Here is a 138851-nt window from a genome sequence, read left to right on the forward strand (position 1 = left end):
TATATAAAGAACTCAAAAACTAAATATCAAAAAGCCAAATAATCCAATTTTTAAAATGTGATACAAATATAAACAGGTAATTCTCAATTACAGTAAACTCGGATGGCTGAGAAGCACCTAAAGAAATGTTCAACATCTTTAGTCATCAGGGAAAAGCAAATCAAAAGTACCCTGAGATTTCACCTCACCCCAGTCAGAATGACTAAGATCAAACACAAGTGACAGTTTCATGCTGGAAAGGATGCGGAGCAAAGGAAACACTCATCCATTGCTGGTGGGAGTGCAAACTTGTACCTGGTGGGAGTGCAAACTTGTACAAACACTTTGTAAATCAGTGTGGCAGTTCCTCAAGAAGATGAGAATCAGTCTTCCTCAATATCCAGCTATGCAACTCTCGGTCATATATGTAAAGGATGCTTCGTCCTACCACAAGGACTCTTGTTCAACCATGTTCATTGCTGCTATATCCATAATAGCCAGAAATTGGAAACAACTTAGATGTCCCCCCAACAGCATAATTGATAAAACGTTGTACATTTACACAAAGGAATAATTACTTGGCTGTTAAAAATTGATCATGAAATTTTCAGGCAAATGGATGGAACTAGGAAAATATCAGACTGAATGAGATAAACAAGACCCAGAAAGATACATATGATATATATTCGCTTCTCTCTGGGCATTATCTGTTAATTAAATGATAACCAAACTACAACTCTTAGACCGAGAGAGGTTAGACATAAAGGAATGGACTAAGGGTATCTACATGTATATTATAGCTTTCAGTTTAGTATTTTTATGGAACTCCTGAGTGAATAAACAGTGGGTCTCTGATTCTTGTGCCTTCTCATGAAGCTCTTTTCTTTCTGTTGGTTTGCCTTGTTCACATTTGATGTAATGGTTTTGGTTTTATCCTATTCTAGGTTATTTTGGTACATTTTGTTGTTATCTCTTAGAAGCCTGTTCTTTTCTAATGAAAGACAGAAAGGGAGTGGATCCAGAGGGGAGAGAAGGTGGGGAGGAGCAGGAAGGAGTAGAAGGAGGGGAAACTGTAATCAAATATTGTTTTAGAAAATATATAGTTCAAAAATTTTTAAAAAGAATATATATATAATTCAACCACATGCCCTAAATTTTCTTCAATCAGAGATAATGTCAAATAACTTGTGCCTGAAGGAATCCTTTTACATCTCCTCTGGGATGAAGCTGCAATATTTTGTGGCCCCAGAGATTCCTCCATAAGTACTTTTGAAATACTCTCCATTTCCTTCCATTTGGTGGAAGCTTCACGTTCCATCAGCACGAATGATATCTGGTCATATAAAATCAGAGATCCCAGCCCTCTTCATTCCAATATTTTTTCACTCAAATTTGGAAATCTACCTTTCTTTTTTCATTGATACTGAAAACAATCATCCTCCCATTCAACCTGTGACAATCAGTTCGTCCCTTTAATTCCGAACATGACTGCACAGAGAGGGGGAGGGAGAGAGGGAGGGAGAAGAAAGAGAATTTTCATAGGGAGCAGAACTCTGTAGAACAGCACCAATATTTACCTAACACCTTGACACAAGAGAATCCTTTTGCGTACCGAGTTTGTCTGTCAGCTTGATAGGGTAGCTACAACCTGTCTCAACAGAAAAACTAAAAGTCCACATCTGTCTGGGTTGCTTTTCTTTTGTCCACTTGACACAAGCTAGAGTTATCTAAGAGTCAGGAGAATGTGAAGATGATTCCAGAGGATTGGCCTGTAGGCAAATCTATGAAGAATTTTCTTAGTGAGTGATATGGGACAGCTCAGCCCACTGAGGACTGGTGGTCGCAGATGCTGGAGGAAAACAGTCTAAGCAAACCATGAGGAATAACCCAGTAAGAAAGTTCTGTTACAAGAGTCTGTCAGACATACAATGGTTGTAGTTTCTGGGCTTCATGTAGAACTGCCCACTCAGGGATTACCTCAGCTATCAAACCTAAGGATTGAGGGGGGTAGCTGAAGCCACAATGAAGGCACAAGTACTTGGGTGCTCTACATATGAACCTAGTTTTTCAACTTGCCCTAACTTCTGGTTGTTGAGGAGTCCCTCAAAAAAGAAGCTACAGCAGATACAAAGGGAAGCGGGAGTGTTTCTTCAAGAAAAGACAAAGTGCCTTGATCCAACTTTCCCAGAAGGACCAAGAAATTAGAGCAGACAGTATCACTGAACTACTCGGAGAAAGTGGGTGGGGAAAATGAGGTAGGAATGGATGTGCTAGCCTAGGCTCCTGGAGCAGGAAGTACTTCAGAGCGGTGGTGTGGTCCTTGAATGTTCCCATCTAAATTGGCATCTTTGCTCTAAATTGGCATAGTACTGGCTACTCCAGAATCCCCCTAAGCTTACCTGGGTTTTTCCTCATGTCCAAGTTCCGTCATTCCACCCACTACTGGACAGCCATTAGTCTAAATAGACTATATGCTATAGCTCGCCGTTCAAATCCTTATTCCTTAGTCTCATTTTTACACAGGGACTCTATCTTGGGATTTATCTGCAAGATCCTTATGACATTTAAATAGCTTCTGAAGGAATTATTAAAGCTCTTTGTATGTGCTTTTTCTGTAAAGACCCAAGAGGTCTAAAATCCTTTTAACAATATTAATAAAGAACACGCATATGATTAGAATTTATATGCATCCCAAGTAACTAAGCAACTGCAAGAAGAAAGGCCCAGCTACCCTAGTCACGTGTTACAGCAATGATTCTCTTTTTTGTCTAGGTTTTCTGTCCAGAGCACAGCTCTCACAACGTTGCCCTTATCAAAGTGACAGTTCTTCTGGCAGGAAGAGCATCCAGAACATTGGGCCCCACAACAATCCTTTCCCCGAATCTTCTATTGGAGTTTTCTTTGTTCCTTTTTAAAGGTCAATTTGCTGTTTTTTTAAAATAATGGTTATATTAAAATATAAAGCAATAATTTTGCTCATACCTTCATACAAGTATGTATGCAAGTGTGTATGTGAGTTTGCTCTGTGTGTGTATGTATTTGTGTTTGCTGTGTGTGTGTTTGTGTGTGTGTTTGTGTGTGTATGTTTGTGTGTAGTGAGCTTTCTCTTTGGAATGCATGTGAAGGACAAAAGCTGATACTATCATGTCCTATCATATATCATATCATGTACTATCATATATTGTTTCTTGGCAATATTTTTTGTCACAGTTCAGGTTAGAAGGACTAAATACCAAGTCGCCACGATCTGCTTGCCCCCTGCTCTCACTTCTGGATTACAGGCTTGTGCTGTCATGCCTGGCTTTTACCTACATGCATAATGATCATCTAAACTCGGTGGTCATGATAGCCAGGCAAGCACATTAGCTACTAACCCATCTCTCTCCCAGGCCCTAAATGTGTTCGTGCCATTTCCTCTATCACTCTCATAAACCCATTTTCTTGGTTAGAGTTTTATTGCTGTGAACAGACACCATGGCCAGGGCAGCTCTGATAAGGGCAACATTTAACTGGGGCTGACTTACAGGTTCAGAGAGTCAGTCCAGTATCATCCATCATATTGCAGGAATAATGGCAGCATCCAGGCAGGCATGGTGCAGGAGGAGCTGAGAGTTCTACATCTTCATCTGAAGGCTGCTAGCAGAATACGGACCTCCAGGCAGCTAGGGTGAGGGTCTTAAGCCCATGCCAACACCTACTCCAACAAGGCCAAACCTCATAATAGTGAAGCAAACCATCACATTCCACTCCCCGGCCTCCACAGACTTGAACAAACACATGAGTCTATGGAGCCCATACCTACCCATAGCATAAGAAAAATATATTTAGTTCAACTTCCAAGTGCCAATAGTCTATAGCAGTGTCAACAATGTCAAAAGTCCAAAGTTCAGGGTCTTCTCTGAGATTCTTCCAATCACTTAACTGTAATCCCCAAAGCATGACAGGAAACCAGCTGGGTAAACTGCAAACTCTGCATCTCCGTGTCTGATGTCAAAGCGGTCTTCAGATTTCCAACCCCTTTTTCATCTCTGTTGAGTGCAGCAGACTTCTTTCTCCTGTCCTGGTTGTACTCCCTGTTAGCAGCTTTCCACAGCAGCTAGCCCATGCTTGTGGCACCCCGAATATCCTAGGTCTCCAAGGCAACTTCAATGTTACAGCCTGGGATATCTAGGATCCATACATGATCTTCTGGACCCCACATAAGGGCTGTTGTCACTTCTCCAGCTCTGCCCTCTGCAGCACGCTAAGCTCAGGTTGATCCACTCCACTGCCGCTGTTGTTCTTGGTGATCATCCCATGGGTACTGGCATCTTCAATATACTGGGGTCTTCTGCTGTAACTAGGCTTCACCAGTAGCCTCTCATAGGCTCTCTTCATGGTGCCAAGTCTCAACTACTTTGCATGACCCCTTCAGTCCTGGCCCATAAACCACAGCTGAGGCTGCACCTTCACCAATAGCCTTCCATGGCCTTGCACAGGGCCAAGCCTCAGCTGCTCTTCATGTCCCATTCATGCCTTCAAAACCAATACCACTTGGGTGACTCTTACACATTACCAAGTACAACTGCAGCACAAAGTACAACCTTGGCTATCTCTGGAACACAGCTTCTTTGTGGTCTCAGAAAACACTTCCCAGAGATTACACCTCAGTGATGCTGGATTCTTCTTAATCACCACTAATTTCCTAGCTCCAGCTGACCAGCATCAATTGTCCCAGGAGTCCTTCCTATTTTTTCACTCTAAAGCCAGAGCCACATGGCCAAAGCTGTCCAGGTCTGCTGCTTTCAGTAACTAGAACAGGACCCCCTTGGTCTATTACATTCTCACCAGCTTTCTGTTTTCCAACTCCTTCACTGCCTAAGCTTGGCTGTCCTGGATCTTGCTCTGTAGATTAACCTTGAACTCAGAGATCTGCATGCCTGTCTCCCGGGATTAAATATGTGTACCATCACACCTGGCCTTAAACTTTCCTTCACCTTGAACTTGCTCTGTCTCAGGCTGGCCTTGAACTCAGAGATCTGCTTGGCTTTATCTCCTGGGATTAAAGATGTGTACCACCATGCCTAGATCTAAACTTAGCTGGGTAGGATCTTGCCACAAATTTCCCACTCCCTTAATCTGCTATCTTCTAAAACATAGGGTTCAGCCCCACTTCACTTTCTGGTGCCCCTTTAACTGAACTCTTGAACCATATATCTTGTATATTTCCCTCTCAACTTGCTGCTTTTCATTAAAAGGCTCCTCATAAGGCAGAATTTTAGTAACTACACAAAAGAATTTATACCAGGATGTTCTGACACTTTCTGTTCCAAAGCAATTAATCTAATAAATTTCTTCACCTTAGTTTCAGGCAGACTCTTCAGACAATGTCCAAAAGAAGCCACATTCTTCACAAAAATGCCACAAAAACAGTCTCTATGCCACATACAGAAATTCTTCTCCTTTGAAACCTCTTGGGCCAGCTCTGCACAGTTCAAGCTACTCACAGAAACAAAATCTTCCATATCTCTTTTAGGACAACCCATTAAGCCACACTGAAAGCATTCCAATGCTTTCCAAATCCAAAGTCCCCAAATCCACACTCTTCCAAACAAAGACATGGTCAGGCCTATCACAGCAATACCCCACTCCTGGTACCAACTTCTGTCTTACTTAGGGTTTTACTACTGTGAACAGGACATAACCAAGGCAACTCTTACAAGGACTGGCTTATAGGTTCAGAAGTTCAGTCCATTATCATCGATGTAGGAACATAGCAGCACCCAGACAGGCATGGTGCAGGAGGAGCTGAGGGTTCTACATCCTCATCTGGAAGTTCCTAGGCAGCTAGGATGAGGGTCTTAAGCCCACACCCGTAGTGACACACCTACTCCTATAAGACCATACCACGTAATAGTCCCACTCCCTGGGCCAAGCATATAGAAAACATCACACCCATTATTTTAAAATTAATTCTTATTAAAACTTTTACAGTAAACTGAACACTCATAAACTATTCAATAGAATTTACTCAAATCTCTTCTTTCTCATTTCGTGTTAAGAGTCCTTGTTCCCCCTCGGAATGCTCTGAAGTGTCACCTGTACAACTTATGTTTAGTTTTGTGATCTGGTCTTTGAAGTTCTCACCAGGCTGTCCTATTGATGTTTGCTTATAGGATTTTAAGGTTTCCCTGGCCTGAACCAAACCCATAAGCATTCTTTACATAAATCAGTTCCAAATGCTGAAGAACATAACAGACAGGTTTACCGTAGCAACCCCCATCCTGGGTAAGAACTTCCTGTATTATCTTACTATATTGCTTACCAAAATTAATCCCTTTTCACTTCAGTTGCTTATGTCATTCATCTCAGGTTAATGGACCAAAAAGAAAGCAGACAGCTTGGACAAAAAAAGAACCTGGTATGTACTCCTTAAGGCCTACTCAAGCCCCACACATATGCCCTAATATCCAACAGCTAGGCCCTATGTCCAAAAGTTTTCAAAACCTCCCAGAAGAGCATCCCTAATTAGGGACCTAGATTCCAACAGCTGAGCATCATGGGCATTTCCTATTCAAAGCATAACAGTAGCCACACTTGTTGAGCTTCTGCTGTTGACTCTTGGTATCCCCTGCACTAGTTAACTAGATTAACTGTGCTTGTTAATCTAGATTGTCGAAGTGACATAATCTAGACACACCTAGAAGGCACGGTTCTGGATGTGCCAGTGAGGGATTATCTAGATTGAGTTAGTTGAAAGAGTAAGACAGAGCAAGTGTGGGTAGTACCAGTCCTTCCACAATAGTCCTAAACAGAATACACAATGGGAAAGCAAGCGACATTCATCCTTCCCGATTCCAGAGTGCAGAGAATGTTCCTAGCTGCCTCAAACTCGTTACCATAATTTCCCTGGCATGATGGAATGAATGTACACTGAAATTGTAAACCAAAATTAACCTTTCTTTTCTTCAGATACTTTTGTAACTCAGTATTCTCTCACAGCAAAAACAGAGGGAACCAACTGAGCCTGTCTCTTTAATATTTTCCATTTTAAGAGACATGTAGTGGTTGATTCTTTATTTACTTGCTGACAGCAATACATTTCATGTGCATGTTTGTTACCTGAGTATCTTTGGCTTGACTCTTAAAGTTTCCTCTTCTTTATTGTTCTGCTTTGGTTCTGGATATCCAAGAATCAAACTGGGCATTTTGCCAGCTGGAAAATTGATCTACTGATGACCTCTGCCCCAGACTTAACAAATTGCTGCCTTGTGATTTTGGTGTCATATTTAAGTAACATTTGATTATCCATAGATTACAAAATTCACTTAGTGTGCTTATTTCTGGGAGGTCTGCACTCTCACATTTTGCAATGTTGGTCTCTGATTAAGTCTGGTTTATTTTTTTTATATGGCAAGAAAGAGGCAGGTATTCGAGTCTGCAGTTGCCTGATGATATCAAATTGGCACAGCACTATTTACTTCAGGACATTGCCTCTCAAAATTGTTGATTTTGATTGCTCCCAGATCTTCGTGGTAAAACATTTTCACTAGAAATAGAGAACACTTTGGTCTCAGGTCATGGAAAACTCAAACTGGTACTTACCAGAAAGCTTCCTCTTTACTGGCTAGCTTTTATAGGACAAAATGTACTATGCACTGTTCTGGAGGAGAGGAGAGTCATCAACAGTCTTTGTCAGCAGTAAACCCTGTAAATACAAAAGTGACCATCAGGGCAAGGTATGCCCAGAGGCACATAGGCGCATGCATGTTATAGGGGTAGCAAATAGATTTCTGATTGGAATTAAAGCTTGCTCCACTGGAAGGACCTCTTGTCTAGTATGCTAAGAATGCAAGGTTAGGCAGCTCCCAGGCTTCAGGCTAAAGATAATAGTGCTATTTGCTAAATGAAAGCCTCAAATTGCCCTGGAAATTTCCATCCGTGGATTAGTGGAACTCTCAGACTCCATCAGAGATGCTTCTTTGTGGAGTGAAAAGCAATCAGCGCAGTAAGTCACAACTGGTCAGAACCATGTCTGTAAGTGTGGAGAGAGGAGCCGCTAATGGGAACATCATGTACAACTGGCTAACCCCAAAGCTAAGGGAACATTAAGAATGACAAAAACGTTGTTAAGGCCAAATATCAGCAAGGACTGGAGCAAAGGGTCATTTCCTAACATGGCAGGAACACTGTTCTCATGAGTTCATAACAACTCTATTTACCTGTAGAAGACCCGAACAAGCCCAAGCTAGTCAATATTCTGGAGTGGTGGGGAGATGGTCAGTGAGTCTGTATTCCTAACTGACAAACAATGGCACTTGATGACTTCTGGAGGAGAGAGAGAGAGAGAGAGAGAGAGAGAGAGAGAGAGAGAGAGAGAGAGAGAGAGAGAACCAGTTTTCTTTAAAGGTGTAAACCCATTCTCCAGATGATGGCAACGTACCCATGACTTTATGTATGGCCAGGACAATTTGGATTCAGCGAGTTGTTAAAAACAAAACAAAAACGAGGAAGCAGTGTTCACAGGAAGTGTAAAAGTCAGGGACCAATCTGGGAAGAGATCGGGAGAAGAGTTGGGGGGTATTAAAATACATTATGCACACGTATGGAATTTTTTTTAAATGATAAATTATTATATTTAAGGTTTTTTCTGCTGACCACTATGAAAGTTTATGTCTGGGCTACATTGTTTTGTTTTGTTTTATCTCGATTTGCTTTTTATTTTCTTTAAAAGGGCAGAATCACAATATGCTACTCACAGTATCTTAAAACTTTGATACCCAGCAGTCCTCCTGCCTTTACATTCTGAGTAGCTGGTATTCCATTTAGGAGCACAGGTCTCTCTTTGTATTGGTTTATTTAAAGTGAGCGTTCTTTTATGTAGCCTTGGGGAGTGTGCAATTCCCTGTGTAGATCAGGCTGGTCTCAAACTAGGACTCATTGTCTTGCATCTGTCTCTTCTCTGCTGTGCATTACAATCAAGCACTACCCTATGTGGCCCCTGTTGGATCTTTACCACAACCACCGGGTGTCAGTGCCTTAAATATGAGTATAACAGGAGTCAGGCTGTGTCTCATCCTAGTTGTGGTCTCATGTGTTGCTTTGGCCATGCTACGTGCTTTCGCATTTCAGTGTGAACTTTACAATCGGCGTCTCGGTTCCACCAAAAGTCTTGCCAGTTTTCTCATTGATACATGATATGCCACATCCCTGAGAGCTGGTCCTTACAAACGTTGCATTGTAACAGTCTTTAGTGTACTAGCCTCAGAGCAATGGATCGCTCTATTTCTTTAAATCTCACTGGTTTCTCTCAACCTTCCTGTTACTTTAATTGTATGTGTCCTTTTCTTCCTCACCTAAATGTGTCTTTGTGTATACCATCAGATACTAATATTTAACTGTTAATTTCCAGAATGTCAGAATACATTGGCTTTTCTGTACGAATCATGTGTCTTGCATCAATGCTAGGATCATTGTGCTGAGTTCTTAAATTTTTATTATTTCTTAATGATTTGTATAATCTTTTTTATGATATTCAATCCTTCCCCCAACTAATCACAGACACAAACCCTTGTCAAATCATCCAACTTTGTGTCCTGCCTTTGTTTGTTTGTTCGTTTGTTTGTTTCTTTAAGACAGAATGTCTCCGAGTAGCCCTGGCTGTCTCCGAACTCTATCTGAAGACCACACTGGCATCGAACTCACAGAGATCTTTGTGCCTCTGCCTCGAAAGTGCTGGGATTAGAGACATGCACCACCATCACCTACATTTGTGTCTTTAAAAAAAAAGCTCATCAAAACCAGTTTGTTCTGCTCAAATATTCTTTTTGGATGTGTGACCACCCGCTTGAGTGAGTTTGACTTACCAGGGGATACATTCTCAAAGAAAATGGACTCCCCTTCTCCCAGCCGCCTATTGCTCCTGAACTGCCAGCAGGACTTCATGCTCAACCATCCTCTCTCCATGTTGGGATTTGGTTTGACTTGGGCATATAGAAGTCTTGTGTATGTCTTAACAACCTCTGTGAAACTGAATGCTTTCTCTTAGTATATTTTATTTCGTCGTGTTTGGTGGTTATCTCTTAGAAACCTGTTCTTTTCTAGTGAGAGATGGAAAGAATAGATCTGGGAGGTAGGGAAGGGGGAGAAGGCAAAACCACTTGGGGAGTGGCTTTAAGAATGATTTTATTAAGGCTTCTCACAGTGGTTAGAGCCACTTTGTCTTCAGAACAATCACGGCACAGGATATGCATCACCCAGACTGCCCCGGGGAGTCTGAGCAGCTGAGTCTTAGTGCTTAAAATACACGTGTTCACAGTAACTGCTGGGCAGGAATATGCCTCACACAGGGATATGTTAGAAGCTGCAAATCTTCTAACCATAGCGCCAACCCCTCTGCCAACCCCTCCTCCCATTTACCTGGAAACCCAACTCAGCCAAGTCTCCCTGGCCCCAATTCACTAGTTCCTGTGCTCTCTCTGAGCATCGGAGTGCCTTGGTCATCACGGTGAGTGCTTCAGTAAACCTGGTCAGCACTCAGGACAGCTCCCCACTCTGCCAGGGGAAAGAAAGGTGAGATTGGTCTCAGTTCATCATCAGATAACGGAAGAGGGGTTCCTTTTGGGAAAAACTTGCTCTCCTCTGAGACACTTCATGGAGGTGTCTGAGGCTTTAACAGGAAGGTAGTGGGGAAGGTCCATGACAGTGAAGCTCAGGTCCCTCTGGCCGCACACCAACCCTCTAGACCTTGGCAGAGGGACTATGAATTTGTGGCTCTGAGGTATCTGCCAGAGACTCAAGGCGAACCTAGAAAGGTGCATGTCTGGGTCACAACCAGTCCAAGCTTGTCACTCAAGACTCAATCAAGCTTCTGTTTGAAAGCAGCAGAGGGAGGGAGGCTGCTTCCAGATGTTTCCACGTAGAGGGAACAGAATGCAGGCTCTGAGTCTCTATGGAGCAATGTGCAAATCGAAATGGTTAGCTGAGTAAGAAGCCTCTCCCTGGAGAGCAGTGTGGCTGGCAAACACAGGTGCTGCCATCCACAAGGCTGCTGAATACACCCAAGTACAGTTAGACAATTGATGACAGTAAATGCATAAAACAAATTGCCTTGAGAAAGCCGCATATGCTCCAGACCTGTGGCTAATGTGAGCAGAATGGCCATTCAAGTATCTTCACAAGAACACAGGGCTCAAGGCCAGATACAAAACACAACACACACACACACACACACACACACACACACACACACACTATCCAACGTCACTATGTAGAATCCACTTGTTTGACAAGTATTTTGGTTTGTAATATCCAAATGCAGATAGGCATTTACCTCACAGCCTTGAATCTGTTCATGTGTGTTTATGTGTGGACTTTTTTTTTCTTCCTTTTTCTTTTCTCACCATAATGGCATTACTGAGGAACCATTCAAGAGCAGAGGAAGAACCAAACTCTTTGTAACTGGACTTAGCAAGGGATGTTCATCTCAGCTACTTCTGTGCTCCTTTTTTCTGTCAGTGCACAACTGGGTCTCTAGAGGCAGACAACAGTAACCAGACCCCAGGGTCCTGCTGGGGATCACTGTCACCTCCTGCAAGAGACTCTTTACACAGGCTGTAGTGGAAAGTGAGCCTCTGTGGTACTTTGCATATGCTTGACCCAGGGAGTGGCACTATTAAGAGGTGTGGTTTTGTTGGCATAGGTGTGGCCTTGTTGGATGAAGTGTATTCCTGGGAGGGTGAGCTTTGAGACCTTCCTCCTAGCTGCCTGGAAGTCAATCTTTTCCTGGTTGCCTTCAGATAAAGATGTAGAACTCTCAGCATCTCCTGAACCATACCTGCTTGGATGCTGCCATGCTCCCACCTTGATAGTAGTGGACTGACCCTCTAAACCTGTAAGCCAGCCCCAATTAAATGTTGTCCCTTATAAGAGTTGCCTTGGTCATGGTGTCTCTTCACAGCAAATGGAAACCCTAACTAAACCTCCAAGAAGCAAGGGGACCACCATCAGAACCACAGATAACCTAGGTATTCATTCTAAATGGTAAGTTTACAACAAATACACAAACAACAGATCTCAAGAGAAAATACTGTGTGAGAGCCAGGCTATGAGGCTGCCTTGCCCAGGACATACAACTTCCTCAGTCCATCTGCTTACAGAGGACGGGGAGACAGAGACTGCAGACTCTGTTCAAGATGGGCAAGGACCATGACCACCTGTGGGCATAGACAAAGGGCAAAGGTTGGGGAGGCTATGTCTCTGCTAGTCACCAGACTTAGGCCTCCACTCATAGAAGGCCTGGGGCTACCACCACCAAGCCTGTTCACCCTCTCTCCTCCTGGCCCAACAGTAGCCAGACTCTTAGAAACCTTGGAGGAGAGATGCAGAATTCCCTTGTCCAGAAGAGAATTCCCGCTGCCTACTAATACAGTCCTTGTTCCCAGCAAACCTTACTTGTTGTTTTTAAAGGAAAACACAGCGGCGAGCACAGTATAATCTTCTATTTCTAAACTACAAGGCAGAAGGCTGCTGAAGCCTGCTGAGAAGGGCCCCCTCTACAATGCACAGATGTGTACTTTCCACCTGAGCCTTGTCAGATCAACCTGTCCATCTGTTCTCACCCTCCCACAGGATTAGACCAGTGCCAGCTCTACAGATACTGGCAGCCACAGTTGACAATCCCCGGGCCCCTGAGGGGTTCCTTCTTCACTCAGGGCCAAGATAAACTGTCACTGCCAGACTGAGACACAGTGGAGTTCTTTGACAAATTAACTCCAACACTGAGAAGCAGCTCAGAGCACAGTCCCAGTCCCCAGCATGGGGGTGTGGGGGGGAGCTTTCTAAACACTTGTTTCTCGGCCAAGCAGGTAGGTGAGATACAGCTCTGAAAATGACAGGGGTGCAAAATGAGTCACAAAACCAGCTTTTCAGTCATCTACGCTGTGCTTTTGTTGAGAACAGGAGGTATCCATGCCCCAAATCTGTCGTGGAGATGTGGAGAAAGGGACACAGGAGGGGGAAATTTAAAAGGACAAAGTGGCTGTGCCATTTCCAAAAGTCAATTAATTCTTCTCTTGTGGGTGTCCCTGACCCTGGGTGTTGTCAAGCTCTTGGATTCAGCGAGGGGAGCAGCTGCACTGTGAGTTTAGTGAATCCTGTTCATTAATGATGTTTTGCAGCAGGCACACAGGCAGCTGTGACAAGTGGGGTTGCCCTTGATCTCAAGCCTGCTCTTTGGAGAAGCAGACAGAGCCCTTTGTCTTCATTAAAGGAGGCCTATGTGACAACTGTCACGGAAGTCCAGGGGCCCATCCAAAGCATCAAGTCACCTGTGAAGAAGCAATGTCTGCTGGGTGTCTTGTCTTTGCTGTCAGGGGCATACACAACCATGCTCAGAGCTTGAATCTCTCAGTAACCCCTCCTTATGCTCCAAATCCCTACCCAGGAAGACGCCCCTGGGTCCAGCTCCCTACTGCTGGCCACTGAGTCAGTAGACTCTCTTCCGGGGACTTTAACAGCTGCCCAGTCAGTAGACTCTTCAGAGGGCTGAAGGTCAGGAACACTGAGGTGTGGGGGGACTTTTCCTGCTTCTGCTTGGTCCAGACAAAGGACTTGTGCTCCTTGAGGGCCATGGGACAGATCAGCACCCGTGGGGTGGGGGTCTGCCACCTGCAGGGCCACCCTGAGGAGGCAGCAGCTGCTGTTGTGACTGGAAGACGCTGTACAGTGGAGGAGTTGTAGGTTCATCACATCCTCGTAAGGGGGTAATAAATAGTTTGGCAAAAACCTGAACTAAAATGGCAGGGATGAGTAATTACAGGCTTCCTGGTAGGCCATCAGTTTGATTTCATGCTGTTCCTGCTGGGCCTGAAGGCAGTGCCTGGGCTAAGCGGTGGTAACAGACACAGCAGTAGCTCGGGAAAATGATGATGGTCAACATCAGCCAGAATCCAATACTGTCCCCGAGGGAGTGAGAAAACGCTGGATGCTCCGTGCTCTCCTCTGCTTGTGGAACAGAGGCAGTAACTAGGTCCCCAGGATGCTAAGAGCCCCCTGGGCAAGGACTTACACCAGAATTCATGGCTGCAGCACTGAGACTGTCCACTGTAGTGTTCTGTGTAGAGGTTGTAGCTTTGGTCACTGGTACCCACACAGGCTTCCTTATCCTGGGGGTGCTCAGCTCTGACTGACAGAGGGCTAGTTAGTGCCTGGAGGAGCAGGAGTACCGTGACACCCAAGAGCCTCCTGCTCTCCATCCCCCTCCTGCTCCTGCTCCTGCTCCTGCTCCTGCTCCTGCTCCGGCTCCTCCACCATGGCACCACCACCCCTCCTCCTTCTCTTCTTCCCTCTGCTTCCTGTTTCCCTCAAGAATCTATTTTCAACAAAAGGAGGGGAAACAGTGAGTTCGTATATGCCACGCTGTGTCCAGAAGACACTGGTGTCTTGTACTTATGCACGGCCTTTGCTTCCTCCATTCTTTCTGACTTGTCTTCCATGAGCCTTGGGAAGAATCCGAGCAGTATGTCTGTTCTATTCAAAGGCTCAGAATTCTATAGTATCGTACTGTCTAATCTTGACCAGTTGTGAGTCTTTGTGTTAACAATCAGACATTCCAAATGAGGGTTTATCAATGCAGCAGTAACTCATTAGGAATTGATGTCATACTATGTCCACTGAGCCGAACAACAGTAAGAGGTTGTCCATTAGAGGTTAGAAGCTACCTAGCCATAGGGTTTTGGCCTAAAAATGGTGACAAATTAGGGTTTTATCTTGTAGTTTTGAACTTAAATGCAATCAGAAAGTGGTTGTGTTTCCTCGCTCAGAATGAGTCTTTCTAGCCTCATTCATTTCCCTGTGAATTTCTTAATTTTGTTTTGCTTAATTAGTATTCTGTTTGTGTAAATATAGCATGTTTTCATTATCTCTTCCTTAGTTGGTAACATCTAGGTTGTTTTTATTTCCAGGTTATTGTGAATAGAGCAGCAGTGAATATAAATGAGCAGGTGCTAATTAGGTATGGAGTTCTTCAGGTGTATGTCCAATAATGGCATACCTGGACCTTGTTATACACGTATCCTGGGTCATCTGTACTTCAGCCCTACACAAAGAACTACAGGAACTTAAGAATGCTGAAAGTTAAAAAAAATAGTCTTTCCCAGGGAAGAACCCACCAACTAGTTATCTAATACCAAATGGTCAGTCTTTAGAACATATACATCCAAGTAGCATTATATGTATTTAATGTGCGTGTGTGTGTGTGTGTGTGTGTGTAACATTTACTAAAGAAAAGGAGGCCACTAAAATCAGGAATAAGACAAGGATGTTCACTCTCTGCCCTCCCATTCAACGTAATATTTGAAGTATTTATTAGAGCAACAAGATAAATGAAATTTGATGCTATCTTGACAATTTCTGTGAACAACCATATTAGAAGTTCATTGAAGACGATGTCTAATCTGTAGAATGCTTTTGTTAGAATAACCATTTACTAATCCTACAGCTCCATGAGCATGGGAGGTCTTTCTATCCTCTGATATCTTCTACAGCGTCTCAAAGACTTGAAGGTTTTTCCATACAAATCTTTCACTTGCTTGATTAGAGTTATCCCAAGATACTTTCTCTGAGACTATCGTGAATAGTATTATTCCGTGACAGCTTTCTTGGGTGTTTGTCATGTGTACATAGGAAAGCTACTCAGCTTTATGTGTTAGTTTTGTATCCTGTTACTTTGCTGAGTGTGTTTTTCAGCTATAGGAGTTTTCTGCTGGGCTTTTTATGTATAGAATCATCTTCTGGAAATACAGACATTTTGACTTCTTCTCTTATTCGTATCCCCTTTATTACCATCACTTGTCTTATTGCTGTAGTCAATACTTAAAGTATTATGTTGAACAGAGAAATGAGAGTGAACATCCTCATCTTGTTCCTGACTTTAGTGGCCTCTTTTCTTTTCTTTCTTTAATGGATTTACACATATGTGTGTATGTATCCATATATGTACACACTCATATACACACATGTTCCTAAACACACAAATATGACCTGCTCAGTCTGTATAATATTACTTGCATATAGATTTTCAGAGCTGACCACTAGGTGTGTTCTTCCCTGAGGAAGAGTACTTCTCTCACTCGCAGCATTCCTCAGCTGCCTGTAATTCTTTATGCAGGACTGACATTTCCTGAGCTTTCCTCCTTCCTCATTAGCACATCTATTGGTGTCATCTTTGTCTAGTTCATGTTTAGACAACCATGCTGGTGGAGCTTCTAACATTCCTAAGAGACACAGTGTCACAGCGAACCCTGTTCCTTAGCCTCTTACAATACACACACACACACACACAAACACACACACACACACACACACACACACACACACTTCTATAATGATCTCAGAGCCTATCAGTTGGGACTGAGCTCCAATATCCACGACCTCACAAGCCCTGGATTGTTGGCCAGGTTTTCAATACCAGGCATGATTTCCTCTTGTTGAGCAGGTCTACATCCAATTAGAGCACTTTTGGCTACCATCAAGGTATGTATGCCACTATTGAACCCTTATAATTATTGTTGTAGTTCATAGGCACCATAGCTGGGTAGGACGGTTGGTTGCTTCCCCCTGGAAGTTTGCATGGTACATTCTTGTACCATGAAAGCTAGTCCTCAGGTAGGAGGCATTCAGCTCAGTTCTAGCTCAGAGGCTCCTGGGCCCTGCCTGTGAAGTACATGCTATCGTCAGTATGTAGAGGACTTATCTTCTAGCTCTGGTGTGGGAGCAGAGAGTGAAGGAACCTGGGCCAATAGCTCGTAATGCTTAGGGAATCTACTGGACAACTCTGACCAATAACTAAAGAGGGCTTCTCATGCCTGGCTGTTGGGGGTTTTGGTAGACAATCTTTGGCTCTTAGAGGGAGCATTTTCAGCCCAAAAGGGATATTTTACTTTAAATTGTATATGTATCTTTATATACCAATGTAAGTATATTATAGGTAAATAGCTAACGGTGTGGTTCCTTATGACTTTTTAGACATCTTTATTGTTATTTAACCCTGTTCCCTCTGTCTTCTGTATTTTCTCCCCCATCTTTCTAGTTAGCCTCCCATTCTTCCCATTTTTCCCCTTCAGACCATTTGTACCCAAACATTCTCTATTGCTCTCATCCCTCTCTGTTGCTCTCCCTGCCTCTGAAATCATCACTCTTTTTACCTTCCTGGTTTTTGTTGTTACTTCAGGATACGTGCTTGCAACAAAAATGTGAAGCTAAGAGCCTCAGATGAGGAATACCATGTGATACTGTCTTTTGGGAACTGGTTACCTCACTCAGTGTGAACTTTTCCAGTTCTCCCTATTTATCTGCAAAGTTCATAGTTTCAGTTTTCTTTACAGCAGAGTAGTATTGCATATATGGATGTAATTTCATAATATATTTCATAATTATGAATAATATATGCATAATATATATACCCAAATCTTGTGATCCACTTGTTACCCGTAGGACATTTACTTGGTTTCCATTTCTCAGCTATCATAGAGTAGCAATGAGCATGCCTGAGCAAATACTTACAGAGTAGGATGTCAAGTCCTTGGGATATACCTTGAACTGGTACAGTTGTGCCATATAATAGGTTTATTTTTAGCCTTTTGAGGCCTTTCCACACTTATTTCCAAACTAGCTGAACTAGTTTGCAATTCCACCAGTGAATGGGGGTCTCCTTTTCCCCAGCATCACTTCCTTTTATTTATTTTTTTTTTTTGCCATTTTCATGATCTTTGCCTTTCTGTCTCAAAGCTCTTTGGATTCGCATTGCCCTAATGATATTTCTTAGCAATTTTTTCTTTTAAAACAATTTCTTTTCAGATTACAGGCCAACTTCTTGAATACATCTTTTTTTTTTTTTGGCTCCTTGGGTTTTTGAGTTCTTTACATATTCTGGATAGTAAAGCCTCTGTTCAATGTATAACTGGCAACAATTCTCTCCCATTCTGTAGACTTCCTGATCACTCAACTGGTTATTTCTTTATCTAAACAGAAACTTTTTGTCTTCATGAAGTCCCATTTGTCAATCGCTGGCCTTATTTCTTGGGCAAGTGAAGTCCTTACTTAGGAAGGTTTTGTCCCTCCACCTATATCATAATAGGGTACCCCCTTTGTGTCCTTCTAGCAGTCTCAACATTTCAGGTTTCACATTTAGGTCTTTAACCCATTAGAGTTAGTTTCTGTGCAATGTGACAATACGGGTCTAATTTCATTCTTCAGCATGTGAACATCCGGTTTTCCCAGCACCATTTGTTGAAAATGGTGGGGTTTTTTTCAGCTTATGTTTTTGGCACTTTTGTCACATATTAAATGGCTGAAGTTAGGGATGCTTATGTTTGAGCCTTTGATTTTGTTCCATTGGTGTTCACATCTGGTTTTGTGCCGACTCCCTGTTGTTTTCTATCCCTGGCTCTGTAACTTATCTTGAGAACGAGAGTGCCAATCCCTGCAGCATTATCCCTTTTGCTCAGGGTTGTTTGACTACCTAGATCTTCTGTAGTTTGTAAGAATTTTAGGATAACTTTTTTCTGTTTCTGTGGAGAGTGAGATGGAGATTTGGAGAGACACTGTATCGAAACTCTAAACAGCTTTTGGTAACATCATCACTTTCACAATATTAACCCTCCCAATCCATGTGCAATGCAATGGGATGTCCTTCCATTTTCTAGTATCTTTCTCTTTTTTCGCAGGTTCAAAGTTTTCATTGCAAATTTATTTCAATCTCCTTGGTTAGATTTACTTCTAGATATTTTCTTTTCTTTGAGGCTATTGTGAATGAGAGTGTGTCTGTGACCTCTTTCTACATGTTTGTTGGTAATGTATAGAAAAGCTATTGACTTGTGCAAGTTCATTCTGTATCCTGGCAAATTAATGAATTTGTTCATGGTTTCTGGAAGTTTCCTGGTAGAATTTTTGAATCTCTTATATATAATACCGTGTCATCTGCACATAGGGACAGTCTGACTTCTCTTCCTAGTCTTTTTGTTTCCTTCTCTTGCCTGATTCTTCCAGTTAGTGCTCTGACCACAGTACTGAAAAGGAGTGGACACCCCCCTCTTACACAGGATGTCAATACGGTTGCTTCAAGTTTTTCCTCTGCAGGAGGATGTTGGCTATAGTTTCTCATATTTAGCTCTTACTGTGTTGAGGTATGTTTCCTCTAGTTCTATTTTATCCAGGGCTTTTATCAAGAGAGCATATTGGATTTTTGTCAAAGGCTTTTCTGCCGTATATTGAGATGATCATGTGATTTTTTTTTTTTTTGCTTTATCTCCACTTACATGATTTATTGCATTTGTGACTTGAATTTCAGGGATAAAGCCAATGTTAACATAGTGGGTAATCATTTTTATGTATGTGTGTATTCTGCTTGCAAATATTTTATTAGGCATTTAGAATGTGTAGTCATCAGCCTGTAGTTTTCATTTTAAGTTGTATCTTTACATGGTTTAGTTTTAGACTGATACTGGCTCCACAGAAGGTGTTTTGGAAGCATATTCTCTCTCTTTCTCTCTCTCTCTCTCTCTCTCTCTCTCTCTCTCTCTCTCTCCCTCCCTCCCTCCCTCCTCCTCCTCCTCCTCCTTCCCTCCCTCCCTCCCTCCCTCTGTCTCTGTCTCTGTCTCTCTCTGTCTCTCTCTCTTTCTCTCTCTCTGTGTATGTGTGTGTGTATGCGTGAGTGCATGTGTGTGTGTGTGTGTGTGTGTGTGTAGTGTCTGTTATTTATTTACTTCTTTATGTGTTTATTTGTTTGAAAAGCTTAAGATGGAGTGCCTGGAGATCTCCTTTGAAGACCCGGGACTCCACCTGGGCTTGGGCATTTTTAAACCTGGAAGCCTTTTCATTACTGCTTCAATCTCACTTGTTAGGGTCTGTTTCCATTGTTTTCTTCTTACTTTAATTTGGGTAATTTAGCGGAACCTAGAATTCATCCATTTCTTTTAGGCTTTTCAACTTAATGACTGTTTTTTAAAGTATACCTATTTATAATATTCTGAATTTCTTTATTAGTGTTCATCATAATTTTCTCCCTGCTCAATCCTGATTCAGTTAATTTGGGTCCTGTCTTTCTTTTGTTTAGTTGAGCCGACAGCCTGCCAACTTGTTTATTTTCTCAGGGCTCCAGCTCTTGATTTTTCGTACTGTTTTCTATTTTATTGATTTCTGCTCTGGTTTTTATTACTTCTTGATGTTTTGGACTTGGTTTATTTTTTGGTTTTCCAACTTTTTAGTTGTATCATTAATTCATTTATTTGTGCTCTTTCTGATACTTTTGGTGATGTTTTTATTTATCTATATAGTGGTTTTTCAACCTTTCTAATGCTGCAACCGTTTAATATGGTTCCTCATGTTGTGGTAACTTCCAACTATAAAATTAATTTCGCTGCTACTTCATAAGTGTAATAATGTTGGTACTATTATGAATTGTAATGTAAATATCTATGTTTACAATGGTTTACAATCCCACAGATTGAGAGCTACTGGTCTATATTATTCAGTGGTTTAAAGGACTCAAGACTTTGCCCCAAAATTCATCCCCTGAACACACAAAGTAGTAATTCCTCCAACGAATACGACCCCATAAACCATTACATTATGACACAAAGAAATGGGAAATTTGTTCAGTCTTCTGCTGTATTTTTCACAAGAACATCAATGTCACAGTAAAACAGATTCAAACACACAATTACACGTGTTAAAAGTCTACTCAAATAAGGTACACTGATGTGACAGTAACATTTACAATTCATTGGCAGTTAATTCAGTAACAATGAAAGTAGCCACATTCTCCTGAAGGTTATTTCTGGCTAGTGCTAGTTAAATATCGTCCACACTGAAAACTCAAGTTCTCATTTTATAACCTCAGGTAAAAGAGTGTGGGAACAAAGACAAGAAACAAGGGAAAGGGGAGTTAATAACTTAGTACAGACTATCACAAAGTTTATTTCTAGCGCTGACAAAGCGGGACACTTTGCTTAGTAACTGACAGCGACATAAAATCCCCACCAGGCACTTCACTTCTTAACTCACCCAACCCCCAACATATAAGACTTCCGACTTCTGGTAATTCATTGCACATAAAGGTAAGGACAGACGAAAGAACAGCAGCGTACACAACACAGTTAGTTTGTTTTTCAAGTCAAGCTGGCCAAAAGTCTCTAGTTCAAGACCCAGATTCGCTCTTTAGTTTATGGGTGTGACCTTGAACCAGTCACTCAACCACTAAATTCCTCTTCTTCCTGGCTCACTGGTGTAAGTCATCTGTCCCAAAACACTGGCATGTCAGTTTCTTTTTTGAATACGGTAAATATTAACAGGACTTATCTCACAGCATCAAATGGAGGGAACCCATGAGATTTGTATATATAAAGCTCTGGTACAGTGACGGATCATGGTACATGCTTAATTGTAAGTTATTGGCACTAACTAGCAGCGATCAAACCAGAAGACAGTTTGAAAACTTTTCAAACATCGGTATGTAAAGCTGTTACCCACCAAATAGAAATTGCTCAAGTATGCATATATTTATTCCACAGAAAACTAATAGTTTCTATATCGGGATTTGCTAATGCAATAAATGAATCCTGAATTGTGGAAACAGACCTAATCTACTACAAGGCATTCAGCAGACTCCAAGCTTTTCTACTTCAAAACAGGCCTTAAGCACGGGGCTGACTGGTTGCCCAGTCTCCCCTTCAAGCGACCCCCGGGCTGTCAGGGAATCCCACTCCTCCTTGCACAGGGGAGGACAGAGACAGCCTCGGGAAGGGGGGCGAGGGGCGGGGGCGGGGTTGGGGGGAAACTCGCATCCCTGGGCCTAGTCGTCCATATCCACCTCAAGCACGATGGACCCTGGCAGCTGGTTGATGTCTAGGGGTTCTGGGGGCGAATCCCTAAGTAAACCACAGGGATCAGGGAGCCTCTGACAGTCTATGTTGCGGCTTTCCGCCTGCTGCTGGGAGGACCAGGGGGTGATGCTCCCAGCCCGGAGAGTGTCCCCGGTGGCTTCAATGAAGGAACACTCTGAGGCAGGAGAGGTGGGCCTGGAGCCCATCACTGGCAGGGGCTGCTCTGGGGCCTGGCAGTAGCCAGCATCTAGCGGCTGCAGCAGCAAGCCACCTCCCCCAACAGGTCCCCCGCCGCCGCCGCCGCCGCCGCCGCCGCCGCCGCCGCCGCAGCGCGGCTGGTTGCAGAAGGTGTAGTCGGGAACCTCGTCGTCCTTCCAGTTGCACACTAGGTCGGGAGCCAAGGGATGCTCGGACTGTGGCGGCAGCCCCTGGAAGAGCTGCACGGCGGCCGGCGGCCCCAGAAAGCGCAAGGGCCCCATGCTAGCCAGGAAGAGGCTCCGGCCCTGCTGCTCCCAGGCGGCCGCGGCGGCCAGCCCCAGCTCCTTGCAACGGGTGGCAGGAGAAGAGGCCGAGGAGGCAGCGGCTGCGGCGGCCGACGACAGCAGGAAGCGGCGGGCAGCGGCGGCACAGTCCTCGGCCGCCAGGGCCGCGTAGCGCGGCTCTAGGTGCTGCAAGGGGGAGGCGGCGTAGGCCGTGTCCCGCGGCAGCGGCGGCGACAGCGGCGGCTCCTCCTCTGGGCCGGCGGGGGCGGGCCCGCCGGGGCTGTGCACGATGAAGCAGAGCATGCAGGGCCCGCGGAAGAAGCAGTCCCGGTTGCGGGCCGCCGCCGCGGGCTGTGGGGACGACTTGGTCGGCGTCCGGCCCGGCAGTCGGATGAGAGGGCGCCGGCGGCGACACCAGCTGCAGCAACGAGGCTTCTTCTGGCTCGCACGGTTCCGAGGCTCCTTCGAAAGAAGGTGGCCCATAAAGACGGCCCTAGGAAGGGGAACAGAAATGAGTGGGACGGAGGCCTGAGAGGCAGGCTCCCGTGGCCGGGCAGGCCGCTAGCTGACTGGGCCTCTGGCCGCAGCGAGCTGCTCGGCGCTGCGCACCTGGCACCCTCGACGACCCGGGTGGGCGTCAGCCGCGGGGTACCCAGGCGGCCAGAAACGGGCTACATACTTTGGGCCCGGAAGCCTGGAGAAAGATGGGCCCGAGCTGTGGGGACTCGAGGGAGGAAGCGAGTCGGGTCGCTAGGCCGCTCGGTTCGGTCAGTCAGCGCGGTGGTAGGGGCAATGGCAGTCCTGCTCAGACCACTTTATCTGCAGCTCCGCCAACGGCGCGTGTGCCTGCGACACAACAGGAGCCGCAGGAGCACACCACCCACTCCAAGAGGGGGCGGAGCCGGCCTTGGGGGCGCGCCGGAGGGGGGGTGAAGGAGGGAGGGGGTGCGGGGGAGGAGGGGGGTGGAGAGATGGCTCACCTGGTTGGGTTGCCAGCCTGACAAAAGGCTAGCTACTCGCGCCCAGCCCCCCTGCTCAGAGGTTACTTGGGGGCCTGAAGCCCATTCCTCTCTTCTGAGGTGGGCCTTTTTTCCTCATTTTTTAAAATGTTGGCACTTGGAGCTATATTTTTGCCTCCAAGGACTACTTCCACAGTGTATCACAGAGGTTTCATGTGGGGTTTTTTTCTCTAGTTCCCCGGAAATGCTGTTTCTTTTTTGATTTCTTCTTTGACCCATTCCTCATTCAATGATGTATTGTTTAATCTCCCTGAATTTGTGTATTTACTGGAGGTTTGTCTGCTGTCAGTTTTAGGTTTTGGTGCATCGTGATCAGATGGGATGCTTAGGGTCATTTTAATCTTCCTGAAATTCTAGATTTGTTTTGTATCCCAGGATGTGGTCTGTTTTGGAGACCTGTCCTTGTGCTGCTGAGTAGAATGTATGCCCTTTGGTGTTTGTGTGGATTATTCTGTAGGTATTGCTTAAATCCATTTGATGGATGATACCACCAGATTCTCGTGATTCTCTGTCTACTGTCTGTGCAGATAACCTGTCTATTGGAGAAAGTGGAGCATTGAACTCACAGAGAATTAACAGGTTGGTGGTAGTCTGTGTCTTTAGGTCCACTGATAAGGACATTTTTAAATGGAATTGGGTGTGCCAGTGTTTGGTGCATATATGTTTAGGGTAGTAATGTCTTGCTTAATTGTCCTCTTGGTTAGAATTAAGTGTCCTTCTTTATCTCTTCTCATTAACTTTACATTGAAGTCTATTTTGACATATATTACAACAGAAATGCCAGTTGTTCCCTTGTCCCCTGTCTCATTTGCCTAGAAGACCTTTGTCCATCGTGTTACTCTAAGGCAGAGGCTAGGCTAGTGTCTATCTTTAAAACTTAAGATGCCTTTCTTATAGGCAACAGGTAGATGGATTTTGTTTCTTGATCCATTAAGCCAGTATGCTGTTTAACTGGAGAACTGAGGCCATTGATATTTAAAGTTAATATTTAAAAGTCTATGCAGACTGTAGCCATTATGTTGTTGATTTTTGGTGATATTATGTTCTTGGTACTTTGTGCTTTTGTGATGCTGGCTTTGTATTTCTGTCAACAATCTCTTAACTACGCGCATTTCTTTTGGCCGCCTGAAATACAACTTCCTGTGCTTTCTTTAGGTCTTGTTTATGAGATACAAAATTTTTAGGCTGTTTATAGCATGGGAAATTTTTCTTTCTTTCAGCTGTGGCAGATAGTTTTACTGGGTAAATTAGCAATGTACTGCATTGTTCCAAGATCTTCCGGCTTTCTACGTTTTCACTGAGAAATTTTTGTTATTCTAATAGGTTTTCCTTTGCTGTGACTTGCAACCTTTCTTTTGCAACATTCAATACACTTTCTTTGTTCTGTATACTTAGTGTTTTAACTGTCTTGTGCTGTATTTCTGGTCTGGTCTGGTTTATTTGGCATTCTGTGGGCTTCTTGTATTTGTATGGGTATGTCTTTTCTTAGTTTGGGGACTTGTTCTATGATGCAGATGTGATTGAAAGAGGGGGGGGGCACATTCCAGACGCAGCAAGCAGAACTGAAAAGATTTGGCCACTTGGTTCTGGCTTTAGAGTCAAGGATACAAAAAAGGAGTTATGGACTCTCCCTCTCTAACTAAGGGAAGCCACTGAGGCAAGGCTTGTCTTAGGGGTGTCCCTGCATGGAAGCCCAGATGAGCCATTGCTTGCCTCTATGAAGGTAAAGCTTAGAGTGTGTGGAGACCCCAAGGTGTTAGGGATGCCAGAGTCATGGGATACATGCCAAGGAGAGCTGCAGACTGGGTGTGGAATCAGCCCAAGAGAGAGAAGTGTGTTGCAGTCAACAAAGATGAATGAAAGGAGTTGGGGATCTGGGGAGTACTTTGACATCAGACGTGGAGATGCAGAATTTGGTATTTGCCCTGTAGCTCTTTGGTTTTGCTTTGATCCAGTATTTCCTCACTATGCTTTCTTTCCTCCCTTTTAGAATAGTAGACTGGGATCTCTCCATGAAGAAGAGGGGCAGAAGGAAGGCTGAAAAACTGACGTGAAACATGTGCTCCTATGGTAAGTAGCTAGTCAGTAGATTTGTAGGTATGGGTCCAGTGCACCTCTCTGGTAAGGTTGCAGGGATAGGTGGATTTGGCAGTGTGAGTCTAATGTCTCTGGCAAGAGAAGGGACCACATGTGCTTGGGAGTGTGGGTCCAGTGGGTGGGAGTAGATGAAATTGGCCCCATAACTACAAGCTTTGACTGTGTATAGGGTATGGAGGAGCTCAGCTGGGGCAAGGGCAAGGGCAAGGGTGGAGTTAACAGCAAAATTGAGCTCTGCTCTTAAAGGGGAACAGGAGCACATGCATGCACGGGACACATCTGCCGAGGTCTTTAATGAACTATGATAGAAAATGATCTGTTTCCTATGCAGCTGATCGTGTCACATTAAAAAAAGATCTAGTTCTTTTTATTTTATGTACATGAATTTGCCTGCATGTATAGATGTGTGCCACGTGCGTCCAGAGCCAGAAGAGGTGAGAAGAGGAAACGACAACTTTAGAAGCAGAGTTAAACACCAGGTGAGCGGCTATGTGAGTTCTGGAAACCAAATCCGGGTCCTTTGTAAAAGCTGTGTGTACCCTTAACCACAGAACGATCTTGACATCCACTGCTCCTGTCACTTTTACCTGTGGTGTTATTTTTTTTTTAGTTCTACGCATTGTACCAGAACCTGGCCCATGTGAAGTAAGTGAGTCACAAATACAGGATTCTGACACCGTGGAGGGAGGTATGTTTTAATAGATTTTGTTGTGGCATATATACATGTACACAATATGTTTTAACCATGACTATGTCCCATCACTATGTTGTATCCCCCCTCCCAATCCTCCAGAGCTCAGTGACTTTCTCAACTAGTCTTCTTTCTATTTTCACAGGGTTGGGTATGTTTCTTTATTTGTTTCTTTGTTTTTCTGTTTCTGTCAACCCATAACTTTAATTAAGGTTACCTAGAGGAGCATGCGTGGAGCAGTTATTTAGCAGATCCCTACCTGCCCATGTATTTTTATCACCATCAGTACCAAGTGCCCTGTTTTTGTCCCTCCCACTATTCCTGATCCCAATACGTTGGTAGAACCTACCCAGCCCTAGTATCTTAGTTAGGGATTTACTGCTGTGAACAGACACCATAACCAAGGCAACTCTTACAAAGGACAACATTTAATTGGGGCTGGCTTACAGGATCAGGGGTTCAGTCCATTATCATCAAAGAAGGAGCATGGCAGCATCCAGGCAGGCATCATACGGGAGGAGCAGAGAGATCTACATATTCATCTGAAGGTTGCTACTGAAATACTAACTTCCAGACAAGCGGGATGAGGATCTTAAAACCTCACCCCCACAGTGACACACCTACTCCAACAAGGCCACACCTTATAATAGTGCCACTCCCTGGGCCAAGCATATAAAAATCATTACATTCTACTTCCTGGCTCCCATAGGCTTATCCAAATATACTAGTCTATAAGGGCCATACCTAAACATAGCATAATGTAGAATACATACTACAACTTCAAAAGCCCCCATAGTCTACCGCAGTCTCAACAATGATAAAAGTCCAAAGTTCAAAGTGTCTTCTGAGATCCATCCAATCACTTAACTGTAATCCCCAGAGCAAGACAGGAAACCATCTGGGCAAAACTCTGCATCTCCATGACTAAAGTCAAACCAGTCATCAGATATGCAACTCCTTTTTCAACTTTATTGACTCCACAACTTCTTTCTCCTGGGCTGATTTCACTCTCTGTTAGCAGTTTTCCCACCAGATAGCTCATAGCTCTGGCCTCTTGAACATCTTGGGGTCTACAAGAGAGCTTCAATGTTAGAGTCTCTTGTATCAAGTTCTGGGATCCACATATGATGTTTTGGACTCCTCTAAAGGGCTTGTGTCACTTCTCCAGCTCAGCCCTCTGTAGCACGCTAAGCTCAGGTTGATCCACTCCACTGCCGCTGTTGTTCTTGGTGATCATCCCATGGGTACTGGCATCTTCAATATACTGGGGTCTTCTGCTGTAACTAGGCTTCACCAGTAGCCTCTCATAGGCTCTCTTCATGGTGCCAAGCCTCAACTACTTTGCATGACCCCTTCAGTCCTGGCCCATAAACTACAACTGGGGCTGCACCATCACCAAGGACCTTCCATAGCCTCTCACAGAGCCAAGCCTCAGCTGCTCTTCATGTCCCAGTCATGCCTTCAAAACCAGTACCACTTGGGTGACTCTTACACATTACCAAGTACAACTGCAGCACAAAGTACAACCTTGGCTATCTCTGGAACACAGCTTCTTTGTGGTCTCAGAAAACACTTCCCAGAGATTTCACGTCAGTGATGCTGGTCTCTTCTTAATCACCACTAATTTCCTAGCTCCAGCTGACCAGCATCAATTGTCCCAGGAGTCCTTCCTATTTTTTCACTCTAAAGCCAGAGCCACATGGCCAAAGCTGTCCAGGTCTGCTGCTTTCAGTAACTAGAACAGGACCCCCTTGGTCTATTGCATTCTCACCAGCTTTCTGTTTTCCAACTCCTTCACTGCCTAAGCTTGGCTGTCCTGGATCTTGCTCTGTAGATTAACCTTGAACTCAGAGATCTGCATGCCTGTCTCCCGGGATTAAAGATGTGTACCATCACACCTGGCCTTAAACTTTCCTTCACCTTGAACTTGCTCTGTCTCAGGCTGGCCTTGAACTCAGAGATCTGCTTGGCTTTATCTCCTGGGATTAAAGATGTGTACCACCATGCCTAGATCTAAACTTAGCTGGGTAGGATCTTGCCACAAATTTCCCACTCCCTTAATCTGCTATCTTCTAAAACATAGGGTTCAGCCCCACTTCACTTTCTGGTGCCCCTTTAACTGAACTCTTGAACCATATATCTTGTATATTTCCCTCTCAACTTGCTGCTTTTCATTAAAAGGCTCCTCATAAGGCAGAATTTTAGTAACTACACAAAAGAATTTATACCAGGATGTTTTGACACTTTCTGTTCCAAAGCAATTAATCTAATAAATTTCTTCACCTTAGTTTCAGGCAGACTCTTCAGACAATGTCCAAAAGAAGCCACATTCTTCACAAAAATGCCACAAAAACAGTCTCTATGCCACATACAGAAATTCTTCTCCTTTGAAACTTCTTGTGCCAACTCTGCACAATTCAGACCACTCACAGCAAAAAAAAATCTTCCATATTTCTTCTAGAATACCCCATTAAGCCACACTGAAAGCATTCTAATGCTTTCCAAATCCAAAGTCCCCAAATCCACATTCTTCCAAACAAAGACATGGTCAGGCCTATCACAGCAATACCCTACTCCTGGTACCAACTTCTGTCTTACATAGGGCTTTACTACTGTGAACAGGACATGATTGGGGCTGGCTTATAGGTTCAAAATTTCAGTCCATTATCATCAAGGCAGGAACATACACCACAGAAGTAAATTTCCCTCACCCTCTGAAAACATTAATTACCTAGAGATCCTTCTTAGGGGAAGAACAGTCTATCATAAGCCCCTCTTGTGTAGCAACTGTTACCTTTCTACCAGTCCTCAGGAATGGGAGAGAGGCTCATAAGCATTCTACCCTCTCTGTGACAGAATGTGAAGGCCCAATCTTCTGCAGGTATTAAGAGCTGCTGAGGCTTCAGTTATGCAAAGGCTATGTCATGTCCTAGAGACGTGAGTCCACACTACTCCACCCTCCCCTCTACCTCTTACATTCTTCCTTTACTCCCTTCCAAGGAGTTGCCTGACCCATGGAAGAGATGATATGCATGCCTCATTTAAAGCTGTGAATTCCACAATCACATATTCTCAACACTTTGTCCAGTTAAGAATCTCTGCAGCAAGTGCTATCAGATACTTCACTGGCCAAATCCAATAGCAGTAGTAACTTATGGGTGTACAAATGAATAATTAAGGACTGAAGAGATGGCTCAGTGGTTAAGAACCCTGAATGCTCTTCCAGAGGTCCTGAGTTCAAATCCCAGCAATCACATGGTGGCTCACAACATCTGTAATGGGATCTGATGCCCTCTTCTGGTGTGTCTGAAGACAGCTACAGTGTATGCACATACATAAAAATAAATAAATTTTTTAAAGTTAATAATTAGAAGAAAATTTGGACCTTATATCCAAATTTGTCATCTCTGTGTGCTAAAGTGAACACGGAAATCAGTCCATGGGACCTTTTCCTGATTGTTGTCATTATCAATGAATTAAGAGTTTTGATCTTAGTCATAATGTTTACGGCTACCACCATCTCCTCTTGACACTTGGCCCTTCTTGCCACAATTGGGATATTGTATATTTGCTGATAACTAGTAGACACTGTAAATCTGCTAAACCTCGGGGACAATGCTAAAATGCATGAATAACTTCCCTCTAAAAGAGTTATCCAGGCCACATTAGCTCTAACCCAGAGCTTCAGAAATCCTGCCTTGGAAGTAGGCACATCCACATATGTACTCCTCTAAACATAGATTTATACAAGCTGAACTGTGTGGGATGGTATAACAGAGCAGGGAACATATAAATTTCACCTTTTAACACACCCTATAATAGCTCTATCGTTTCCTTTGTGTCTTTGCTAGCATTTTCCTACTGTGAACAGACACCATGACCAAGGCAAGTCTTATAAAGGACAACATTTAACTGGGGCTGGCTTACAGGTTCAGAGGTTCAGTCCATTATCATCAAGGTGGGAACATGGTAGCATCCAAGCAGGGTGCAGGAGAAGCTGAGAGTTATACAGCTTCATCTGAAGTCTCCAAAAGGAGGACTGACATCCAGGCAGCTAGGGTAAGGATCTGAAAGCCCACATACACAATGACACACCTACACCAACAGGGCCACACCTTCGAACAGTGCCACTCCCTGGGCTAAGTATGTACAAACCATCATATTCCAAACTCTGCATCTCCATGTCTGATGTCAAAGTGGTCTTCAGATCTTCAACTCCTTTTTCATCTCTGTTGACTGCAACAAACTTCTTTCTCCCAGGCTGGTTTCACTCCCTGTTAGAAGCTTTCCTTAGTAGATAGTCCATGGCTCTGGCATCTTGAACATCTTGGAGTCTCCAAGGAAACTTCAATGTTATAGCTTTTTTGTTTCAGTGTCTGGAATCCACACAATGTCTGGTCTTGTCCAAAGGGCTGCAGTCACTTCTCCAGTTCTACCATCTGTAGCACTCTAAACTCAGGTTAGTCCACTCCACTGTCACTGCTGTCCTTGGAGATCATCCCATGCTACTGACATCTCTAATACTCTGGGGTCTTCCACTGCAACTAGCCTCTCATAGGCTTTCTTCATGGTGCTAAGCCTCATATCGTTGCATGATCCCTTTAGTCCTGGGCCATCAAGTGAAACTGAGGCTGCACCTTCACCAATAGCCTTCCATGGCCTTGCACAGGGCCAAGCCTCAGCTGCTCTTCATGTCCCAGTCATGCTTTCAAAACCAGTACCACTTGGGTGACTCTTACACATTACCAAGTACAACTGCAGCACAAAGTACAACCTTGGCTATCTCTGGAACACAGCTTCTTTGTGGTCTCAGAAAACACTTCCCAGAGATTACACCTCAGTGATGCTGGATTCTTCTTAATCACCACTAATTTCCTAGCTCCAGCTGACCAGCATCAATTGTCCCAGGAGTCCTTCCTATTTTTTCACTCTAAAGCCAGAGCCACATGGCCAAAGCTGTCCAGGTCTGCTGCTTTCAGTAACTAGAACAGGACCCCCTTGGTCTATTACATTCTCACCAGCTTTCTGTTTTCCAACTCCTTCACTGCCTAAGCTTGGCTGTCCTGGATCTTGCTCTGTAGATTAACCTTGAACTCAGAGATCTGCATGCCTGTCTCCCGGGATTAAAGATGTGTACCATCACACCTGGCCTTAAACTTTCCTTCACCTTGAACTTGCTCTGTCTCAGGCTGGCCTTGAACTCAGAGATCTGCTTGGCTTTATCTCCTGGGATTAAAGATGTGTACCACCATGCCTAGATCTAAACTTAGCTGGGTAGGATCTTGCCACAAAGTCCCATTCCTGTAATCTGCTATCTTCTAAAACATATGAATCAGCTCTATTTCACTTTCTGGTGCCCCTTTAATACTCAAACCATATATTTTATATGTTTCCTTTCTAAGTTTGCTATGCTTGTTCAGATTGCTCTTCATGAGACTTAACCTAAGAACAAAGTTTCTGCTGGGTTTTTTTTTTTTGAGTCATCCTTTGTCAATGCAATTAATATAAATCTCTTTACCTTAGACTCAGGAATAATCTTCACCAAAATACCACAAGAACAGTCTCTATGCCACATACAGAAATTCTTCTCCTCTGAAACCTCTTGGGCCAGCTCTGCACAGTTCTAACCACTAACAGCACAAAATCTTCCATTTTTCTTCTAGGATAGCCCATTATGCCCCACTTAAAGCACTCCACTGCTCTCCAAAGTCCCAAAATCCACATTCCTCCAAACAAAAGCATGGTCAGGCCTATCACAGCAATACGCCACTCCTTGTACCAACTTCTGTCTTAATTAGGGTTTTACTGCTCTGAACTGCTTACAGGTTCAGAGGTTCAGTCCATTATCATCAAGGCAGGAACATAGATAGCAGCCTCCAGGCAGGCATGGTGCAGAAGGGACTGAGAGTTCTACATCCTCATCTGGAAGCTCCTAGTGGACGACAGGCTTCACTAGGCAGCTAGGATGAGGCTCTGCAAGCCCACATGCACAATGACACACCTACTCCAACAGGGCCACACCTTCTAATAGTGCCACTCCCTGGGCCAAGCATCTAAAAGCCATCACACTTTGTTTCTTTAATAGTTCCACTCTATTCATTATGTTTGGTCTTTCTCATTCCAAGAAACTCTTAAACTTGCCGTTGTCAGACTACAGGTTTCTTCCTAAAGGTATTTTGCTCATCAAGCTGGGTAAAATTGGTGACTTGGAGTCCACTCTAAGAGGAGTTTCTGTGGGTCAGGGCTGGTCCAGACACACTAAGAATGAGGGGTAAATGGCATCTGAGTGGAGCCTCTGAAGATGAGAACAAGAGATCAATTTACCAGGCTCTACACTCAAAACAACTCAGCATGTAGTAACTGCTTTTCAATTCCTTGTACCTATAGTTTCTTCAGTACTTGGAGCCATAAGCTGAGGAGCCACAAGCTCAGTACTTGGAGCCATAAGCTCAACTTTAGGGCCTGACGTTCTGGTCCAACCGATATGTTAAAGAGGCTGAGTCAATTTGGACCTTACAGGAGCAGCCCATGTCAGCCAGTCCAACAAGCACAGTGCCCTTTAAGGCTGGCATCTACAGCCAGATTCAGTGTCTTTTCCAGGTGGATGTGTAACTACTGAGTACCCTCCAGGAAGCAAATTTCAGGTGCAAGCACAGATTGAATTCTGAATAACTTGGATACAGAACTTCCAGATGTCTCAGTTGACACCTGAATCATATAAGCTGTATTCATTGTGTATTTGGTATTTTCACAAATAGTTACTATTTTGGGATTCCTAATATATTCAGAACAAATCATATACATTTTGATTCCTATAGGCACATATGAAGAACACTTAAATATCCATAAATGAGTTGAGCTATGGGTGGTATTCTTCCATTCTGCATGAGTACAATACGAAGTGGTTAAGGCCATATTTTCAGAAGCCTAGAACACAAAGTCTATCCCACAGAGCACTGAGCACGCTACCGCAGCTGGAAAGCATTAGTCTGCCATTATTGGCATTTGCCTTGGGTGGATCTTTAGTACTTGACATGTGTGATTGTTCTGATGGCCATTTAGTGAGTGTTAGTGTGGCAGTTGACATGGTAAGGGCACTTCTAGAGAGGGACAATAATAGCCAGGTTCCAACTTCCATTTGTGGCTCCCAGTTTCCCTTAAATATAAGATTCTCTTCCTCTAACAGAGGACCACTAATTCTGCTTCAAAAGTGGACTATTTTCTCTTTGCCTTTCATCCTCAGGACTCTATTCCCTTGGTCTTTTAAGGCAGCATACAAAGTAATGAGTCTCATAATGGCATAGTCCCATATTCTTGGCTTTTAATCAGTCCATGTCCCAATCACCTCATCTCACCCCCTATCCTCATCTTCCTAGTCCCCTTCTTTCTCCCTGATTGTCCGTCCCTGTTACTACTTTCCTGGCCCCTGTATACAGAGTTACTCATTGTACCTCTTTAAGGACTCCACTGCCAATCTTATGATAGATATCCTTTCTAGTTTTATGTCCCAACACAAAATTACACAAGAACACTAATTTCAATGTGGTTACTCATTTAAAATTAACCCTGAATCATCTGTCTTTCTGCATTTGGCTTGTTGAACACATCCATTTATCAGCACCTGTGACTCCTCTCTGCATCCCCACGTGGTACTGAAGCAGAGGTCTCTTGTCTCCTCCCTCTCTACAGTTCTGTTCATCAGAGCCATATCCATAGGAACCCACATTACCTCTGTCACTCCTAGGAGAATTACACAGGGCATTATGGCTCCTCCATAATAAAGAATACTTCTCAGGGGCTGGAGAGATGGCTCAGTGGTTAAAGCACTGACTGCTGTTCCAGAGGTCCTGAGTTCAAATCCCAAATCAATGGCATGTGAAATGGCCTATGATACAGCTCACCTCATAGCATCGGCCATGGAACATTAAAAATAAGACTAGACCTGACTGCAGCCTTTATTATACCAGCAGAGGTTATGTGCCCCTTGTCTACAGTGGTCCAGAACCCTAGGTCTCATTTGTACTATCTATGTCCTTCAGATATAAGCCTTAACTCTGCTATTCCTTAAGCTCTTCTGCCTCTGCTGCCACTTGAGTCTGACCTTGGACTTGGCTCTAGTCCCACACTTGTTAGACTTCCCTTAGGCTCTGTTAAGTATCTACCTCATCATCTATTCATGTTCATATAAAATCCTTGTTAGAGTATCTTATTATTCTAGAGTGATAATAAGTGATACTGTTCCCTAGGTGTGTTGTATATGTTAGTCCGTCTTTACTGTTGAGCCATACCTCAGGCTAAGGAAAAGCATTCTCTTTTAAAGATTTATTCATTTTAATGTATACAAGTAGTCACTGTCTTTCAGACACACCAGAAGAGGGCATCAGATCCCATTACAGATGGCTGTGAGCCACCAAGTGGTTGTTGGGATTTGAACTCAGGACCTCTGGAAGAGCAGTCAGTGCTTTAACCACTGAGCCATCTCTCCAGCCCCTGAGAAGTATTCTTTATTGTGAGTTTTGGTGAGTACTGCTCACAACACTTTTCCTGTGATGACTCTACTGTCTTCCTTAACTTGTCCCTGTGTTGCTCCCTAAATTCTGTTCTAGGGACCTAAGTCAATGTTAAAATCGCTTAGAAATGTATTCAGTCACATTATGTACAGAGTCTACTCTTGTAAGCCCAGTACTCTAGAGACTGGGATACAAATATGACAATTGGGTTATAAAGCGAGTTCCAGTATGGCCTGGGATACATAATGGGAACATGTTTCAGTGAACAAAAATAAACAAAAAGGAAGAAGATATTTATTGTAGCCCAGGAGCGTCTATGATCCTGACTACTTGGAAGTTAACAGAGGACAACTGAAAACTTGATGCCAGCCTGGGCGATTTAGTGACATCTGAAAGTGACACAAACAACTGAGTGTGTATGTTAATTTTCATAGTCTGAGTATTTCAGAAATGTCTAGGACAAAGTAGTGAAAGTTCCACTTTTTTCCCATGCGTGATGAAATTTCTGAAAGTAATTATGTTGGAGGATCTCTCGTCTAATCACCAAGTGAATCTGTTAGAGATATCACATGGTATTGGTAGTTATATGGGAGGCAAGAATTTTTGAGAAATTAGCTCATTAGAACCATGTACTTGAGTCTGTTTCTTGCCTTGGGCCCTTCCTATATTCCTTGTTGGCCTCCCTAATCCAAGATGAAGGAACAGCCTCTCCTGTATGCTGCATGTATGTAAGAAGCATCCATCAACCAAACCCACTGAGACTGTAAGCTCAGAGTAATCTTTCTGTCTTTATTTCTTTCGGTCTCTTATCAGCAATGAAGCAGTAACTACTAATCCAGTGCAGCTTAGTGGTAGAGCCCTTTCCTCATATGCATAGGGTTCAATCCCTAGAGTCAGACATTACAACTTACTTCCAAAAAGCTAAAGTTAGAGAGTAAAGAAAATAACTGGATTTTCATAGAAGCAAGCATCTGTTTACACTGAGCCTCAGTCTCTCTGTTAGATGAAGGTCCCATGTGTTGTCAAGCAAAGCCAGATTCTCCCACATCACAGAATTTGAATTTGTCACCTGTGTGCAGACAGGAAAGGAAGCATGTACTAACCAAAAACATGAAATGGGATAGTCATGATCAGACACATTTCTGTGTAGCATGGCAGGTACCAGGTGACCCTAGTGATAACTTGTGTATGTGTGTGCAAGACGAGAAACATGTTAACATAAACCAATAGATGACTGCTCGGCAATCCTAGGCAAGGGGAGGGTAGTGCACTTCAGTGCAGGGATGACTGACATGTGATGCCTAAGATAAGTACAGGGCACGTTAACATTATATACGTGTGTGTGTGTGTGTGTGTGTGTGTGTGTGTGTGTGTGTGTGTTACATTGGGTATATGCCTTGCTGAATGAAATATGGGTCAACTTATATTTTCAATAGTTTTTGAGTGATTTTATGCATGTATGCATGGATGTGTGTGTGTTTGTGTATGTGTGTGCACGCACACATGTGTTCAGTTGTGAATATGAGAGGACAGTGTCAGGGAGCCAGTTCTCTCTGTCCAGCCTGTAGGTCTTTAGGATTGAACTCCAGTTGACTGGTCTGGCAGCAGGATCCTTTATCGCCGAGCTGTCTAGCCTGCTTGAAACCTTGGTTTCTGCCAGAGTGGCTGGCACACAGTAGGATAATACTGACAGAGTGCTTAGCATGTACTACTCCCAGCGCTGAGCAGATGCTTGCCATACAGCAAGATCTGTGCTTAAACAGTGCCTGGCATAGAAAGAACAATTCTAGTGGGGCTCGGCACAGTGATAGTAATAATAGGAAATGTCTGGCACAAAATAAAAGGATTCCTAAGAGGGTGTCTGACACATCCTATGAAATTGCTACAAGAACAAACACTTGACACGAGCCTAATTCATAACTGCACTAAAGTTTTATAAATAAATAAATAAATAAGTATGTATATATAGCGCTGATATTTAGTCTTTCAAAGTTGTAGCTGTGATCCTCAGTTCCCACCACATCTTCTTCCACCGTGGGCTTATTTCGACTCTCTGTGGTTGAGACACAAAAGAGAGAGAAATCCTAGTGAGTTGCCACCACCTACTCACTACTGTTTCCTCCTGTCCTTCACAGCCTACATGCTTTCCTTCCACCCAACCTCCAAGGCTCTGCTCCACCAGCAAACCCTCTGCTAGAGCACAGGGGCTGCCTCACCTCGTCTTTGATTTCTTCAGCCAGAGGAAGGTATGGCCTATACCTTGAGTGCTAACCTGGGATTTAGAAGCCCATGGCATCCTATCTAGGGAAAGTCTCCAAAGTATCCAGCACTGGAGTAAATGAAGCAGGACATGTTACTTCCAGCTCAATGTTGTACCCCAAAGGACTAGAAGTGGATGATTGGCTAGGGTCCAATACCGTATCGGAAAGATGTGTTCTGGGTGTTGCGAGACATGTCAGAGGACCACTTACTAATTCAATCTTCATCATCTTCTTCGGGATCACTAATCTCTTCATATATCACTCGAGTCTTCCTCTCTCGCAGTCGGTGGCTCCAAGCATTTACCTGAATACCACCAGCTCCTGAAATGTGGAGAGATTAGTGCATGAGAGCTAGGTCATTTAGGGCCTTTTCTCATCAGAAAAGAACAGAGCTGTCCCACACCCAAGACCATAGGCCTTTACATCTGCGGGCTCACAAAGATTGAGATGTCAGCCACATAGCAGTACAGACCAAAGGCTAGTTTGGGTTATGCCACATGCTGTCTGGTCCCCTCCCCATCCCCTGATAAAGATTTTCTATTTTATTCTCCATTAGGAGGAGGACCCAGTGACCATTCACTTATATTGTATGGATTTCAGGGTTAGCTTCAGAGCATGTAGAAGACTTGTCCATTGTCACATGGCTTTCAGAAGAAGGACACATGTAATTGTGATTATGGAGACACATTCTAGCATCTGAACTGGTGATGGGTGAGCTCAGCACCCAGAAAGGACTGGGATTTTCGGGGCCTATGCCAAACACCTAGAACATGCCAAGGAAACCAGAATATTGTTTTCCCCCATGGTTTCCTCTCATCCAACACCACCCTACTCTGTCTGTCTCCAGAATATGTGCTTTCTCTTGGATGTGCAGGTGTCTCTGAGCCTAGTACTCCTGGAACACATTGGGTTATTCCTCCCCGTTCTGCCTCCTTCAGCAGTTTTTAAACACTGAAGCACTCATTGGGGCTGTCAGTAGCATTTCTGTATTGTCTTAGAGGTTAAGTATCTTCTCGTGTATTTTTCTAAAGGTTATATTAGCATATATTAGTTATGTATGTTATTCCATTTCATTATGACATTTTGTATACATATATAATGTGTCTCGATCATGTACACACCTAATTATTCTCTTAGGTCACGACATGCCTTCCTCCCTACCACTAGATTCCCTTTTATTTCATTTTGCTTTGTATGAGTGAGACCCAGTGAGTTTAATTAGGCCTTTTCCCCTGGCAACTGGCAACTGCCTTCATATCCTCTGAAAGGGGCAGAAACTGGTGAGCCCCTCCTTCCACAGCAGAGTGTTGAAGGGCTTGATCTTTTGCAGGTATGTTTAAAGGATTTTCATAACATTTTAATCACATTTGACAAAGTATTTCACTTTTTGTAACTAAATAAAAAAGAACACGGGTGTTTAAATTGGAAAGAAATGTCCTGAGTAAACCGCGTTTCCAGGGCTACAATGTTTGCCTTTATAGTCTTAATAGACTGTCATTTGCGCAAGCAGAAAAGATGTAATTAAGAGTGTGGAGCAAAGAAAATTAGGCGAAGAAAAGCACTGGAGGAACCCACAGGCTTTGGGAAAGGCAGGTACTCTGTGAAGTATAAGGCCGCACACACAGGCTCGTGGTGCACTACGTGGACAGTAAGAAAAGCGTGGATACAGTGACGGAGACGGCACTGCATACACCATGACGGTGTGTGCAGATGAGCGCAGCAGGGAGAAAGAAAGGAGACATAGTGATCTAGGTATCAAAGAACCTCGTGCCAGAGGTGGTGAGAACAAGATGCAGGTGAGAACACTTCAGGTGGGATTGGACAAGGTGGCGCCTACACCATTTCTGTTGCTATCAAGATGTGTCACTTATCATGAACTTCCTTTCATTCAACTCCCTGAGTCATGCACGAGGGAGTCTATGTACAACTAAAAGAACATTGTTTCTGAGCTCGGAAACAGAATTTATTGCCTTTCATTGTATATTTGCAATTTTAGTTCATGTATGTGGACCATGTTTGTGGGTATGCCTGTGGAGGAAGAGGCACTGTGTCAGATCTGGAACCGGAGTGTCCTACATACTTGCTGTCAGGATCCCTTCACTCATTCCCTTAGCTGTGTCCTCTAACTGTGCCACTAACTCTCCACTCCCAGAACTCTTTCTACACTAGACTGGACCCTGCAACTGTGGAAACCCCCATTCCATAAAGAGTCGGGTGCCTCTGACTTGAGACTGTGGGGCAGAAGTTCTTGGGTCCTGAGGTTAATCAGAGTGGAAGGGGTCCACCATGAAAGCCCTGTAATTTCTAGAGAGATAAATGCATGTTCCCTTCACAGAACAGAAACCAGCTGGCTGTCTCTACATGGAAAGCGAGTGTCAGGATGAAAGTCTCGGGGAGAGAATAACTGACAGGAGCATGATGTGGACTTCAGAAACGAAGGAAGACATGACTACACTTCAGTAGTCTGGGCTACAGATTGGAGAGCTAGGGAAACTGCTCTTTGACCAATAATTCAGCACGATTGTGACAATCCTCATTATCAGTACTCTATTAAAATGCTCTAATTGAAGCCATGTGGGTCCAACCAAAAACCTGTGGTTGGACAGGCCCCATGGGAAAACGCATTACTATGATTTTGCTGAATGAATGTAGTGCAAACTGTCTTCTAAATTCATCCATCTCCACCCATAGGTAAGCAAGCTCTCAGACAGCATCAGAGAAATTGTTTTGCACAGTGAATGGTGGCTAGTGCAGAAACTCCTATCTGAGTAGATTGCACTAATAAGGGTACAGATCGCCCAGCTAAATACCAAACATATATCACACACCTTCCTCCCAAGCTCAAATTCCATCACAGAAGATGGGATCGAGAGGTTTTAAAAGGCAGAAGACATTTGGACCAGAGCAATATAGTGTTTGAGGGACATAACAAGGTTGTTAAACTCATGAACACACAGTAGTCATCTTTGCCTCTATAAGACCTGCACAAGATCAAGCCTTCCAGCACTCTAGCATGTAGGAACTCATGTGCTCTTTATGGGAGGGAAGGTCAGTTTTCTTTAAGAGTGTGGCCTCTGGTAGGTCAACCATACTCTACTGGATCGTTCTACGTCCCACAGTATATAGATAGCACAAACTGGGTTTGAGTTTGTTTATTTTTTTTATAAAAATATATGGATGTTGGGAGAAAGATCTTTTATATCCATTAGATGAAAGAGTGGAGTATGTGTGAATACAATTAAAATACAATATCTTCAAAGAAGTAAATAAATACCACATTGAAAAACAATAAATTATGTTAAGACTAGAGATTAGATTGCAGCCAACCTGCCAAATTAGAACCATTCTTTCCAGAGGCAAGTCTTCCTTTCACATTATGAATACTTATGGTCACTGATGCCAGCTATAAAAGAGAATCAGAGATAAGGCATGTTGGCAAATAGTAATCCTTGGTGTATTTCTGCTACTTGACTTAGGGTATTCTAATTTGCCGGGTAATATTTAGGACAGGACCTAGCAAATAAATAAAAACTTCACACACCAAAATTAACCAGACCCAAAGATTCAATGACCTTCCATATAGTTAAAATCGGCATTTGAAACAGCATGTGAAGCTTCCCATTAAAAATTTACATCTATATTTATACAGTTCTCCACCACCAAAAAGAATACTACCTCAACAACGTGGACATGAACTGAGGGACAAACAGGGTGCACCGCTACAGAAGGAAGTGACACTTGCCTTCATCCGTTTCCTCGGTGGCACACCATAGGTTTCATCAGAACATTCATCTACAGAAAGTGACAAATCAGAAGGTTTTTGTTTGTTACTAAATATTCCAAGAACTCGGGAGTCTGCTGATTTACGGAAGGCTAGATTGGAGAGTGAACCCATGTGTGGAAGAGAAGCTGGCAGAGCCTGGCTCTAGTTCACCTAACAACAGAAGCATTAGCGCTAGTGTTCTTTTAGAAGTCTCCTTCTGGTTGTTTAGGAAGTGTCAGCTAAGCCTCATCACCATCTAAACTTTCCAATGTGTAATAATGAAAATTTTTACTTAACACATGAAACAATTTGAATAGTCAGGTGTTAACTATGTGAGGAAGAATAAGTTATTGAGCTCAGTACTATTGGGGGCTACCTAGTGTGATTATTCGCCTTTATTCTCAAACACTGTGCATAAATTTCAGACCGGAGTTTAGATCAAGTAACGTGCTTGTTGGGAGCACTGGGGAGTCACAAGCCAGTAGGACACAGGACATTCTGACTCTCTTTCAAGGTGTTACACATTGGCCATTTATTTATTATCCAGAATAATGTACACAATAACATGTTAGCACTTTATATGACAGGATCTTCTACATAATCCTCAGAATGAACTCTTTTCCCACGCAGCCCTGATCTGAAGAAGAAAAGAGCTGCCTGTGACCTTACCAGGCATCTTGACTGAGAAGGTGCTCTTTCACAGCCCCTCCCTGACCACTCACCTTCACTGTCATGAACTTCAATACATTCGACCACAGACTGCTTGGCCTGCTCCTTGCAACGCATGAAAACTGGTTGGTTCACTGTGACCCCTAAGAGGAAGCAAAATGCTTGTTTTTAACAGGCAGCACAAAGAGGGAAAATGCTGCTAAGATTTGGGGTACAGCACATATTTTAAGACCCACAAGAGGCCTGAGCCCTACTGCCTATGGTCTATGCTGTCAGCCCTACCCAAGGGAGCAAAGAGCAGCATGTCCAGCAAGCACCTTGACATTCCTCCATGAAGAAAGGTTTGGTGGGAGAGGGCCCTGCTACATGTTCAAAAGAATTTGTGGCATAAAAAACAAACTGGAACCCCCCCCAAGGCTGGTCTAAATCCAGATTTCCTATTACCTAGGCCAGTCATTCTGATGTAGTTCCTTTTCATATACACGTAGGCACTTTTCTGCCATTTGGTCAGCTTTCCCCACTCTTCATCAGAAAAGTAGGCAGAAATATCCTGGAAGGCCTAGAAAAAAAAGGAAGTGTAAGTTCTGGCTATTCTCTGCTGGACCTGTGTACTCTTCATCCCAGAATGCCCTCTGTGTTGGAGGACCTTAGTGGTCTACCTAGAGAATCAAGACAATCAAGGGGTTGGGGATTTAGCTCAGTGGTAGAGTGCTTGCCTAGCAAGCGCAAGGCCCTAGGTTCGGTCCCCAGCTCCGAAGGGAAAAAAAAAAGATTAGAAAAAAAAAAGACAATCGATCCTGGGAAATGTGAGGGTCGATCAAGAGATGTGAGTAACAGCCTTTTCCCCAGTAACTGGTAATGCTCAATGCTGCTTATTTATATTCAAGGGACTGAGTGTCACCCAGTGAATTTAGTACTAAGTCACTAATCTGAAGTTTTCAGGGATGCTGAGGACACGTGGAGCATTTGTGCATGGAGAGAAATCCTGAGACTTATGTAGGTCCAGTGGAGACTATGATCCTTGTCCCAAGTGCCTCCTTCTGATAAGTCATTCTACAATGGCCATGGTCACTCAGCTCCTTCTGTCCACCAACTACCTGGTCACCTCACCTTGCATATATTCTTTGGTTCACAAAACACTTCCATGGGGATCTTTGCACAGGAACTCACTGTTTTCGTGCCAATGGGGTCACTGTGGTTTTGAAAAGACACCATCTTGTCTTCTTCTGACTAAAAACAAAATGTCCTGCGAAAGAAGGAGTTGCAGATAGACAGTAATGGTCAATACCTGAAATTTTCTTGTATTCCTTTTTACCTTGAGATCATCTATCCTTGACTAGGTCTACGGGAGAGCTAGGAATCAGTTGGATTCCATGAGCATGGATGAAAGTATCTTGAGTTGTTGAGAGTGAGTCAAGCTTCTGTCCTGATTAGTTGCACTGGAGTATTCATTGAGATTAATAGAAAAGAGAAAGCTATTGAATTGGGCAAGCCCATGTTCTCACCCATGCAAGGAAAGATTGATTTCATAGAAGATAAGAATCAAATAGTTGTCACTGGAAGATGGGTGGTGAGGAGTTCAGAAGAAGGTACACCAAGCACCAAATACAGGTAGAGAAGACGAATAGCTGCTAATGTTTTACAGGACCCTTTAGTGACCACAGTTTGTAGCTACCGATGGTGAATTTGTAAGGGAAGAGAAGAGAAGCCAGAGTTCCTTTCTTATGCCTGTAACAGAGGGTAGTTGGGAAACTGAGATAGAAGGGTCACAAAGGACAGACAAATATGAATTAACCATATTTGGTAAGCACACACAGGTATATCTGGAACCATCATACTTTTCTTATATTTTGCCTCCCATGTTCCTTTCCTGTGGTCTCTTCCAGCTCTGGGTGGTTCCTGAACGTTTCCAGAATTTTCCCTTCATTAGTAAGTAAATTCTTTAGCTTTTTATTAAAAAGTAATAGACACAGAGAGGCTTCCCACACACCCACTTGAGGGAAACACATGCAGAGACTCACAGCCAAACATTGAGCGGAGCTTAGGGAACCCTGCAGAAGAGGGGGAGGAAGGATTGTAGGAGCCAGAGAGATCAAGGACACTAGAAGAAAAGTTAAGAATCAAATAACTTTGACCCATAGAGGCTCATAGAGACTGAACTGACAACCAGGGAGCATGCATGGAACTGAGTTAGGCCCCCTGCACATATTTAACTGTTCCGTAGCTTGGTCTTATGTGTGGGAATTCAAATAACGGGCTGTCTCTGATTCTGTTGCCTGCCTTTGGGATCCTTTCCTACTGGGTTACCTCTAGCCTAAATAGAGGATGAGCCTAGTCCTACTGCAACTTGATATACCAAGGCTAGTTGATATGAATGGGAGGCTGTCCTTTTTCTGAAGAGGAACAGAGGAGGAGTGGATGTGGGGAGAAGGGAGGTGGGGGAAGGACTTGGAGGAGAGGAGGGAGGGGGACTGCGATTGGGGGTTTAAAGTAAGTAAGTAAATAAATAGATTTAAAAGTAATAGACACAATAAACTTTTTAATAAAAGACGTTTCTGGGCACCTGCTGACACTTAAATACATGTCTCTACATCATTACCCACTCTTAAATGGTTTCCCCTTGAGACAGGATATGACTAGGTTGCCAAGGAAACAGAGAAACCATGGGCCCAAACACTTCTCCTGTACCTGCCTATTAAGGAATTAAGATAATTTAGATCACCATTTTGTGGTGCAGTGCCCTGCATCGTGTATAGATATTTCGTGGTGTATGCAATGTAAATTTGGTGAGAGGATTGCCACAGGTTTAATAGTCTCCCCAACTGATGGTTTCCAGGGATCTAGGAAATGGATATATAGCTATGCTGTGCTGAAAAGGGGGTGGGTAGTTAAGTAGAGTGAATTCTGGGCTATTTCTGGGCTAATTTAGAAAATCCTTTGAGTCAAAGATACACTAATCAGGGATCCTCAAGCTGAAGTCCCCAGAACATTTTTAGTGAGGGGACATTGAGGTGTCTCTGGGACCATGAAGACTATGTCTTCATCCAAGAGGAGGTTGGAAAGTAGCCCCTCTGACACAGATTATTTGGTGTCACTGAGGTTGGAGGAAATCTTGAGACACATAGGTTGTTTCAAGTTTGTGAAGCTAAGAGTCATTCCACTTCCCTCAGAAATAGTGACACACATCTGTCAGACATAAAATGGTCATAGTTTCTAGAATCCTTAAGTAATTACCCAGTAATGATTTATCTCAAACAACAGTTGTAAGGGTTGAGGAATGTTGGAGACACAAGGAAGGCCCAAGTTAGCCTTTACAGGCTAACTTTTCTATCTGTGCAGATTTAGTTTATCAGGGCATCCCCAAGAAAGAACCTACATCAAACGGGGAGGAATAAAGGACTCTTTCTCCAAAAAGAGACCCAAATAAGTACCTTGATTCAGCTGTCTCTAGAGATTCAGCAACCAGAGCAGTCAATCGCTATGAACTCCTCAGCGAAGTAGGTGGGGCAAGTGAGGTAAGAATGGAATGTTGGATCCTGGGGGTTCCAGAACAGAAGTACATCACAGAGGGAATGTACTAAGTGTCCCCACCTAAAATATCATCATCCAGCTCCCTGGCATTGGCTACTCTCAGGTCTGTTTACCTGTTGACATGTTCATTCCTACGGATACCTGGGATTTCCCTTATATCCAGACTATCCTCTACTGTGCAGTTATTTATCTAAAACATGGCTAACCACTTCAAATCTTTCTCCTCTGTCTTCCTTAGTCTTCCAACCTGGGATCTCTTTAAAATAAACTCATAACATTTAAATTATTTATTAAAGGAAAGCATTAGAATTGAAATTATTCCTATATGTGCTCTTTTCCCAAAGACCCAAGAACTTGTTTTCTATTAATATTCTTATGAATAATAGCAAAACAGTCTCCATGTGGTTAGAGTTTATGGTGCTCTTTAAAGGGTCCCAGGTGCTTCTGTTAGGAAGGCTTCTCTACTCAAATAGTATACACCTCCACTAGCCCCTTAATGCCCTCTAGACTTTGCATTCTGGGGACTGCTCTGTCAGTAATGTCCTGCACAGGGCTGGAGAGATGGCTTTTCATGGCTGGAGAGATGGCTCAGTGGTTAAGAGCACTGACTGCTCTTCCAGAGGTCCTGAGTTCAAATCCCAGCAACCACATGGTGGCTCACAACCATCTGTAATGGGATCTGATTTCCTCTTCTCGTGTGTCTGAAACAGCATACTCACATACATAAAATAAATAAGTAAATCTTTAAAAAGAATAGTGCCCTGCTCAGAATGACCAAGACCTTTCTTCTGGCAAGGAAATAATGGCTCATGGACCTTGGGACCAGCATTAAGATTTTCACTGCATATTCTTATGTTTTCTTCTTAATCACTTATAAAAATGAATTTTAAGTCATGTTACAAAGGAATGGCTTCCCCCTCCCCACCCCCAACTGCCGCTGCCCACAACCAGCATTATCCTAAATGGAGAAGACTGTGAAGTAATCCCTCTAAAAACAAACAAGTCAGGGCTATCCACTGTCCCCACTCCTTCTCAATATACTGCTTGAAGCTATAGCTGTAGACAGAGGTACTTCATTTTAATCAAGGGATCAATCAGTTAATAAAATACTATAATACTAAGCAAATATGCACAAAACCCTGGTGCACCCAATTTCAGAAAACGTATTAATGGAATTAAGACTCCAGATTAACACAAACTTAATGACAGGAGGCAATTTCAGCACTCCAGTTTCTTCTATAGATGGGCCATCTGGACCAAAAATAAATAAATCAACAGAAAGTTCAGAATTAAATGACGTCTTATATTAAATGTACCTATGAGGTATTTACAGAATATTCAACTCGAAGCCCAAGTGTATACAAATGCACACTCTGCTCAGCAGCACAGGGGGCCTTCTCCGAAGTGGAGCACATGCTGCAGCACAAGCCCCAATAAATACAGAAAAATTCAAATAATTCCATGTGTCCTGCCTAGCCATTATGCGATAAACACAGCTCTAAGTATATGCACTCATGGACATTCATTCATTACTGAATGATGGATGGGTCAAGAAGAAATTTAAATATTCCCGGAACTAAGTAAAATGGAAGCATAGCACACCAAACCCTTTGAGAAACAGTAAAAGGGAAGTTTATATACAGCCCTAAGTGCCTACATTTGGAAAAGAAAAGAGTGCGAATAAATTGCTTATTGGTGCAACCTGAGAACTTGGAAAAACAAATCAAAGTCAAGCTCAATAGATGGTAAGAAATCATACTTTTTTAAATCAGGTGAGAGGGCTGGAGAGCTGGCTCAGTGGTTAAGCACACTGACTGCTCTTCCAGGGGTCCCGAGTTCAAGTCCCACCACCAGCATGGTGGTTCGCAACCATCTGTAATGGGATCTGATGCTCATTTCTGTTGTGTCTGAAGACAGAGCACTCATGTATATAAAATAAATAATTAAAAAAAAAACAGGTGATACTGTCTGGTACAGGAAAGGAAGTTAACGATCCAGGCCTAGTGAAGGATCTGAGGAGAACCTACATTGCAATTTTATTAAGTCAGCATAAAACCTAACTATAATTTTTCCATTAATTTATTTATTCACTTTACATCCAGATCCCGCCCCCATGTTCCCCTTAGCCCTTCCTCACAATCCCTCCCCTTCTCCTCTGAGAGGGTAGAGGCCTCCCCGCTTGGTACCCCCGACCCTGGCACATCAAGTCTCTGCAGAACTAGGTACAAACTCTCTCACTGAGACCAGACAAAGCAGCCCTATTGTGGAACAGATTCCACAGATTTAGGGACAGCCCCTGCTCCAGTTGTTAGGGGACCCACATGAAGACCAAGTTGCACATCTGCTACATATTAGCAGGGAGGCCTAGGTCCAGCCCGTGTTTGTTCTTTGGTTGGTGGTTCAGTTTCCAAGAGCTGCCAAAGGTCCAGGGTTGTTGACTCTGTTCTACCCATGGAATTCCTAACCCCCACAGAACCTTCAATCCTTCCCCTACCTCCTCCATAAGAGTCCCTGACCTCCATCCAGTGTTTGGCTGTGGGTCTCTGCATCTGTCTTAGTCACTGCTAGATGGAGCATCTCAGAGGACAGTTGTGCTAGAGTATCATTAATGTCAATTAGTGTCAGGGATTGGTGCTTGCCCATAAGATAGGTCTCAAATTGGGCCAGTAATTGGTTGGCTGTTCCCTCGGTCTCTGCTCCATCTTTGTCCCTGCATTTCTTGTAGACAGGACAAATTTGGGGTTGAAAGTTTTGTGGGTGGGTTGCTGTCCTTATCTCTCCCCCCAGGAGTCCTGCCTGGCTACAGGAAGTGGCCACTTCAGGTTCCATATCCCCACTGCTAGGAGTCTCAATTAAAGTTACCCCCATAGTCTCCTGGGAGCCTCCCCCATCCTAGGGCTCTGGCAAGTCCTAGAGATCTCCCCACATCCCCGACTCTCGCCAGCTGCCAATTTCCATCTGTTCTCCTGTCTGGCCCTCTCTCCTGTCTCTCCCCACATCTGATCTTGACCCCCCCATTCCCATCCCCGTTCCTTCATTAATTATTTTATTTATTTACATCTCAAATGTTGCCCCCTCCCAGTCCACCCTCACTCTCCCCTCACCCTCACCCTCAGACATCCCCCTTCCCTGGGGCATCAAGTCTCTACAGTATTAGACACATCCTCTCCCGCTGAGGTCAGACAAGGCAGTCTTCTACTACATATATGTTGAGGGGAGGGGATCAGACCAGCCTATGTATGCTCTTTGGTTGGTGGCTTAGACTCTGGGAGCTCTGAGTAGTCTAGTTGACACTGTTGGTCTACCTATGGGGTTGCCATCCCTTTCACCTCAGTCCAATTGTTAACTGTATCTGCATCTGTCTCAGTCAGCTGCTGGTAGAGCCTCTCAGAGGACAGCCATGCCAGACTCCTGTCTGCAAGCACAACATGGCATCAGTAAGAGTGTCAGTGATTGGTGACCGCCCATGGGATGGATCCCAAGTCGGGTTAGACACTGGATGGCCTTTCCTTCAGGCTCTGCTCCATTTTTGTCCCTTCACTTCCTTTAGACAGGAACAATTCTGGGTCAAAAAATTTGAAGATGGGTTAGTGACCCTATCCTTACACTGGGGACACTGTCTATCTAATGGAGGTAGTCTCCAGATTCTATCTCCCCAGAGTTAGGCATTTCGGCTAAGGTCACCCTCATTGAGTCCTGGGTGCCTCTCATATCCAGGTCTCTAGGACTTTTTTGTGGCTAATATCTACTTATTACTGAGAACATACAATGCATGTCCTTTTGGGTCTGAGTTACCTCACTCAGGATGATATATTTTTGTTCCATCCATTTGCCTAAAAAACTCAGGATGTCCTCGTTCTTTTTTTTTTCTTTTTTTCGGAGCTGGGGACCAAACCCGGGGCCTTGCGCTTGATAGGCAAGCGCTCTACCACTGAGCTAAATCCCCAACCCCAATGTCCTCGTTCTTAATAGCTGAGTAATATTCCATTGTGTAAATGAACCACATTTTCTGTATCCATTCTTCTGCCATGGGACATCTGGGTTTTCAGCTTCTGGCTATCACAAATAAGGCTGCTATGAACATAGTGGAACACTGGTGGGGCATCTTTGGGGTATATTCCCAAGAGTGGTCTTTCTGGATCTTTAGGTAGGTCTATTTCCAATTTTCTGAGGAACCCCCAAATTGATTTCCAGAATGGTTGTACCAGTTTGCAATCCCACCAGCAATGGAGGAGTGTTCCTCTTTCTCCCCATCCTCACCAACATGTGTTGTCACGTGAGGTCTTGATCTTAGCCATCTGACTGGTGTGAGGTGGAATCTCAGGGTTGTTTTGATTTGCATTTCTCTGACCTTGACATTTCTCTAGGTGCTTCTCAGCCATTCGAGATTCCTCTATTATGAATTCTCAGTTTAGTTCTATACCCCATTTTTTGATTGAGTTGTTTGGTTTTTTTGGTGGTAAACTTCTTGAGTTCTATAAAGATATTAGCCCTCTATCAGATGTGGGGTTAGTGAAGGTTTTTTTCCCAATCTATAGGATGCAGATTTGTCTTATTGATTATGTCCTTTCCATTACAGAAGCTTTCCAGTTTCATGAGGTCCCATTTATCAATTCTTGATCTTAGAGCATGTGCCATTGGAGTTCTGTTTAGGAAACTTCTGCCTGGGCCAATGAGTCCAAGGCTCTTTCCCACTTTCTCTTCTATTAGTTTGAGTGTATCTGGTTTTATGTTGAGGTCCTTGATCCACTTGGACTTGAGCTTTGTGCATGATGACAAATGTGGGTCTATTTTCATTTTTCTACATACAGACAGCCAGTTAGACTAGCACCATTTATTGAAGATGCTTTCTTTTTTCCATTGTATATTTTTGGCTTCTTTGTGAAAGATCAAGTGTGTGTAAGTGTGTGGGTTCATTTCCGGGTCTTCATTTCTATTCCACTGGTCTATCTGTCTGTCTCTATACCAATACCATACAGTTTTTATCACTATTGCTCTGTAATACTGCTTAAGTTCAGGGATAGTGATTCCCCCGGATGTTCTTTTATTGTTAAGAACTATCTTTGCTATTATGGTTTTTTTTTTTTTTTTGCCTTTCCAGGTGAATTTGAGAATTGCTCTTTCCATGCCTTTGAAGAATTGTTTTGGGCTTTTGGTGGGGAGCAGACATGCTGGAGATCTCAGGTGCCCTGTGTGCATTAGATCTCTGGGGAGCCTTCATGCTGTGCTCTCAGTTTCCCTCCATGCAGCGGATCTCCTGGAATGCCAGTTGGCCTGGGTGCAGCAGATCTCCCAGGATATGTCTGGTTGTGGTGTCAGATGCCCTGGGTGCAGTAGATCTCCTGGGATGGCTCAGGATGTGGTATCAAATGTTTTGAGTGCATGGTTCTTCTGGTATGCTTCAGGATATGATGTCAAGTGTTTTGGGTGTAACAGGTCATCCAGTATGTCTGAGGATATAACCTCTTCCAGGGAGCAGGCTTGCTAGCAGTTTGTCCCAACAGAAAGGACCAGGCAGAAAGGGATTCTGCAGGTGGGGAGGGGAAGTGGTGGGTCCCCAAGTCCTCTGGCCCCCAGCAGGGGCTGTGGGACTTGGCGCGGGGGTGGGAGTGTTCTCACCAAATGCTGAGTGCAGTGGATCCTCTGGTATTATAGCCTCTTCCAGGGAGTGAACTAGTTAGCAGTCTGTCCCAGCAGACCAGGCAGATGGGGATTGGTATTTGGTGGATGGGGTTTTGAGGGGATGATGGGTCCCTGAGTCGACTGGCCCCCAGCAGTTGCTGTGGGACTTGTGGGGGAAGGTTCTTACCAAATGCTGAGTGCAGTGGACCCTCAGGTCTGTCTGAAGATACACCCTCTTCCAGGGAGCAGACAGCAGTCTGGTGTGAGGTCTCTATGAAGGTCTGATAGAAATCTCCACTAAACACATCTGGACCTAGGCTTTTTTTTAGTTGTGAAACTTCTAATGACTGCTTCTATTTCTTTAGGTGCTGTGGGACTGTTTAGATGGTTTATCTGATCCTGATTTAACTTTGGTACCTGGTATTTGTCTAGAAAATTGTCCATTTCATCTAGATTTGCCAGTTTTGTTGAGAATAGGATTTTGTAGTAGGATCTGCTTTTTTATTTCTTCAGATTTTGTTGTTATGTCTCCTTTTTCATTTCTGGTTTTGTTAATTTGAACACAATCTCTGTGTCCTCTAGTTTGTCTGGCTAAGGGTTTATCTATTTTGATTTTCTCAAAGAACCAGGTACTGGTTTTTGTTGATTGTATAGTCCTTTCTGTTTCTACTTGGTTGATTTCAGCTCTGAGTTTGATTATTTCCTGCCTTCTACTCCTCCTGGGTGTATTTGCTTCTTTTTGTTCTAGAGCTTTTAGGTGTGCTGTCAAGCTGCTGACATATGCTCTTTCCTGTTTCTTTCTGCAGGCACTCAGCGCTATGAGTTTTCCTCTTAGCACAGCTTTCATTGTGTCCCATAAGTTTGGGTATGTTGTACCTTCATTTTCATTAAATTCTAAGAAGTATTTAATTTCTGTTTTTATTTTTTCCTTGACCAGGTCATCATTGAGTAGAGCATTGTTCAACTTCCATGTGTATATGGGCTTTCTGTAATTTTTGTTGTTATTGAAGATCAGCCTTAGTCCGTGATAATGAAATAGGATGCATGGGATTATTTCAATCTTCTTGTATCTGTTGAGGTCTGTTTTTGGTCAATTTTGCCAAAGCTACCATGAGGTGCTGTTTTAGGATGAAATGTTCTACAGATCTGTTAAATCCATTTGGTTCATAACTTCTGTTAGTTTCTCTGTGTCTCTGTTTAATTTCTGTTTCCATGATCTGTCCATTGATGAGAGTGGGGTGTTGAAATCTCCTGCTATTATTGTGTGAGGTGCAATGTGTGCTTTGAGCTTTAGTAAGGTTTCTTTCATGTATGTAGGTGGCCTTGCATTTGGAGCATAGACATTTAGGATTGAGAGCTCATCTTGGTGGATTTTTCCTTTGACAAGTAGGAAGTGTCCTTCCTTATCTTTTGATAACTTTCAGCTGAAAGTGGATTTTATTTGATATTAGAATGGCTACTCCAGCTTGTTTCTTGGGACCATTTGCTTGGAAAAAAATTTTCCCAGCCTTTTACTCGGAGGAAGTGTCTGTCTTCGTCACTGAGGTGCATTTCCTGTATGCAGCAAAATGCTGGGTCCTGTTTATGTATCCTGTCTGTTAGTCTATGTCTTTGTATTGGGGAATTGAGTCCAGTGATGTTGAGAGACATTAGAGACCAGTGATTGTTGTTTCCTATTATTTTTGTCATTAGAGGTGGAATTATGTTTGTGTGGCTCTCTTCTTTTGGGTTAGTTGAAAGAAGATTACTTTCTTGCTCTTTCTAGGGTGTAGTTTCCCTCCTTGTGTTGGAATTTTCCATCTATTATCCTTTGTAGGGCTAGATTTTTGAAAATATATTGTGTAAATTTGGTTTTATCATGGAATATCTTGTTTTCTCCATCTATGTTGAGAGTTTTGCAGGATACAGTAACTTGGGCTGGCATTTGTGTTCTCTTAGGGTCTGTATGACATCTGTCCAGGATCTTCTGGCTTTCATAGTCTCTGGTGAGAAGTCTGGTGTGATTCTGATAGGTCTGCCTTTATATGTTACTTGACATTTTTCCCTTACTGCTTTTAATATTCTTTCTTTATTTTGTGCATTTTGTGTTTTGACTATTATGTGATGGAAGGAGTTTCTTTTCTGGTCCAATCTATTTGGAGTTCTGTAAGCTTCTTGTATGTTCATGGGCATCTCTTTAGGTTAGGGAAGTTTTCTTCTATGATTTTGTTGAAGATATTTACTGGTCTTTTGAGCTGGGAGTCTTCACTCTCTTCTATACCTATTATCCTTAGGTTTGATCTTCTCATTGAGTCCTGGATTTCCTGTATGTTTTGGGTTAGGAACTTTTTGCAATGTTTTCTATGGAATCTTCTACCGCTGAGATTCTCTCTTCTATCTCTTCTATTCTGCTGGTGATGCTTGTATCTATGACTCCTGATTTCTTTTCTAGGTTTCCTATCTCCAGGGTTGTCTCCCTTTGTGATTTCTTTATTGTTTCTCTTTCCATTTTTAGATCCTGGATGGTTTGTTCAATTCCTTCACCAGTTTGATTGTATTTTCCTGTAATTCTTTAAGGGATTTTTGTTTCCTCTTTAAGGGCTTCTACCTGTTTGCCTGTGTTATCCTGTATTTCTTTAAGTGAGTTATTTATGTCCTTCTTCAAGTCCTCTAGCATCAGCATGAGTTGTGATTTTAAATCCAAATCTTGCTTTTCCACTGTGTTAGGGTATTCAGGACTTGCTGCGGTGGGATAACTGGGTTCTGAAGTTGCTAAGTGGCTTTGGTTTCTGTTGCTTAGTTTCTTGCACTTCCCTCTTGCCATCTGGTTATCTCTGGTGTTAGCTGGTCTTGCTCTGACAGTGGTTTCACACCTCCTGTAAGCCTGTGTGTCAGCACTCCTGGGAGACCAGCTCTCTCCTGGTGGGATCTGTGTACTGAGAGCTGTAGCACAGGGTCAGCTCCAGGCACAGATGGCAACCGGAAGGCTGTCCTTTCAATATCTATAAAGAATTGTGTTACAATTTTGATGGATATTGCATTGAATCTATAGATTGATTTGTATAGGATGGTCATTTTTACTATGTTAATGACCATTGGAAAGATTTCCATGCTCTGAAATCTTCTTTAATTTCATTCTTCAATGACTTGATGTTTTTATCATCCAAGTCTTTCACTTGCTTGGCTAGAATTACCCCACAATATTTTCTTTGAGATTACTGTGAAAGGCATCGTTTCTCTGATTTCTTGCTCAGTCCATTTGACATCTGTATATAGGAGGCTACTGATGTTTGTGGGTTAGGTTTTTATTCATATACTTTGCTGAAAATGTTTATGTGCTGTAGGAGTTTCCTGGTAGAATTTTTAGGGTCACTTACATATACACTATCATATCATCTGCAAATACAGATATTTGAACTTCTTCCTTTCCAATTTGTTTCCCTTTGATCTCCTTCAGTTGTCTTCTTATTGATGTAGCTAAGGCTTCAAGTACTATATTGAACAAGTATGGAGAGAGTGGGCAACTTTGTGTTATTCCTGATTTTAGTTGAATTTTAAACTGCTTTTATTATGTTGAGGCATGTCGCTTGTATCCCTGCTTTCTTCAGGACTTTTATCATGAAATGGTGTGGAGTTTGTCAGAGGTCTTTTCTGCATCTAATGTGGTTTTTATCTTTCAGGTCGTTCATATGGTGAATTACATTTATCTATTTCTGTATGTTTAACCATGCTTACATCTCTGGAATGAAGCCTTCCCTGATCATGGTGCTTCATCTTTTTGATGTGTTCTTGGATTTGGTTTGCAAGTAAATTATTGAGGTGGGGGTTTATGCCTGTATGTTTTTATAGGAGAAATTAGTCTATAATTCTCTTTGATTTTTAGTGTTTTATGTGGCTTGTGTACCAGAGTAACTGTGGCCTTATAAAATGAATTGGGCCTGGTTCGTTCTGTTTCTGTCTTGTGGAATACTTTGAGGAGTATTGCCATTAACTCTTCTTTAAAAGTCTGGAAAAGTAGTTGCTGCTTTTTCAGAGGACCAGGTTCAACTTTCAACACCCATATCATGGCCTACAACCCTCTCTAACTCCAGTTCCAGTAGATACACTGCTGGCTTCTGAAAGCACCAGGCACACTGACATGGACAGATATCCATCCAGGCGAAAGACTCACATAAATAAGAGTTCATTTTTAAAAATACTCTGGTGGTACTCTGCATTAAAACAATCTGGCCCTGGGATTTTTGGGGGGAAGGTGATAATATTGTCTTTGTTAGGATTTTACTGCAGTGAACAGACACCATAACCAAGGCAAGTCTTATAATAGATAACATTTAATTGGGGCTGGCTTATAGGTTCAGAGGTTTAGTTCATTATCATCAAGGCGGGAGCATGGCAGCATCCAGGCAGGCATGGTGCAGGAGGAGCTGAGTTCTACATCTTCATCTGAAGGCTGCTAGCAGAATACTGGCTTCCAGACAGCTAGGACTAGGGTATTAAAGCCCACACCCACAGTGACACACCTCCTCCAACAGGACCACACCCTCTAACATTGCCACTCCATAGGACAAGCCTATATAAGCCATCACAGATATTTTAATGACTGCTTCTATTTCAGTTGGAGTTGCAGATCTATCTAATTTGCTTATCTTGCTTTAACTTTGATAAGTGGTATATACAGAGAAAATTATCAATTTCTTTTGGATTTTCCAATTTGGTAGAGTCTAGGTTTTAAAGTATGTTCTTATGATTCTGTGGATTTCCTTGGTGTCTGTTGTTATCTCTCCCTTTCATTTCTATTTTTTTCATTTGAACATTCTCTCCCCACCTTTTAATTAATTTATAAAAGTGTTTGTCCTTCTATAACTTTCCAAAGAACTAACTCTTTGTTTCATGGATTTTTTTGTGTGTGTGTGTGTGTATCTTATCGAATCCAACCCTGAGTTCGGTTGTTTCTCGACATCTACTCCTTCGGAGTGTGATTTTCTCTTTTTGTTCCAGCATTTTCATTTGTGCATTTAAGTTCCTAGTATGAGATCTCTCCATGTTTTTTATATAAGCCCCTGATGCTATGAACCTCTCCTTTAGAACTGCCTTCATGGTATCCCATAAGTTTGGGTATGTTGTGTATTCATTTTCAATCAGTTCTAGAAAGGATTTCATTTCTTTATTTCTCTTTTGACTCATGTAGTGCTTTGAATGCCAATGCACCCCCCCCAATGGATCATACTTGATCATCAGGGAGTGGCATTATATGAGAAGGATTAGGAAGTATAACCTTGTTGAAAAAAGTGTGCCACTGAGAGTAGGCTTTGGGGGTCCAGGCCCAGTGTCTTGCTCTCTGCCTGCTGCCTGTGGTTAGGACGTAACACTCTGAACTACTGCCTGTCTGCTTCCCACCATGATGGTCACAGACTAACCCTCTGAATTAGCCCACAATTGAATGACTCTTTTATAAGCATTGTCTTGCTCAATGGCGTCTCTTCATAGTAATAGAACAGTAACTAAGACACAGCCCCCAAAATTGTTGCCTCTGAGTAAAGTTGACTTCATTGTGAAAAAAACTTTAAAAACAAGAAAAACCTTTATTTTTTTTTTATTTAGAGAATACTTTATTAGTTTTTGTAATCAAACCCACGTATATAAGACCTTACATATTTAATACAGTGTGTTACCCCTGTACAAATGGAAAAAACTTAAGTTCAACATTTCTAGACCAATATGGCTGTTAATTTCTGTACAGTGCCAACTCAACACAGTAAACGGGGATACTTTTTTCGAAAGTTGACAGCACAGGTAAAGTTTCAAAAAATTCAAATTATATATCTGTATATATATATTTATATTTATATAAAAAGACCAATAATAGCAGTGTGTTATGCATCAACAGCAGCAACAGCTTTTCCAGGTTCTGCAGTCATCTGAACAAAACTGTAGAGACATCCAGCACACTCCATTAAAAAAAAAAAGTAAAAAAACAAAACCCGAGAAAACAGCACAGTTCTGTTACTCTTGTGGTACCTGGCACCATTTTTTTTAAATTAGCTTCTCAATCATCATCTGGAAAGAAAACATTCTGAGCAACATCATTAAAAACAGCTCTGATAAAGCACGGTCACTACTACGTATCATAAAGCAGGTACAAGCTATTTTACATCCACAGAGGTATGATACAGTACTGTCCTACATCTATAATACTAGAGGATACAATTTAAAAGGCATTATTTGAGACTTGATTCTACTTTTCCAGCAGAGGGCCCAAAGGATGGTGTGACACAGCTTTGTAAAGAAACATACTCTAGACAGGATTTCCTTTCACTAGTGGCACACTTCTAAGGATTCATTCTCTCCATGAATGTCAGCTAAAACCGTTATTAAAAAAATGAAATATCCCTAGAACAAAACCGTATAACCACCGGATTCACATGAAGATGACCTAGTGGAGACAAGCTGGACCTCACCTTACCAACAAGCTATCAAATCTGTTATGTTTAAACAGTGAGACCTCCAAGGAAGGAGATGCCAAGTAGTGCTTCAAAGCTTCGGACCACAATCAAACACAGCATCCTTTTCAACAGAAGCAGAAGCTCATCTGAATATGCTCATGGATGCTGACATCAACATTTAATCATCTCCTCACTCATCCAGGAAGAGGGGGAGATCAGTTACTACTGTACTTTAATGTGTTCAACCAAATCACCATATTACAAAAATAGCAAGCTGCCATAATAAAAAATAAGGCTCCTCTATCCAGCACCAGATAGCATCATTTTACTTTCAAGCCTAGAAATTGCACACTTGTATATAAACCAACCGAAGATGAGGATTGAGAGTTCATCTTGGTGGATTTTTCCTTTGATGAATATGAAGTGTCCTTCCTTATCTTTTTTGATGACTTTTAATTGAAAATTGATTTTATTTGATATTAGAATGGCTACTCCAGCTTGCTTCTTCTGACCATTTGCTTGGAAAGTTGTTTTCCAGCCTTTCACTCTGAGGTAGTGTCTGTCTTTGTCTCTGAGGTGTGTTTCCTGTAGGCAGCAGAATGCAGGGTCCTCATTGCGTATCCAGTTTGTTAATCTATGTCTTTTTATTGGGGAGTTGAGGCCATTGATATTGAGAGATATTAAGGAATAGTGATTATTGCTTCCTGTTATATTCATATTTGGATGTGAGGTTATGTTTGTGTGCTTTCATTCTCCTTGTTTTGTTGCCAAGACGATTAGTTTCTTGCTTCTTCTAGGGTATAGCTTGCCTCCTTATGTTGGGCTTTACCCTTTATTATCCTTTGTAGTGCTGGATTTGTAGAAAGATATTGTGTAAATTTGGTTTTGTCATGGAATATCTTGGTTTCTCCATCTATGTTAATTGAGAGTTTTGCAGGATACAGTAACCTGGGCTGGCATTTGTGTTCTCTTAGGGTCTGTATGACATCTGTCCAGGATCTTCTGGCCTTCATAGTTTCTGGCGAAAAGTCTGGTGTGATTCTGATAGGTCTGCCTTTATATGTTACTTGACCTTTTTCCCTTACTGCTTTTAATATTCTTTCTTTATTTTGTGCGTTTGGTGTTTTGACAATTATGTGACGGGAGGTGTTTCTTTTCTGGTCCAATCTATTTGGAGTTCTGTAGGCTTCTTGTATGCCTATGGGTATCTCTTTTTTTAGGTTAGGGAAGTTTTCTTCTATGATTTTGCTGAAGATATTTACTGGTCCTTTGAGCTGGGAGTCTTCACTCTCTTCTATACCTATTATCCTTAGGTTTGATCTTCTCATTGAGTCCTGGATTTCCTGTATGTTTTGGACCAGTAGCTTTTTCCGCTTTACATTATCTTTGACAGTTGAGTCAATGATTTCTATGGAATCTTCTGCTCCCGAGATTCTCTCTTCCATCTCTTGTATTCTGTTGGTGAAGCTTGTATCTACAGCTCCTTGTCTTTTCTTTTGATTTTCTATGTCCAGGGTTATTTCCATGTGTTCTTTCTTGATTGCTTCTATTTCCATTTTTAATTCCTTCAACTGTTTGATTGTGTTTTCCTGGAATTCTTTCAGGGATTTTTGCGATTCCTCTCTGTAGGCTTCTACTTGTTCTCTAAGGGAGTTCTTTATGTCTTTCTTGAAGTCCTCCAGCATCATGATCAAATATGATTTTGAAACTAGATCTTGCTTTTCTGGTGTGTTTGGATATTCAGTGTTTGCTTTGGTGGGAGAATTGGGCTCCGATGATGCCATGTAGTCTTGGTTTCTGTTGCTTGGGTTCCTGCGCTTGCCTCTCGCCATCAGATTATCTCTAGTGTTACTTTGTTCTGCTATTTCTGACCGTGGCTAGACTGTCCTATAAGCCTGTGTGTCAGGAGTGCTGTAGACCTGTTTTCCTGTTTTCTTTCAGCCAGTTATGGGGACAGAGTGTTCTGCTTTCGGGCGTGTAGTTTTTCCTCTCTACAGGTCTTCAGCTGTTCCTGTGGGCCTGTGTCTTGAGTTCACCAGGCAGGTTTCTCGCAGGGGAAAAGTTGGTCCTACCTGCGGTTCCAAGGCTCAAGTTTGCTCGTGGGGTACTGCCCAAGTCCTCTCCGCGGCGGCAGCAACCGGGAAGATCTTCGCCGCTCCTTCCGGGAGCCTCCGTGCACCAGGGTTCCAGATGGCGTTTGGTGTTCTCCTCTGGCGTCTGGATGTGCACAGAGTGCAGTCTCCTCTGGTTTCCCAGGCGTGTCCGCCTCTCTGAACGTTTAGCTCTCCCTCCCACGGGATTTGGGTGCAGAGAACTGTTTATCCGGTCTGTTTCCTTCAGGTTCTGGCGGTGTCTCAGGCGCAGGGATCCTGCCGCTCCTGGGCCCTCCCCTACGGGAACCCAGAGGCCTTATACAGTTGCCTCTTGGGCCAGGGATGTGGGCAGGGGTGGGCAGTGTTGGTGGTCTCCTCCGCTCTGCAGCCTCAGGAGTGCCCACCTGATCAGGCGGTGAGGTCTCTCTCCCACGGGGTTTGGGAGCAGAGAGCTGCTGCGGGCCGGGATCCGCGGGTGTGGGACTTCCGGTAAACACAGGAAGTGCCCGGTCCTAGAGGAATTTTGCCTCTGTGTGTCCTGAGTTCACCAGGCAGGTTTCTTGCAGGGGAAAAGTTGGTCCTACCTGCGTTTCCAAGGCTCAAGTTTGCTTGTGGGGTACTGCCTAAGTCCTCTCCGCGGAGGCAGCAACCGGGAAGATCTGCGCCGCTCTTTCCGGGAGCCTCCGTGCACCAGGGTTCCTGATGGCGTTTGGTGTTCTCCTCTGGCGTCTGGATGTGCACAGAGTGCAGTTTCTTCTGGTTTCCCAGGCGTGTCCGCCTCTCTGAAGGTTTAGCTCTCCCTCCCACGGGATTTGGGTGCAGAGAACTGTTTATCCGGTCTGTTTCCTTCAGGTTCTGGCGGTGTCTCAGGCGCAGGGATCCTGCCGCTCCTGGGCCCTCCCCTACGGGAACCCAGAGGCCTTATACAGTTGCCTCTTGGGCCAGGGATGTGGGCAGGGGTGGGCAGTGTTGGTGGTCTCCTCCGCTCTGCAGCCTCAGGAGTGCCCACCTGATCAGGCGGTGAGGTCTCTCTCCCACGGGGTTTGGGAGCAGCAAGAAAAACCTTTAATTTTGTATTGTTTGCCAAGGCAAAGAGTACCTGAAAATGCACAGGAAAACAATATTTGAGAACCTGGAGTCTAGCTCTTCTTCCCAGCTAAGACTGTGTTCCTGGAGAGAATCCAGGTACATCGCGCCCCCTGCTGGACACGTTCTTATCTGCAGTCACCTCACAACCAGCACAGAAAGGCTCTGGACAAGGCAGAGAGCCAGGTCAGGGACTCGAGTCTGCCCTCTAGAGACTGAATAGAACCAGGCGGAACCTCCAGAGGTGCCCCTGAGACAAACTGAACCCAGCTATTTGGAACCACTTGGCACCTGCGCTTTAGCCTCCAGAAACACCACCACACGTGCATCTCAATCCTCAGAAACTTCGCCATCGTTTGGACCAGCGAAACTGTCCCTGGAAGCTGAAGACTCCACCGATCACCCACAGCAGCTCCGCTGAGAGCCCAGCTGCCCTGAGTGTCCTGTGATCTCTGCCTGCTGTGGCTCCATGGCTGTGTCAGCTACCAAGACAAATAAGCAAACTGTTTAGAAAGGCAGTCAGAGGGTTGGGGATTTAGCTCAGTGGTAGAGCGCTTGCCTAGGAAGCGCAAGGCCCTGGGTTCGATCCCCAGCTCCGGAAAAAAAAAAAAAAAAAAAAAGAAAGGCGGTCAGACTGGAGAACCTGGGCGGGGAGGCTGTGCAGAAATTGGAGAAGGAAGACAGAGAAGATGGAGAGAGGAGAGAGGAAGATGCCCTGCTCCTCCTCTCCCTGAAGTCCTGGAGGCTCTTGGCCACATCTTCAGAAGAGGACTGCAGTGCGTTCCTTCATTTAGATCCCTCCCAGGAATAGCCGGCAGCCTCAATTTCAGTTGATTGTAGAAGTACTCAGGTTGACAACTCAGACTAGCCATCACAGTACCAATGGCCAATGCTTAACTCCTACTCCTAATTTGCCGTGTGAAAGAATTTTCCTTCATCATGCATTTAATGTGCTCCTATGGTGTCTTTAATACTTAGACTTTTTGAGAAAAGACTGCCTGCTTTTACCAAACTTGAATCAGGTCTTTCTCAGGTCTTCTTTCCCACCATGCCCCAACCTTATGCTCGCTCATTATCTCGTGTCTCTCCAGTTTTGAGCCTACATATGTGTTGGGTAGGTATGGTAGCCTGACCGTAATCCCAGTCCTCTAAGCAGACATGAAGAACTGCAATATCAAGACATCTAGCTAACTGGCCAAATCAGCTGGAGAGACCTCAGAATATGAGATAGAAAGTGACCAACGAATGCCCTGGACATCAACATTCGGTCTCTACATAGACCCACATACACATGCAAATCACACCCACAAAAGTTTTGGTCACATGCTTGCAAACTCACATCATAATTTAATTTTTTTAAAAAGTAGTGTGATTTATTTTGTGCCTGGCCCTTTAAGAGAACTGCTTTGCCCTACTACCTTCAGGGCCTCTAGGACTTGTGGGAACAGGAGAGGATATAAAAACCCACAAAACGCTAACAGAGGTGGAATAGGCGCAGGTGTCTGAAGAGTATGTTCCTAGTGGGATCAGAGAAGACAGTTGGTGCGAGAAGAAAGAAAACTGGATAGGGCTAGAGAAGGGAAGACAGTTGGTGCAGAAAAGATCGAGCAGAGTGAAAATAGGAGACGCTTGAGCCAGGAGAAGCTGAGCTGCACCAGAGACCACATTGTTAGAAGACAGTGGAAAGAGAATTGGGCTAAGAGAGTGAGACGATCATTTGGGGCGTGTGAACCAGGAGAAGCTGAACTGAGCAGATAGGTTAGAACACTGGTTATAATTTGGAGCTGCATGTAGTGGGGAAAATGCGAGAAGGGACTGTTTAAGCACACTTTTGGGGGCTGGAGAGATGGCTCAGTGGTTAAGAGCATTGGCTGCTCTTCCAGAGGTCCTGAGTTCAATTCCCAGCAACCACATGGTGGCTCACAACCATCTGTAATGGGATCTGATGCCTTCTTCTGGTGTGTCTGAAGACAGGGACAGAGTACCCATACATAAAATAAATAAATCTTAAAAAAAAATAAAAAGCACACTTTTGGGGAACTGAGGGAGGAGCTGTTGGGGGACACTGTGGAAGGGGCTGGCCTGGGAACTGGGAAGGAGGCTGATGTTTGCAAGAAAAGGAGACAGAAGGACCTACAAAGTAACAAAAGAGAAAAGCTACTAAAAAGGATCATAACTGTTTCTTCTTCTGTAAAAGCTCCAGTCTATGTCTCTGATTGCTTCAAACCTTTGAGGATCATGGCACTACATGGGTTCTCTATCCAATGGCCTTAGCAGGAAGGTTGCCTTGCAACTTGGCTAGAATCATGCTACTGTTCCCATGTGACCAAGTTCCCTTCCCCAGCTCGCTCTGGATTGCTTGCTTTGCCACCCTGCCACCATTGAATAGAAATGGTCCCTGCAGGGTCACTACTTTAGAGGGATTAAGTGGTGTGACCTTGTTAGAGTAGATGTGTCACTGGGGGTGAGCTTTCGGGTTTCAAAAGTTCAAGCTAAATTCAGTGTCCAGAATTCTCTCTCTCTCCCCTCCCTCTCCCTCTTTCTTCCTCCCACTTCCTCTTCCCCTCCCCCTCCCTCTCTGCCTATGGATGAAGATGTAGAATTCTCAGGTCCTCCAGCTGATATGTCTGCCTGTGTCACACCACACTCCCTGCCATGGTGACAATGAACTGAACTGCAATTGTAAGCCAACCCCCACTCGATGATTGCCTTTATAAGAGTTGCCTTGCCCATGGTGTCTCGTCACAATGACGGAACACTGACTAAGATAGCTTACCAAAAGTCACTTTTATTTTTAGCTTTGTACACTTAAATGCATCTGAGCCATACAGAGTTTTGTTTCATCTCAGACATATACTCAATTTTAAGAAGATACAACAGTATCCCTTTGTATAGTGGGTTGGTCTGCTAGTATTCAAATGCCAAATTCTGTACCCTGAGATCCGGCTGCTCCAAAACAAGGAGATCCTCACATACACGAGCTTTTGTTACATAAACCTTACCCCCCAACTTATCCCTGTTTGGATAATAAAGATGTCTGCAGACTGGACTGCTCAGAAGAGAGGGGGAGGAGCCTGGAATCTCAGGCAGGGACCATGAGAAAAGAAGAAAGAAGAGCACAGGGGCAAGAAGTCACCATGGGGTAGGTGGATCGTGACCACATGGCCATGAGGTTGGCCAGTAGTAATAGGAGTGGCCCAAGTGGGACATGGTAAGTGATATCTCAGAGTTACTGCCAGGGAAGTAGAAAATAACACAGAGAGTTGAGGTCTGCCCAGCTCTGGTGCTTTAAGGCTATATATATATATATAATGTGTGTGTGTGTGTGTGTGTGTGTGTGTGTGTGTGTGTGTGTGTGTTTGTATCTTTTATTTGGGAATGAAATTATAAGATGGGGTAGAAACCCCACAACACCTTTGGTTTCGGAAACCCCATTTGTAGCTAACAAAATGATCTTCCATGCATATCACATTTCTTGGTTTTGCTTTTGTCCTGGGGTTTTGCTTTTATTTCTTAAGGTTGGGGTTGTTTCTTTGTACTTTTTGTCTGGCACTTTCATTGTCGAGGGCTTGTTTTGTTTTGTCAACTCAGTGTCTCACTTTGGCCAGGGTAGCCCTGTACTCACTATGTATTTAAGGATAGCCCTGAACAACCTATTTTCCTGCCTCTACCTCCCAAGTGCTAGGATTACAAGTGTGTACAATTGGACCCACCCATTTGTGCCTCTGCGTATACGCGAGCACGCCCTTGTTGCTAGGGATGGAACCGAAGTCCTCACATGAACTAGGCAAGTACTCTACAACCGAGCAATATTTCTAACTCATGTTTGCCTTTCAGAACTACTAATCCTAGCCGGCCTCCACTAGACCTGAAACAGTGGAGAGGATCTGGTCTTCTTTTCTGTGAGAATGTTTTGATCAATGTTTTGAGTTAGTGTGCAAAATAATGACTTCCACTGTAAAATAATTACAGTTGCATGTTCTTTGTTAAGACTTAGTACATGGGGTTGAGGATTTAGCTCAGTGGTAGGGCGCTTGCCTAGCAAGCACAAGGCCCTGGGTTCCGTCCCCAGCTCCAAAGAAAAAGAAAAAAAGAAAAAAAAAAGACTTAGTACATGGGGAGATCACACAGCCATGTCACCTGTGTGCAGGTCCAAGGACAACTTGTAGGACTTCACTTTTTTTTCCTTGCAGCAGTCCTCATTATGGCCTTTTCATACGCAGGTACCATTGCACCATACTTACATCTGCACACATAATGTCTTCCTGACAATTAGCCCTGTACTGCTTGCATGTTACATGTGCATTCATCCATGTGCATAGATAGATAGCTTATGTTCCACATGTGATACAAAGCATGCTATTTGGTCCTTCTCCCTCTCTTTGCCTTTGTCTGCCCCCATTTCTCCCCTGTAGTGCTTTTCCTCCTCTTCATAGTGTCCTTATTATTTATATTATAATACATAATAAATATTTTGTTACATGTTATATATGTGCATATTATATATTATATTAATATATACATATATGTAATGTGTGTTACAATACACATTACATATTATATATTTACTGTGTATTATGTATTGTATGTGTGTTGTATATTATATATTGTATATTGTTTATATTGCAGGGCAGGAGTCCCTGCAGGTTCTGTGGTCGGCAGGGAAATGATTTGGGTGAGGTAAGAATGAAACTTGGTTTACCTCAACTTAGTTAACTGTCAGTGGCTCAAACTTCAAGAGCCTGAGAACAGGTCATTTATTTCAGCCATATTTAAGCACAGCATCATCTGTGGAGGGGGGGGGGGTCTGATAACAGTTAACTAAGTCCCATGAGTATAGCAGAGCTTCGAGCGTGTTTGTGTTGAAATTCTTTACAGAGTACATCTGGCTTTATCAGAAATAGTGCCCAAGATTTAGGGTCTAGGGAGAGTGACTGAGGCAAGCATAATGCCTGTTCCCATCAGGATTGACCCAGCCCAAAGATAACAGAACTCTCTTAGTTGCAAAGTAAAAGTGACATAATTCATAAGGATGGTTTATGACCTAGAATATTTTATGATTTAAGATTTAGGGGGAAAGAGCCTGGGATAAGCAAAGCATAAATTCTGGGGAATAAAGGTGAAGCTTGGCTGTGCAGATAGCAAAAGATCACTACATTGTAAATTCCAATTTTTCCCAGCATCCCAGGACAGGTACAGCTTCTTCCTTTGAAGACATAAGCCCGCATTGTTTAACTTTCCTGACTTCTCCAGTGCTTATTATCTATATGCAAAGGACCTCTTGCCCTCTATAATATCTCATATATATATATATACATATATATATATATATATATGCATTGGGGATCAGTATTGTCTCGGGACACCAAGATCAAGTTCCCAGCACAAAGGAGATTTATTTGCCTCAGAGGGACAATGAGGCAGGAATAAGAGACAAAGACAGGAGGTAGAGGATGAGGGAGAAGAAGGGAACAAGGGAGAGGGAGAAGGGGTACTTCTCCTGGGGGACAGAGGACTGCCCCTCTGTCTGGATAGAGAGGAGACAGACATGGCACACAGGAAGATGGCCGTTTATAAAGGTATAAGGGGGAAACCCACGTTAGCATGAAGTGTTTAATTTTGATTGGCTGTGTTAACTGGGTGAGCCAAGGGGACACCTGGTTGTTGGACTTCAACGCTCTGGTAGCTGAACCTTGGTGGTCAGCCTCAGGAGGAGGAAGTGGCCAAATAAGGGAATAGGCCTTGGGGCTAGCTTCAGGAATGGAGTCTAATGGTTTTTAGCAAGGCTGGGGAAGGGGGAGAAGGGCAAGGCTGCCAGAGTTGTGCTTGCTGTGCCGGGGCTGCCTAGAGTCCTGCACTATATCATATATCATGTATGTATGTATGTATGTATGTATGTATGTATGTATGTATGTATACAAATTCCTCTTTCCACTGTGTTCTACTGTCTTTTCTACACTCCTGCCTTAAGACTTCATCTTTCTGATATATGGCAAATGCTACAAAGTCATCTGGGAAAAGGAAGCTCAACTGAAAAGGCCTCCATTAGAAAGCATCTAGACAAGTCTGTGGGGCGCTTTCTTGACTGACGGTTGATATGAGAAGGCCCAGCCCACTGGGGGCAGTGCCACACCTGCAAAGATGCCACTGAGTGCTGTGTGGAAGACAGCGGCTAATCAAGGCACGGGGAAGCACCGTGAGAGTCCAGAAGGGGCAAATGGTGAAGGTGCAGCCTCGGGTGCAGCCTCGGGTGCCGCCCAAACCTCAGAACCTAAGAACCAGAAAGACAAGCTGAGGCTTAGCACCATGCAACAAAGTAGAAGTCCTCCCGGCACAGTCCCAGAGGCCATTAGTGAAAGTGCTCTGGAGCATGTAGCATTTTGGAGATGTCAGGACAGCGGGATGATCAGCAAGGACAGGGGTCCTGTCAAGTGGAGGTAGCCTGAGTTTTGTTGTTTTGGTTTTTTTTTCTTTTCTTTTCTTTTTTTTTTTTTTTTTTGGAGCTGGGGACCGAACCCAGGGCCTTGTGCTTGCTAGGCAAGTGCTCTACCACTGAGCTAAATCCCCAACCCTAGCCTGAGTTTTTAAAGGCAGAGCCAAAGAAGTGGAGATGCCTTAGCCTTTTACAGCCCAGACGATCATGAGTTGATCCCAGACAGCAAGCAATCACATTTTTTTACCCTGCTGAATTTCGGTTTTACTTTGATTTAACTGTGACTGTCACCTTGTACTTCCTCTTACAATAAGAAATATGTACTTTTTGTTATTTTAGGGGAACCCACAGTCAAGAAACTTAGGAATTTTTGCCAGACTTTAGATATCTTTTTTTTCTTTCTTTTTTTTTTAATGTACGCTAGGCATGAAATAGCTTTGGCCACCAAGCCAGGCAGCAAGCTAGGACGAACAAAGGACTGTTGTGCCTGCATCTGCTCTGCCCTGACTGATATAGGAACAACACTACAAACAAGGTGTCTGTTTGCCCACTGCCAGGGGCTGCAGACTTTGGATATCTTAAGGAGCCTGAATTTTAAAAAAGAACATGGAGCTTTTAAATTTTAAGCTATGTTTAATTTTTATATTAATATTAATATGAGATCTTGAGGTTAAATAATAAAGGGTTATGGTCTAATAGTAACGTATAGGTGTGTCATGGTAACAAGGGGACAGTTGCCCTGGTTTTCTTTTGTTGTTTTTCAACTTTACATAAGCTAGAGTTATGTGGGGAGAGGAAACCCAATTGATAAAATGTTTTCATCTGATTGTCAGTGATTTGTTGTTCTTTCCTTATTGTTGTCGTCATCATCATCTTCATCGTTGTTGTTGCTGCTACTGCTGTTCCGATTACTGATTGATAGATGAAGGCTCAAAGCATCAGCTATGGACAGGTTCTCCTGAGTCATATAAGATAGGAGGCTGAGCATGCCCTAGAAGACGAGGCGGTAAACAGTGTTCCTCCACAGCTTTTGGTTTTCTCTCTTCCTGCCTCCAGGATCTTGCGTTGAGTACCTGCCCTGACTTCACATCACGATGGTGTAAGTTATGAGATGCTGTAAACCTTTCCCCCTCAATTTGCTTTTTGTCTAAGTGTTTTCTCACAGCAATAGAAAGCACACTGCTTAGGAGATAGATAGATGTATGAAATCTTTCTCAGCCTTGGTTAAATACTAAATATCATATTTTGAGTTCTACCCATTTTCCTGAAGATTTCAGAACTTGGTCATTTTTTGTGATTAAAGCCTGTCAAAGAAGTTGTCATTGTTTCTTCTGCTCATGACATCAAATTTCAAACCTCTGTCATGTACACATACCACATTTTTTAACCATTCACTGATTATAATCCAGGCCTGTTGCATATCCTGGATGTTGTAAGCCGGGCTGCAGTTGACGTAACTGTGAAGGTATTTGTAGGCCACTGACTTTGAGCCTTTGAGGACCTGCTCAGGGGTTGAAGAACTGGGTCACATGGTATATTGAGTATCAGGTTTTGGAAGAAGTTCTCTCCTAATGTCTATACTAGATATACAAGTTTACATTCCCGTCAGAGGTGGCTAAAGGGTCCTCACTCTCTACATCCTTACCAGCATTTGTTGTCACTTGTTTTCTTGGTCGAGAACATTCTCATCAGGGTAGGATGGAATTTCAAAGCAGTATTAATTTGTATTATCCTTTTTAAAAGACAATTCTCTTTGATTCATTAGCCCATCTCTTGATTTGAAAGATTTTCTTTTCCCTGAGCAAGATGGCTTCCACTTTTAATCCCAGCACTTGGGAGGCAGAAACAAATTTCCGAGTCTGAAGTCAGCCTGGTCTGCAAAGTGAGTTATAGGACAGCCAGGGCTACCCAGAGAAACCAGGTAGGGCAGTCAAGATTGCCTTAGCAGAGGGCTTGCTTTGGCAGCAGGCTCTGGCACAGGGAAGAAAGGGAGTGTGCAGGCTTTGCAGGCAGAAGGTAGTGGATAATGGAGTGGGCAGCTGTGGGAATTCACTGTCACCTTCTTCTCTCACCTTGTCTCAGCCCTAGACAGCAAAACAAGAAGGCTAGTGAAGAGAAGAACATGATTGGCATTCAGAATCAGCGGCACAACTTTGAAGTCCTACAGATCAAGTGCGAGAACATTGAAAGGAACATTTCTACAGTGAAGAGTTAAGTGACAGCATTCTTATTGTCTGCCGTGTATACTGTGTGGGAATGAGACATCATGTCAGCGGCTGGGAAATACAAAGGGATCAGGAAGAAGTGTGTAGTGATGGCAGTGTCATCTGTAGACTGGGCCAAAAAAATCCACTGAGTTCAGGACAGCAGTTGGCGATCTCTACTGGACAAAGGATGAGAGAAGCCTATCTGTGGTCTTACAAAGACTTCAGGGCTACAGTTGTGATGAAGACCAGGGATGGGACAGTCCTCTCCCTGTGTGCCATTGCATACTAACATGAAAGCTTCACTCTGGGGATGATAAAGAGATCTTTCACCATAAGCCATTGTGTGTGGGTGAACAATAACGTCACCAACGTTAAGTGGAAGTGTAGATCCCTGGAAGAGCTCATGTATCTGGCCTGATAAGGCCCTGTGTTATAGTCCCTGTGTCAAAAACAAAGTAAGCTAGACAGCCTTGTGAACCAGTTCCTCAGTGGAGTCATTACTGGAGCTCCCACCAGCGTTGCAGGTGAACACTGTTATCGATTATCGCTGCATAGGTGAGATCTGCTAACCCAGACCAACTCAGAGCATCTCAACAGGCAGTTGGCACAGGCACAGAACCTGGTTTGGGAATTCAGTGTGAATTTGGGACTGTTAAGGAGAACAGGAGAGGGTAGCACAGCCAGGAGAACTGAATGTGCCTCCAGTTCAGTTCCAAATCTCGGGGAACAGGGCAATGGCCCATTTTCCAAGATGGTATCCTTGGAGGTGACTGAAGCTGAGAAGCCTCGGAAATAATGATGGCAGGAGAGGCCTGTACACAGTAAGCTGGAGAGAGTGGGTCAAGCAGGAGGAATGAGGGCTAGCCATTTATTCTCCATGGAAATAGAGGAGAGCAGTGCAGACTTGCTTTTACTCTCTTCCTAGAAAGATATGATCGTGGTTGGGTTTTGAGTCACAGGAGATAGACACACAGGAGAGGCTCAGAGATCCTTGCCAGTACTAAAAATGTCATTAGGTTCCTTCCAGGAGACAGAGCTCCCTTAACCACTCCTTCTGCTCCCCACCCACACTCCCCTTTATTTTGCCTCCTTCCAAGTGACAGATCCAAATTCTGTAGTAGAAAAATAATCACACTTCGCCTAACCCCACATCTAGCCCTCCGCTCCCATCAAACTCCATGCCCAGTATGGATCGATGTTTTTCAGATAAGAATCCAACTTTCCTCTTTTTGACTTACAATTCTAATTCTTATTAGTAACAAGTATTTTGTGGGATTGGAGGGATTGAATTCAGGTCATCCCATTGAGGTTCTCAAACTTCCTGATGCTTCTACCTTTTAATACAGTTCTTCGTGTTGTGGTGACCCCAATCACAAAATTGTTTTCATTGCTACTTCATAATTGTCATTTTGCTACTGTTATGAGTCGTAATGTAAATATTTGTATTTCCTGATGCTCTTAAGTTACTCCTGTGAAAGGGTAGTAAGACAACCCCCAAGGGGTCACAGCCTGCAGGTTGAGAATTACTGCAGTTCCAAATCTCAGGAAACAGGAAAAATGGTTCATTTAGCTATTCCCTGGAACACTAGAACACTCCCGTTCTGAGTCTCACTGTGCTGCTTTTGTGTTTATCAATGGAACCAAAGCCCTGAAAGAAATGACATGAGGAAAGACAGTTATTTTCAGATATTAATATATCAATATCAGGTAATTCGCTCCTTCTTTACTTGACCAGGGCCCTTGGGCAAAACTCAGTAGTAGCAGAGGATGTTCTCTCCTTCCTAGTGGGCAGGGTGCAGATAGAATAGGAGCTCAGGGGGTGGTGCAGATGAAATCTGATGGAAATACTGATACCAACCTTTCCTCTGCCCCCTAGGAAAGTGGAAATCTGTGAGCTCGAAACCAACCTAAGACTTTCAGACTAGCCAGAGATACATAGTAAGATCCTCTGTGATGGTTTGCCTATGCTTGGTCCAGGGAATGGCACTATGTGGAGGTGTGGCCCTGTTGGAGTAGGCGTGTCACTGTGGGGGTGGGCTTTAAGACCCTCCTCCTAGCTGCCTGGAAGCCAGTCTTCTTCTGTTTGCCTTCAGGTGAAGATACAGGACTCTCAGCTACTCCTGTACCATGCCAGCCTGGACACTGCCATGCTTCTGCCTTGATGATAATGGACTGGACCTCTGAGCCTGTAAGCCAGCCCCAATTAAATGCTGTCTTTATGAGAGTTGTTGGTCGTGGTTTCTGTTCACAGCAGTAAAACAATAAGACACCCTGTCTCAAAAAAATAGACTCTAAAAGCAAAAGTCTTTAAAGTGGGGCTGGTTATGTATGTGCTCAGGACTGACCATTTGGTATTGGATAAGTGACTGGTATGAGCTCCCCTGGAGAAGATTATTCCTCCTTTTTTCAGTATTCCTTAGTTACCTGTAGTCTTTATGTGCGACTGAAGCCTCTTGGTCTTTCCCCATCCATGGTAGCATGTCTTTTGATGTAGTCAATTTTTAGTTCGTGTTTAGTTAGTCATGTTGATGAGAGTTTATGGGTACCATTTCTTTTTCTTTTCTTTTTGTAAAGCTTTTGCTGTGAGACATATAGAAAACTGAGAGGCACACATGGAGAAGACGTGATCACAGAATGGAAAGAGCACAGAAGCACCAATGCATGCGTGCAGCCAGTGCTGGAGCTGCAGTTTGAGTTTGACATGATTCAGGGGCTGCAGGAATGAGCTAGTATTCCTCTCCTTCTTCCTCACCCTCGCCTTCCACAGAATCCACACCAACCTCTTCATAATCCTCCTCTAGGGCAGCCATGTCGTCACGGGCCTCAGAGAACTCCCCCTCCTCCACGCCTTGACCCACACACCAGTGCACAAAGGCACGCTTGGCATACATCAGATCAAACTTACTCCAGCTTCAGGAATCTGCCTGTGACCTCCAAAGGCATTTGCAATCACATGGACATACCCCACAGACACACATACATGTAATTAAAAATAAAATGAATTAATCTTTTAAAAAGACCAATGTCACATGTCTCTCTCATTAAATATTTATACTAGCTTCTAAATGTGTGTAATTAAAGTTGAAATAAGTGTGAGAAGAAGGACATTACCTCCTCAGTGCTGGTCTTCTGTGACATTTATATTGTATTAGATATTATAATTAAAATTGAATAAATATTATGAATTCTTTGAGAGGATACATCGGTTAAATTAGAGGCTGTATCATCTAATTGTGTCTGAGAATACCCTGAAACAATTAGTAATCGCCTGGTCATTTCTGGATCCAGTATAGTTGACAATCAAAATCAACCATCGTATGCACCCCAGGTCCTCTTCATGAATATTATATTTTCAGACAGAGACTCACAAAATTTACACAGGCTGCTGTCAAACCCCTGCCTCAGCCTTCTCAGTGGATGGGATTTCAGATGTACATGGGCCACTGCACACAGTTCAGCAGATTTGGGTTTTCTTGTCTGTTTATTCATTTCTTTTGTTACTTGGATATTTCATTCTTTACCTGAGGGTTTTGTACTTGGTTCTGCTATACAGACAGTGCTACTTTGGACTCCCTATGCAGTGTCAGCTTCCCTGTCAGCTTGCCTGGAACTTGTGATCCTCCTACTTCAGCCTCCAGGCGCTGGGATTAGATGATTATACACCACTCTCAATAAATTATTCTTATTTTCTGTGTATGGAGATCAGAAAATAAATGAGTTGGTTCTCTCCTTCCACCGTGTGGGTTCAAATATCAAACTCGGGTTATCAGGCTTGATGGTAAGGCCTCTTTCCCACTGAGCTCTCCCCAGCCCAGACTCTCATTAAATCCTCAACTTCTTTGATAAATAATCCATGTTCCCCTAAGGACTTGAAAAATGCAGAGACAAGTGAAAGAAAGCAGTAGATCCATTCAAAGAATTGAGTCCTGCCTCTTCTTACCATGGGCACAGTATAAAATGGATTTTCTGAGCTGAGGATGGTGTTCTGTAGAGCCGTTATGTTACACATACAAGGCCTTGGGTTCAATCTCTAAGACACACACACACACACACACACACACACCATATATATATATATATACATTATTACATGTGTGTGTATTATATGATATACACTATATATAATATAATGTATATACATTCAAATATGTTCTAGTCTCTTCTATAAGCTGTTTGTTCTAATTCATTAAAAGAGAAAGTCCCGGCTGTGGTGGTGGTGCGTGCCTTTAATGTCAGCACTTGGGAGATACCTCAGACTTTGAAGGACAGTCTGTTCTACGTAGTAAGTTCCAGGTCAGTATGAAATACTTCGTGTGAGCCTGAATTAAAAGTAAAACCAACAAAAAGAAAGTTAGTTCTGTGCAGGCCCCACGGTTCTAGCGAGCTATCCGTGTGTATAACCCACAGAGTGGGACTACTTCTCCAAGGTCCCTATCTGAGTCCTCTGTCCTCTTCCCTTTATTCTTTGAGACAAGGGGTCTCCCTGCTCACTGTTTCAGCTAGACTGGCTGGCCAGAGGCCTCTTAGCATTCCCTGGCTCCTGCCACATTAGTTCCAAGGATCCAGACACCAGCTACCGTGCCCAGTTTCCATATAGTTGCTGGAGCTCTGTATTCAGGTCTTTGTGCTTGAAATCAAGTACTTTAGTCAATGAGCCATCTCTCAAGCCTCCCCCATAAAATCCCCTCTTAACGATAAAATAAAAACACTACTAAAGGTATAGTAAAAAGAAAAGGGGAGTAGAGCGCTTGCCTAGCAAGCGCAAGCCCCTGGGTTCGGTCCCCAGCTCCGAAAAAAAGAAAAGGAAAAAAAAAAAGAAAAGGGGAGCACAAGGGGGGAAAGGGGAAAGAAATGAAGCACCGTAGTAGCTTCTTTTTTATTGACTACATTTTTTATTCACTTTACCTCCCAATCACAGCTTTCCCTCCCTCCTTTCCTACCAGTCCCTCCCTCATACCTCACCACCCCTTCATCCACCCCATCTCCTGTTCTCCCCTGAAAAGGGGAGGCCTCCCATGGATATCAACCAGCCCGTGGATGTCAAGCCGCAGCAAAACTAGGTGCATTCACTTCCATGGAGGCTAGACAAGGCAGCCCAGTTAGGGGAAAGGATGCTAAATGCAGGCAACAGATTCAGGGACAGACCCTGCTCCCACTTTAGGAGTCCCACATGAATTTCCAACTGCACAACTGTTATCTATGTGCAGAAGGCCTGAGTCCATCCCATTCATGATCTCTGATTGGCAGAAACAACATTTAATTGGGGCTGGCTTACAGGTTCAGAGGTCCAGTCCATTATCATCAAGTGGGAGCATGGCAGCATCCAGACAGGCCTGGAGCAGGAGGAGTTCTAGATCTTGTTCTGGAGCCAAATAGGAGAGGACTCACTTCCAGGCAGCTAGGATGAGGGTCTTAAAGCCCACGCCCACAGTGACACACCTACTCCAACAAGGCCACATTTCCTAATAGTACCACTCCCTGAGCCAACCATACTCAAACCATCAAATATAGCCTGCCCAGGACAGATGCCAAATGTCCCACCAAAACTGTCCTCACTTTAGTATCTTCCCTTTTTGACACACCAGAGACCTCTGCTGGTCATACTTGGCTCTGCAGTCTGTGGGTCGAAGTGACTGATGTGGCATATTAGGGTTCTCTAGAGTCACAGAACTTATGGAATGCCTCTATATAGTAAGGGAATTTATCGAAATGATTTACAGTCTGCAGATCAACTAGCCCACCAATGGGCAACCGTGAATGGGAAGTCCAAGAATCTAATAGTTGCTCAATCACACAAGGCTAGGTGTTTCAGCTGGTCTTTCTTATGAGCTGGAATCCTGACGAAGTAGGCTCCAGTAGATGTGCTGGCAAGTAAGTGCAAGCAGGCAAAGAAGAACGAGCCCTTCCTTCCATTGCCCTTATGTGGGCCTCGAGCAGAAGGTATGGCCCAAATTAAAGGTGCACACCACCACACCTGCACTTAAGCTGTTATTTACTTGGAACTTGGTCTGTCCCAGGCTGGCCTTGAACTCAGAGATCTTCCTGCCTCTGTCTCCTGGGATTAAAGACACATACCACCTTGCCTGGGCGTAAGAATTTCATGACCACTGTGCCTCAAGATCCAGATCAAAAACCTATGTCTTCTCAAGATCTGGATCATGGGTGTGCCCTCCATTTCTGGATTGTAGTTCGTGCCAGATGTAGTCAAGTTGACAAATGGATCACACTGGGGGAGTCCCCAAGTGTGTGAGGAGTTGGAGAAACAAGCGCAGTGCTAAGCTGTCTGCAAACAAAGCTGTCCCCATACTTGCATTACTGACCCTGCTGAAGGTGTGCAGCTGTGGACGGGACCCTGCTAGAGCTTCAGAGTGCTCGGCCTCTACAGCAGTGAATCTCACTGCAGAGGAGTGGTTCTATCGGCTGGCCAACCGTTGACCTCAGGCTTAAAGCTGTCAAACTCCTAAATTACAAGTTGTGAGTGAGATCAGCTCTGAGCCACTGAGGACAAGGCGCCTCCCAATGGACATCTCCAGCTCTCCACAACCGTCTCTCATGGCTCTGTCATTCTCTGTGGCGAATTGAATTCAGGTTCCCTGACCTGTGACTGTTTCCTGTTTTCATGCCCCAAACCGAGTAACAACAAACAGATGAGTTTTAGATAATAGGTTTCCTCTCTTAGGTCAAATGTCCACAAAAACTTTCCTCACTGTAGTTTCTTCCCTTCTTGACACATCAGAGACCTCTGCTGGTCACTCTTGGCTCTGCGGTCCGTAGACTGGGACCACGAGAGTAAATATCTAATGTGTATCTATCTAATATGTATCCATCTTACGATGGTGCCCTGAAAAGGTCTCCACATTATAGAGAGTGACAGAATGGGATTCCTCTCCACAGCTGCTCTGTCCCACAGAATCTCACCAAAGCTCAGCACTGGACTTGAGTCTTGCAAGAGCTGTGAGCTTGCCCTGCGAGTTAGCACTGCCAGTCTCTTCTTACCAGGGCTTAAACAGCTAGATAAGACTTCAGTTTCTCCTCTTCCCACCAGAGCACTCCATGACAAGAGCTGAATGCAGCTTCTGATTGCTAAGTTGCCCTTCGCCATGCTACCCCCCTGTCCTAGCACTCGCTCCGTGCAGTTCCACTGCCCTTCCTCTCTCGTCTCAGGATGGAGGCTCTTATGCTCGTTGATTCTTTTTTACTACATCACATGGGGGAAGCTTCCAAGCATCCTACTCAGAAGTCATTTTATGAACAATTTGTCTTAACTTTATTTATAGTTTTTGTTTGTTTGTTTGTGGCTTGGTTTCTTTTAAGACATGATCTTTCTGTATAGTCCTGGGTGTCCTGAAACCTAGGACAGGCCTGCCTGGAACTCAGATATCCTCCTGCCTCTGCCTCCCAAATGCTAGTATTAAATTTATGCTCCACCACGCCCAGCCTCTATTGATTTTTTTCAAAGTATAGAAAATTATGGATCTAGTTTTTTTTTTATCTCTTGTCTCCATTTCCAGCCGTTCAAATAATTTCTTTATCCCTTATCTTCCTCTCTAACCCTTCTGCTGGATCTCCCTCTCTCCCAAATTAAACTGTGATCACATGTCAGGTAGATACATAGATGGATAGTTGATAAGTAGATGGATGGATGGATGGATGGATGGATGGATGGATGGATGGATGGATGGATGAATGGGTAGGTAGGTAGGTAGGTGTAGGAAGGTGTCATTATGCAGGTGAAGGCATAGAATAAGGCCTGTCATTGGATGAGAAGGAAGGATGGGTGGGAGAAAAGTTTTAGAGGAGGAGGAGACTGAAGCAAGAAGATGGAGAGAAGCAGCCGAGAGAACATGGAAGCAGATATTAAGATTCCTCTCTGCACATTTACAGGTTATGGATATTCTTAAGGGATGGATGTGTACAGGATTTTGTGTATCTAGATGAGCAAACTGTAGTGGTGTGTGTTCTTTCATGTGGTGATTTAATTGAGTTCAAGAGAGTGTGTGTTAGCTGGACACACTGGGCTGCCACAGAGTTGGGATGTGTATGTCTGGCATGGTGGCAACCTGCCTTGGGAACTAGATGGGTAGAGAGATCATTGCCAGGCTCAGAGAGTAGCCATCAGCAGTGTGATATGGGTTGGAGCTCAGCAGGTGAGATGCTTTGCTGACTGAGATGAAGAGATCTATCAGATGCCATGGGGCGCTACAGTGCCAGATCTAGTGCGGGTAAAAGAAAGCATTTTTTTTATTTTACAGAAACAGGTAGGTAGGTAGGTAGGTAGGTAGGTAGGTAGGTAGGTAGGTAGGTAGGTAGAGATGGACAGACAGACGGACGGACAGACAGACAGATTAGACGGATAATCAAGGATTTTCCTTCCCACTATCCTCTCTTCTTCCTCTCTCCCTTGAGGCCCCCTCGTACCTCCACATATTTCCTTTTTATTTTCCTATATGCATTTTAAAAAGACTTTCATGTTGCCCTTGTGGGCCTCCAACTCTCTAAACTCCTCTGGGTTTGAACTCCAGATCCTCTCGTCTCTACTTCCCAAGTACTGGGATGTCCCGCCACACCGAGTTCATACTGTAAAAACAAAAGAAAAACCTAGATTGCAGTGACAAAAGAGGTTGTGCACTTGAAAGAGATCCCATCCAGTCATGGCAGCACATGCCAACACTTAGGAGTCAGGGGCTGAAGATTTCTGTGAGTTTGAATCTACTCTGGTCTATATGAGTTCCAAGCCAACAAGGGCTACATATTGAGATTTTCTCTTGGGAAAACAATCCAGATGGCGCACATGAAACAAGCATGTGAGACTTGTCTGAGTCCGGCTTATATTCACTGAAAATGATGGTCATTGGTTCTACTTTCCTACAAGTAACCTAATTTCACTCTTTTCAGCAGAAGAGCTCATTTTCTGCTTAAACATTTCTCTGTTGTAAACCTTCTGAGGCCTAGTGTATGTGAGACTTAACTGTCTTTCTTTATTGCACCATATCTGGAAAGCCTTTTCTTTTTACATTATTGTACTGTACACCATTGTATCCTTGCCAACAGAGGTTTGTTTGTTTGTGTTATAGGCAGGATCTTCCTTTATAGCCTAACCTGGCCTAAACTCATAGTTCTCTTGCCTCAGCCTCCCAAGTGATAGACTTACAGTTATGTACCCATGGTACCTGGCTTAAAGAGAAATATTGTCTTAGCTCTTCTTCCTTTTGTCGTGGTGCTGTCTCTTGTATTGCAAGCAAGCATCCCATCCCGAGCTGGTGCATGGGGTCGAAGCAATCTGCTGTTAGTTCATTTGCTCTTTCTTTGTAAGTAGTTGCTGCTTCTCTTAGAAACTGCTTTGCTTCGCCTTGCATTTTGATACTCTGGGTGGAAGCCAGACCTCCTCACGTGCTAATCCAGGATTCTCCCACCCTGCTCCCTTTCTTCATTTAAGAGTTTATATGGGGGTTGGGGGTTTAGCTCAGCGGTAGAGCGCTTGCCTATCGAGCGCAAGGCCCTGGGTTCGGTCCCCAGCTCCGAGAAAAAGAAAAGAAAAAAAAAAGAGTTTATATGGCATTTGTCCTTACACGTGTATTCTGCTCAGAGTACTTTCATCTCTTTAGGTCTGAAGTTTTTTTCTAAATCTGAGGAATTCTCATTCATTTAATGATTCAATCTCTGTTTACTCTCCTCTAATGAAGGTATTATTTGGTGAATTTAGGCTTTCTATCTCTCTCTCTTTATTAAATTATCCCTCATTGATTCCATCGCTATTCATTCCTGGTGAATATTAAAATAGGTTCATGAGGCTAATCTTCAGCTCCATAACTGTTCTGTACATGTAATGTGCACGTAGGCGTGGAAGAAAGATCTCACTATGTAACCCAGGCTAGCATCGAACTCATAAGCCTTCTCCCTCAGTCTCCCAAGATTACTAGTATGTGCTAACATGCTCAACTCACTAGCTGCTTTTCAACTGGATTCATTTTAACATCCAACCTACTCTACTGATTTCTTTATTTCAACTATTTTTTATACCCAGTAATTACAGCAGTTCTTCTATACAGCTCTGTAGTAGAACCAGTTTATGCTTTTCCCTGACTGACTTACAAATAAATGAGACTCACACTATGGTTATGTTATTTGGCTTTGACAATTGATGGGAGTTAACCCTAATCTACTGTTGTAACTGCTGGCCTGGCTACCTCCCCAGCAGTGGACCCCAGATACTTGCTGTTTCTCCTGGCCATGTGCTTATGGTCCATCTCCCCTCATGGAGGGTTCCTCCTCTCCTCTCATTCTTCCTCCTTCTCTACCTGGTCTCTCCTCTCTTCTTTCTCTTCTCTACTCCCAGCCAGGTAACTTAAAACCCACCCACCTCTAATCCCTCCAGTAATTGGCTGTAGCCAATTTTATGTAACCGACATTCTTAAATCAAGGAACAAGGTTTGCACAACAAATTCTTGTAAATGTGAGAATTCATTCGTAAGTCTAGACTTTCAGGTACAGAATTTAGTTTTACAAAACATAGCAACAGACCAAACCTCAATATTTTCCCTTTTTTGTCTAAATAAAAAGGCTCTTTCCCTCATAATAAAAAACAACATGCTCTAGAAACAATTATGAAATTATTATGGAAATTATTAGGTAAGAGTTGCATTCAAAACTACAGTCTGTTCGGATTTGGCAACTCATGAAAAAGTATTCTATTATGTATCCTATCCTGGTGCGTTTAGAGATCTGTATCTAGATCAATTTCTATCAGAACTTGTATTATCACCCTAAAACTTCCTTCTCAGACCTAGAACATCCTTTTAAATCCTAAACAACTTAAGCTTATAGTAAGACTATGACTATCTAGTCTTTAACCTACCAGCGACCTGAGAAGGAAATAAGTATTAGCTGAGTATGTACGAAGCATAAGGATGCAGCTTCAAAAAAATATTGAAATTCTAGAGACAGCTGATCAGCTGGACAGTGTCCAATATTCTCTACAACGCTGGAAAATCTTCAGCCTTTTGGCCCAGAATATCTGACAGACCTTTAGTGAAGCAAGAATTATGAAGGACTTGCTTACCCTGTACTGTGGTTTGATATGCTTGGCCCATGGGGTGGCACTATGTGGAGGTGTGGCCTAGTTGGAAGAAGTGTGTCATTGTGGGGGGTGGGCTTTGAGACTCTCCTCCCAGCTGCCTATGAGACATTCTCCTCCTGACTGTCTCCAGATCAAGATGTAGAACTTGGGACTAGAGAGATGGCTCAGTGGTTAAGACCATCTGTTCTTCTAGAGGTCCTGAGTTCAATTCCCAGGGACCACATGGTGGCTCACAACCATCTGTAATGGGGTCTGGTGTGTCTGAAGACAGCTACAGTGTACTCGTATACATTAAATAAATAAATAAATAAATAAATAAATAAATAAATAAATAAATAAATAAATAAATAAATCTAAAAAAAAAAGGATGTAGAAGTCTCAGCACCACATCTGCCTGGATGCTGCCATGTCTCCTGCCAGGATGATAATGGCCTGGACCTCTGAAACTGTAAGCCAGCCCTAAATAAATGTTTGCTTTTATAAGAGTTGCCTTGGTCTAGGTATCTCTTGACAGGAATGGAAAGAAACCCTAAGACAGAAGTTGGAACCAGGGATGGGGGTATTGCTGTGGAAGGCCTGACCGTGCTTTTGTTTGGAGGAATGTGGATTTGGGGACTTTGGAAAGCAGATGAAACATTTAATTGGGGCTTAATAGGCCATCCTGTGTAAGACAGTGGTACTGAGGCTAATTTGAACTGCAGAGACCTGGCTCAAGAGGTTTCAGAGGGAAAGACTTTTAGTATGTGGCCTAGACACTGTTCTTATGGTATTTTGGTGAAGAATGTGGCTGCTTTTTGCCCCTGTCTGAAGAGTCTACCTGAGGCTGAGGTACAAAGAAAGGCTTGGACCCAGGCATGGCTGTGCACTTTTGTGTGGAGTGGGCAACACACACAGATCTATCAAGGATGATTTTTCTGTTCTTTGTTTGAGCAGATGAAAGACTTCTGTCTTTCTTTAATAGTTTAGAGTATAGCAGTTTGTAGTATCAATTTTTATTTATACCATGTAAAAGAATGGTATGAGAAGTCTTGAGGATTTTGGAGTCAACAAGATCCTTTGGCCAGGCCAAAACATTTTTTTATGTCTCAGCCAGTCTCAGAGCTGTTCTCAAGTAGCAGGATCAGTGCATACATTACCTGTCTTGTTGGTCTTGCCAATCTCCCTCTTTTTGTCTGCAGCCAGTTTTATCTTACCAATAATTTTAAATCAAAGAACAAGGCTTTGCATGACAAAAGCCTGTAAAGGTGAGAATTCACTTGTAGGCCCAGACCTTCAGGTACAAAATTTAGCATTATAATACAAAGCAACGGAGCCATGAGACCACAAGAAGACAGGTTAGAGTTGGAGGTTGGTACTTTTTAAGGTAGTGAATTTCTGAAGCTGAGCTCAGCCAATCACCTCCCTTCCTTTTGCTTGTTACTCTACCTCAAAACTTCCAGAACTTCTCCATTAGCCATTCGTCTGCAGTGAATAAAGGTCAAGGCAAGAGTGAAATTTGTTGCTATTGCACGCTAGAGAGTGGGGAGAGGGGTGCGCAGGGATTGCTCAGTTATGGGCCAGCCTTGATTTCCATGAGACTGTCCCACTCCACTTAAGCCTTGACATCTCTAAGTCTCTTTGACTTGTCACTGGGCCAGGCCTGCCAAGTTTCTTTCCCATGATATTTACAAGATAGATACTGAGCCTTCCAGAAAACACAAAGAAAGTAGATGTCATTAAGAAAATACCTCAGCTGAGTCTCCACCCATGGCCCTGAATGTCTTACTCCCAGACATATCAAACCTGTGGGGATCTCAGGATACATAACAGTGCAGCCCAACATAGATTGCAACATCATGTTGAAATGCAAAAAAGGTTGAACACCATACAGGTCATCTAAGGGCCAAACAATCAAGAACTTTTTTGTTGTCACAGGACTGGCAATGTAGGACACAGTGTTTGCCCTACACACACAGGGCCCTGGGTTTAAACCCCAGTACAGTCACCAAACAAAATATTCATTGCTGACAGCTATTTGGAAATGCAACTCCTTCTGCCCGGCTTCTGTATCATCACCAGGGATAGGACGAGGAAGGAAGCCAGCAGCTGTTGCTCATCCCCATCTTCAGACGGAACCACAAATGCCTTCCCTTTTTTCTCAGATGACCTTACCTGATGATAGCCCAGGCTAGCCTCAAGCTCACTAGGAAGCTAGCTCAAGCTAATCTAGAAATACATCCTCCTCAGCCTCAGCCTCCCAAGTGCTGGTCTTACAGGCACGTGCCACTGTCCTAGCTTCATTTTCATAGTTTGTCATTGCAACCATAATTGCTTAAAAACATAGTGACTCTTACTGAGTGATGGCTGATGTTTTTAGCACTCCGATATATTAATTCATTTGATCATAACATTGAATGAGTTAATTGCTGTATTCCCAATTTACTCAAGTAGATACAAACACAGAAAGGTTGTGTGACTTACACAAAATCATATGGTTAACAAGTTGAAAACTCTGGTCCTCAGTCTGGCTCTAGAGTTTGTACCTAAAACTGTTGGACATTGTTCCACCATGATCTCTGTCTTTCTCCTAACCCGCAAGAGACTTACTAGTAACTACCCAGACTGGCCTCAAATTACTGGGCTAAAGAAATCCTCCTGCCACTGCTCCTGCTCCTGATCCTCCTCCTGCTCCTCCTCCTGTTCCTGCTCCTCCTGCTCCTCTTCCTGCGCCTGCCCCTGCCCCTGCCCATGCCCCTGCACCTGCCCCTGCTCCTGCTCCTGCTCATATTCATCCTCCTCCTCCTGCTCCTCCTCCTGTTCCTGTTCCTCCTCCTGCTCCTCCTGCTCCTACTCCAGCTCCTCCTCCTGCTCCTGCTCCTCCTCCTCTTCCCCCTCCTGCTCCTGCTCCTCTTCCTCCTCCTGCCCCTGCTCCTGCTCCTGCCCCTGCCCCTCCTCCTGCTCCTCCTCCTGCCCCTGCTCCTCCTCCTGCTCCTCCTGCTCCTACTCCAGCTCCTCCTCCTGCTCCTGCTCCTCCTCCTCTTCCCCCTCCTGCTCCTCCTCCTCTTCCTCTTCCTGCTCCTGCTCCTTCTGCTCCAAATCCTCCTCCACCTCCTGCTCCTGCTCCTCCTGCCCCTGCCCCTGCTCCTGCTTCTCCTGACGCTCCTCCACCTCCTGCTCCTGCTCCTTCTCCTGCTCCTGCTCCTGCTCCTCTTGCTCCTGCCCCTGCTCCTCCTTCTGCTCCTCCTCCTACTCCTCCTCATGCCCATACCACTGCTCCTCTTCCTCCTGCTCCTCCTCCTGCCCCTGCCCCTGCTCCTGCTCCTCCTGCTCCTCCTATTCCTCCTCCTCCCGCTCCTCCTGCTCCTCCTCCTGCTCCTCCTGCTCCTCCTCCTACGACAGCTCCTCCGCCTCTTCCGTCTCCAGCTCCTGCACCTGCTCCTCCTCCTGCTCCTCCTCCTCCTGCACCGCCTAGTCCTCCTCCTGCTCCTCCTCCTGCTCCTGCTACTCCTGCTCCTACTCCAGGTCCTCCTCCTGCTCCTGCTCCTCCTCCTCTTCCTCCTCCACCTCTTGCTCCTCCTCCTACTCCTGATCCTCAACATGCTCCTCCTCCTGTTCCTGCTCCTCCTCCTGCTCCTCCTCATTCTCCTCCTCCTCATCCTACTCCTGCTCCTCCTACTCCTACTCCTCCTGCTCCTACTCCTGCTCCTCCTCCTGCTCCTCCTCCTGCACCTGCTCCTCTTCTTGCCCCTGCTCCTCCTCCTGCTCCTGCTCCTCCTGCTCCTACTCCAGCTCCTCCTCCTGCTCCTGCTCCTCCTACTCTTCTTCCTCCACCTCCTGATCCTCCTCCTGCTCCTGCTCCTCCTCATGCTCCTCCTCCTGTTCCTGCTCCTCCTCCTGCTCCTCCTCATCTCCTCCTCCTCCTGCTCCTGCTCCTCCTACTCCTGCTCCTCCTACTCCTGCTCCTCCTCCTGCTCCTCCTCCTGCTCCTCCTCCTGCACCTGCTCCTCTTCTTGCCCCTGCTCCTCCTCCTGCTCCTGCTCCTCCTGCTCCTACTCCAACTCCTCCTCCTGCTCCTGCTCCTCCTACTCTTCTTCCTCCACCTCTTGGTCCTCCTCCTCCTGCCCCTGCCCCTGTGCCTGCTTCTACTGATACTCCTCCACCTCCTGCTCCTGCTCTTCTCCTGCTCCTGCTCCTCCTCCTGTTCCTGCTCCTCCTCCTGCTCTTCCTCATTCTCCTCCTCCTGTTCCTGCTCCTGCTCCTCCTGCTCCTATTCCAGCCGCTCCCCCTGCGCCTGCCCATGCTCCTGCTCCTGCACCTCCTCTAGTTCCTGCTCATTGCTCCTGGTCCTGCTCCTCCTCCTACTCCCCCTGCTCCTGCTCCTCCTCCTGCTCTTCCTCCTGCTGCTCCTCCTCCTGCTCCTCCTCTTGCACGTCCTCCTGCCCCTGCTCCTCCTCTTGCTCCTCCTCCTGCCCCTGCTCCTCCTCTTGCTCATCCTCCTGCCCCTGCTCCTGTCCCTGTTCCTCCTCCTGCACTGGCCCCTGCCCCTGCTCCTGCTCCTCCTCCTGCCACTGCTCCTTCTCCTGCCCTTGCTCCTCCTCCTGCTCCTCTTCATGTCCCTGCTCCTCCTGCTCCTACACCAGCTCCTCCTCCTGCTCCTGCTCCTCCTCCTCTTCCTCCTCCTGCTCCTGCTCCTCCTCCTCTTCCTCCTCCTGCTCCTGCTCCTCCTCCTCCTACCACTGCCCCTGCCCCTGCTCCTGCTTGTCCTGATCCTCCACCACCTCCTGCTCCTGCTCATTCTCCTGCTCCTGCTCCTGCTCCTTCTGCTCCTGCCCCTGCTTCTCCTTCTGCTCCTAATCCTGCTCCTCCTCCTGCCCCTACCAGTGCTCCTCCTGCCCCTGCTCCTCCTCCTCTTCCTCCTCCTGCTCCTCCTCCTCCTCTTACTCCTCCCGCTCGTCCTCCTGCTCCTCCTCAGCCCCTGCTCCTCCTCCTCCTGCCCTCCTCCTGCCCCTGCTCCTCCTGCTCCTCCTGCACCTCCTCCTCCTGCTCCTCCTACTCCTCCTCCTGCTCCTCCTCCTGCTCCTGCTCCTCCTGCTCCTAATCCTGCTCCTCCTCCTGCCCCTACCAGTGCTCCTCCTGCCCCTGCTCCTCCTCCTCTTCCTCCTCCTGCTCCTCCTCCTCCTCTTACTCCTCCCGCTCGTCCTCCTGCTCCTCCTCCTGCCCCTGCTCCTCCTCCTCCTGCTCCTCCTACTCCTCCTCCTGCTCCTCCTCCTGCTCCTGCTCCTGCTCCTCCTGCTCCTACTCCTGCTCCTCATCCTCCTCCTGCTACTCCTCCTGCTACTCCTCCTGCCCCTGATCCTCCTGCTCCTCCTGCTCCTGCTCCTCCTGCTACTCCTCCAGCTCCTCCTCCTGCTCCTGCTCCTCCTGCTCCTCCTCCTGCTCCTGCTACTCCTACTCTTCCGAGCCTGCTCCTCCACCGGCTCCTCCTGCTCCTCCTGCTCCTCCTGCTCCTCTTGCTCCTGGTCCTCCTGCTCCTCCTGCTCCTCCTACTGCTCCTGCTGTTCCTACGCCTGCCCGTGCTACTCCTCCTGCTCCTCCTCCTGCTCCTGCTCCTCCTGCTCCTACTGCAGCTCCTACTCCTGCTCCTGCTCCTCCTCCTATTCCTCCTCCACCTCCTGCTCCTCCTCCTCCTGCCCCTGCTCCTGCTCCTGCTTCTCCTGATCCTCCTCCACCTCCTGCTCCTGCTCCTTCTCCTGCTCCTCCTCCTGCTCCTCCTCCTGCCCCTGCACCTACTCCTGCTCCTGCTGCTCATGCTCCTACTCCAGTTATTCCTCCTGCCCCTGCTCCTCCTCTTGTGTCTGCTCCTGCTCCTCCCCCTGCTCCTGCTCCTACTTCTCCTCCTCCTCCTCCTACTCCTGCTCCTTGCCCTCTTCCTGTTACTCCTGCACCTCCTGGTTCTCCACCTGCCCCTGCTCCTCCTCCTACTCCTGCTCCTCCTGCTCCTACTCCACCTCCTCCTCCTGCTCCTGCTCCTCCTCCTCTTCCTCCTCCTGCTCCTGCTCCTCCTCATCTTACTCCTCCTGCTCCTGCTCCTCCTTTTCCTCCAAATCCTCCTCCACCTCCTGCTCCTGCTCCTTCTCCTGCTCCTTCTCCTGCTCCTCCTCCTGCTCCTCCTGTGCCCCGGCACCTACTCCTGCTCCTGCTGCTCATGTTCCTACTCCAGCTATTCCTCCTGCCCCTGCTCCTCCTCTTGTGTCTGCTCCTGCTCCTCCCCATGCCTCTACTCCTGCTTCTCCTGATCCTCCTCCACCCCCTGCTCCTGCTCCTTCTCCTGCTCCTGCTCCTGCTCCTGCTCCTCCTCCTCCTGCCCCTGATCCCCCTTCTGCTCCTACTCCTGCTCCTCCTCCTGACCCTACCACTGCTCCTGTTCATCAGGCTCCTCCTCCTGCCCCTGTCCCTGCTCCTGCTCCTCCTGCTCCTCCTCCTGCTCCTCTTCCTCCTCCTCCTGCCCCTGCTCCTCCTGCTCCTCCTGCTCCTCCTCCTCCTGCTCCTCCTCCTGCTCCTCCTCCTGCTCCTGCTCCTCCTCCTCTTCCTCCACCTGGTCCTGCCCCTGCTCCTCCTCCAGCTCCTCCTCCTCCTTCTGCTCCTACTCCTCCTGCTGCTCCTCCTGCACCTCCTCCTGCTCCTGCTCCTCCTCCTCTTCCTCCACCTGGTGCTGCCCCTGCTTCTCCTCCTGCTCCTGCTGCTCCTCGTCCTGCCCCTGCTACTCCTCCTGCTCCTACTCCGGCTCCTGCTCTTCCTCCTATTCCTCCTCCATCTCCTGCTCATCCTCCTTCTGCCCCTGCTCCTGCTCCTGCTTCTCCTGATGCTCCTCCACCTCCTGCAACTGCTCCTTCTCCTGCTCCTCCTCCTGCTCCTCCTCCTGACACTGCACCTACTCCTGCTCCTGCTCCTCCTGCTCCTACTCCAGCTACTCCTCCTGCTCCTGCTCTTCCTCCTCTCCCTCCTCCACCTCCTGCTCCTCCTCCTCCTGCCCCTGCCCCTGCTCCTGCTTCTCCTGATCCTCCTCAACCTCCTGCTCCTGCTCCTTTTCCTGCTCCTCTTCCTGCTCCTCCTCCTGCCCCTAATCCTCCTCCTGCTCCTCCTCCTGCCCCTGCTCCTCCTCCTGTTCCTGCTACTCCTGCTCCTACTCCAGCTCCTCCTCCTGCTCCTGCTCCTCCTCATCTTCCTCCTCCTGCTCCTGCTCCTCCTCCTCCTCCAAATCCTCCTCCACCTCCTGCTCCTCCTCCTCCTGTTTCTGCCCCTGCTCCTGCTTCTCCTGATCCTCCTCCACCCCCTGCTCCTGCTCCTTCTCCTGCTCCTGCTCCTGCTCCTCCTCCTCCGGTCCCTGCTCCTCCTTCTTCTCCTACTCCTACTCCTCCTCCTGCCCCTACCACTGATCCTGTTCATCCTGCTCCTCCTCCTGCCCCTGTCCCTGCTCCTGCTCTTCCTGCTCCTCCTCCTGCCCCTGCTACTCCTGCTCCTCCTGCTCCTCCTCCTTCTTCTGCTCCTCTTGCTCCTCCTCTTGCTCCTCCTCCTGCTCCTCCTGCTCCTCCTCCTGCTCCTACTCCTGCAAATGCTCCTCCACCTCTTCCGACTCCTGCACCTGCCCCAGCTCCTCCTCCTGCTCCTCCTACTGGCCCTGCTCCTCCTCCTCCTCATGTTCCTCCTCCTGTCCCTGCTCCTACTCCTCCTCCTGCTCCTCCTCCTGCTCCTGCTCTTCCTGCTCCTCTTCCTGCTCCTCTTCCTCCTCCTCCTGCCCCTGCTCCTCCTGCTCCTCCTGCTCCTCCTCCTCCTGCTCCTCCTGCTCCTCTTCCCGCTCTTCCTCCTGCTCCTCTTCCTCCACCTGGTCCTGCCCCTGCTCCTCCTCCTGCTCCTCCTCCTGCTCCTGTTACTCCTCCTCTTCCTCCTCCTGCTCCTGCCCCTGCTCCTCCTCCTGCTCCTCCTGCTCCTCCTGCTCCTCCTGCTCCTACTCCTCCTCCTCCTCCTCATCCTCCTGCTCCTGCTGCTCCTCTTCCTGCCCCTGCTACTCCTCCTGCTCCTCCTCCTGCTCCTGCTCCTCCTGCTCCTACTCCAGCTCCTACTCCTGCTCCTGCTCCTCCTCCTCTTCCTCCTCCACCTCCTGCTCCTTCTCCTCCTGCCCCTGCTCCTGCTCCTGCTTCTCCTGATCCTCCTGCACCTCCTGCTCCTCCTTCTTCTCCTGCTCCTCCTCCTGCTCCTGCTCCTCCTCCTTTCCTCCACCTGGTCCTGCCCCTGCTACTCCTCCTGCTCCTACTCCGGCTCCTGCTCTTCCTCCTATTCCTCCTCCATCTCCTGCTCATCCTCCTTCTGCCCCTGCTCCTGCTCCTGCTTCTCCTGATGCTCCTCCACCTCCTGCAACTGCTCCTTCTCCTGCTCCTCCTCCAGCTCCTCCTCCTGACCCTGCACCTACTCCTGCTCCTGCTCCTCCTGCTACTACTCCAGCTACTCCTCCTGCTCCTGCTCTTCCTCCTCTCCCTCCTCCACCTCCTGCTCCTCCTCCTCCTGCCCCTGCCCCTGCTCCTGCTTCTCCTGATCCTCCTCAACCTCCTGCTCCTGCTCCTTTTCCTGCTCCTCTTCCTGCTCCTCCTCCTGCCCCTAATCCTCCTCCTGCTCCTCCTCCTGCCCCTGCTCCTCCTGCTCCTCCTGCTCCTCCTCCTCCTGCTCCTCCTACTCCTCCTCCTGCTCCTCCTCCTACTCCTCCTCCTGCTCCTCCTCCTACTCCTGATCCTCCTGCTCCTACTCCTGCTCATCCTCCTCCTCTGCTCCTCCTCCTGCCCCTGCTCCTCCTGCTCCTCCTGCTCCTGCTCCTCCTGCTCCTCCTCCTGCTCCTCCTCCTGCTCCTGCTACTCCAACTCTTCCTCCTCCTGTTCCTGTCCCTGCTCCTCCTCCTGCTCCTTCTGCTCCTCCTGCTCCTCCTCCTGCTCCTGCTGCTCCTCCTCTTCTTCCTCCACCTCCTTCACCTCCTCCTCCTGCCCCTACCCCTGCGCCTGCTTTTCCTGATCCTCCTCCACCTCCTGCTCCTGCTCCTTCTCCTGCTCCTGCTCCTCCTCCTGTTCCTGGTCCTCCTCATTCTCCTCCTCCTGTTCCTGCTCCTGCTCCTCCTGCTCCTATTCCTGCCCCTGCCCCTGCGCCTGCCCATGCTCCTGCTCCTGCACCTCCTCTTGTTCCTGCTCCTGCTCCTGCTCCTCCTCCTGCACCTGCTCCTGCTCCTCCTTCTGCTCCTGCTTCTGCTCCTCCTCCTCCTCCCCCTCTTCCTGCTCCTCCTCCTGTTTCTCCTCCTGTTCCTCCTCCTGTTTCTCCTCCTGCTCCTACTTCTCCTGCTCCTCCTCCTGCTCCTCCTCCTGCTGCTCCTCCTCCTGCTCCTCCTCTTGCTCCTCCTCCTGCCCCTGCTCCTGCTCCTGCTCCTCCTCCTGAACATGCTCCTGCTCCTCCTTCTGCTCCTGCTCTTGCTCGTCCCCTCCTCTTCCTGCTCCTGCTCCTTTTCCTGCACCTGCTCCTGCTCCTCTTCCTGCTGCTCCTTTGCACCTCCTCCACCCCTGCTCCTGCTCCTGCTCATCCTCCTCCTTCTGCTCCTGCTCCTGCTCATGCTCCTCCTCTTCCTGCTCCTGCTCTTCCTCCTGCTTCTCCTCCTGCTCCACCTCCTGCTTCTCCTCCTGCTCCTGCTTCTCCTGCTCCTCCTTCTGCTCCTGTTCATGCTCCACCTCCTGCTCCTCCTCCTGATGCTCCTCCTCCTGATGCTCCTCCTCCTGCTCCTCCTCTTGCTCCACCTCCTGCTCCTGCTCCTCCTACTATTCCACCTACACATGCTGGTCCTCCTCCTCTTGCCCCTCCCCCTGCTCCTGCTTCTGCTGATCCTCCTCCACCTCCTGCTCTTGCTCCTGTTCCTGCTCCTCCTCCTGCTCCTCCTCCTGCCCCTGCTCCTCCGCCTGCTCCTCCTCTTGCCTCTGCTAATTCTCCTGCTCCTGATCCTCCTGCTCCTACTCCAGCTCCTCCAACTGCTCCTCCACGAGCTCCTGCTACTCCTCCTCTACCTCCTGCTCCTGCCCCTGCTCCTCCTCCTGCTCCTCCTGCTCCTCCTGCTCCTCCTGCTCCTGCTCCTCCTGCTCCTCCTGCTCCTCCTCCTGCTACTCCTCCTGCTCCTCCACCTGCTCCTCCTGCTCTTCCTCCACCTGCTCCTGCCACTGCTCCTCGTCCTGCTGCTCCTGCTCCTCCTGCTCCTCCTGCTCCTGCTCCTCCTGCATCTCCTCCTGCTCCTCCTCCTGCTCATGCTACTCCTCCTCTTCCTCCTCCTGCTCCTGCCCCTGCTCCTCCTCCTGCTCCTCCTGCTCCTCCTCCTGATCCTGCTGCTCCTCCTCCTACCCCTGCTACTCTGCCTGCTCCTCCTCCTGCTCCAGCTCCTCCTGCTCCTACTCCGCCTCCTCCTCCTGCTCCTTCTCTTCCTCCTCTTCCTCCTCCGCATCCTGCTCCTCCTCCACCTGCCTCTGCTCCTGCTCCTGCTTCTGCTGATCCTGCTCCTCCTCCTGCTCCTCCTGCTGCCCCTGCACCTACTCCTGCTCCTGCTGCTCATGCTCCTACGCCAGCTATTCCTCCTGCTCCTGCTCCTCCTCCTCTCCCTCCTCCACCTTCTGCTCCTCTCCTGCTCCCCCTCCTGTCCCTTCACCTACGCCTACTCCTGCTGATCATGCTCCTACTCCAACTATTCCTCTTGCTCCTGCTCCTCCTCCTCTTCCTCCTCCACCTCCTGCTCCTCCTCCTTCTCCTCCTCCTGCCCCTGCTCCTCCTCCTGCTCCTGCTCATCCTGCTCCTGCTCCAGCTACTCCTCCTGCTCCTGCTCTTCCTCCTCTTCCTCCTCCTGCTCCTGCTCCTCCTCCTCTTCCTCCTCCTGCTCCTGCTCCTCCTCCTCCTACAAATCCTCCTCCAACTCCTGCTACTCCTCCTCCTGCCCCTGCCCCTGTTCCTGCTTCTCCTGATCCTCCTCCACCTCCTGCTCCTGCTCCTTCTCCTGCTCCTGCTCCTGCTCCTCATGCTCCTGCCCCTGCTCCTCATTCTGCTCCTACACCTGCTCCTCCTCCTGCCCCTATCACTGCTCCTGTTCATCCTGCTCCTCCTCCTGCCCCTGCCCCTGCTCCTGCTCCTCCTGCTCCTCCTCCTGCCCCTGCTCCTCCTGTTCCTCCTGCTCCTCATCCTGCCCGTGCTCCTGCTCCTCCTCCTCCTCCTGCTCCTCCTCCTACTCCTCCTGCTCCTCCTCCTTCTCCTCCTCCTGCGAATGCTCCTCCTCCCCTTCGGTCTCCTGCTCCTGCCCCTGCTCCTCCTCGTGCTCCTCCTCCTCCTGTTCCTCCTCCTGCCCCTGCTCCTACTGCTCCTCATGCTCCTACTCCTCCTCCTGCTCCTCCTCCTGCTCCTGCTCCTCCTCCTCCTCCTCCTGCTCCTCCTCCTCCTGCTCCTCCTCATTCTGCTCCTCCTGCTCCTCCTCCTACTCCTGCTCCTCCTGCTCCTCCTCCTGCTCCTCCTCCTGCTCCTGCTCCTCCTCCTCTTCCTCCAACTGGTTTTGACCCTGCTCCTCCTCCTGCTCGTACTGCTCCTCCTCCTCCTGCTCCTCCTGCTGCTCCTCCTGCTCCTGCTCCTCCTGCTACTCCTCGTGCTCCTCCTACTCCTCCTCTTCCTCCACCTGGTCCTGCCCCTGCTCCTCTTCCTGCTCCTCCTGCTCCTTCTGCTCCTGCTCCTCCTGCTCCTCCTCCTGCTCCTCCCCCTGCTCCTGCTCCTCCTACTTCTCCTCCTCCTGCTCCTGCTCCTCCTGCTCCTACTCCTCCTCCTGCTCCTCCTCCTGCTCCTGCTCCTCCAACTCCTCCTCCTGTTCCTCCTCCTGCACCTGCTCCTCTTCTTGCCCCTGCTCCTCCTCCTGCTCCTGCTCCTCCTCCTCCTACTCCAGCTCCTCCTCCTGCTCCTTCTCCACCTCCTCTTCTTCCTCCACCTCCTGCACCTCCTCCTCCTGCCCCTGACCCTGCGCCTGCTTCTCCTGATCCTCCTCCACCCCGTGCTCCTGCTCCTTCTCCTGCTTCTACTCCTCCTCCTGTTCCTGCTCCTCCTTCTTCTCCTCCTCATCCTCCTCCTCCTGTTCCTGCTCCTGCTCCTCCTGCTTCTATTCCTGCCCCTGCCCCTGCGCCTGCCCATGCTCCTGCTCCTGCACCTCCTCTTGTTACTGCTCCTGCTCCTCCTCCTGCTCCTCCTCGTGCTCCTGCTCCTGTACTCGTTCTGCTCCTGCTCCTACTCCTCCTCCTCCCCGTGCTCCTTCTCCTCCTCCTGCTCCTCCACCTGCCCCTGCTCCTACTGCTCCTGCTGCTCCTCTTCCTCCTGTTCCTCCTCCTGCTCCTCCTCCTGCTCCTGCTACTCCTGCTCCTCCTCCTTCTCCTCCTCCTGCAACTGCTCCTCCACCTCTTCCGTCTCCTGCACCTGCCCCAGCTCCTCCTCCTTCTCCTCCTACTGGCCCTGCTCCTCCTCCTCCTCCTGTTCCTCCTCCTGTCCCTGCTCCTAATGCTCCTCCTGCTCCTCCTCCTCCTCCTGCTGCTCCTCCTGCTCCTGCTCCTACTCCTCCTCCTGCCCCTGCTCCTCCCCCTCCCTCTGCTCCTCCTCCTCCTGCTCCTCCTGCTCCTCCTCCTGCTCCTCTTCCTCCACCTGGTCCTGCCCATGCTCCTCCTCCTGCTCCTCCTCCTGCTCCTGTCACTCCTCCTCTTTCTCCTCCTATTCCTACCCCTGCTCCTCCTCCTGCTCCTCCTTCTCCTCCTGCTCCTCCTGCTCCTCCTCCTGCTCCTACTGCTCCTCCTCTTCTTCCTCCACCTCCTTCACCTCCTCCTCCTGCCCCTACCCCTGCGCCTGCTTTTCCTGATCCTCCTCCACCTCCTGCTCCTGCTCCTTCTCCTGCTCCTGCTCCTCCTCCTGTTCCTGCTCCTCCTCATTCTCCTCCTCCTGTTCATGCTCCTGCTCCTCCTGCTCCTATTCCTGCCCCTGCCCCTGCGCCTACCCATGCTCCTTCTCCTGCACCTCCTCTTGTTCCTTCTCCTGCTCCTGCTCCTCCTCCTGCCCCTGCTCCTGCTCCTCGTTCTGCTCCTGCTCCTGCTCCTCCTCCTCCCCCTGTTCCTGCTCCTCCTCCTGCTTCTCCTCCTGCTCCTCCTCCTGTTTCTCCTCCTGCTCCTCCTCCTGCTGCTCCTCCTCCTGCTCCTCCTCTTGCTCCTCCTCCTGCCCATGCTCCTTCTCCTGCTCCTTTTCCTGCACCTGCTCCTGCTCCTCCTCTTGCTGCTCCTCTTGCCCCTCTTCCTCCCCTGCTCCTGCTCGTGCTCCTCCTCTTCCTGCTCCTGCTCTTCCTCCTGCTTCTCCTCCTGCGCCACCTCCTGCTTCTCCTCCTGCTCCTGCTTCTCCTGATCCTCCTTCTGCTCCTGCTCCTGCTCCACCTCCTGCTCCTCCTCCTGATGCTCCTCCTCCTGCTCCTCCTCTTGCTCCCGCTCCTGCTCCTGCTCCTCCTCCTCTTCCTCCTACACCTCCTGGTCCTCCTCCTCTTGCCCCTCCCCCGGCTCCTGCTTCTGCTGATTCTTCTCCACCTCCTACTCTTGCTCCTTTTCCTGCTCCTCCTCCTGCTCCTCCTCCTGCCACTGATCCTCCTCCTAATCCTGCTCCTGCCTCTGCTAATTCTCCTGCTCCTGCTCCTCCGGCTCCTACTCCAGCTCCTCCACCTGCTCCTCCTCCTGCTCCTGCTACTCCTCCTCTTCCTCCTCCTGCTCCTGCTCCTTCTCCTCCTCCTGCTCCTCCTCCTCCTCCTGCTCCTCCTGCTCCTCCTCCTGCTCCTCCTCCTGCTCCTTCTTCCTCCTCTTCCTCCACCTGCTCCTGCCCCTGCTCCTCGTCCTGCTGCTCCTGCTCCTCCTGCTCCTCCTGCTCCTGCTCCTCCTGCTTCTCCTCCTCACCTCCTCCTGCTCCTGCTACTCCTCCTGTTCCTCCTCGTGCTCCTGCCCCTACTCCTCCTCCTGCTCCTCCTGCTCCTCCTCCTGCTTCTCCTCCTGCTCCTGTTCCTCTTCCTCTTCCTCCACCTGGTCCTTCCCCTGCTCCTCCTCCTGCTCCTCCTGCTCCTCCTGCTCCTGCTCCTCCTCCTGCTCCTCCTCCTGCCCCTGCTCCTCCTGCTCCTCCTGCTCCTGCTCCTCCTGCTCCTGCTCCTCCTCCTCTTCCACAACCTGGTCCTGCCCCTGCTCCTCCTCCTGATCCTCCTCCTCCTGCTCCTATTCCTCCTGCTCCTCCTCCTGCTCCTCCTTATGCTCCTGCTACTCCTCCTCTTCCTCCTCCTGCTCCTGCCCTTGCTCCTCCTCCTGCTCCTCCTGCTCCTCCTACACCTGCTCCTCCGGCTCCTCTTGCTCCTCCTCCTGCTCTTGCAGCTCCTCCTCCTGGCCCTGCTACTCTTCCTGCTCCTACTCCTGCTCCTCCTCCTGCCCGTGCTCCTGCTCCTCCTTCTGCTCCTGCTCCTGCTCCTCCTCCTCCTCCCCCTGCTCCTGCTCCTCCTCCTGCTTCTCCTGCTCCTCCTCCTGCCCCTGCTCCTCCTGCTCCTCATCTGCCTGCTCCTCCTGCTCCTCCTCCTGCTCCTACACCTGAAACTGCTCCTCCTCCTCTTCCTCTCCTGCTCCTGCCCATGTTCCTCCTCCTGAACCTCCTCCTGGCCCTGCTCCTCCTCCTCTTGTTCCTGCTCCTGCCCCAGCTCCTCCTGCTCCTCCTCCTCCTCCTGCTCCTCCTCCTGCCCGTGCTCCTGCTCCTCCTCCTGCTCCTGCTCTGCCTGCTCATCCTCCTGCTGCTACTCCTCCTCATGCTCCTCCTCCTGCCCCTGCTCCTCCTGCTCCTCCTCCTCCTGCTCCTCCTGCTCCTCCTCCTGCTCCTCCTCCTGCTCCTGCTCCTCTTCCTCTTCCTCCACCTGGTCCTGCCCCTGCTCCTCCTCCTGCTCCTACTGCTCCTCCTGCTCCTGCTCCTCCTCCTGCTCCTCCTCCTGCCGCTGCACCTCCTGCTCCTCCTGCTCCTGCTTCTCCTGCTCCTCCTCCTGCTCCTCCTCCTGCTCCTGCTCCTCCTCCTCTTCCACCACCTGGTCCTGCCCCTGCTCCTCCTCCTGCTCCTCCTCCTCCTGCTCCTACTCCTCCTGCTCTTCCTCCTGCTCCTCCTCCTGCTCCTGCTACTCCTCCTCTTCCTCCTCCTGCTCCTGACTTTGCTCCTCCTCCTGTTCCTCCTGCTCCTCCTGCTCCTGCTCCTCCTGCTCCTCCTGCTCCTACTCCTGCTCCTGCTCCTCCTATTCCTCCTCCCCATCTGCTCATCCTCCTGCTGCCCCTGCTCCTGCTCCTGCTTCTCCTGATCCTCCTCCACCTCCTGCAACTTCTCGTTCTCCTGCTCCTCCTCCTGCTCCTCCTCCTGACCCTGCACCAACTCCTGCTCCTGCTCCTCCTGCTCCTACTCCAGCTAATCCTCCTGCTCCTGCTCCTCCTCCTCTCCCATCTCCACCTCCTGCTCCTCCTCCTCCTGCCCCTGCCCCTGCTCCTGCTTCTCCTGATCCTCCTACTCCTCCTCCTGCTCCTGCCCCTTTTTCTGTTCCTCCTCCTGCCCCTGCTCCTCCTCCTCTTCCTACTGAACCTCCTGCTCCTCCTCCTGCTCCTGCTCCTTCTCCTGCTTCTCCTGATCCTCCTACACCTCCTGTTCCTGCTCCTTTTTCTGTTCCTCCTCCTGCTCCTCCTCCTGCCCCTGCTCCTCCTCCTGCTCCTCCTCCTCTTCCTACTGAACCTCCTGCTCCTCCTCCTGCTCCTGCTCCTTCTCCTGCTTCTCCTGATCCTCCTACACCTCCTGCTCCTGCTCCTTCTACTGCTCCTCCTCATTCTCTTCCTCATGTCCTCCTCATACTCTTCCTCATGTTCCTGCTCATCCTCCTGCTCCTCCACATTCTCCTCCTCCTGTTCCTGCTCCTGCTCCTCCGGCTCCTCTTCCTGCCCCTGCCCCTGCCCCGGCTCCTGCCCCTACTCCTCCTCTTTTCCTGCTCCTGCTCCTCCCCCTGCTCCTGCTCCTCCTACTCTCTCCTCCTCCTCCTGCTCTTGCTGCTGCTCCTCCTACTGTTATTCCTATGCCTCCTCCTGCTCCTGCTCCTCCTGCTCCATCTCCTCCTCCTGCTCCTCCTCCTGCTCCTGCTCCTGCTCCTCCAGCTCCTCCTCCTTTTCCTCCTCCTGCACCTGCTCCTCTTCTTGCCCCTGCTCGTCCTCCTGCTCCTGCTCCTCCTCTTCCTACTCCAGCTCCTCCTCCTGCTCCTTCTCCACCTCCTCTTCTTCCTTCACCTCCTGCACCTCCTCCTCCTGCCTCTGCCCCTGCGCCTGCTTCTCCTGATCCTCCTCCACCCCGTGCTCCTGCTCCTTCTCCGGCTTCTGCTCCTCCTCCTGTTCCTGCTCCTCCTCCTTCTCCTCCTCCTGTTCCTTCTCCTGCTCCTCCTGCTGCTATTCCTGCCCCTGCCCCTGCGCCTGCCCATCCCCCTCTCCTGCACCTCCTCTTGTTCCTGCTCCTGCGCCTGCTCCTACTTCTGCCCCTGCTCCTGCTCCTCCTTCTGCTCCTGCTCCTCCTCCTCCCCCCTTGCTCCTGCTCCTCCTCCTGCTCCTCCTGCTCCTCCTCCTGCTCCTCCTCCTGCACCTCCTCCTCCTGCTCCTCCTCCTTCTCCTCCTCCTGCTCCTGCTCCTCCTCTTCTTCTTCCACATGGTCCTGCCCCTGCTCCTCCTCCTGCTCCTCCTTCTCCTCCTGCTCATCCTGCTCCTGCTCCTCCCGCTCCTCCTCCTGCTCTTCCTCCTGCTCCTGCTATTCCTCTTCCTCCTCCTGTTCCTGCCCCTGCTTTTCCTCCTGCTCCTCCTGCTCCTCCTGCTCCTGCTCCTGCTCCTCTTCCTGCTCCTGCTGCTCCTCCTCTTCTTCCTCCACCTCCTTCACCTCCTCCTCCTGCCCCTACCCCTGCGCCTGCTTTTCCTGATCCTCCTCCACCTCCTGCTCCTGCTCCTTCTCCTGCTCCTGCTCCTCCTCCTGTTCCTGCTCCTCCTCATTCTCCTCCTCCTGTTCCTGCTCCTGCTCCTCCTGCTCCTATTCCTGCCCCTGCCCCTGCGCCTGCCCATGCTCCTGCTCCTGCACATCCTCTTGTTCCTGCTCCTGCTCCTGTTCCTCCTCCTGCACCTGCTCCTGCTCCTCCTTCTGCTCCTGCTCCTGCTCCTCCTCCTCCTCCCACTGTTCCTGCTCCTGCTCCTCCTCTTGCTCCTCCTCCTACCTCTACTCCGGCCCCTGCTCCTCCTCCTGAACATATTCCTGCTCCTCCTTCTGCTCCTGCTCTTGCTCGTCCTCCTCATCCTCCTCCTGCTCTTGCTCCTTTTCCTGCTCCTCCTCCTGCTCCTGCTCCTGCTCATCCTCCTGCCTCTAATAATTCTCCTGCTCCTGCTCCTCCTGCGCCTACTCCAGCTCCTCCACCTGCTCCTCCTCCAGCTCCTGCCCCTGCTCCTCCTCCTGCTCCTGCTCCTCCTGCTCCTGCTCCTACTCCTCCTCCTGCTCCTATTCCACCTCCTCTTCTTCCCCCACCTCCTGCACCTCCTCCTCCTGCTCCTGCCCCTGCGCCTGCTTCTCCTGATCCTCCTCCACCCCCTGCTCCTGCTCCTTCTCTTCCTCATTCTCCTCCTCCTGTTCCTGCTCCTGCTCCTCCTGCTCCTATTCCTGCCCCTGCCCCTGCGCCTGCCCATGCTCCTGCTCCTGCACATCCTCTTGTTCCTGCTCCTGCTCCTGCTCCTCCTCCTGCCCCTGCTCCTGCTCCTCCTGCTCCTCCTCCTCCTGCTCCTGCTCCTGATCCTGATCCTCCTCCTGCTCCTCCTCCTGCTCCTGCTCCTCCTCCTCTTCTTCCACATGGTCCTGCCCCTGCTCCTCCTCCTGCTCCTCCTGCTCCTCCTGCTCCTCCTGCTCCTGCTCCTCCTGCTCCTCCTCCTGCTCCTCCTCCTGCTCCTGCTCCTGCTACTCCTACTCTTCCTCCTCCTGTTCCTGTCCCTGCTCCTCCTCCTGCTCCTTCTGCTCCTCCTGCTCCTCCTCCTGCTCCTGCTGCTCCTCCTCTTCTTCCTCCACCTCCTTCACCTCCTCCTCCTGCCCCTATCCCTGCGCCTGCTTTTCCTGATCCTCCTCCACCTCCTGCTCCTGCTCCTTCTCCTGCTCTTGCTCCTCCTCCTGTTCCTGCTCCTCCTCATTCTCCTCCTCCTGTTCCTGCTCCTGCTCCTCCTGCTCCTATTCCTGCCCCTGCCCCTGCGACTGCCCATGCTCCTGCTCCTGCACCTCCTCTTGTTCATGCTCCTGCTCCTGCTCCTCCTCCTGCACCTGCTCCTGCTCCTCCTTCTGCTCCTGCTTCTGCTCCTCCTCCTCCCCCTTTTCCTGCTCCTCCTCCTGCTTCTCCTCTTGCTCCTCCTCCTGTTTCTACTCCTGCTCCTACCTCTCCTGCTCCTCCTCCTGCTCCTCCTCCTGCTGCTCCTCCTCCTGCCCCTGCTCCTGCTCCTGCTGCTCCTCTTGCACCTCTTCCTTTCCTGCTCCTGCTTCTGCTCCTCCTCCTGCCCCTGCTCCTCCTCCTCCTTCTGCTCCTGCTCCTGCTCATGCTCCTCCTCTTCCTGCTCCTGCTCTTCCTCCTGCTTCTCCTCCTGCTCCACCTCCAGCTCCTCCTCCTAATGCTCCTCCTCCAGCTCCTCCTCTTGCTCCTCCTCCTGCTCCTGCTCGTCCTCCTCTTCCACCTACACCTCCTGGTCCTCCTCTTCTTGCCCCTCCCCCTGCTCCTGCTTCTGCTGATCCTCCTCCACCTCCTGCTCTTGCTCCTGTTTCTGCTCCTCCTCCTGCTCCTCCTCCTGCCCCTGCTCCTCCTCCTGCTCCTTCTCCTGCCTCTGCTAATTCTCCTGCTCCTGATCCTCCTGCTCCTACTCCAGCTCCTCCACCTGCTCCTCCTCGTGCTCCTGCTACTCCTCCTCTTCCTCCTCCTGCTCCTGCCCCTAGTCCTCCTCCTGCTCCTCCTCCTGCTCCTGCTCCTCCTGCTCCTCCTCCTGCTCCTCCTCCTGCTCCTCCTCTTCCTCCACCTGCTCCTGCCACTGCTCCTCGTCCTGCCTCTCCTTAACCTCCTGCTCCTCCTGCTCCTGCTCCTCCTGCTTCTCCTCCTGCTCCTCCTCCTGCTCATGCTACTCCTCCTCTTCCTCCTCCTGCTCCTGCTGCTCCTCCTCCTACCCCTGCTACTCCGCCTGCTCCTCCTCCTGCTCCTGCTCCTCCTGCTCCTACTCCGCCTCTTCCTCCTGCTCCTGCTCCTCCTCCTCTTCCTCCTCCACTTTCTACTCCTCCTCCTCCTGCCTCTGACCCTGCTCCTGCTTCTCCTGATCCTCCTCCACCTCCTGCTCCGGCTCCTTCTCCTGCTCCTCCGCCTGCTCCTCCTGCTGCCCCTGCACCTACTCCTACTCCTGCTGCTCATGCTCCTATTCCAGCTATTCCTCCTGCTCCTGCTCCTCCTCCTCTTCCTCCTCCACCTTCTGCTCCTCTCCTGCTCCCCCTCCTGTCCCTTCACGTCCTCCTACTCCTGCTGCTCACGCTCCTACTCCAGCAATTCCTCTTGCTCCTGCTCCTCCTCCTCTTCCTCCTCCACCTCCTGCTACTCCTCCTTCTCCTCCTCCTGCCCCTGCTCCTCCTCCTGCTCCTGCTCATCCTGCTCCTGCTCCAGCTACTCCTCCTGCTCCTGCTCCTCCTCCTCTTCCTCCTCCTGCTCCTGCTCCTCCTCCTATTCCTCCTCATGTTCCTGCTCCTCCTCCTCCTACAAATACTCCTCCACCTCCTGCTCCTCCTCCTCCTGCCCCTGCCCCTGCTCCTGCTTCTCCTGATCCTCCTCCACCTCCTGCTCCTGCTCCTTCTCCTGCTCCTGCTCATGCTCCTCATGCTCCTGCCCCTGCTCCTCATTCTGCTCCTACTCCTGCTCCTCCGCCTGCCCCTACCCCTGCTCCTGTTCATCCTGCTCCTCCTCCTGCCCCTGCCCCTGCTCCTGCCCCTACTCCTCCTCCTGCTCCTCCCCTGGCCATGCTCCTCCTCCTCCTGTTCCTCCTCCTGCCCCTGCTCCTACTGCTCCTCATGCTCCTACTCCTCCTCCTGCTCCTCCTCCTGCTCCTGCTCCTCCTGCTCCTCCTCCTGCTCCTCCTCCTCCTGCTCCTCCTCATCCTGTTCCTCCTGCTCCTCCTCCTGCTCCTGCTCCTCCTGCTCCTCCTCCTGCTCCTCCTCCTGCTCCTGCTCCTCCTCCTCTTCGTCCACCTGGTCCTGCTCCTGCTCCTCCTCCTGCTCCTTATGCTCCTCCTGCTCCTGCTCCTCCTCCTGCTTCTCCTCCTGCCCCTGCTCCTCCTGCTACTCCTCCTGCTCCTCCTCCTTCTCCTGCTCCTCCTCCTCTTTCTCCACCTGCTCCTGCCCCTTCTCCTCCTCCTGGTCCTCCTGCTCCTCCTGCTCCTGCTCCTCCTCCTGCTCTTCCTCCTGCTCCTGCTACTCCTCCTCTTCCCCCTCCTGCTCCTGCCCCTGCTCCTCCTCCTGCTCTCCTGCTCCTCCTGCTCCTCCTACTCCTCCTACTCCTCCTCCTGCTCCTCCTCCTGCTCCTGCTCCTCCTGCTCTTCCTGCTCCTCATCCGAGTGCTGCTCCTCCTCCTCCTCCTGCTCCTCCTGCTCCTCCTCCTGCCCCTCCACCTCCTCCTGCTCCTCCTCCTCCTGCTCCTCCTGCTCCTCCTCCTGCTCCTGCTCCTCCTGCTCCTCCTCCTGCTCCTACTCCTGCAACTGCTCCTCCTCCTCTTCCGTCTCCTGCTCCTGCCCCTGCTCCTCTTCCTGCTCCTCCTCCTGGCCCTGCTCCTCCTCCTCTTGTTCCTCCTCCTGCCCCTGCTCCTACTGCTCCTCCTGCTCCTCCTACTCCTCCTCCTGCTCCTCCTCCTGCTCCTCCTCCTGCTCCTCCTCCTCATTCTCCTCCTGCTCCTCCTTCTGCTCCTGCTCCTCCTGCTCCTCCTCCTGCTCCTCCTCCTGCTCTTCCTTCTCCTCCTGCTCCTGCTCCTTCTGCTCCTCATCCTGCTCCTCCTCCTGCTCCTGCTCCTCCTCCTCTTCCACCACCTGGTCCTGCCCCTGCTCCTCCTCCTGCTCTTCCTCCTCCTCCTGCTCCTACTTTCCTGCTCCTCCTCCTGCTCCTCCTCCTGCTCCTGCTACTGCTCCTCTTCCTCCTACTGCTCCTGCCCTTGCTCCGCCTCCTGCCCCTGCTACTCCTCATGCTCCTCCTGCTCCTGCTCCTCCTGCTCCTCTTACTCCTCCTCCTGCCACTGCTGCTCCTCCTCCTGCCCCTGCTACTCCTCCTGCTCTTACTCCTGCTCCTGCTCCTCCTATTCCTCCCCCACCTCCTGCTCATCCTCGTCATGCCCCTGCTCCGGCTCCTTCTTCTCCTGATCCTCCTCCACCTCCTGCAAATTCTCCTTCTCCTGCTCCTCCTCCTGACCCTGCACCTACTCCTGCTCCTGCTCCTCTGCTCCTACTCCAGCTACTCCTCCTTCTCCTGCTCCTCCTCCTCTCCCTCCTGCACCTCCTGCTCCTCCTCCTCCTGCCCGTGCCCCTGCTCCGGCTTCTCCTGATCCTCCTCCACCTCCTACTCCTGCTCCTTTTTCTGCTCCTCCTCCTGCTCTCCTCCTGCCCCTGCTCCTCCTCCTGCTCCTGCTCCTCCTCCTCTTCCTACTCCACCTCCTGCTCCTCCTCCTGCTCCTGCCCCTGCTCCTTCTCCTGCTCCTCCTCATTCTCCTCATGTCCTCCTCATGCTCTTCCTCCTGCTCCTGCTCCTTCTCCTGCTTCTCCTGATCCTCGTCCACCTCCTGCAACTTCTCCTTCTCCTGCTCCTCCTCCTCACCCTGCACCTACTCCTGCTCCTGCTGCTCATGCTCCTACTCCATCTACTCCTCCTGCTCCTGCTCCTCCTCCTCTCCCTCCTCCACCTCCTGCTACTCCTCCTCCTGCCCGAGCCCCTGCCCCTGCTCCTGCCCCTGCTCCTCCTCTTGTTCCTGCTCCTGCTCCTCCCCCTGCTCCTGCTGCTCCTACTTCTTCTCCTCCTCCTGCTGCTGCTCCTCTTCTTGTTTTTCCTCCGCCTCCTCCTGCTCCTGCTCCTACTCCTCCTACTCCTCCTCCTGCTCCTCCCACTGCTCCTCCTCCTGCTCCTCCAACTCCTCCTCCTGTTCCTCCTCCTGCACCTGCTCCTCTTCTTGCCCATGCTCCTCCTCCTGCTCCTGTTCCTCCTCCTCCTACTCCAGCTCCTCCTCCTGCTCCTTCTCCTCCTCCTCTTCTTCCTCCACCTCCTGGACCTCCTCCTGCTGCCCCTGCCCCTGCGCCTGCTTCTCCTGATCCTCCTCCACTCCCTGCTCCTGCTCCTATTCCTACTCCTGCTCCTCCTCCTGTTCCTGCTCCTCCTCCTTCTCCTCCTCATTCTCCTCCTCCTGTTCCTGCTCCTGCTCCTCCTCCTATTCCTGCACCTGCCCATGCTCCTGCACCTGCACCTCCTCTTGTTCCTGCTCCTGCTCCTGCTCTTACTCCTGCCCCTGCTCCTGTCCTCCTTCTGCTCCTGCTCCTGCTTCTCCTCCTCCCCGTGCTCCTGCTCCTCCTGCTCCTCCTCCACCAGCCCCTGCTCCTACTGCTCCTGCTGCTCCTCCTCCTGTTCCTCCTGCTCCTCCTCCTACTCCTCCTCCTGCTCCTCCTCCTACTCCTCCTCCTGCTCCTGCTCCTCCTGCTCCTCCTCCTGCTCCTCCTCCTGCGACTGCTCCTCCACCTCTTCCATCTCCTGCACCTTCCCCAGCTCCTCCTCCTGCTCCTCCTACTGGCCCTGCTCCTCCTCCTCCTCCTGTTCCTCCTCCTGTCCCTGCTCCTAATGCTCCTCCCGCTCCTCCTCCTCCTCCTGCTCCTCCTGCTCCTCCTCCTGCTCCTGCTCCTCCTGCTCCTCCTCCTGCTCCTCCTCCTCCTGCCCCTGCTCCTCCTGCTCCCTCTGCTCCTCCTCCTCCTGCTCCTCCTGCTCCTCTTCCTAATCATCTTCCTCCACCTGGTCCTGCCCCTGCTCCTCCTCCTGCTCCTGTTACTCCTCCTCTTCCTCCTCCTGCTCCTTTCCCTGCTCCTCCTGCTCCTCCTGCTCCTCCAGCTCCTGCTCCTCCTGCTCCTCCTGCTCCTCCTCCAGCTCCTGCTGCTCCTCCTCCTCCCCCTGCTACTCCTCCTGCTCCTCCTCCTGCTCCTGCTCCTCCTGCTCCTACTCCAGCTCCTACTCCTGCTCGTGCTCCTCCTCCTCTTCCTACTCCACCTCCTGCTCCTCCTCCTGCTCCTGCTCCTGCTCCTGCTCCTTCTCCTGCTTCTCCTGATCCTCCTCCACCTCCTGCCCCTGCTCCTACTCCTGCTCCTGCTCCTTCTTCTGCTCCTCCTCCTGCTCCTCCTCCTGCCCCTGCACCTACTCCTGCTCCTGCTGCTCATGCTCCTACTCCAGCTATTAATCTTGCTCCTGCTCCTCCTCCTCTTCCTCCTCCACCTCCTGCTCCTCCTCCTGCTCCTCCTCCTGCCCCTGCTCCTCCTCCTGCTCCTGCTCCTCATCCTGCTCCTGCTCCTCCTGCTCCTACTCCAGCTACTCCTCCTGCTCCTGCTCCAGCTACTCCTCCTGCTCCTGCTCCTCCTCCTCTTCCTCCTCGTGCTCCTCCTCCTCCTCCTCCTCCAAATCATCCTCCACCTCCTGCTCCTCCTCCTCCTGCCCCTGCCCCTGCTACTGCTTCTCCGGATCCTCGTCCACCTCCTGGTCCTGCTACTTCTCCTGCTCCTGCTCCTGCTCCGCATGCTCCTGCCCCTGCTCCTCATTCTGCTCCTAATCCTACTCTTCCTGCCCCTACCACTTATCCTGTTCATCCTGCTCCTCGTCCTCCTGCCCCTGCCCCTGCTCTTGCTCCTCCTGCTCCTCCTCCTGCCCCTGCTTCTGCTGCTCCTCCTGCTCCTCCTCCTGCCCCTGCTCAGCTCAACCTCCGCCTCCTCCTGCTCCTCCTCCTCCTCCTCCTGCTCCTAATCCTGCTCCTCCTCCTGAGACTGCTCCTCCTCTTCCGTCTCCTGCTCCTGCCCCTGCTCCTCCTCCTGCTCCTCCTCTTGGCCCTGCTCCTCCTCCTTCTGTTCCTCCTCCTGCCCCTGCTCCTACTGCTCCTCCTGCTCCTCCTCCTCCTCCTGCTCCTCCTACTCCTCCTCCTGCTCCTCCTGTTCCTCCTCCTGCTCCTCCTCCTCCTCCTCATGCACCTCCTCCTGCCCCTGCTCCTCCTGCTCCTCGTCCTGCTCCTCCTCCTGCTCCTACTGCTCCTCCTGCTCCTCCTCCTGCTCCTGCTCCTCCTGCTCGTCCTCCTGCACCTACTCCTGCAACTGCTCCTCCTCCTCTTCCGTCTCTTGCTCCTGCCCCTGCTCCTCCTCCTGCTCCTCCTCCTGGCCCTGCTCTTCCTCCTCTTGTTCCACCTCCTGCCCCTGCTCCTAAGGCTCCTCCTCCTCCTCCTCCTGCTCCTCCTACTCCACCTCCTGCTCCTGCTCCTCCTGCTCCTCCTCCTGTTCCTCCTCTTCCTCATGCTCCTCCTCCTGCCCCTGCTCCTCCTACTCCTCCTTCTCCACCTCCTCCTGCGCCTCCTGCTCCTCCTCCTGCTCCTCCTCCTCCTGCTCCTCCTCCTGCTCCTCCTCCTGCCCCTGCTCCTCCTGCTCCTCCTGCTCCTGCTCCTCCTGCTCCTCCTCCTGCTCCTGCTCCTCCTCCTCTTCCACCACCTGATCCTGCCCCTGCTCCTCCTCCTTTTCCTCCTCCTCCTGCTCCTACTTTCCTGCTCCTCCTCCTCCTTCTCCTCCTGCTCCTGCTACTCCTCCTCTTCCTCCTCCTGCTCCTGCCCTTGCTCCTTCTCCTTCTCCTGCTGCTCCTCCTCCTGCCCCTGCTACTCCTCCTCCTCCTCCTGCTCCTGCTCCTCCTGCTCCTCTAGCTCCTCCTCCTGCTCCTGCTGCTCCTCCTCCTGCCCCTGCTACTCCTCCTGCTCCTGCTCCTGCTCCTGCTCCTCCTATTCCTCCTTCACCTCCTGCTCATCCTCCTCCTGCTCCTGCTCCTGCTCCTGCTTCTCCTGATCCTCCTCCACCTCCTGCAACTTCTCATTCTCCTGCTCCTCCTCCTTTTCCTCCTCCTGACCCTGCACCTACTCCTCCTCCTGCTCCTCCTGCTCTTACTCCAGGTACTCCTCCTGCTCCTGCTCCTCCTCATATCCTTCCTCAACCTCCTGCTCCTCTTCCTCCTGCCCCTGCCCCTGCCCCTGCTCCTTCTTCTCCTGATCCTCCTCCACCTCCTGCTCCTGCTCCTTTTCCTGCTCCTCTTCCTGCTCCTCCTCCTGCTCCTGCTTTTCCTCCTGCTCCTGCTCCTCCTCCTCTTCCTACTCCACCTCGTGCTCCTCCTCCTGCTCCTGCTCCTGCTCCTGCTCCTTCTCCTGCTTCTCCTGGTCCTCCTCCAAATCCTGCTCCTGCTCCTTCTCCTGCTCCTCCTCATTCTCCTCCTCATGTCCTCCTCATGCTCTTCCTCCTGTTCCTGCTCCTCCTCCTGCTCCTCCACATTCTCCTCCTCCTGTTCCTGCTCCTGCTCCTTCTGCTCCTCTTCCTGCCCCTGCCCCTACACCTGCTCCTGCCCCTGCTCCTCCTCTTTTCCTGCTCCTGCTCCTTCCCCTGATCCTGCTCCTCCTACTTCTCCTCCTCCTCCTGCTCTAGCTGCTGCTCCTCCTGTTATTCCCTGCCTCCTCCTGCTCCTGCTCCTCCTGCTCCACCTCCTCCTCCTGCTACTCCTCCTGCTCCTGCTCCTGCTCCTCCAGCTCCTCCTACTGTTCCTCCTCCTGCACCTGCTCCTCTTCTTACCCCTGCTCCTCCTCCTGCTCCTGCTCCTCCATTTTCTACTCCAGTTCCTCCTCCTGCTCCTTCTCCACCTCCTCTTCTTCCTCCACCTCCTGCACATTCCCCTCCTGCCCCTGCCCCTGCCCCTGCCCCTGCGCCTGCTTCTCCTGATCCTCCTCCACCCCCTGCTCCTGCTCCTTCTCCTGCTTCTGCTCCTCCTCCTCTTCCTGCTCCTCCTCCTTCTCCTCATTCTCCTCCTCCTGTTCCTGCTCCTGCTCCTCCTGCTCCTATTCCTGCCCCTGCCCCTGCACCTACCCATGCTCCTACTCCTCCACATCCTCTTGTTCCTGCTCCTGCTCCTGCTCCTCCTCCTGCCCCTGCCCCTGCTCCTGCTCCTTCTGCTCCTGCTCCTGCTCTTCCTCTTCCTCCCCTTGCTCCTCCTCCTCCTCCTGCTCCTCCTCCTGCCCCTGCTCCTCTTGCTCCTCCTGCTCCTCCTCCTCCTGCTCCTCCTCCTCCTCCTTCTGCTCCTCCTCCTGCTCCTCCTCCTGCTCCTGCTCCTCCTGCTCCTCCTCCTGCTGCTCCTCCTGCTCCTGCTCCGCCTCCTCTTCTTCCACATGGTCCTGCCCCTGCTCCTCCTCCTGCTCCTCCTGCTCCTCCTACTCCTCCTGCTCCTGCTCCTCCTGCTCCTCCTCCTGCTCCTCCTGCTCCTCCTACTCCTCCTGCTCCTGCTCCTCCTGCTCCTCCTCCTCCTCCTACTGCTCCTCCTCTTCTTCCTCCACCTCCTTCACCTCCTCCTCCTGCCCCTATCCCTGCGCCTGCTTTTCCTGATCCTCCTCCACCTCCTGCTCCTGCTCCTTCTCCTGCTCCTGCTACTCCTCCTGTTCCTGCACCACCTCATTCTCCTCCTCCTGTTCATGCTCCTGCTCCTGCTGCTCCTATTCCTGCCCCTGCCACTGCGCCTGCCCATGCTCCTCCTCCTGCACCTCCTCTTGTACCTGCTCCTGCTCCTGCTCCTCCTCCTGCCCCTGTTCCTGCTCCTCCTCCTGCTTCTCCACCTGCTCCTCCTCCTATTTCTCCTCCTGCTCCTACTTCTCCTGCTCCTCCTCCTGCTCCTCCTCCTGCTGCTCCTCCTCCTGCTCCTCCTCTTGCTCCTCCTCCTGCCCCTGCTCCTTCTCCTGCTCCTCCTCCTGAACATGCTCCTGCTCCTCCTTCTGCTCCTGCTCTTGCTCGTCCTCCTCCTCCTGCTCCTTCTCCTGCTCCTTTTCCTGCACCTGCTCCTGCTCCTCCTCCTGCTGCTCCTCTTGCACCTCCTCCTCCTGCTCCTGCTCGTACTCCTCCTCCTGCCGCTGCTCCTCCTCCTTCTGCTCCTGCTCCTGCTCTTCCTCCTGCCTCCTCCTCCTCCACCTCCTGCTTCTCCTCCTGCTCCTGCTTCTCCTGCTCCTCCTTCTGCTCCTGCTCCTGCTCCACCTCCTGCTCCTCCTCCTGATGCTCCTCCCCTGCTCCTCCTCTTGCTCCTCCTCCTGCTCCTGCTCCTCCTCCTCTTCCTCCTACACCTCCTGGTCCTCCTCCTCTTGCCCCTACCCCTGCTCCTGCTTCTGCTGATCCTCCTCCACCTCCTGCTCTTGCTCCTTTTCCTGTTCCTCCTCCTGTTCCTCCTCCTGCCATTGATCCTCCTCCTGCTCCTGCTCCTGCCTCTGCTAATTCTCCTGCTCCTGCTCCTCCTGCTCCTACTCCAGCTCCTCCACCTGCTCCTCCTCCTGCTCCTGCTACTCCTCCTCTTCCTCCTCCTGCTCCTGCCCCTGCTCCTCCTCCTGCTCCTGCTCCTCCTGCTCCTGCTCATGCTCCTCCTGGTCCTGCTCCTCTTCCTCTTCCTCCACCTGCTCCTGCCCTGCTCCTCGTCCTGCTGCTCTTGCTCCTCCTGCTCCTCCTGCTCGTGCTCCTCCTGCTTCTCCTCCTGCTCCTCCTCCTGGTCCTGCTCCTCCTCCTCTTCCTCCACCTGCTCCTGCCCCTGCTCCTCGTCCTGCTCCTCCTGCTCCTCCTGCTCGTGCTCCTCCTGCTTCTCCTCCTGCTCCTCCTCCTGGTCCTGCTCCTCCTCCTCTTCCTCCACCTGCTCCTGCCCCTGCTCCTCGTCCTGCTCCTCCTGCTCCTCCTGCTCGTGCTCCTCCTGCTCGTGCTCCTCCTGCTTCTCCTCCTGCTCCTCCTCCTGCTCCTGCTACTCCTCCTCTTCCTCCTTCTGCTCCTGCCCCTGCTCCTACTCCTGCTCCTCCAGCACCTCCTGCTCCTCCTGCTCCTGCTCCTCCTGCTCCTCCTGCTCCTTCTCCTGCTCCTGCTCATCCTCCTCTTCATCCTCCACCTCCTGTTCCTCCTCCTCCTCCTGCCTCTGCTCCTGTTCCTGCTTCTCCTGATCCTCCTCCACCTCCTGCTCCGGCTCCTTCTCCTGCTCCTCCCCTGCTCCTCCGGCTGCCCCTGCACCTAATCCTGCTCCTGCTGCTCATGTTCCTACTCCAGGTATTCCTCCTGCTCCTGCTCCTCCTCCTCTTCCTCCTCCTGCTCCTGCTCCTCCTGCTCCTACTCCAGCTCCGACTCCTGCTCCTGCTCCTCTTCCTCTTCCTCCTCCTGCTCCTGCCCCTGCTCCTCCTCCTACTCCTCCTCCTGCTCCTGCTCCTCCTGCTCCTCCTCCTGCTACTCCTACTGCTCCTTCCTCCTCCTATTCCGTCTCCTGCTCCTGCCCCTGGTCCTCCTCCTGTTCCACCTCCTGCCCATGCACCTACTCCTGCTCCTGCTCCTCCTGCTCCTACTCCAGCTACTCCTCCTGCTCCTTCTCCTCCTCCTCTCCCTCCTCCACCTCCTGCTCCTCTTCCTCCTGCCCGTGCCCCTGCTCCGGCTTCTCCTGATCCTCCTCCACCTCTTACTCCTGCTCCTTTTCCTGCTCCTCCTCCTGCTCCTCCTCCTGCCCCTGCTCCTCCTCCTGCTCCTGCTCCTCCTCCTCTTCCTAGTCCACCTCCTGCTCCTCCTCCTGCTCCTGCTCCTGCTCCTTCTCCGTCTTCTCCTGATTCTCCTCCACCTCCTGCTCCTGGCCTTCTCCTGCTCCTCCTCATTCTCCTCCTCATATCCTCCTCATGCTCTTCCTCCTGTTCCTGCTCCTCCTCCTGCTCCTCCACATTCTCCTCCTGTTCCTGCCCCGGCTCTCCCTGCTCCTCTTCCTGACCCTGCCCCTTCCCCTGCTCCTGCCCCTGCTCCTCCTCTTGTTCCTGCTCCTGCTCCTCCCCCTGCTCATGCTCCTCCTACTTCTCCTCCTCCTGCTCCTGCTGCTTCTCCTCCTCTTGTTATTACTCTGCCTCCTCCTGCTCCTGCTCCTCCTGCTCCTACTCCTCCTCCTGCTCCTCCTCCTGCTCCTGCTCCTCCAACTCCTCCTCCTGTTCCTCTTCCTGCACCTGCTCCTCTTCTTGCCCCTGCTCCTCCTCCTGCTCCTGCTCCTCCTCCTGCTCCTGCTCCTCCTCCTCCTATTCCAGCTCCTCCTCCTGCTCCTTCTCCACCTCCTCTTCTTCCTCCACCTCCTGCACCTCCTCCTCCTGCCCCTGACCCTGCGCCTGCTTCTCCTGATCCTCCTCCACACCGTGCTCCTGCTCCTTCTCCTGCTCCTCCTCCTGTTCCTGCTCCTCCTTCTTCTCCTCCTCATTCTCCTCCTCCTGTTCCTGCTCCTGCTCCTCCTCCTATTCCTGCCCCTGCCCCTGCGCCTGCCCACGCTCCTGCTCCTGCACCTCCTCTTGTTACTGCTCCTGCTCCGGCTCCTCCTCGTGCTCCTGCTCCTGTCCTCGTTCTGCTCCTGCTCCTACTCCTCCTCCTCCCCGTGCTCCTGCTCCTCCTCCTGCTCCTCCACCTGCCCCTGCTCCTACTGCTCCTGCTGCTCCTATTCCTCCTGTTCCTCCTGCTCCTACTCCTACTCCTCCTGCTCCTGCTCCTCCTGCTCCTGCTCCTCCTGCTCCTCCTCCTTCTCCTCCTCCTGCAACTGCTCCTCCACCTCTTCCGTCTCCTGCACCTGCCCCAGCTCCTCCTCCTGCTCCTCCTACTGGCCCTGCTCCTCCTCCTCCTCCTGTTCCTCCTCCTGTCCCTGCTCCTAATGCTCCTCCTGCTCCTCCTCCTCCTCCTGCTCCTCCTCCTGCTCCTGCTCCTACTCCTCCTCCTGCCCCTGCTCCTCCTCCTCCCTCTGCTCCTCCTCCTCCCTCTGCTCCTCCTCCTGCTCCTCCTGCTCCTCCTCCTGCTCCTCTTTCTCCACCTGGTCCTGCCCATGCTCCTCCTCCTGCTCCTCCTCCTGCTCCTGATACCTCCTTCTTCCTCCTATTCCTGCCCCTGCTCCTCCTCCTGTTCCTCCTTCTCCTCCTCCTCCTCCTCCTCCTCCTACTCCTACTGCTCCTCCTCTTCTTCCTCCACCTCCTTCACCTCCTCCTCCTGCCCCTACCCCTGCGCCTGCTTTTCCTGATCCTCCTCCACCTCCTGCTCCTGCTCCTTCTCCTGCTCCTGCTCCTCCTCCTGTTCCTGCTCCTCCTCATTCTCCTCCTCCTGTTCATGCTCCTGCTCCTCCTGCTCCTATTCCTGCCCCTGCCCCTGCGCCTACCCATGCTCCTTCTCCTACACCTCCTCTTGTTCCTGCTCCTGCTACTCCTCCTCCCCCTGTTCCTGCTCCTCCTCCTGCTTCTCCTCCTGCTCCTCCTCCTGTTTCTCCTCCTGCTCCTACTTCTCCTGCTCCTCCTCCTGCTCCTCCTCCTGCTGCTCCTCCTCCTGCTCCTCCTCTTGCTCCTCCTCCTGCCCATGCTCCTTCTCCTGCTCCTTTCCTGCACCTGCTCCTGCTCCTCCTCCTGCTGCTCCTCTTGCACCTCTTCCTCCCCTGCTCCTGCTCGTGCTCCTCCTCCTGCCGCTGCTCCTCCTCCTCCTTCTGCGACTGCTCCTGCTCATGCTCCTCCTCTTCCTGCTCCTGCTCTTCCTCCTGCTTCTCCTCCTGCGCCACCTCCTGCTTCTCCTCCTGCTCCTGCTTCTCCTGATCCTCCTTCTGCTCCTGCTCCTGCTCCACCTCCTGCTCCTCCTCCTGATGCTCCTCCTCCTGCTCCTCCTCTTGCTCTTGCTCCTGCCCTGCTCCTCCTCCTCTTCCCCCTACACCTCCTGGTCCTCCTCCTCTTGCCCCTCCCCCGGCTCCTGCTTCTGCTGATCCTTCTCCACCTCCTACTCTTGCTCCTTTTCCTGCTCCTCCTCCTGCTCCTCCTCCTGCCCCTGATCCTCCTACTAATCCTGCTCCTGCCTCTGCTAATTCTCCTGCTCCTGCTCCTCCGGCTCCTACTCCAGCTCCTCCACCTGCTCCTCCTCCTGCTCCTGCTACTCCTCCTCTTCCTCCTCCTGCTCCTGCCCCTTCTCCTCCTCCTGCTCCTCCTCCTCCTCCTGCTCCTCCTGCTCCTCCTCCTGCTCCTTCCTCCTCCTCTTCCTCCACCTGCTCCTGCCCCTGCTACTCGTCCTGCTGCTCCTGTTCCTCCTGCTCCTCCTGCTCCTGCTCCTCCTGCTCCTCCTCCTGCTCCTCCTGCTCCTCCTACTCCTCCTGCTCCTGCTCCTCCTGCTCCTCCTCCTCCTACTGCTCCTCCTCTTCTTCCTCCACCTCCTTCACCTCCTCCTCCTGCCCCTATCCCTGCGCCTGCTTTTCCTGATCCTCCTCCACCTCCTGCTCCTGCTCCTTCTCCTGCTCCTGCTACTCCTCCTGTTCCTGCACCACCTCATTCTCCTCCTCCTGTTCATGCTCCTGCTCCTGCTGCTCCTATTCCTGCCCCTGCCACTGCGCCTGCCCATGCTCCTCCTCCTGCACCTCCTCTTGTACCTGCTCCTGCTCCTGCTCCTCCTCCTGCCCCTGTTCCTGCTCCTCCTCCTGCTTCTCCACCTGCTCCTCCTCCTATTTCTCCTCCTGCTCCTACTTCTCCTGCTCCTCCTCCTGCTCCTCCTCCTGCTGCTCCTCCTCCTGCTCCTCCTCTTGCTCCTCCTCCTGCCCCTGCTCCTTCTCCTGCTCCTCCTCCTGAACATGCTCCTGCTCCTCCTTCTGCTCCTGCTCTTGCTCGTCCTCCTCCTCCTGCTCCTTCTCCTGCTCCTTTTCCTGCACCTGCTCCTGCTCCTCCTCCTGCTGCTCCTCTTGCACCTCCTCCTCCCCTGCTCCTGCTCGTACTCCTCCTCCTGCCGCTGCTCCTCCTCCTCCTTCTGCTCCTGCTCCTGCTCTTCCTCCTGCTTCTCCTCCTCCTCCACCTCCTGCTTCTCCTCCTGCTCCTGCTTCTCCTGCTCCTCCTTCTGCTCCTGCTCCTGCTCCACCTCCTGCTCCTCCTCCTGATGCTCCTCCCCCTGCTCCTCCTCTTGCTCCTCCTCCTGCTCCTGCTCCTCCTCCTCTTCCTCCTACACCTCCTGGTCCTCCTCCTCTTGCCCCTACCCCTGCTCCTGCTTCTGCTGATCCTCCTCCACCTCCTGCTCTTGCTCCTTTTCCTGTTCCTCCTCCTGTTCCTCCTCCTGCCATTGATCCTCCTCCTGCTCCTGCTCCTGCCTCTGCTAATTCTCCTGCTCCTGCTCCTCCTGCTCCTACTCCAGCTCCTCCACCTGCTCCTCCTCCTGCTCCTGCTACTCCTCCTCTTCCTCCTCCTGCTCCTGCCCCTGCTCCTCCTCCTGCTCCTGCTCCTCCTGCTCCTGCTCATGCTCCTCCTGGTCCTGCTCCTCTTCCTCTTCCTCCACCTGCTCCTGCCCTGCTCCTCGTCCTGCTGCTCTTGCTCCTCCTGCTCCTCCTGCTCGTGCTCCTCCTGCTTCTCCTCCTGCTCCTCCTCCTGGTCCTGCTCCTCCTCCTCTTCCTCCACCTGCTCCTGCCCCTGCTCCTCGTCCTGCTCCTCCTGCTCCTCCTGCTCGTGCTCCTCCTGCTTCTCCTCCTGCTCCTCCTCCTGGTCCTGCTCCTCCTCCTCTTCCTCCACCTGCTCCTGCCCCTGCTCCTCGTCCTGCTCCTCCTGCTCCTCCTGCTCGTGCTCCTCCTGCTCGTGCTCCTCCTGCTTCTCCTCCTGCTCCTCCTCCTGCTCCTGCTACTCCTCCTCTTCCTCCTTCTGCTCCTGCCCCTGCTCCTACTCCTGCTCCTCCAGCACCTCCTGCTCCTCCTGCTCCTGCTCCTCCTGCTCCTCCTGCTCCTTCTCCTGCTCCTGCTCATCCTCCTCTTCATCCTCCACCTCCTGTTCCTCCTCCTCCTCCTGCCTCTGCTCCTGTTCCTGCTTCTCCTGATCCTCCTCCACCTCCTGCTCCGGCTCCTTCTCCTGCTCCTCCCCTGCTCCTCCGGCTGCCCCTGCACCTAATCCTGCTCCTGCTGCTCATGTTCCTACTCCAGGTATTCCTCCTGCTCCTGCTCCTCCTCCTCTTCCTCCTCCTGCTCCTGCTCCTCCTGCTCCTACTCCAGCTCCGACTCCTGCTCCTGCTCCTCTTCCTCTTCCTCCTCCTGCTCCTGCCCCTGCTCCTCCTCCTACTCCTCCTCCTGCTCCTGCTCCTCCTGCTCCTCCTCCTGCTACTCCTACTGCTCCTTCCTCCTCCTATTCCGTCTCCTGCTCCTGCCCCTGGTCCTCCTCCTGTTCCACCTCCTGCCCATGCACCTACTCCTGCTCCTGCTCCTCCTGCTCCTACTCCAGCTACTCCTCCTGCTCCTTCTCCTCCTCCTCTCCCTCCTCCACCTCCTGCTCCTCTTCCTCCTGCCCGTGCCCCTGCTCCGGCTTCTCCTGATCCTCCTCCACCTCTTACTCCTGCTCCTTTTCCTGCTCCTCCTCCTGCTCCTCCTCCTGCCCCTGCTCCTCCTCCTGCTCCTGCTCCTCCTCCTCTTCCTAGTCCACCTCCTGCTCCTCCTCCTGCTCCTGCTCCTGCTCCTTCTCCGTCTTCTCCTGATTCTCCTCCACCTCCTGCTCCTGGCCTTCTCCTGCTCCTCCTCATTCTCCTCCTCATATCCTCCTCATGCTCTTCCTCCTGTTCCTGCTCCTCCTCCTGCTCCTCCACATTCTCCTCCTGTTCCTGCCCCGGCTCTCCCTGCTCCTCTTCCTGACCCTGCCCCTTCCCCTGCTCCTGCCCCTGCTCCTCCTCTTGTTCCTGCTCCTGCTCCTCCCTGCTCATGCTCCTCCTACTTCTCCTCCTCCTGCTCCTGCTGCTTCTCCTCCTCTTGTTATTACTCTGCCTCCTCCTGCTCCTGCTCCTCCTGCTCCTACTCCTCCTCCTGCTCCTCCTCCTGCTCCTGCTCCTCCAACTCCTCCTCCTGTTCCTCTTCCTGCACCTGCTCCTCTTCTTGCCCCTGCTCCTCCTCCTGCTCCTGCTCCTCCTCCTGCTCCTGCTCCTCCTCCTCCTATTCCAGCTCCTCCTCCTGCTCCTTCTCCACCTCCTCTTCTTCCTCCACCTCCTGCACCTCCTCCTCCTGCCCCTGACCCTGCGCCTGCTTCTCCTGATCCTCCTCCACACCGTGCTCCTGCTCCTTCTCCTGCTCCTCCTCCTGTTCCTGCTCCTCCTTCTTCTCCTCCTCATTCTCCTCCTCCTGTTCCTGCTCCTGCTCCTCCTCCTATTCCTGCCCCTGCCCCTGCGCCTGCCCACGCTCCTGCTCCTGCACCTCCTCTTGTTACTGCTCCTGCTCCGGCTCCTCCTCGTGCTCCTGCTCCTGTCCTCGTTCTGCTCCTGCTCCTACTCCTCCTCCTCCCCGTGCTCCTGCTCCTCCTCCTGCTCCTCCACCTGCCCCTGCTCCTACTGCTCCTGCTGCTCCTATTCCTCCTGTTCCTCCTGCTCCTACTCCTACTCCTCCTGCTCCTGCTCCTCCTGCTCCTGCTCCTCCTGCTCCTCCTCCTTCTCCTCCTCCTGCAACTGCTCCTCCACCTCTTCCGTCTCCTGCACCTGCCCCAGCTCCTCCTCCTGCTCCTCCTACTGGCCCTGCTCCTCCTCCTCCTCCTGTTCCTCCTCCTGTCCCTGCTCCTAATGCTCCTCCTGCTCCTCCTCCTCCTCCTGCTCCTCCTCCTGCTCCTGCTCCTACTCCTCCTCCTGCCCCTGCTCCTCCTCCTCCCTCTGCTCCTCCTCCTCCCTCTGCTCCTCCTCCTGCTCCTCCTGCTCCTCCTCCTGCTCCTCTTTCTCCACCTGGTCCTGCCCATGCTCCTCCTCCTGCTCCTCCTCCTGCTCCTGATACTCCTCCTCTTTCTCCTCCTATTCCTGCCCCTGCTCCTCCTCCTGTTCCTCCTTCTCCTCCTCCTCCTCCTGCTCCTCCTCCTACTCCTACTGCTCCTCCTCTTCTTCCTCCACCTCCTTCACCTCCTCCTCCTGCCCCTACCCCTGCGCCTGCTTTTCCTGATCCTCCTCCACCTCCTGCTCCTGCTCCTTCTCCTGCTCCTGCTCCTCCTCCTGTTCCTGCTCCTCCTCATTCTCCTCCTCCTGTTCATGCTCCTGCTCCTCCTGCTCCTATTCCTGCCCCTGCCCCTGCGCCTACCCATGCTCCTTCTCCTACACCTCCTCTTGTTCCTGCTCCTGCTCCTGCTACTCCTCCTCCCCCTGTTCCTGCTCCTCCTCCTGCTTCTCCTCCTGCTCCTCCTCCTGTTTCTCCTCCTGCTCCTACTTCTCCTGCTCCTCCTCCTGCTCCTCCTCCTGCTGCTCCTCCTCCTGCTCCTCCTCTTGCTCCTCCTCCTGCCCATGCTCCTTCTCCTGCTCCCTTTCCTGCACCTGCTCCTGCTCCTCCTCCTGCTGCTCCTCTTGCACCTCTTCCTCCCCTGCTCCTGCTCGTGCTCCTCCTCCTGCCGCTGCTCCTCCTCCTCCTTCTGCGACTGCTCCTGCTCATGCTCCTCCTCTTCCTGCTCCTGCTCTTCCTCCTGCTTCTCCTCCTGCGCCACCTCCTGCTTCTCCTCCTGCTCCTGCTTCTCCTGATCCTCCTTCTGCTCCTGCTCCTGCTCCACCTCCTGCTCCTCCTCCTGATGCTCCTCCTCCTGCTCCTCCTCTTGCTCTTGCTCCTGCCCTGCTCCTCCTCCTCTTCCCCCTACACCTCCTGGTCCTCCTCCTCTTGCTCCTCCCCCGGCTCCTGCTTCTGCTGATCCTTCTCCACCTCCTACTCTTGCTCCTTTTCCTGCTCCTCCTCCTGCTCCTCCTCCTGCCCCTGATCCTCCTACTAATCCTGCTCCTGCCTCTGCTAATTCTCCTGCTCCTGCTCCTCCGGCTCCTACTCCAGCTCCTCCACCTGCTCCTCCTCCTGCTCCTGCTACTCCTCCTCTTCCTCCTCCTGCTCCTGCCCCTTCTCCTCCTCCTGCTCCTCCTCCTCCTCCTGCTCCTCCTGCTCCTCCTCCTGCTCCTTCCTCCTCCTCTTCCTCCACCTGCTCCTGCCCCTGCTACTCGTCCTGCTGCTCCTGTTCCTCCTGCTCCTCCTGCTCCTGCTCCTCCTGCTTCTCCTCCTCACCTCCTCCTGCTCCTGCTACTACTCCTCTTCCTCCTCCTGCTCCTGCCCCTACTCCTCCTCCTGCTCCTCCTGCTCCTGCTCCTCCTGCTCCTCCTCCTGCTTCTCCTCCTGCTCCTGTTCCTCTTCCTCTTCCTCCACCTGGTCCTTCCCCTGCTCCTCCTCCTGCTCCTCCTGCTCCTCCTGCTCCTGCTCCTCCTCCTGCTCCTCCTCCTGCACCTGCTCCTCCTGCTCCTCCTGCTCCTGCTCCTCCTGCTTCTTCTCCTGCTCCTCCTCCTGCTCCTGCTCCTCCTCCTCTTCCACAACCTGGTCCTGCCCCTGCTCCTCCTCCTGATCCTCCTCCTCCTGCTCCTATTCCTCCTGCTCCTCCTCCTGCTCCTCCTTATACTCCTGCTACTCCTCCTCTTCCTCCTCCTGCTCCTGCCCTTGCTCCTCCTCCTGCTCCTCCTGCTCCTCCTATTCCTGCTCTTCCTGATCCTCTTGCTCCTCCTCCTGCTCCTGCAGCTCCTCCTCCTTTTCCTGCTACTCCTCCTGCTCCTACTCCTGCTCCTCCTGCTGCCCGTGCTTCTGCTCCTCCTTCTGCTCCTGCTCCTGCTCCTCCTCCTCCTCCCCCTGCTCCTGCTCCTCCTCCTGCTTCTCCTCCTGCTCCTCCTCCTGCCCCTGCTCCTCCTGCTCCTCATCTGCCTGCTCCTCCTGCTCCTCCTCCTGCTCCTACTACTGAAACTGCTCCTCCTCCTCTTCCTCTCCTGCTCCTGCCCCTGTTCCTCCTCTTGCTCCTCCTCCTGGCCCTGCTCCTCCTCCTCTTGTTCCTGCTCCTGCCCCTGCTCCTCCTGCTCCTCCTCCTCCTCCTGCTCCTCCTACTCCTCCTCCTGCTCCTCCTCCTGCTCTTGCTCCTCCTGCTCATCCTCCTGCTGCTACTCCTCCTCATGCTCCTCCTCCTGCCCCTGCTCCTCCTGCTCCTCCTGCTCCTCCTCCTCCTGCTCCTCCTGCTCCTCCTCCTGCTCCTGCTCCTCTTCCTCTTCCTCCACCTGGTCCTGCCCCTGCTCCTCCTCCTGCTCCTACTGCTCCTCCTGCTCCTGCTCCTCCTCCTGCTCCTCCTCCTGCCCCTGTACCTCCTGCTCCTCCTGCTCCTGCTTCTCCTGCTCCTCCTCCTGCTCCTCCTCCTGCTCCTGCTCCTCCTCCTCTTCCACCACCTGGTCCTGCCCCTGCTCCTCCTCCTGCTCCTCCTCCTGCTCCTACTCCTCCTGCTCTTCCTCCTGCTACTCCTCCTGCTCCTGCTACTCCTCCTCTTCCTCCTCCTGCTCCTGACTTTGCTCCTCCTCCTGCTCCTCCTCCTCCTCCTTCTCCTGCCCCTCCTGCTCCTCTTGCTCCTCCTCCTGCTCCTGCTGCTCCTCCTCCTGCCCCTTCTACTCCTCCTGCTCCTACTCCTGCTCCTGCTCCTCCTATTCCTCCTCCCCCTCTGCTCATCCTCCTGCTGCCCCTGCTCCTGCTCCTGCTTCTCCTGATCCTCCTCCACCTCCTGCAACTTCTCGTTCTCCTGCTCCTCCTCCTGCTCCTCCTCCTGACCCTGCACCAACTCCTGCTCCTGCTCCTCCTGCTCCTACTCCAGCTAATCCTCCTGCTCCTGCTCCTCCTCCTCTCCCATCTCCACATCCTGCTCCTCCTCCTCCTGCCCCTGCCCCTGCTCCTGCTTCTCCTCATCCTCCTCCTCCTCCTGCTCCTGCTACTTTTTCTGTTCCTCCTACTGCTCCTCCTCCTGCCCCTGCTCCTCCTCCTGCTCCTGCTCCTCCTCCTCTTCCTACTGAACCTCCTGCTCCTCCTCCTGCTCCTGCTCCTTCTCCTGCTTCTCCTGATCCTCCTACACCTCCTGCTCCTGCTCCTTCTACTGCTCCTCCTCATTCTCTTCCTCATGTCCTCCTCATGCTCTTCCTCCTGTTCCGGCTCCTCCTCCTGCTCCTCCACATTCTCCTCCTCCTGTTCCTGCTCCTGCTCCTCCGGCTCCTCTTCCTGCCCCTGCCCCTGCCCCGGCTCCTGCCCCTACTCCTCCTTTTCCTACTCCTGCTCCTCCCCCTGCTCCTGCTCCTCCTACTTCTCCTCCTCCTCCTGCTCTTGCTGCTGCTCCTCCTACTGTTATTCCTATGCCTCCTCCTGCTCCTGCTCCTCCTGCTCCATCTCCTCCTCCTGCTCCTCCTCCTGCTCCTGCTCCTGCTCCTCCAGCTGTCCTCCTGTTCCTCCTCCTGCACCTGCTCCTCTTCTTGCCCCTGCTCGTCCTCCTGCTCCTGCTCCTCCTCTTCCTACTCCAGCTCCTCCTCCTGCTCCTTCTCCACCTCCTCTTCTTCCTTCACCTCCTGCACCTCCTCCTCCTGCCTCTGCCCCTGCGCCTGCTTCTCTTGATCCTCCTCCACCCCGTGCTCCTTCTCCTTCTCCTGCTTCTGCTACTCCTCCTGTTCCTGCTCCTCCTCCTTCTCCTCCTCATTCTCCTCCTCCTGTTCCTTCTCCTGCTCCTCCTGCTGCTATTCCTGCCCCTGCCCCTGCGCCTGCCCATCCCCCTCTCCTGCACCTCCTCTTGTTCCTGCTCCTGCGCCTGCTCCTACTTCTGCCCCTGCTCCTGCTCCTCCTTCTGCTCCTGCTCCTCCTCCTCCCCCCTTGCTCCTGCTCCTCCTCCTGGCCCTGCTCCTCCTGCTCCTCAGGCTCCTCCTCCTCCTGCTCCTCCTGCTCCTCCTCCTGCTCCTCCTCCTGCACCTCCGCCTCCTGCTCCTACTCCTGCTCCTCCTGCTCCTGCTCCTCCTCCTCTTCTTCCACATGGTCCTGCCCCTGCTCCTCCTCCTGCTCCTCCTGCTCATCCTGCTCATCCTGCTCCTGCTCCTCCCGCTTTTCCTCCTGCTCTTCCTCCTGCTCCTGCTACTCCTCTTCTTCCTCCTGTTCCTGCCCCTGCTTTTCCTCCTGCTCCTCCTGCTCCACCTGCTCCTGCTCCTCTTGCTCCTCCTCCTGCTCCTGCTGCTCCTCCTCTTCTTCCTCCACCTCCTTCACCTCCTCCTCCTGCCCCTACCCCTGCGCCTGCTTTTCCTGATCCTCCTCCACCTCCTGCTCCTGCTCCTTCTCCTGCTCCTGCTCCTCCTCCTGTTCCTGCTCCTCCTCATTCTTCTCCTCCTGTTCTTGCTCCTGCTCCTCGTGCTCCTATTCCTTCCCTTGCCCCTGCGCATCCCCATGCTCCTGCTCCTGCACATCCTCTTGTTCCTGCTCCTGCTCCTGCTCCTCCTCCTGCACCTGCTCCTGCTCCTCCTTCTGCTCCTGCTCCTGCTCCCCCTCCTCCTCCTCCCACTGTTCCTGCTCCTGCTCCTCCTCTTGCTCCTCCTCCTAACACTGCTCCGGCCCCTGCTCCTCCTCCTGAACATATTCCTGCTCCTCCTTCTGCTCCTGCTCTTGCTCGTCCTCCTCCTCCTCCTCCTGCTCTTGCTCCTTTTCCTGCTCCTCCTCCTGCTCCTCCTCCTGCTCATCCTCCTGCCTCTACTAATTCTCCTGCTCCTGCTCCTCCTGCGCCTACTCCAGCTCCTCCACCTGCTCCTCATCCTGCTCCTGCCCCTGCTCCTCCTTCTGCTCCTGCTCCTCATGCTCCTGCTCCTACTCCTCCTCCTGCTCCTTCTCCTCCTCTTCCTCCACCTGCTCCTGCCCCTGCTCCTCGTCCTCCTGCTCCTGCTCCTCCTACTTCTCCTCCTGCTCCTCCTCCTGCTTCTCCTCCTGCTCCTCTTCCTGCTCCTGCTACTCCTCCTCTTCCTCCTCCTGCTCCTGCCCCTGCTCCTCCTCCTGCTCCTCCTGCTCCTCCTGCTCCTCCTCCTGCTCCTGCTCATCCTCCTCTTCTTCCTCCACCTCCTGCTCCTCCTCCTCCTGCCTCTGCTCCTGCTCCTGCTTCTCCTGATCCTCCTCCACCTCCTGCTCCGGCTCCTTCTCCTGCTCCTCCCCCTGCTCCTCCTGCTGCCCCTGCACCTACTCCTGCTCCTGCTGCTCATACTCCTGCTCCAGGTATTCCTCCTGCTCCTGCTCCTCCTCCTCTTCCTCCTCCACCTCCATCTCCTCTCCTGCTCGTCCTCCTGTCCCTTCACCTACTCCTGCTCCTGCTGCTCATGCTCCTCCTCCTTCTCCTCATCCTGCCCCTGCTCCTCCTCCTGCTCCTGCTCATCCTGCTCCTACTCCAGCTACTCCTCCTGCCTCTGCTCCTCCTCCTCTTCCTCCTCCTGCTCCTCCTCCTCTTCCTTCTCATGCTCCTGCTCCTCCTCCTCCTCCAAATCCTCCTCCACCTCCTGCTCCTCCTCCTGCCCCTGCCCCTGCTCCTGCTTCTCCTGATCCTCCTCCACCTCCTGCTCCTGCTCCTTCTCCTGCTCCTTCTCATGCTCCTCATGCTCCTGCCCCTGCTCCTCATTCTGCTCCTACTCCTGCTCCTCCGCCTGCCCCTACCACTGCTCCTGTTCATCCTGCTCCTCCTCCTGCCCCTGCCCCTGCTCCTGCTCCTCTTGCTCTTCATCCTTCCACTGCTCCTCCTGTTCCTCCTGCTCCTCCTCCAGCCCCTGCTCCTGCTCCTCCTGCTCCTCCTCCTGCTCCTCCACCTACTCCTCCTGCTGCTCCTCCTGCTCCTCCCCTGGCCATGCTCCTCCTCCTCCTGTTCCTCCTCCTGCCCCTACTCCTACTGCTCCTCATGCTCCTACTCCTCCTGCTGCTCCTCCTGCTCCTCTCCTGGCCATGCTCCTCCTCCTCCTGTTCCTCCTCCTGCCCCTACTCCTACTGCTCCTCATGCTCCTACTCCTCCTGCTCCTCCTCCTGCTCCTCCTCCTGCTCCTGCTCCTCCTCCTCTTCCTCCACCTGGTCCTGCCCCTGCTCCTTCTCCTGCTCCTCCTGCTCCTCCTGCTCCTCCTGCTCCTCCTCCTCCTCCTGCTCCTCCTCCTCTTCCTCCACCTGGTCCTGCCCCTCCTCCTCCTCCTGCTCCTCCTCCTCCTCCTGCTTTTGCTCCTCCTGCTCCTATTCCTGCTCCTCCTCCTGCTCCTGCTACTCCTCTTCTTCCTCCTCCTGCTCCTGCCCCTGCTCCTCCTCCTGCTCCTCCTGCTCCTCCTGCTCCTGCTCCTCCTGCTCCTCTTACTCCTCCTCCTGCCACTCCTGCTCCTCCTCCTGCCCCTGCTACTCCTCCTGCTCCTACTCCTGCTCCTGCTCCTCCTATTCCTCCTCCACCTCCTGCTCCTCCTGCTCCTCCTGCTTTTGCTCCTCCTGCTCCTATTCCTGCTCCTCCTCCTGCTCCTGCTACTCCTCCTCTTCCTCCTCCTGCTCCTGCCCCTGCTCCTCTTCCTGCTCCTCCTGCTCCTCCTGCTCCTGCTCCTCCTGCTCCTCTTACACCTCCTCCTGCCACTCCTACTCCTCCTCCTGCCCCTGCTACTCCTCCTGCTCCTACTCCTGCTCCTGCCCCTCCTGCTCCTCCTCCTCCTCCTGGTCCTCCTCCTCTTCCTCCACCTGGTCCTGCCCCTCCTCCTCCTCCTGCTCCTCCTGCTTTTGCTCCTCCTGCTCCTATTCCTGCTCCTCCTCCTGCTCCTGCTACTCCTCCTCTTCCTCCTCCTGCTCCTGCCCCTGCTCCACCTCCTGCTCCTCCTGCTCCTCCTGCTCCTGCTCCTCCTGCTCCTCTTACTCCTCCTCCTGCGACTCCTGCTCCTCCTCCTGCCCCTGCTACTCCTCCTTCTCCTACTCCTGCTCCTGCTCCTCCTATTCCTCCTCCACCTCCTGCTCATCCTCCTCATGCCCCTGCTCCTGCTCCTGCTTCTCCTTCTCTTGATCATCCTCCACCTCCTGCAACTTCTCCTTCTCCTGCTCCGCCTCCTGACCCTGCACCTACTCCTGATCCTGCTCCTACTCCAGCTACTCCTCCTGCTCCTGCTCCTCCTCCTCTCCCTCCTCCACCTCCTGCTCCTTCTATTCCTGCCCCTGCCCCTGCTCCTGCTTCTCCTGATCCTCCTCCACCTCGTGCTCCTGCTTCTTTTCCTGCTCCTCCTCCTGCTCCTCCTCCTGCCCCTGCTCCTCCTCCTGCTCCTGCTCCTCCTCCTGCTCCTGCTCCTTCTCCTGCTTCTCCTTATCCTCCACCACCTCCGGCTCCTGCTCCTTCTACAGCTCCTCCTCATTCTCCTCCTCATGTCCTCATGCTCTTCCTCCTGTTCCTGCTCCTCCTCCTGCTCCTCCACATTCTCCTCCTCCTGTTCCTGCTCCTCCTCCTGCTCCTCCACATTCTCCTCCTCCTGTTCCTGCTCCTGCTCCTCCTGCTCCTCCTCCTGCCCCTGCCCCTTCCCGTGCTCCTGCCCCTGCTCGTCCTCTTGTTCCTGCTCCTGCTCCTCCCCCTGCTCCTGCTCCTCCTACTTCTCCTCCTCCTCCTCCTCTTCCTGCTGCTCCTCCTCCTGTTATTCCCTGCCTCCTCCTGCTCCTGCTCCTCCTGCTCCACCTCCTCCTCCTGCTCCTCCTCCTGCTCCTGCTCCTGCTCCTCCAGCTCCTCCTCCTGTTCCTCCTCCTGCACCTGCTCCTCTTCTTGCCCCTGCTCCTCCTCCTGCTCCTGCTCCTCCTCCTCCTACTCCAGCTCTCCTCCTGATCCTTCTCCACCTCCTCTTCTTCTTCCACCTCCTGCTCCTCCTCCTCCTGCGCCTGCTTCTCCTGATCCTCCTCCACCCCCTGCTCCTGCTCCTTCTCCTGCTTCTGCTCCTCCTCCTGTTCCTGCTCCTCCACCTTCTCCTCCTCATTCTCCTCCTCCTGTTCGTGCTCCCGCTCCTCCTGCTCCTATTCCTGCCCCTGCCCCTGCGCCTGCCCATCCCCCTCTCCTGCACCTCCTCTTGTTCCTGCTCCTGCTCCTGCTCCTCCTCCAGCCCCTGCTCCTGCTCCTCCTTCTGCTCCTGCTCTGGCTCCTCCTCCTCCTCCCCTTGCTCCTGCTCCTCCTCCTGCTCCTCCTCCTGCCCCTGCTTCTCCTGCTCCACCTTCTCCTCCTCCTCCTGCTCCTCCTGCTCCTCCTCCTGCTCCTCCTCCTGCTCCTGTTCCTCCTGCTCCTCCTCTTGCTCCTCCTCCTGCTCCTGCTCCTCCTCCTCTTCTTCCAAATGGTCCTGCCCCTGCTCCTCCTCCTGCTCCTCCTGCTCCTCATGCTCCTCCTACTCCTGCTCCTCCTCCTGCTCCTCCTCCTGCTCCTGCTACTCCTCCTCTTAATCCTCCTGTTCCTGCCCCTGCTCCTCCTCCTGTTCCTCCTGCTCCTCCAGCTCCTCCTGCTCCTCCTGCTCCTCCTCCTGCTCCTGCTCCTCCTGCTCCTCCTCCTGCTCCTGCTGCTCCTCCTCTTCTTCCTCCACATCCTTCACCTCCTCCTCCTGCCCCTACCCCTGCGCCTGCTTTTCCTGATCCTCCTCCACCTCCTGCTCCTGCTCCTTCTCCTGCTCCTGCTCCTCCTCCTGTTCCTGCTCCTCCTCATTCTCCTCCTGCTCCTGTTCCTGCCCCTGCCCCTGCGCCTGCCCATGCTCCTGCTCCTGCACCTCATCTTGTTTCTGCTCCTGCTCCTGCTCCTCCTCCTGCACCTGCTCCTGCTACTCCTTCTGCTCCTGCTCCTGCTCCTCCTCCTCCTCCCCGTGTTCCTGCTCCTCCTCCTGCTTCTCCTCCTACTCCTCCTCCTATTTCTCCTCCTGCTCCTACTTCTCCTGCTCCTCCTCCTTCTCCTCCTCCTGCTGCTCCTCCTCCTGCTCCTCCTCTTGCTCCTCCTCCTGCCCCTGCTCCTGCTCCTGCAACTCCTCCTGAACATGCTCCTGCTACTCCTTCTGCTCCTGCTCTTGCTCGTCCTCCTCCTCCTGCTCCTGCTCCTGCTCCTTTTCCTGCACCTGCTCCTGCTCCTCCTACTGCTGCTCCTCTTGCACCTCCTCCTCCCCTGCTCCTACTCCTGCTCCTCATCCTGCCGCTGCTCCTCTTCTTCCCTCTGCTCCTGCTCCTGCTCATGCTCCTCCTCTTCCTGCTCCTGCTCTTCCTCCTGCTTCTCCTCCTGCTCCACCTCCTGCTTATCCTCCTGCTCCTGCTTCTCCTGCTCCTCCTTCTGCTCCTGCTCCTGCTCCACCTCCTGCTCCTCCTCCTGATGCTCCTCCTCCTGCTCCTCCTCTTGCTCCTCCTCCTGCTCCTGATCCTCCTCCTCTTCCTCCTACACCTCCTGGTCCTCCTCCTCTTGCCCCACACCCTGCTCCTGCTTCTGCTGATCCTCCTCCACCTCCTGCTCTTGCTCCTTTTCCTGCTCCTCCTCCTGCTCTTCCTCCTGCCCCTGATCCTCCTCCTGCTCCTGCTCCTGCCTCTGCTAATTCTCCTGCTCCTGCTCCTCCTGCCCTACTCCAGCTCCTCCACCTGCTCCTCCTCCAGGTCCTGTTACTCCTCCTCTTCCTCCTCCTGCTCCTGCCCCTGCTCCTCCTCCTGTTCCTCCTCCTGCTCCTGCTCCTCCTGCTCCTCCTCCTGCTCCTCCTCCTGCTCCTTCCTCCTCCTCTTCCTCCAATTGCTCCTGCCCCTGCTCCTCGTCCTGCTGCTCCTGCTCTTCCTGCTCCTCCTGCTCCTGCTCCTCCTGCTTCTCCTCCTGCTCCTCCTCCTGTTCCTGCTACTCCTCCTCTTCCTCCTCCAGCTCCTACCCCTACTCCTCCTGCTCCTCCTGCTCCTCCTGCTCCTCCTGCTCCTGCTCCTCCTGCTCCTCCTCCTGCTCCTGCTCCTCTTTCTCTTCCTCCACCTGGTCCTGCCCCTGCTCCTCCTCCTGCTCTTCCTCCTGCCCCTGCTCCTCCTGCTCCTCCTGCTCCTCCTCCTGCTCCTGCTCCTCCTCCTCTTCCACCACCTGGTCCTGCCCCTGCTCTTCCTCCTGCTCCTGCTCCTCCTCCTGCTCCTCCTCCTCCTGCTCCTCCTCCTGCTCCTCCTCCTGCTCCTGATACTCCTCCTCTTCCTCCTCCTGCTCCTGCCTTTGCTCCTCCTGCTGCTCCTCCTGCTCCTCCTGCTCCTCCTGCTCCTCCTCCTCTTGCTCCTCTTGCTCCTTCTCCTGCTCCTGCTGCTCCTCCTCCTGCCCCTGCTACTCCTCCTGCTCCTACTACTGCTCCTCCTCCTGCCCGTGCTCCTGCTCCTCCTCCTGCCCCTGCTCCTGCTCCTCCTTCTGCTCCTGCTCCTGCTCCTCCTACTCCCCCTGTTCTTGCTCCTCCTCCTGATTCTCCTCCTGCTACTCCTCCTGTTTCTCCTCCTGCTGCTCCTCCTCCTGTTCCTCCTCTTGCTCCTCCTCCTGCCCCTGCTCCTGCTCCTGCTCCTCCTCCTGAATATGCTCCTGCTACTCCTTCTGCTCCTGCTCTTGCTCGTCCTCCTCCTCCTGTTCCTGCTCCTTTTCCTGCACCTGCTCCTGCTCCTCCTCCTGCTGCTCCTCTTGCACCTCCTCCTAACCTACTCCTGCTCCTGCTCCTCCTCCTGCCGCTACTCCTCCTCCTTCTGCTCCTGTTCCTGCTCATGCTCCTCCTCTTCCTGCTCCTGCTCTTCCTCCTGCTTCTCCTACTGCTCCACCTCCTGCTTCTCATTCTGCTCCTGCTTCTGCTCCTCCTTCTGCTCCTGCTCCTGCTCCACCTCCTGCTCCTCCTCCTGATGCTCCTCCCCCTGCTCCTCCTCTTGCTCCTCCTCCTGCTCCTGCTCCTCCTCCTCTTCCTCCTACACCTCCTGGTCCTCCTTTTCTTGCCCCTCCCCCTGCGCCTACTTCTGCTGATCCTCCTCCATCTCCTGCTCTTGCTCCTTTTCCGGCTCCTCCTCCTGCTCCTCCTCCTGCCCCTGATCCTCCTTTTTCTCCTGCTCCTGCCTCTGCTCACTCTCCTGCTCCTGCTCCACCTGCTCCTCCTCCTGCTGCTGCTACTCCTCCTCTTCCTCCTCCTGCTCCTGCCCTGCTCCTCCTCCTGCTCCTCCTCCTGCTCCTGCTCCTCCTCCTGCTCCTCCTCCTGCTTCTTCCTCCTCCTCTTCCTCCTCCTGCTTCTCCTCCTGCTCCTCCTCCTGCTCCTGCTACTCCTCCTCTTCCTCCTCCTGCTCCTACCCCTACTCCTCCTCCTGCTCCTCCTGCTCCTCCTACTCCTCCTGCTCCTGCTCCTCCTCCTCCTGCCCCTGCTCCTCCTGCTCCTCCTGCTCCTGCTCCTCCTGCTCCTGCTCCTCCTCCTCTTTCACCACCTGGTCCTGCCCCTGCTCCTCCTTCTGCTCCTACTCCTCCTCCTGCTCCTACTCCTCCTGCTCCTCCTCCTGCTCCTCCTCCTTCTCCTCCTCCTGCTCCTGTTACTCCTCCTCTTCCTCCTCCTGCTCCTGCCCTTGCTCCTCCTCCTGCTCCTCCTGCTCTTCCTGCTCCAGCTCTTCCTGCTCCTCTTGCTCCTTCTCCTGCTCCTGCTGCTGCTCCTCCTGCCCCTGCTACTCCTCCTGATCCTACTCCTGCTCCTCCTCCTGCCCGTGCTCCTGCTCCTCCTTCTGCTCCTGCTCCTGCTCCTCCTCATACTCCCCCTGCTCCTGCTCCTCCTCCTGCTTCTCCTCCTGCTCCTCCTCCTGCTCCTCCTCCTCCTCATGCTCCTCCTCCTGCCCCTGCTCCTCCTGCTCCGCTTGCTATACTCATCTGCCTGCTGCTCCTGCTCCTCCCCCTAATCCTGCTACTCCTGCTCCTCCTCCTGCTCCTCCTCCTCCTGCTCCTCCTGCTCCTCCTCCTGCTCAGGCTCCTCCTGCTCCTGCTCCTGCTCCTACTCCTGCAACTGCTCCTCCTCCTCTTCAATCTCCTGCTCCTGCCCCTGCTCCTCCTCCTGCTCCTCCTCCTGGCCCTGCTCCTCCTCCTCTTGTTACTCCTCCTGCCCTTGCTCCTCCTGCTCCTCCTGCTCCTCCTCCTCTTTCTCCTCCTACTCCTCCTCCTGCTCCTCCTCCTGCTCCTGATCCTTCTGCTCCTCCTCCTGCTCCTCCTCCTCCTCATGCTCCTCCTCCTCCTGCCCCTGCTCCTCCTGCTCCTCCTGCTCCTCCTGCTCCTCCTCCCCCTGCTCCTCCTGCTCCTCCTCCTGCTCTTGCTCCTCCTGCTCCTCTTCCTGCTCCTCCTCCTGCTCCTGCTCCTCTTCCTCTTCCTCCACCTGGTCCTGCCCCAGCTTCTCCTCCTGCTCCTCCTGCTCCTGCTCCTCCTCCTACTCCTCCTCCTGCCCCTGCTCCTCCTGCTCCTCCTGCTCCTGCTTCTCCTGATCCTCCTAATGCTCCTCCTCCTGCTCCTGCTACTCCTCCTCTTCCTCCTCCTGCTACGGCCCTTGCTCCTCCTCCTGCTCCTCCTGCTCCTCCTGCTCCTCCTGCTCCTCCTGCTCCTGCTCCTCCTGCTCCTCTTGCTCCTACTCCTGCTCCTGCTGCTCCTCCTCCTGCCCCTGCTACTCCTCATGCTCCTCCTCCTGCTCCTACTCCTCCTGCTCCTCCTCGTGCTCCTCCTCCTGCTCCTGCTACTCCTCCTCTTCCTCCACCTGCTCCTGCCCTTGCTCCTCCTCCTGCTCCTCCTGCTCCTCCTGCTCCTGCTCCTCCTGCTCCTCTTGCTCCTACTCCTGCTCCTGCTGCTCCTCCTCCTGCCCCTGCTACTCCTCCTGCTCCTACTCCTGCTCCTGCGCCTCCTATTCCTCCTCCACCTCCTCCTCATCCTCCTCCTGCCCCTGCTCCTGCTCCTGCTTCTCCTGATCCTCCTCCACCTCCTGCACCTACTCCTGCTCCTGCTCCTCCTGCTCCTACTCCAGCTACTCCTCCTGCTCTTGCTCCTGCTCCTCTCCCTCCTCCATCTCCTGCTCCTTCTCCTGCTGCCCCTGCCCCTGCTCCTGCTTCTACTGAACCTCCTCCACATCGTGCTCCTGCTCCTTTTCCTGCTCGTCCTCCTGCTCCTCCTCCTGCCCCTGCCCCTCCTCCTGCTCCTGCTCCTCCTCCTCTTCCTACTGAACCTCCTGCTCCTCCTCCTGCTCCTTCTCCTGCTCCTTCTCCTGCTTCTCCTTATCCTCCTCCACCTCCTGCTCCTGCTCCTTCTACTGCTCCTCCTCATTCTCCTCCTCATGTCCTCCTCATGCTCTTCCTCCTGTTCCTTCTCCTCCTCCTGCTCCACATTCTCCTCTTCCTGTTCCTATTCCTGCTCCTCCTCTTTCACCTCCTGGTCCTGCCCCTGCTCCTCCTCCTGCTCTTCCTCCTCCTCCTGCTCCTACTTTCCAGCTCCTCCTCCTGCTCCTCCTCCTGCTCCTGCTACTGCTCCTCTTCCTCCTACTGCTCCTGCCCTTGCTCCTCCTCCTGCCCCTGCTACTCCTCATGCTCCTCCTGCTCCTGCTCCTCCTGCTCCTCTTACTCCTCCTCCTGCCACTGCTGCTCCTACTCCTGCCCCTTCTACTCCTCCTGCTCCTACTCCTGCTCCTGCTCCTCCTATTCCTCCTCCCCCTCTGCTCATCCTCCTGCTGCCCCTGCTCCTGCTCCTGCTTCTCCTGATCCTCCTCCACCTCCTGCACCTACTCCTGCTCCTGCTCCTCCTGCTCCTACTCCAGCTACTCCTCCTGCTCTTGCTCCTGCTCCTCTCCCTCCTCCATCTCCTGCTCCTTCTCCTGCTGCCCCTGCCCCTGCTCCTGCTTCTACTGAACCTCCTCCACATCGTGCTCCTGCTCCTTTTCCTGCTCGTCCTCCTGCTCCTCCTCCTGCCCCTGCTCCTCCTCCTGCTCCTGCTCCTCCTCCTCTTCCTACTGAACCTCCTGCTCCTCCTCCTGCTCCTGCTCCTTCTCCTGCTTCTCCTGATACTCCTACACCTCCTGCTCCTGCTCCTTCTACTGCTCCTCCTCATTCTCTTCCTCATGTCCTCCTCATGCTCTTCCTCCTGTTCCAGCTCCTCCTCCTGCTCCTCCACATTCTCCTCCTCCTGTTCCTGCTCCTGCTCCTCCGGCTCCTCTTCCTGCCCCTGCCCCTGCCCCGGCTCCTGCCCCTACTCCTCCTCTTTTTCCTGCTCCTGCTCCTCCCCCTGCTCCTGCTCCTCCTACTTCTCCTCCTCCTCCTGCTCTTGCTGCTGCTCCTCCTACTGTTATTCCTATGCCTCCTCCTGCTCCTGCTCCTCCTGCTCCATCTCCTCCTCCTGCTCCTCCTCCTGCTCCTCCTCCTGCTCCTGCTCCTGCTCCTCCAGCTCCTCCTCCTGTTCCTCCTCCTGCACCTGCTCCTCTTCTTGCCCCTGCTCGTCCTCCTGCTCCTGCTCCTCCTCTTCCTACTCCAGCTCCTCCTCCTGCTCCTTCTCCACCTCCTCTTCTTCCTTCACCTCCTGCACCTCCTCCTCCTGCCTCTGCCCCTGCGCCTGCTTCTCCTGATCCTCCTCCACCCCGGGCTCCTGCTCCTTCTCCTGCTTCTGCTCCTCCTCCTGTTCCTGATCCTCCTCCTTCTCCTCCTCATTCTCCTCCTCCTGTTCCTTCTCCTGCTCCTCCTGCTGCTAGACCTGCCCCTACCCCTGCGACTGCCCATCCCCCTCTCCTGCACCTCCTCTTGTTCCTGCTCCTGCGCCTGCTCCTCCTTCTGCCCCTGCTCCTGCTCCTCCTTCTGCTCCTGCTCCTCCTCCTCCCCCCTTGCTCCTGCTCCTCCTCCTGCTCCTCTTCCTGCACATTCTCCTCCTGCTCCTCCTCCTGCTCCTCCTCCTGCTCCTGCTCCTCCTCCTCTTCTTCCACATGGTCCTGCCCCTGCTCCTCCTCCTGCTCCTCCTGCTCCTCCTGCTCATCCTGCTCCTGCTCCTCCCGCTCCTCCTCCTGCTCTTCCTCCTGCTCCTGCTACTCCTCTTCCTCCTCCTGTTCCTGCCCCTGCTTTTCCTCCTGCTCCTCCTGCTCCTCCTGCTCCTGCTCCTCTTGCTCCTCCTCCTGCTCCTGCTGCTCCTCCTCTTCTTCCTCCACCTCCTTCACCTCCTCCTCCTGCCCCTACCCCTGCGCCTGCTTTTCCTGATCCTCCTCCACCTCCTGCTCCTGCTCCTTCTCCTGCTCCTGCTCCTCCTCCTGTTCCTGCTCCTCCTCATTCTTCTCCTCCTGTTCTTGCTCCTGCTCCTCGTGCTCCTATTCCTTCCCTTGCCCCTGCGCATCCCCATGCTCCTGCTCCTGCTCCTCCTCCTGCACCTGCTCCTGCTCCTCCTTCTGCTCCTGCTCCTCCTCCTCCTCCCACTGTTCCTGCTCCTGCTCCTCCTCTTGCTCCTCCTCCTACCACTGCTCTGGCCCCTGCTCCTCCTCCTGAACATATTCCTGCTCCTCCTTCTGCTCCTGCTCTTGCTCGTCCTCCTCCTCCTCCTCCTCCTGCTCTTGCTCCTTTTCCTGCTCCTCCTCCTGCTCCTCCTCCTGCTCATCCTCCTGCCTCTACTAATTCTCCTGCTCATGCTCCTCCTGCGCCTACTCCAGCTCCTCCACCTGCTCCTCCTCCTGTTCCTGCCCCTGCTCCTCGTCCTCCTGCTCCTGCTCCTCCTACTTCTCCTCCTGCTCCTCCTCCTGCTTCTCCTCCTGCTCCTCCTCCTGCTCCTGCTACTCCTCCTCTTCCTCCGCCTGCTCCTGCCCCTGCTCCTCCTCCTGCTCCTCCTGCTCCTCCTCCTGCTCCTGCTCATCCTCCTCTTCATCCTCCACCTCCTGCTCCTCCTCCTCCTGCCTCTGCTCCTGCTCCTGCTTCTCCTGATCCTCCTCCACCTCCTGCTCCGGCTCCTTCTCCTGCTCCTCCCCCTGCTCCTCCTGCTGCCCCTGCACCTACTCCTGCTCCTGCTGCTCATGCTCCTACTCCAGGTATTCCTCCTGCTCCTGCTCCTCCTCCTCTTCCTCCTCCACCTCCATCTCCTCTCCTGCTCGTCCTCCTGTCCCTTCACCTACTCCTGCTCCTGCTGCTCATGCTCCTCCTCCTTCTCCTCCTCCTGCCCCTGCTCCTCCTCCTGCTCCTGCTCATCCTGCTCCTGCTCCAGCTACTCCTCCTGACTCTGCTCCTCCTCCTCTTCCTCCTCCTGCTCCTCCTCCTCTTCCTCCTCATGCTCCTGCTCCTCCTCCTCCTCCAAATCCTCCTCCACCTCCTGCTCCTCCTCCTGCCCCTGCCCCTGCTCCTGCTTCTCCTGATCCTCCTCCACCTCCTGCTCCTGCTCCTTCTCCTGCTCCTTCTCATGCTCCTCATGCTCCTGCCCCTGCTCCTCATTCTGCTCCTACTCCTGCTCCTCCGCCTGCCCCTACCACTGCTCCTGTTCATCCTGCTCCTCCTCCTGCCCCTGCCCCTGCTCCTGCTCCTCTTGCTCTTCCTCCTTCCACTGCTCCTCCTGTTCCTCCTGCTCCTCCTCCAGCCCCTGCTCCTGCTCCTCCTGCTCCTCCTCCTGCTCCTCCTCCTACTCCTCCTGCTGCTCCTCCTGCTCCTCCCCTGGCCATGCTCCTCCTCCTCCTGTTCCTCCTCATGCCCCTACTCCTACTGCTCCTCAAGCTCCTACTCCTCCTCCTGGTCCTCCTCCTGCTCCTGCACCTCCTGATCCTCCTCTTGCTCCTCTTCCTCCTCCTCCTCCTCCTCATCCTGCTCCTCCTGCACCTCCTCCTTCTCCTACTCCTCCTGCTCCTCCTCCTGCTCCTCCTCCTGCTCCTGCTCCTCCTCCTCTTCCTCCACCTGGTCCTGCCCCTGCTCCTCCTCCTGCTCCTCCTGCTCCTCCTGCTCCTCCTCCTCCTCCTGCTCCTCCTCCTCTTCCTCCACCTGGTCCTGCCCCTCCTCCTCCTCCTGCTCCTCCTGCTCCTCCTGCTTTTGCTCCTCCTGCTCCTATTCCTGCCCCTGCCCCTGCTCCTGCTCCTCTTGCTCTTCCTCCTTCCACTGCTCCTCCTGTTCCTCCTGCTCCTCCTCCTGCTCCTGCTCCTGCTCCTCCTGCTCCACCTCCTCTTCCTGCTCCTCCTCCTGCTCCTGCTCCTCCTACTCCAGCTCTTCCTCCTCTTCCTCCTCCTGCACCTGCTCCTCTTCTTCCCCCTGCTCCTCCTCCTGCTCCTGCACCTCCTCCTCCTACTCCAGCTCTCCCCCTGCTCCTTCTCCACCTCCTCTTCTTCCTCCACCTCCTTCACCTCCTCCTCCTGCCCCTGCCCCTGCGCCTGCTTCTCCTGATCCTCCTCCACACCCTCCTCCTGTTCCTTCTCCTGCTTCTGCTCCTCCTCCTCTTCCTGCTCCTGCTCCTCCTGCTCCTATTCCTGCCCCTGTCCCTGCGCCTGCCCATCCCCCTCTCCTGCACCTCCTCTTGTTCCTGCTCCTGCTCCTGCTCCTCCCCCTGCCCCTGCTCCTGCTCCTCCTTCTGCTCCTGCTCTGGCCCCTCCTCCTCCTCCCCTTACTCCTGCTCCTCCTCTGCTCCTCCTCCTGCCCCTGCTCCTCCTGCTCCTCCTGCTCCTCCTCCTCCTGCTCTTCCTGCTCCTCCTCCTGCTCCTCCTGCTCCTCCTCCTGCTCCTGCTCCTCCTCCTCTTCTTCCAAATTGTCCTCCCGTGCTCCTCCTCCTGCTCCTGTTCCTAGTGCTCCTCCTCCTGCTCCTCCTCCTGCTCCTGCTACTCCTCCTCTTAATCCTCCTGTTCCTGCCCCTGCTCCTCCTCCTGCTCCTCCTGCTCCTCCTGCTCCTCCTGCTCCTGCTCCTCCTTCTCCTCCTCCTGCTCCTGCTGCACCTCCTCTTCTTCCTCCACCTCCTTCACCTCCTCCTCCTGCCCCTACACCTGCGCCTGCTTTTCCTGATCCTCCTCCACCTCCTGCTCCTGCTCCTTCTCCTGCTCCTGCTCCTCCTCCTGTTCCTGCTCCTCCTCATTCTCCTCCTCCTGTTCCTTCTCCTGCTCCTCGTCCTCCTATTCCTGCCCCTGCCCCTGCGCCTGCCCATGCTCCTGCACCTCCTCTTGTTTCTGTTCCTGCTCCTGCTCCTCCTCCTGCACCTGCTCCTGCTCCTCCTTCTGCTCCTGTTCCTGCTCCTTCTCCTCCCCCTGTTCCTGCTCCTCCTCCTGCTCCTCCTCCTGTTTCTCCTCCTGCTCCTACTTCTCCTGCTCCTCCTCCTGCTGCTCCTCCTCCTGCTCCTCCTCTTGCTCCTCCTCCTGCCCCTGCTCCTGCTCCTCCTCCTAAACATGCTCCTGCTCCTCCTTCTGCTCCTGCTCTTGCTCGTCCTCCTCCACCTGCTCCTGCTCCTGCTCCTTTTCCTGCACCTGCTCTTACTCCTCCTCCTTCTGCTCCTCTTGCACCTCCTCCTCCCCTTCTCCTGCTCCTGCTCCTCCTCCTGCCGCTGCTCCTCCTCTTCCTTCTACTCCTGTTCCTGCTCATGCTCCTCCTCTTCATGCTCCTGCTCTTCCTCCTGCTTCTCCTGCTCCACCTCCTGCTCCTCCTGCTACTGCTTTTCCTGCTTCTCTTCTTGCTCCTCCTCCTGCTCCTGATCCTCCTCCTCTTCCTCCTACACCTCCTGGTCCTCCTCCTCTTGCCCCTCCCCCTGCTCCTGCTTCTGCTGATCCTCCTACACCTCCTGCTCTTGCTCCTTTTCCTGCTCCTCCTCCTGCTCCTCCTCCTGCCCCTGCTCCTCCTCCTGCTCCTCCTCCTGCCTCTGCTAATTCTCCTGCTCCTGCTCCTCCTGCTCCTACTCCAGCTCCTCCACCTGCTCCTCCTCCTGCTCCTGCTACTCCTCCTCTTCCTCCTCCTGCTCCTGCCCCTGCTCCTCCTCTTGCTCCTCCACCTGTCCTGCTCCTCCTGCTCGTCCTCCTGCTCCTCCTACTGCTCCTGCTCCTCCTCCTCTTCCTCCACCTGCTCCTGCCCCTGCTCCTCGTCCTGCTCCTCCTGCTGCTCCTGCTACTCCTGCTCCTGCTCCTCCTGCTTCTCCTCCCGCTCCTCCTCCTTCTCCTGCTACTCCTCCTCTTCCTCCTCCTGCTCCTGCTCTTCCTGCTCCTACTCCGCCTCCTGCTCCTGCTCCTGCGCCTCCTCCTCTTCCTCCTCCACCTCCTGCTCCTCATCCTCCTGGCTCTGCTCCTCCTCCTGCTTCTCCCGATCCTCCTACACCTCCTGCTCCGGCTCCTTCTCCTGCTCCTCCTCCTGCTCCTCCTGCTGCCCCTGCACCTACTCCTGCTCCTGCTGCTCATGCTCCTACTCCAGCTATTCGTCCTGCTCCTGCTCCTCCTCCTCTTCCTCCTCCACCTCCTGCTCCTCTCCTGCTCCTCCTCCTGCCCCTTCACCTACTCCTGCTCCTGCTGCTCATGCTCCTACTCCAGCTGTTCCTCTTGCTCCTGCTCCTCCTCCTCTTCCTCCTCCACCTCCTGCTCCTCCTCCTTCTCCTCCTCCTGCCCCTGCTCCTCCTCCTGCTCCTGCTCATCCTGCTCCTGCTCCAGCTACTCCTCCTGCTCCGGCTCCTCCTCCTCTTCCTCTTCCTGCTCCTGCTCCTCCTCCTCTTCCTCCTCATGCTCCTGCTCCCCCTCCTCCTCCAAATCCTCCTCCACCTTCTGCTCCTCCTCCTCCTGCCCCTGCCCCTGCTCCTGCTTCTCCTAATCCTCCTCCACCTCCTGGTACTTCTCCTTCTCCTGCTCCTCCTCCTGCTCCTCATGCTCCTGCCCCTGCTCCTCATTCTGCTCCTACTCCTGCTCCTTCTCCTGCCCCTACCACTGCTCCTGTTCATCCTGCTCCTCCTCCTGCCCCACCCCTGCTCCTGCTCTTCCTGCTCCTCCTCCTGCCCCTTCTCCTCCTGTTCCTCCTACTCCTCCTCCTGCCCGTGCTCCTGCTCCTCCTGCTCCTGCTGCTCCTCCTCCTACTCCTCCTGCTCCTCCTACTGCTCCTCCCCTGGCCATGCTCCTCCTCCTCCTGTTCCTCCTCCTGCCCCTGCTCCTACTGCTCTTCATGCTCCTACTCCTCCTCCTGCTCCTCCTCCTACTCCTGCTCCTCCTGCTCCTCCTCCTGCTCCTCTTCCTCCTGCTCCTCCTCATCCTGCTCCTCCTGCTCCTCCTCCTGCTCCTGCTCCTCCTGCTCCTTTTCCTGTTCCTCCTCCTGCTCCTGCTCCTGCTCCTCCTCCTCTTCCTCCACCTGGTCCTGCCCCTGCTCCTCCTCCTGCTCCTCCTGCTCCTCTTGCTCCTGCTCCTCCTGCTCCTCCTCCTTCTTTTCCTCCTGCTCCTGCTACTACTCCTCTTCCTCCTCAGCTCCTGCCGCTAATCCTCCTCCTGCTCCTCCTGCTCCTCCTGCTCCTCCTGCTCCTGCTCCTCCTGCTCCTCTTACTCCTCCACCTCCTGCTCCTCCTCCTTTTGCCCCTGCTCCTTCTCCTGCTTCTCCTGATCCTCCTCCACCTCCTGCAACTGCTCCTTCTCCTGCTACTCCTCCTGCTCCTCCTCCTGACCCTGCACCTACTCCTGCTCCTGCTCCTCCTGCTCCTACTCCAGCTACTCCTCCTGCTCCTGCTCCTCCTCCTCTCCCTCCTCCACCTCCTGCTCCTCCTCCTCCTGCCCCTTCCCCTGCTCCTCCTTCTTCTGATCCTCCTCCACCTCCTGCTCCTTTTCCTGCTCCTCCTCCTGCTCCTCCTCCTGCCCCTGCTATCCTCCTGCTCCTCCTCCTGCCCCTGCTACTCCTCCTGCTCCTGCTACTCCTTCTCCTACTCCAGCTGCTGCTCCTGATCCTCCTCCTCTTCCTACTCCACCTCCTACTCCTCCTGCTGCTCCTGCTCCTTCTCCTGTTTCTCCTGACCCTCCTCCACCCCCTGCTCCTGCTCCTTCTCCTGCTCCTCCTCATTCTCCTCCTCATGGTCCTCCACATTCTCCTCCTCCTGTTCCTGCCCCTGCTCCTCCTGCCCCTCTTCCTGCCCCTGCCCTTGCCCCTGCTCCTGCCCCTGATCCTCCTCTTGTTCCTGCTCCTGCTCCTCCCCGTGCTCCTGCTCCTCCTACTTCTCCTCCTCCTCCTGCTCCTGCTGCCGCTCCTCCTCTTGTTATTACTCCGCCTCCTCCTACTCCTCCTCCTCCTGCTCCTACTCCTCCTCCTGATCCTCCTCCTGCTCCTGCTCCTGCTCCTCCACCTCCTCCTCCTGTTCCTCCTCCTGGACCTGCTCCTCTTCTTGCCCCTGCTCCTCCTCCTCCTGCTCCTGTTCCTCCTCCTACTACTCCAGCTCCTCCTCCTGCTCCTTCTCCTCCTCCTCTTCTTCCTCCACCTCCTGCACCTCCTCCTCCTGCCCCTGCCCCTGCTCCTGCTTCTCCTGATCCTCCTCCACTCCCTGCTCCTGCTCCTTTTCCTGCTCCTGCTCCTCCTCCTGTTCCTTCTCCTCTTCCTTCTCCTCCTTATTCTCTTCCTCCTGTTCCTGCTCCTGCTCCTCCTGCTCCTATTCTTACCCCTGCCCCTGCGCCTGCCCATGCTCCTACTCCTGCACCTCCTCTTCTTCCTGCTCCTGCTCCTGCTCCTCCTCCTGCCCCTGCGACTGTCCTCTTTCTGCTCCTGTTCCTGCTCCTCCTCCTCCCCGTGCTCCTGCTCCTCCTCCTGCTCCTCCACCTGCCCCTGCTCCTACTGCTGCTTCTGCTCCTACTCCTCCTGTTCTTCCTACTCCTCCTACTACTCCTCCACCTGCACCTGCCCCAGCTCCTCCTCCTGCTCCTCCTACTGGCCCTGCTCCTCCTCCTCCTCCTGTTCCTCCTCCTGTCCCTGCTCCTAAAGCTCTTCCTGCTCCTCCTCCTCCTGCTCCTCCTACTCCTCTTCCTGCACCTCCTCCTGCTCCTGCTCCTCCTGCTCCTCCTCCTGCTCCTCCTCCTTCTCCTCCTCCTGCCCCTGCTCCTCCTGCTCCTTCTGCTCCTCCTCCTCCTGCTCCTCCTGCTCCTCCTCCTGCTCCTCCTCCTGCTCCTCTTCCTCCAACTTGTCCTGCCCCTGCTCCTCCTCCTGCTCCTCCTCCTGCTTCTCCTCCTGCTCCTCCTCCTGTTTCTCCTCCTGCTCCTACTTCTCCTGCTCCTCTTCCTGCTCCTCCTCCTGCTGCTCCTCCTCCTGCTCCTCCTCTTGCTCCTCCTCCTGCCCCTGCTCCTGCTCCTGCTCCTCCTCCTGCTGCTCCTCTTGCACCTCCTCCTCCCCTGCTCCTGTTCCTGCTCCTCCTCCTGCCGCTGCTCCTCCTCCTCTTTCTGCTCCTGCTCATGCTCATGCTCCTCCTCTTCCTGCTCCTGCTCTTCCTCCTGCTTCTCCTCCTGCTCCACCTCCTACTTCTCCTCCTGCTCCTGCTTCTCCTGCTCCTCCTTCTGCTCCTGCTCCTGCTCCACCTCCTGCTCCTCCTACTGATGCTCCTCCTCCTGCTCCTCCTCTTGCTCCTCCTCCTGCTCCTGATCCTCCTCTTCCTCCTACACCTCGTGGTCCTCCGCCTTTGCCCCTCCCCCTGCTCCTGCTTCTGCTGATCCTCCTCCACCTCCTGCTCATGCTCCTTTTCCTGCTCCTCCTCCTGCTCCTCCTCCTGCCACTGCTCCTACTGCTCCTGCTACTCCTCCTCCTCCTGTTCTTCCTGCTCCTCCTCCTCCTCCTCCTCCTGTTCCTGCTCCTCCTGCTCCTCCTCCTACTCCTCCTCCTGCTCCTCTTCCTCCACCTGTTCATGCACCTGCTCCTCCTCCTGCTCCTCATACTGGCCCTGCTCCTCCTCCTCCTCCTCCTGTTCCTCCTTCTCTCCCTGCTCCTAATGCTCCTCCTGCTCCTCCTCCTCCTCCTGCTCCTCATACTCCTCCTCCCGCTCCTCCTCCTGCTCCTGCTCCTCCTGCTCCTCCTCCTGCTCCTCCTCCTCCTCCTGCTTCTGCTCCTCCTGCTCCTTCTGCTCCTCCTCCTGCTACTCCTGCTCCTCCTCCTATTCCTCCTCCTGCTCCTCTTCCTCCACCTGTTCATGCCCCTGCTCCTCCTCCTGCTCCTCCTGCTGCTCCTGTTACTCCTCCTCTTCCTCCTCCTGCTCCTCCTGCTCCTTCTGCTCCTCCTGCTCCTGCTCCTCCTGCTCCTCCTGCTCCTCCTCCTGCCCCTGCACCTACTCCTGCTCCTGCTGCTCATGCTCCTACTCCAGCTACTCCTCCTGCTCCTGCTCCTCCTCCTCTTCCTCCTCTTGCTCCTGCTCCTCCTCCTCTCCCTCCTCCTGCTCTAGATCCTCCTCCTCCTCCAAATCGTCCTCGACCTCCTGCTCCTCCTCCTCCTGCCCCTGACCCTGCTCCTGCTACTCCAGATCCTCGTCCACCTCCTGCTCCTGCTACTTCTCCTGCTCCTGCTTTTTCTCTGCATGCTCCTGCCCCTGCTCCTTATTCTGCTCCTAATCCTACTCCTCCTCTTGCCCCTACCACTTATCCTGTTCATCCTGCCCCTCCTTCTGCCCCTTCCCCTCCTCCTGCTCCTCCTCCTCCTCCTCCTGCTTCTGCTCCTCCTGCTCCTTCTGCTCCTCCTCCTGCTCCTCCTGCTCCTCCTCCTACTCCTCCTCCTGCTCCTCTTCCTCCACCTGTTCATGCCCCTGCTCCTCCTCCTGCTCCTCCTGCTGCTCCTGTTACTCCTCCTCTTCCTCCTCCTGCTCCTGCCCCTGCTCCTCCTCCTGCTCCTCCTGCTCCTTCTGCTCCTCCTGCTCCTGCTCCTCCTGCTCCTCCTGCTCCTCCTCCTGCCCCTGCACCTACTCCTGCTCCTGCTGCTCATGCTCCTACTCCAGCTACTCCTCCTGCCTCTGCTCCTCCTCCTCTTCCT

General features: G+C 51.2%; 2 protein-coding genes, 1 long non-coding RNA gene and 2 pseudogenes across 14 annotated transcripts; 2 read left to right on the forward strand and 3 right to left on the reverse strand.

Annotated features, from left to right (window-relative positions):
* Positions 1-13073: 13073 nt before the first annotated feature.
* Positions 13074-14213, reverse strand: Wbp1l-ps1 (WW domain binding protein 1-like, pseudogene 1; annotated as a pseudogene).
* Positions 14214-20607: 6394 nt separating this feature from the next.
* Fbxl17l1 (F-box and leucine-rich repeat protein 17 like 1) lies at positions 20608-23165 on the reverse strand (annotated as a pseudogene). The gene is made up of 2 exons (XR_015646906.1): positions 23001-23165; positions 20608-22814 (listed from the first exon to the last, which is right to left on the reverse strand). The product of XR_015646906.1 is annotated as an F-box and leucine-rich repeat protein 17 like 1 (transcript).
* Positions 22268-38328, forward strand: B630019K06Rikl (RIKEN cDNA B630019K06 gene like). Its single transcript, NM_001301646.1, is given in 6 exon segments — positions 22268-23919; positions 25331-25410; positions 25840-25916; positions 26048-26125; positions 34477-34647; positions 36774-38328. A coding segment is annotated over 1 exon segment (297 nt). The 5' UTR covers positions 22268-23025; the 3' UTR covers positions 23323-23919; positions 25331-25410; positions 25840-25916; positions 26048-26125; positions 34477-34647; positions 36774-38328.
* LOC147998150 (uncharacterized) lies at positions 22598-71918 on the forward strand. Of its 10 annotated transcripts, XR_015646911.1 has the most exons (12): positions 22598-22795; positions 23868-23919; positions 25331-25410; positions 25840-25916; positions 26048-26125; positions 34491-34647; positions 36774-36884; positions 64715-64765; positions 67441-67617; positions 68601-68728; positions 70819-70913; positions 71300-71744. It is a non-coding gene; the product is annotated as an uncharacterized LOC147998150 (long non-coding RNA). The 10 variants fall into 10 exon arrangements; XR_015646914.1 differs by lacking the exon at positions 36774-36884 and having other exon boundaries at positions 23798-23919; positions 67575-67617; XR_015646907.1 differs by lacking the exon at positions 23868-23919 and having other exon boundaries at positions 67575-67617.
* On the reverse strand, positions 36548-44867 carry Ssx1 (SSX family member 1). 2 transcript variants are annotated; one of them, XM_087601154.1, is made up of 8 exons: positions 44763-44867; positions 42502-42577; positions 41776-41890; positions 41385-41474; positions 40642-40691; positions 40227-40302; positions 37110-37220; positions 36548-36691 (listed from the first exon to the last, which is right to left on the reverse strand). In XM_087601154.1, exons 2-7 carry the CDS (start codon positions 42544-42546, stop codon positions 37114-37116), a joined length of 483 nt encoding a protein of 160 aa, XP_087457280.1. In that variant the 5' UTR covers positions 42547-42577; positions 44763-44867; the 3' UTR covers positions 36548-36691; positions 37110-37113. The 2 variants fall into 2 exon arrangements, with proteins under 2 accessions (XP_087457280.1, XP_087457281.1); XM_087601155.1 differs by having other exon boundaries at positions 42442-42577; positions 44763-44857.
* Positions 71919-138851: the final 66933 nt, after the last annotated feature.

This window comes from Rattus norvegicus, chromosome X (genome assembly GCF_021556685.1).
Source record: "Rattus norvegicus strain SHRSP/BbbUtx chromosome X, alternate assembly SHRSP_T2T, whole genome shotgun sequence".
NCBI classification, from domain to species: domain Eukaryota; kingdom Metazoa; phylum Chordata; class Mammalia; order Rodentia; family Muridae; genus Rattus; species Rattus norvegicus.

Coding starts and splice junctions, on each gene's coding strand:
- Ssx1 (XM_087601155.1), bottom strand. CDS start 42,546: ATGGTGTCTTTTCAAAACCACAGTGACCCCATTGGCACGAAAACAGTG. Junction 41,891..42,441: donor AACCAAAGAATATATGCAAG/GTGAGGTGACCA, acceptor TTTTTTTTCTAG/GCCTTCCAGGATATTTCTGC. Junction 40,303..40,641: donor CACCGAGGAAACGGATGAAG/GCAAGTGTCACT, acceptor TCTCTTTTATAG/CTGGCATCAGTGACCATAAG.